The sequence below is a fragment of the Cervus canadensis genome, chromosome 12 (assembly GCF_019320065.1).
Source record: "Cervus canadensis isolate Bull #8, Minnesota chromosome 12, ASM1932006v1, whole genome shotgun sequence".
Taxonomy (NCBI): domain Eukaryota; kingdom Metazoa; phylum Chordata; class Mammalia; order Artiodactyla; family Cervidae; genus Cervus; species Cervus canadensis.
The window spans coordinates 29,514,899-29,659,077 of NC_057397.1; the positions used below are offsets into that span (position 1 = coordinate 29,514,899).

A 144,179-nucleotide genomic window follows, 5' to 3' on the forward strand; every position below is an offset into this window, starting at 1 on the left:
ACGCGTGGGAAAGCGTGGCAGTGCCCCCACACATGGTAAAGATCAAAGCCCAGAGCTCCCTGAGGCACCCACCCACCCAGACCTGGTTACTCAGCCCCTCCCTGGGCCCCCGGCAGACCACCCTCTGGACCAGCTGCTGGAGGCAACGCCCAGCAGCAGGGTGCATGGGCTCCAGGGCCAACTCAGTGCCAGGGCTGGCGTTAATTCTCTCATGGGTCCTTCGCCCAGGCAATGCCAGGTGTTAAAAATGTGTGTTTGTGTCTTCCTCCTAGAAATGATCTTTGGATGTGCCTGTCTTGTAAGCTGAGGCATAGACCAGATAATCATCAGGTGGGCTAAGGTCTGGAGGAAGAACCCTTTAAACTGTATCAGCCATTTACACCTAGAGTATGTGAATGAAGAAACACAAAAGAGGGTTTCTTGGGGGTCAGGAGGTAAGGAGAAGGTGAGATACTGAGGAAAGAAGGGAAGAAAGGGGCCTAGAAAGAGGAAGCAAATTCAGGCTACTTTCTCCACTTTATCTAGAGTTCTGCTTATCACCACCAGCATTTTAAATCCCTAGGATTCAAAGTGCAATATGCCAGAAAAGCAAACGTCCTCCATGAAGAGGAAAGGAAGCAGCCACCACAGATGGTCCCGCAGGGCCGCACGTGCCCATGTCTGGTACGCCACGGTCACCCGGGAGTGGGGATGAGTGCCAAGCTCCCGGCAGGAAGTCTGATTCTAGACCCAGCCCCGTGCTGATTTGCAGTGTCTGCGTGTGTGTGTGTGTGTTGTGTGTTGTATGTGTTACGTGTGTCCAGTTGGTCAACTACTTATGTTTCTCTGAGCCTCCATTACCCCTCATCTGGGACACGTGGATTCAATCACCTGCCCAGTGGCCCTCACAGACCGCTGAAAGTTCAGAAGAAAGCGGGTGCATAAAAGGACTTTATGAATTGGGAACTGCTTTCCTACCATATGGTATGGTGATAATCCACTCCACTGAGAAAGCAGCAGAGCTGGGAGTGGGAAGAAGTGACTTAGGAAGCTCAGGACAGGAGGGAGGCTGAGGAGCTTGTCAGAGGCCCAGAATAGAAGCGTTTCCAGAGCCTGGAGCCAGACTTCAGGGCCAGGCCCGGCAGAAGCAGCTGGCAGGCTCCAGGCTGGCGGGGGCCCCAGGCTACCTGCTCCCTCCCCTCCACCCCGACCCCCACCCTGCCTCGGGTGGGGCGGGTGTCTACAGCCCGAGGTGGCCACTTGTCTGGCCAGGCTAGTGCCGGCCAACGGCCGTGGCTCCCAGGCAGGAAGTGGAGGCGCTGACCACTCCTTTGACTTCACTGAGAATTCAAACGTCTCTTCCCGCTCACTGCCAAATGCTGCCCTGGCCTCCTGCCAACATTCCCTACCAGCAAAATGACCCCTCAGATGGAACCTACAAAGCATATAGGCCCAGGAGCCCACAGGCCCCGAGGAAGCATGCTGACCCTTGCCCCACCTGACTCCACTGGGCTCCAGCCCTTTTGCTCCAAGGCAGAAAACAGACACAGGTCCCTAGAACTCAAGACTGAAGAGATATGAAGAATCCGGGTCCAGAGGCAAGCTGGCCTCTGGCCGGCTCGGGCGTAACTAGGCAGGGATTCGATGTTTCACAAACAAACACAGCTCCAAGGCATTCCTGCCGCTCACTCAGGCCAAGTTCAGCAAGGTAATAACTCAAGGAACAGTGACCTCATCAGACAAGCAGGCTCTCCAGCCTCTCACACAAATCCCACATCCCCAAAAGACCCAGGGACTCGACTTGTCATGAAAAAGCCCACAGAGACACTGCTGTGTAGACCGAGCAGGTGGCCAGTTTAGAAGCTGGCTGGAAAGCAGGATGGAGTTTTCCCCTGGCGTCTGGAGAACCCACCCTTCCAGGGGACGGGTCTGCTTCAGGGTCTTGCCCCCATTGTCACACATAAAGAAACCAAGACAAAGCCAAAGTTTGTGTCATCTCGGCTCCCCGGGGACCTCGGCAGCTGTTGGGAGCTGGGTGCTGCTGTGAAGGTGCTCAGCCTAGTCCTGTTTCATTTCCCCCATCTGCTGCTTTCTCCCTCCTCAGGATGTGGGGAGAGGGGGAGATGGAGGAGGAAGCAGGAGGAGAAGGGATGCCCAGCTGCTATGACTGCTTATTCCCGGTTCCTTCAGCCAGAAGAGGGGAGGGGTAGAAGGCCATGCCTGGACTTTGAAAAGGGATAAACACACCCCCAGGTGCCTAGGACTGTGTGCAAGGGGCTGCCCGAAGCCACGGGCTAAACCCACGCATCTTCCTGGGCCCTCCAGCTGGGGTGTGGTGGACTTCTTTACATTAAGATAAAAGCTGTATTAACCAGAGCAAACCTTAGACGGTGTTTGCCATGTGCCAAGTACTGTGCTAAGTGATTAAGATGCCTTGGCTCTTCCACTACTCCAAACAATGCTATGAGTAGCTCTTTCTGTTGTTGTTTTTTGATCGTTTATCCTGACTCTTTGCGATCAAATATTTCAGTTAAATCCTGAAGCTCTCCTTGGAGGTGGTGTACAAAAACAGCAATAAATTGTACAGATAGATAGATTTTAAATATATATATATGTATATATATATATAGTTGTTGTTCAGTCAGTAGGCTGTGTCTGACTCTTTGAGACCTCATAGACAGCAGCACACCAGACTTCCCTGTCCTTCACCATCTCTCGGCGTTTGCTCAGACTCACGTCTACTGAGCTGGTAATGCCATCCAACCATCTCATCCTCTGCCGTCCCCTTCTCCTCCTGCTTTCACTCTTTCCCAGCATCAGGGTCTTTTCCAATGAGTTGGCCCTTCACGTCAGGTGGCCGAAGTATTGGAGCTTCAGCTTCAGCATCAGTCCTTACAATAGAATTGAACAGTTTGCTCTCCTTGCTGCCCTAGGAGATATAGAAACATAATATATACACACACATATATTCCTTCTTTCCTTCCCTTCCTTTTCCTTCTTAACCAACTTAGTCTCAAAGTAGTCTGAGCTGGCAAAGCAACACAGGCATCCATGCGGGGTAAGAGGGCAGACACAGTGACCCAGGGGGAGGAGGGCTAGATCCCTTGAGATAAAGATACTCCTGGGAAAACTGGAGAGACTTGAGTGGAATGAACAGATAGATGGCAGTCATGTGTCCATGTTAGTTTCCTGATCAGATGATTCTGTTGAGGGGGTTATAGGGGAACTCTTTATGTGGAGGGCATCATGCCAGCAACTTACTCTTTAAATTTTTATTATTATTATTACCTTTCCATTTACTTTGAAAATAAATCAGCAATGCATGCATTTATTCTCATGGTAAAAAGAATCAAACAATATAGAAATTGTAATAGGGAAGAACCTTCGGAGTCTATTACAAGTTAATCACTAAATGGATGTTGCCTATAAGCTTAAATTACACTTAAGTTACATAATAGCGCATCTCTGGGAACCCTGCCTCCTAGGCAAAGAATGTTAAGCTAAAATACCTTTGTTTAGCACACAGGAAACATCCTGATCAGGCCCACCTGTGAAGGACTGCAGGAAGGAAGAAATTAACACATTCTCTCTGGATTCTGACCAGAACCAGGAAATATTTGACTTTACTCCCTCCCCTTTTAGTATAAAAGAAGCCTGAATTCTGACTTAGGCAAGACGCTCTTTGGTACACAAGCTCACCTTCTTCTTGGTCTGCTGGCATTCTGTATAAACTCACTAGCTATTCCTTACCCCAACAACTCACTTTTCAGTTTATTGACCTGTCTTGTGGTGAACCATATAAGCTCGGACTCAGTAGTAAATCTATTCCTTTAAAAATATAATTGTCCCCCCACTTCCCTTCAATCTCAGTCCCTTTTTCAGAAGTCAACACTATTATTGAGGTGGTATTTTCATAGAATAAAGTATGTAGATAACAGAACAGATCTGCAAAGCTCTCGTCACAGAAAAAAAAAATTGTAACCAGGTGAGATGATAGAGGTTAAACTTTGATCATTTCATAACGTGTTGTACAACTTAAATAATACAATGTTCTATGTCCATTATATCTCAATAAAATTGAAAAAATGAAATTAAAATTTCCAAGAAAAAATAATATAAAAAATTTCTTTCAGTACTCACCATCAAAAACAGAAATACTGTTGCTAAATGTTCATTACATTGGTTGTCAAGGTCAAAAAAGATTAGTCAGATATAGGTTACTTTGGGGAAAAAATACATAAGCAACTGACTTTTAAATAATTCAGGAGGAAAAAAAATGTTCTTTGCACTGTGTTTTTTAAATTCTGAATTTGAGATTGCTAAAAATAAATTTTAATGAAATAGAAAACAGACACACACAAAACAGGAACCTTGACAGAACATTGGTTCTTTGGTTGGAGACTCCCATGGCACATCTTCATGGGTCTTCTGCTAATAGAGCACTGAAGTGAAAATGTCTGGGGAGTCTGACCCCACCCAACATGAGCCTTTTAGAAATTCCATGTGCTCTGAGCACTCTGGTATTCTTGCCTGGAGAATCCCATGGACAGAGGAACCTGGTGGCCTCCAGTCCATGGGGTGGCAAAGAGTCAGATATGACTGAAGCAGCTTAGCACGTTGTGTTGGTTTCTGCCATACATCAACATGAATCAGCCCTAGGCATACACGTATTCCCTCTCTCTTGAACCTCCCTCCCAGCCCACCCCCATCCCTCTCCTCTAGGCCGTCACAGAGCACCAGGCTGAGCTCCCTGTGTTACCCGGCAACTTCCCATGAGCTACCTACACTGTGACGCATGTATTTCAAGGCTACTCTCCCAATCTCTCCTGCCCGCTCCTTCCCCTGCTATGTCCACAAATCTGCCCTCTACGTTCCTTCAGTGATCCTGACCAGCACCACGGCTGACTGGCAGAGGGAAGAAACGCTGCCTGGGGCTCCCAGAACAAGGAGGAGCAGGTCAGGCCCTCAGCCAGCCCACTGCTCAGCAGGTGAGTTGGTTGTGAAAGAAGTGGTTGTTTCCCAGTGTCCAGGGTCACGGCACAAACAGTGTGGATGCATGTGGGTCAGTGTGCGGAGCTCCCTCACATAAAACCCCTACACCATACAGAAAAAGAAAAATAAACAACCGGATTAGCTTCTTGATGTGAGAATATTTTCTCCAGCCTCAGGACATTTCTAGGCTCCTTGCATGCGAGCCTGCTCAGTCGCTTCAGTTGTGTTTCTTTGAGACCCCATGGACTGTAGCCCGCCAGGCTCCTCTATCCATGGGATTCTCCAGGCAAGAATACTGGAGTGGGTTACCATTTCCTTCCAGGGGCTCTTTCTGACCCAGGGATCGAACCTGCGTCTCTTATGTCTCCTGCATTGATAAAGGGGTTCTTTACCACTGAGCTACCTGGGAAGCCCAAGAACAATGGGCCTAACTCCTAAGTAATTCATGCAGTGCTGGGGGAATGGAAGTGCTCCAGAATGGAAGTCCCTCCCCTCCCCATGAAACCTGGATTCGTGGCAGAGACTTCAGAAGCACACCCTCCTCTGCAAAAATGAATACTGCGTCTTGAATTATAACTCCTGCCTTCCCTGTAAAACAACAGGAAGCAAAAATTAGCCTAAGGAAACATCTAATTTAACGGTGCCAAAGTTGGGATTATGGGGCAAGCAAGAGGGAAAAAGGTCTTCCTAGGTGGCTCAGCGGTGAAGAATCCACCTGCCAATTCAGGAGCCACAGGAGATACGGGTTCAGTCCCTGGGTCAGGAAGATCCCCTGGAGAAGGAAATGGGAGCCCACTCCAGCATTTTTGCCTGGAATCCTATGGGCACAGGAGCCTAGTGGGCTACAGTCCACAGGGTTGCAGAAGAGTCACACACAACTTAGTGACTAAACACCACCACCAACAGGTAGAAGAGGTTAAGAAATGCAAGCCAGCAGAGATAAGCTGAGAATTAGATGTGAGAGTTTGCAACGGGAGTCAGAAAGAAAAGGAGAAAAGAGAGGGAGCCTAAAGAAGCTTAGCATCAGAAAGTAGGATGATTTCAGACAGGATAAACGAATCATTCAGCAAACTGTGCCAGACACTGAGAATGAGTAGTATTAGCTAGTTGGAGGAAGTTAAACCCCAAGTGCAATCACGAAGCTGGAAGGTCATCAATGATTCTCAAATAAATCAACAGAGATAAAAATCCATGTGACTAAAAAAGAGGTCAACAGCAGCCAATGCCCCAGGACTTACAGAAAATTAGAAACACTGTAACCAAACTACTAACCATTTATCTCCCAAATCTACACACTTTTGAAAGTGAAAACAGACACCAAAATAAATTTAAATTATATAAACTTTCCAATATGTATTTTTAGTGGACAAATTGAATTTATTGTATTGGTAAACTTATAAAATAGTTCTATTCCAAAGATATCTTCAAAAGTAAAATTCTTTAAAAGTAGCCAGTATGCATGTATATGAAAGCAAAAGAGGGAAAAAAATGTATTCACACGGATTATCCAAAGAGTAAAAATAAAAACATTCTTGGTACATGTTTCATGTTTATGTACATTAACTTGTTACTTGTCATATTTTTCTTACTGAAATATGTTGAAGAATGTATTTTTATTATACTCTTAAAGGTTTTAATTATTTCATGAAGTTGCCTGCAATTTTCTGCAAAGTTGTATATATGATTAATAAATTTTAAATTGTTTACATCTTAAAATGATTTCTGTATAGACCACATTATTTTTAGTTGGGAAAATGCTCTTTCGACAGATGTTAAAATAGTTGGTAAACTGAGAACAAATTCTGCTAAATAGAAGGCATTCACGATTCTAATTTTTTTACTACATTGAAATGTGTCAGTAATTCAGATCAGGTATATTTATAGGTGCTATCTCTTTTCTTAGGTCAAAGTACATTTCTTTTTTTCTTTTTTTAAATTGAGATAAAATTGACATATAACATTATGTTAGTTTCAAGTGTACAACATAATGATTCAACATTTGTATATATTGTGGAAAGATCACAATAAATCTCAACAGTCATCAACACAGTTACACACTTTTTTTGTGATGATCTACACTCAGCAACTTTTAAATATACAATTCATCATTACTAACTAAAGTCACCATGCTATATATTATATCCCCATGACTTATTTTATAATCAGAAATTTGTAACTTTTGACCCATTTTGCCCACCTCTGACCCCAAAGTACATTTCTTTAACAAATGTTGATATAAAATAAATCTGATCAAATTAAGTTGTATCTATTTATGATTCTTTTTAATATTTTGCCAAATCTAGATGCTATGGATTGTAAGCCTTCTAGATACCATTCCACTCCACTTCAGAAGCTAAATTTATACAATTAAAAGTTGGAATTTTGTCAACAGAACCCCACAAATCAAGATTCTGCAAAGCACAAGCATGAGTATAGATTTTTTTTAAATTAAATCTTGTACAACATTGGAGCCCTTGAGTTTTAACGTTCAATTTTTCCTTTCCCTTTTTAGGGATAAATTTCTCTGTCTTCTTTTATAATTTGGTTTTGAAGGCTATGGTTTGTTAAAAGCTTCCAACACTAAAGTTTTTGGCCCTTCCTTTATTGACTACATCAATTAAACATTTAAAATTGATTTTAATCTAAAAGCAACCAGAGGACTTATTTACGGGGGAAAAAAAAAAACCAGTTTCTTCTGCTACCAGTGAAGCCACCACATTAATATCAATTGCTTCTCTAGTTGTATATATACAAGAAAAGTTGGAATTGAAAATGAGTGAAATTAATCTAGAAGAAAAGGTATTTGGCCTAAACAAAAAAATCACGCTTCACTGAATAATATGTAGATGTATCTTCTGCAGCTGAGTAAAACTTTTAAGTAGCTGCTGATGCATCCTCAGCAGATGTGTGTCTTCTGCTTTTTCTGTGGTCAGTGATATCACCGTAGTTCTCCCCACTGTGGACAATAAATGTTGACAAATGCTTTGCTCATGTTGTTGCTGTTCAGTTGCTAAGTCATGTCCGACTCTTTGCCAACCCAGCACGCCAGGCTTCCCTATCCTTCACTGTTTCCCAGAGTTTCCATCCAGTTGGTGATGCCATCCAACCATATCATCCTCTGTCGCCCCCTTCTCCTCCCGCCCTCAATCTTTCCCAGCATCAGGGTCATGTTACAGGTTCATTATTGACTACTACTGTGAGACACAGATATCTGAGTATCTAATTTTTCATTAAATAAGAACTTTTCACTTTTTTAGCTGAAAAACTTTTTTTGTTTTAATTATATATTAACTTTTTTTTTAAGCTGTTGGTAGAAACAGCTTGGTAGAAAGATTTATTGCAAAATAAAAAGGAATTCTACATGGGCTAGTTTCCCATTGTTGCTATAAACAAATCACCACAAACTTGGAGACTATAAACTATATGAATGTGTTGTCTGTCTTACAGTTCTGGAGGGCTGAAGCCCAAAATCAGTCTCACCCACTTAAAGCCAAAATGTTGGTTAAGCTGGTTTCTGCCTGAGGCTCAGAGAGGAGAATCCATTTCCTTGCCTTTTTCAATTTCTTTTGTCCTCTTCTATTCTTTCGCTCATGACCCCTTCCTCATCACTCCAAATTCTTGGTTTGGTGGTAACATCTACTACTGACTCAGCACCTGCATCCCCCATATAAGGACCCCTGAGTATATCAGGCTCATTTCAAAATCCACATTGACTCACATCTGCAAAATACCTTTTTACATTTGAGATGTGATAAATTCACAGGCTCCAGGGTTGGGTCACGAACATCTTCAAGAGGAGAGGGGTCTTATTCAGCCTACCACACTAAGCAATATATACACTAGATGAGGACTTCCTTGGTGGTCCAGTGGTTAAGAATTTGCCTGCCAATGCAGGGGACACAGGTTGGATCCCTGGTCTGGGAAGATTCCACAAGCGTGGGGCAACTAAGCCCATGTGCCACAACCACTAAGTCCAAGCTCTAGAAACCACGAGTCGCAATGATTGAAACCCATACACTTAGAGCCTGTGCTCTGCCACAAGAGAAGCCACAGCAATGCAAAGCCTGTGCACCACAACTAGAAAATAACCCCCTCTCACCGCAACTAGAGAAGAACCTGTGCAGCAATCAAGACCCAGCACAGCCTAAAATAAAAAAATTAACAAATATATAATTTTTAAAAAAAACTAGATGATATTTACACAATACAATAAATGACACAACGTAGCAGCAACTTTCAGATACTCCCTATAAACCCAAGGGCATAATTGCTTAGCCTCTATATCCTGAATACATCTCAAGTATGCTTATATTGGGCTTCCCAGGTGGCTCAGTGGGTAAAGAACCCACCTGCCAATGCAGGAGACCTAAGAGATGCAGGTTCAACCCCTGGGTCAGAAAGATCCCTTGGAGAAGGGCATGGCAACCCACTCCAGTATTCTTGCCTGGGGAATCCCATGGACAGAGAAGCCTGGCAGGCTACAGTCCATGGGATCGCAAAGACTGAAGAGATTTAGCTCATCCACACACATATGACTATATTAACCTGTAATTTCTCATATTTCAAGTTGGCCTCATTGACTGCAGACTAACACCTTGAGGACACAGCATCACACAGACCAAAGTGTGGGTCACAGCACAACTGGCTGGTACACCAAGTCGGCAACAGCGATCAGCACCGGGTCCAGCATCATCAACCCCCAGCGCCTGGGATGAGAGGGCGTGTGTTAACCCTGGCTGTCCCTGTCCAGAGCACTTCATTTCATCCGCAAACACTCTGCATGCTGTCTTTGAAAAGGAGTGTGGCTGCATCTAGAAAGCTACAAGAAAAGAGACAGGATGCTTAGCTGTGCTTCAGACTTAACCACATGTTGAAGGGAGAACTCTGGCTGCTCTCCTGCATTTCACATACTACTTGCCAAGAAGTAAAAGCTAGCAAACCCACCACAGCTTATCTCTGTACTAGTAGAAACAATGTGCTGTGTGCTAAGTTGCTTTAGTTGTGTCTGACTCTTTGTAACACCGTGGACTGTAGCCTGCCAGGCTCCTCTGTCCGTGGGATTCTCCAGGCAAGAATACTGGAGTGGGTTGCCATTTCCTCCTCCAAGGGATCTTCCCGACCCAGGGATCGAACCCTAGTCTTTTGCATCTCCTGCACTGGCAGGTGGGTTCTTTACCACCAGCACCACCTAGGAAGTCCAGTGGAAACAATACCTCCTTTAGAAAGGAACATCTAGGACAAATGCTAAGTCAGACAGGATGCCAGAATGAGAGGCATAATCAGGAACTGTCTCAAGCAAACTTAAACCTGTGGTTTAAGTGTGATATCATTAAATTAGAAAAATTCTTTTAAATCGGGGGTGGAGGGGAGTCAAGATTTAGCTAAGGAACGATTAATCAAAATAATTGAGCTTCAAAAAAAAATAATTGAGCTTCATGTCAATGAAATTTAACCTATATTGAGTTATTCTAAATTATGTAGCACATTTTTTATAAGCATAAATTGATGATAATTTATTTTACAAAGGAGATATCTGTTTTAGAGGACACTTCTGTTGTAGAGGAAAATGTTGAGACTGGTCTCTCAGTTAGTTTAACCAATCAAATGCCTGCCAGTGCAGGAGATGTAATCACGGGTTCAATCCCTGAGTTAGGAAGATACCCTGGAGGAGGGCATGGCAACCTACTCCAGTATCCTTCCCTGGAAAATCCCATGGACAGAGGAGCTTGGCAGGCTATGGTCCATGGGGTTGCAGAACTGGACACAACTGGAGCAATTTAACACACACACACAATCAGACCTAAGCAGGGCAGCTTGTATTGGCAACTGCGTAAACTGCATACCTACACCTGTCAACTCAGAATCTACCAAGTGATGACAAATAGTAACTCTGCTCAGGTCAAAACTAACCCTCACTCTCTGTTGAGATTCCACACTGGCTTCTGCACGGAACCCTCAGGATCACATTCCCTTTCTTCAAATTCTGCTTCCTAGGCTTCTGACCACGGAGAAGGCAATGGCACCCCACTCCAGTACTCTTGCCTGGAAAATCCCATGGATGAAAGAACCTAGTGGGCTGCAGTCCGTGGGGTCACTAAGAGTTGGACACAACTGAGCGACTTCCCTTTCACTTTTCACTTTCATGCACTGGAGAAGGAAATGGCAACCCACTCCACTGTTCTTGCCTGGAGAATCCCAGGGACGGGGGAGCCTGGTGGGCTTCCGTCTATGGGGTCGCACAGAGTCGGACACGACTGAAGTGACTTAGCAGCAGCAGCAGCAGGCTTCTTTTTTTTTTTTTTTTCATTTATTTTTATTAGTTGGAGGCTAATTACAATATCGTAGTGGTTTTTGCCATACATTGACATGAATCAGCCATTGATTTACATTGTGTTCCCCATCCTGATCCCCCCTCCCCATCCCATCCCTCTGGGTCTTCCCAGTGCACCAGGCCTGAGCACTTGTTTCATGCATCCAACCTGGGCTGGCGATCTGTTTCACCCTTGATAATATACATGTTTCAGAGCTATTCTCTCAGATCATCCCACCCTCATCTTCTCCCACAGAGTCCAAAAATCTGTTCTATACATCTGTGTCTCTTTCTGTCCTGCATATAGAGTTATCGTTACCATCTTTTTAAATTCCATATATATGCGTTAGTATACTGTATTGGTGTTTATCTTTCTGGCTTACTTCACTCTGTTTAATGGGCTCCAGTTTCATCCATCTCATTAGAACTGATTCAAATGTATTCTTTTTAATGGCTGAGTAATATTCCATTGTGTATATGTACCATAGCTTTCTTATCCATTTGTCTGCTGATGGACATCTAGGTTGCTTCCATGTCCTGGCTATTATAAACAGTAGCAACAGGCTTCTGACCACAGAGCACTCCAGGGTTCCCTATCTCCTTGACTTTCTCTCTCCTCACCCCTTGGCTGGTTTCTCTTCCTGCTCCCACACCGCAGCTGTAGGTGTCCCCCGTAAACTGAGGTCTCAGTCCTTTGCTCCCCCTGCTTCACAAGCATCATCTTGGAGCACTAGCTTCCAACCATCTCATGAGTAACATCTCCTTTCTTGATTCCCACCGGATGCCAGGATCAGTGCTTATGCTTAAAGTTTCAGCTGAAGTCTGTCTCACTAACTCCTATCTGTGGATAGCAAATGCTATTTTCAATACATAAGTGGATAAATCAAATATCCTTGACTTAATGGAGGTTATATTTTAGTAGAGTGAGGTAGGGAGATGGCAGGGGGTGGGGGTGGAACCAAGGAGAGACAGTAAACAATAAACTAATAAAGTAAATTGTATATAGTACATTAGTGAGTTGTAAGGACTCAACTCAAGACTTGTAGCTATCGTATTGGACAGCGTAGCGCTAATGTCTTCATTCCCTGGGTTTCATTTCATTTAATCTGGAAAAATGTCAGAAACAAATCAAGCTGCCATATTGGCATTCATTTTCTCAGATGGGAAGTAGCCCTCTGCATCTAGGTCTTCCCCACCACAATGCAGGTGGGGTCAGGTTGGGGGGAGGGACGTTGATGTGTTTGCTTTTCTGTTACACAAAAAGCAAACAAAAACACAAGCACACTGGTAAATTCAGGTGCAGAGGCAGCTCCGCTATTTGCCCCCAGGCTCACGCCCTCCAGGGCTCAGGGTCACTCAGATGATTCCCTTTCTTGATACAAAAAATGCAGCAAAACAAACTGTCCTGCAGACTCTGAAGGGCAATTACAAAGGAGAGGTTCCAAAAACATTCAGAGATGATGTCACCGGAATGAATGGACTGCTTGCCAAGGTCTTCAAGAGAACAAGCCTTATTAGATTATACAGCCTTCACATTACTGTCTAATCAGAGACAGAGCAGACTGTTTTGATACAGTTTTAGCGGGGGCAGCTATTTTGGCAGAGCTGTCCCAGGACCACCTCATCAAACATCCCCTCCACTCCGGTATCCCCAAACCCACTGTGCACCCATGACCTTGTGCCAACCCCACCACAACCATTTATGGGGTTTTTTGCCAATTCCATTGTTTTCAGTTCTGTATTAGTCTTATATTTTATTTCTTTTTAATGAAAATTATATATAATATGCAATATTTGTATTAAAAAGATGGGAGATCATAAATACATGTGCTTGTGCTTGGAAAGAATGGACTTCCCTGGTGGCTTGGACAGTAAAGAATCTGCCTGCAATGCGGGAGATCTGGGTTCAATCCCTGGGTCAGGAAGATCCCCTAGAGAAGGAAATGGCAATCCACTCCAGTATTCTTGCCTGAAGAATCCGATGGACAGAGGAGCCTGACAGGCTACAATCCACGGGGTTGAAAAGAGTCAGACATGACTAAGCGAATAACACTTGAAGAGAATATATCTGAAGGTTTTTTTATTTTTATTTATTTAAAAAAATATATTTATTTATTTGGCTGTGCCAGGTTTTAGTTGTGGGATGCAGGATCTTTTGTTGTGGCATGTGCTATCCAGTTCCCTGACCAGGGATCGCATCCAAGCCTCTTGCATTGAGAGTGCAGAGTCTTAGCCACTGGACCACCCCGGAAGTCCCTGGAAGGATATTTTTTAAATTGACAAACATCACTGTCTCCAGGGTGAAGAGTAGAGGACTAGGGATCAGGAATGGGGAGAACTCCCTCCCCATAAGATACATTTTCAATGTTGTATATATATGTTTTTATCATATGCATCTTTTATTTTCTAAAACATTTTTTAAATTTAATTTTATGTACTTATTTGGCTGAGCCAGGTCTTTGCTGTAGCATGCATGACCTTTTGTTGTGACATAAAGGATATTTTTTTAATTATTAATAGTTGCAGCATATGGGATCTAGTTCTACAGTGAGTGAAAGTCGCTTAGTCACGTCCAGGTCTTTTCAACCCCATGGACTGTAGCCCACCAGGCTCCAGATCAAACCCAGGCCGCCTGTATTGGTAGCGTGGAGTCTTAGCCACTGGACCACCAGGGAAGTCCCTCTGGAACATTTTTTAAAATTTATCTTTTAACAGTTTCAGGTTTACAGAAAAAAATGGGCAGAAAGTACAGAATTCCCATAAATTCCCTCAGCTCCCACACCCCATCACTAATGTCATGCACTTGTGTGGTGCACCCTTCTTAAAATTGATGAGCCAATATTGATACGTGGTGATGAAAGTTCACAGTTCACATTAGTGTTCACTTGATGTTGACAATTCTGTGGGTTTTGACAAGTATAATAATGTGTATTTGCCCTTATCATATCACACAGAACAATCTCACTGCCTTCCACGCCCCCTCTCCTGAGTCCTTCGATCCCTTCTTCCCTCTAGGCTGGAGCAACCACTGATCATTCTACCATTTTCATAGTTTTGCCTTTGATTTTTTTTTTTTTTTTTGGCCATGTGTATCTTTGGGGGGGGGGGGGCGTGTGTCACACAGCGTAAGAGATCTTGGTTCCCTAGTTCAGCTCAGCCCCTCAGTCACATCTGTTTCTTTGCAACCCCATGGACTGCAGCATGCCAAGCTTCCCTGTCCATCACCAACTCCCGGAGCCTACTCAAACTCATGTCCATTGAGTCAGTGATGCCATCCAACCATCTAATCCTCTGTCACCCTCTTCTTCTCCTGCCTTCAATTTTTCCCAGGATCAGAGTCTTTTCCAAAGAGTCAGTTATTTGCATCAAGTGGCCAAAGTATTAGAGTTTCAGCTTCAACATCAGTCCTTCCAATGAATATTCAGGACTGATTTCCTTTAGGATGGACTGGTTGGATCTCCTTGCAGTCCGAGGGACTCTCAAGAGTCTTCTCCAACACCACACAGTTCAAAAGCATCAATTCTTCGGTGCTCAGCTTTCCTTATGGTCCAACTCTCACATCCATATGTGACTAATGGAGAAACCATAGCTTTGACTAGCTGACCTTTGTTGGTAAAGTAATGTCTTTGCTTTTTAATATGCTGTCTAGGTTGGTCATAGTTTTTCTTCCAAGGAGCAAGCATCTTTTAATTTTATGGCTGCAGTCACCATCTGCAGTGATTTTGGAGACCAAGAAAATAAAATCTGTCACTGTTTCCATTATTTCCCCATCTATTTGCCATGGAGTGATGGGACCAGATGCCATGATCTTAGTTTTCTGAATGTTGAGTTTTAAGCCAGATTCTTCACTCCCCTCTTTCACTTCCATCAAGAGGCTCTTTATTTCTTCTTCACTTTCTGCCATAAGGGTGGGGTCATCTGAGTATCTGAGGTTATTGATATTTCTCCCAGCAATATTGATTCCAGCTGTGCTTCATCCAGCCCAGCATTTCTCATGATGTGCTCTGCATATAAGTTAAATAAGCAGGGTGACAATATACAGCCTTGACATACTCCTTTCCTGATTTGGAACCAGTCTGTTGTTCTATGTCTGGTTCTAATTGTTGCTTCTTGACCTGCATACAGATTTCTCAGGAGGCAGGTCAGGTGGTCTGGTATTCTGGTATATCTCTTGAAGAATTTTCCACAGTTTGTTGTGATCCACACAGTCAAAGTCTGTGTTCCCTAAACAGGGATCAAACCCATGCCCCCTGCTTTAGAAGCTCACAGTCTTAACAACTCAACTACCAGGGAAGTCCCACCATGTGTATCTTTAATCATTTTTCAAAAATCACTTTTAAGACAGTAAAAATATTTTTTAAAAGTCTATTCAAACTGAGTCTCACAGGAGGGCCCCCTCCAAACTGTCATCATAAGGAAATTTAACAATATTGAACAAACCTATATAAATGTGTGTTGAGAAAGTTATTAAAAATATAAATGAACATTTTCTGGAGAGCCTGTTCCTAAGGGGAAAGGGCTATATTGTGTCCCCAAAATCTTCCTTTCCCTCCTCCACCTCTAATGTTTAAAGAATAATTAGGTTGACATAATCAAGACACTTCACAAAGCAGAGGTATTTGCCAATATATTATCAATTGAAAGTCATAAATATGGGTGTTGCACCTCAAAGAGCCAGTTAGAGGCCTGGAGACAAAGAACTCCTAGATTCTCAGAATAGAGACAACACTCTGGATGACAATACCCTTCCTGAGGGCACATAACCACTGTGTCATCACTATTGACTTTCTGTCACCTACTGCCTGCTCTGATAACCTGATACACCCGTGGTCCCCAGCTTAACCCCAACCCCTATGTCAGAGAAATTCTGAAGATTAGCATGGAGATGAGGTTCTGGGACTGAATAGACTGGCGAGGATGAAGCTCTTGGTCTTTATTTATTCCTTATTATTGTTTAAAAAATGTATTTATTTGGCTGCACTGAGTCTCACCTGTGGCACGCTGGATCTTTTGTTGCTGCATGTGGGAATCTAGTTCCCCGACTAGGAATCGAACCCAGGGTCTCCCTATTGAGAGCAAGGAAATCCACTGGACCACCAGGGAAGTCCCTCTTTCTCTTGCTTTATTTGGTAATAAAACAACTAAAAAATAAGAGATATTTAAGGTGTTTTCTAGGCTTCATTTTAAAGCCTGTATCAAATATACTTGTATCAAAACAACAGTATCAAAATGCCATGTGCCCTTCCCTACTTAATGGGATCCCGGCACACCTGTGGCTCCAAGGGGAGGAAATGGAAGTAGGCACAAGTAGGCGTCAGTGCCACCTGTCTACCGCGGCTCCCACAGTGCCTGTCCTATCCTATACAAACCGATCTCCTTGGATTAAATATATTCCGCCCAAACACAGCCAATTCATTCATTTTGTATTCCCTGTAGAGACTATCAGAATATCTGGATTTTCTAAATCAATGCCAGATCGCAATATCAGAATTATCAGAATGAATCTTCTTGCTTGCTTCTAGTCATAGCCTGTGATTTAAAACTGTGGTGCTGTAATTCTACCATCTCCATTGTCTTCCTTCCAAAACACACGGCAGTTCACCACCTTCAGGCTTAAAAGGTTTGTGTGTAGGGACTTGCCTGGTGGCCCAGTGGTTAAGACTCTGGGCTTCCAATGCAGGGCGCGGGATCAAAGCAGGGAGACTGCTTCTCCATAGCACCTTCGTTAGTAAGTTTTCTGAATTAAGAAAAGCAGCTGAGTCACCCTGAAGTCAATGCTTGTAAGAATCACCTGATGAGTTTGTCCCTCTCAAAAGTTACATCTCCTTTCTTGATACTCACCCAAAATTTCATGCCCCTCAGCCAGAGATTATCCTAGGTTAGAAAGGGGCGTTAAAACAAAAACAAACAGGGGACTCTGATGAGAATGGTCTAAAAAGCCTCACTGAGTGAGTTTCAGTCACTTTTATTTTTACCTTTATTTCTCTGTGGTCCACATTTTTTTTGGAGAAGAAACAGAATTCCAAAGGGCAATCTTATTTAAATATTCAGATGTATCACTGACTGCTTGTAATGTATACATAATCTGTTTCTAGAACTTCTGAAGCACTTCAGTACCTGAGCAGATTTCAATGAGAAAGAAGTGTTGGGGAAAACTAAGTGACCTGAGACCCTAGGTCCAGCAAACATTTGTGAGCGGCTACTATAGACTAAGCAACTAAACATGCCCTATAGGCTCGGGGCTTCCCAGGTAGCTCAGTGGTAAAGAGTATGCCTACCAACCCAGGAAACTCAAGTTCAAGGAGGGCATGGTAACCCACTCCAGTTTTCTTGCCTGGAGAATCCCAAAGACAGAGGAGCCTGTCCAGCTACAGCCCATGGGGTCACAAAGAGTCAGACCTGACTGAACAACAATTTTAGGCTCAGCACCTGTTTTCACAAATGCATGCTCTCAGCTATCCCCCCAGGAACCTCATTTTCTAAATGAGGAAGTGGCAGCTCAGAGAGCTTGTCCAAGGTCACATAGATATTAAGTTTGTGTTGCATCAATCCTAGATTGATCAATTACCCACAGATGCAATAGGTTTAAAGAGTGAAACAAGCAAGCATGAAATCACCTGTCTTTACATTCAATGGCAAAAAAAAAGTCTCGAAAATGTTTTGAAATGGTGGCTCTGTGATCATGACCCACAATAACCTCTCCTGAGAAGGGAAATAATGTGGCTACATGTGGTTAGAAAATGCTGCCCCACCCTCAAATTCATACCTACCAAGTCAATGAGCTCCCTGCTTACCGTGCCCACCTCCTGAGTCATATTAATGTACCAGGGGCAGGAAGGAGGGGGAATTCCTTTCCACACTGAAGTCTTATTTCAGGAATGAGTGACTCAGATGCCATTGACAGACTTCCTACCCAACAAACAGCCTTATTAAGGAGCCATAGTCTTTCAGCACACACTTATGGGACTTGGGCTTCCAGAACCCTAATTTTTAGCCTATGGCTAAATTCTGGGTCCCAAGTCTGCAAACAAAATCACCAGAAAGCTCTGGGGCCAGAGATTTAGCTTCCCTGATCCTAGGCATTTCTGTGAATAAAATAAGGATATTAACACCTACCATGTAGAGAAGTTGTGAAGAGAAAATCAGACAGGAGGTCATGAAGTTGATATCAGTAGTTCCAGGACTGATGGGAATTCCTGCTGGATGGCCAGGAGAAAGGAAAGGGGATTATCATGAACTGTTGTTGTCTGGTCATGTTTGGCTCTTTTGCGACCCCATGGACTGTAACCTGCCAGGCTCCTCTGTCCTTGAGATTTTTCAGCAAGAACACTGGAGTGCATAGCCATTTCCTCCTACAGGGGATCTTTCTGACCCAGGGATCAAACCCGAGTCTTCTGCATTGGTAGGCAGATTCTTTACCGCTGAGCCACCTTGGAAGTACTTTATCATCAATAGCAACAGCTAAAGTGCTGTCCCGGTGACTGCATTTCTTCAAGGAGCTTGAACTCAGGACCCACAGGGGGCTGGAGATGCCAAGGAGAAGGCAGGTGGCCAGAGCAGGGCTCCAAGGACAACGCAATGGGATAAACGAAGAAACGGAGGAGCAGCAAAGAGGCTGGGCCCCCGGAAGACTGACTCGCTCTTTCCGGAGTTTGAGGAGGACCCCAGGGGAAGGTGGGATTGGGCGATTGGATAGGAACGAGGAGAGGGAGAGGTTGCCAGGTGGAGAGATGGCATTTTAGGCAAAATGAACAGCACAAGCAAACACACGGAGCCTAAGAATGTGCTTGGGGATTGGAAAAGAGTCCAACTGGAGGGAGTGGAGAGTATGGTGGGAAAGGAGCAAAGATAAAGCTGGAGAAAGGGCACAGGGTGGGCAGATAAGGGCTCAGCAGGTATCTTGATTCTGGTTGGCAGTGGGGAAGCAAGAGATGAGGAAGGTGAGGGCTCTGGAGAGATCTCTGTTACAGAACGCTCTCACTAACGGCTCTGCATATGACATGATGAATAGTGCCGAGATGTTGAAAAAGGACCGAAAAGAAACAAGGAGGGAGGACTTCCCTGGCAGCTCAGTGGTAGAGAATCTGCCTGTCAGTGCAGGAGACACAAGTTCGATCCTGGATCCAGGAAGATCCCACATGCCAAGGACCACCTAAACCCCTGTCCCATGACTACTGAAGCCCCTGCCCCAGAGCCTGTGCTCTGCAACGAGAGAAAGCCACCACAGTGAGAAGCCCATGCACCACTAGAGAAAATACCCATGCAGCAAGGAAGACCCCGCACAGCCAAAAATAAAATATATTTTTTTTAAAAAGGAGGAAAAAATAAGCAAAAAAGGCTATGAGCCTGGATACTATAATCAGCATTTGAGTAACGACACAGATTATAGTGAGAAGTTCCCAGAGGTTCTTAGTACTAAAACCCAGTGTATGGTGACTGCCATGTGCTAGATGGTGTCTCCTTCCTAGCAGCACATTCCAAAGTGTGACTGGCAGCCTATGGCATCCGAAAGTGCATCTAGTTCAGTCTGTTCACAAAGGTCCCTCTCCCTAAGCAATGCGGTCAGCTCCTGAGAGACATCAGTTTCCATAGAATACCTTGATTTCTTTTCTTGGACTCAGTTTCTCTGAAGGGCACAACTGTGGACTTACTATGTGCTGCTAGCAGTAGTGGGAGTTTAGTCGCTAAGTTGTGTCCAGCCCTTGTGCCCTCATAGACTGAAGCCTGCCAGACTCCTCTGTTCATGGGACTCACCAGGCAAGAACACTGGAGTGGGTTTCCATTTCCTTTAGGAAAGTTATAAAATATGGAGATAACAGGAAGAGATGGCTTCTACCTTCATGGCGATGGCTCCTAATGTATACATAGCTATTATAAAATGATATCTGCTAAATGGGCTTTAAGAACAGCAACAAAAAATGTACAATAGCCAATACATAGAAGCAACTTAGATGTCCATCATGAGATGAATGGATGTCCAACTTAGATGTCCATTGACAGATGAATGGATGAAGATACACATATACATATATCTATATATTCCACTATATATCTATATCTATATATAGATATAATATATATATATCTATATCTATATATAATATCTATATAATGGAGTATTAGTTAGCCATGAAAAAGAGTTAGGACTTCCCTGGTGGCCCAATGGTTAAGACTTCACACTTCCAACACACAGAGTGTGGGTTTGATCCCTGGTCGGGGAGCCAAGATCCCACATGCCACGTGGCATGGTCAAAAAATAAAAATAAATAAAATAACAATAATAAAATCATTTTTAAAAAGAAATCATTTAAAAAAGAATGAAATAATGCCATTTGCAGCAACATGGATGGACCTAGAGATTATCTTACTAAGTGAAGAAAGTCAGATACAGAAAGACAAATATATGATGTCATTTATATGTGGAATCTTTTAAAAAATGATACAAATGAACTTATTTACAAAACAGAAACAGACTCACAGACTTCAAAAACAAATTTGTGGTTACCAAAGGGGAAATGTGGGTTCAGTTCAGTTCAGTCACTCAGTCGTGTCTGACTCTTTGCGACCCCATGAAACACAGCACGCCAGACCTCCCTGTCCATCACCAACTCCCGGAGTCTACCCAAACCCATGTCCATCGGGTCGGTAATGCCATCCAGCCATCTCATCCTCTGTCATCCCCTTCTCCTCCTGCCTACCTGAAACGTGGGTAGGGAGGGATAAATTAGGAGTTTGGGATTAACAAATATATATTCCTATATATAAAATAGATAATCAGCAAGGACCTACTGTATAGCACAGGGAACTCTACTCAATATTCTGTAACAACATATCTGGGAAAAGAATCTGAAAAAGAATGGAGACATATATATATACACACACACACATAAATATATATAAATCACTTTGTTGTACACCTGAAAATAACAACCATACTGCAATACAAAATATAATTTTTTTAAAAGAACAGCATCAAGAAGATATTATAAGGGCTCAAAGTGGAAAAGGTGATTTGAAAAACTTAGTTACTGCATATAATTTGAAAATCATGTATAAATCCTTGCTTCTCAAGGTGTAGTCCACAGAACCAGAGCACAGGCGTCACCCGGGAGCTTGTTAGAATTGTAAAGATGATAAACTCTGCCCAGACCTTCTGCAACTTTCTTTTTCGACCCCGCCACATGATTGCGGGATCTAAGTCCCTGACCGGGGTTAGAACCCGTGCCCGGTGAAATGGCAGCAGGAAGCTCTAACCACTGGAGCCAGGCAATTTCAGGTTCTGCGTTTTAGTGAATCCTCTGAGGGGGTGTTTGCTCGTCTAAGTGTAGAAGGCAATGGCTTAGTGCCCACAAGGTCCTAAAGCTTGTTTTCAATATGATGGTTGTCTTTTTTTTTTTTTTTTTTAAGCAAATGATAGCAGACAGTCATGAAAACTAAACTCCTGGGATTGTAAGATTAACCTAACCACAACATAATCTTTCAAAATTAGTACTTCTTTTCTTTAAGCGTGTCTTTTATTTCCAATTCTTCCTTTATTCTATATGAGACGGATGCAGGTGCCTGGGACTCAAAGAAGAAAGGAAAAGGTTTGGGGGGAAGGGGCCAGAAATCGGTCCCCTCTGGAAGGCAGACAGGGCTGGCAAGCTGCCAGCAGATTCTGTTCTGGAAAATAGAGCCTGTGTGCTTTGAGGTGGTCTGAGGCCATTTGCTCTTAGATCTTTGCTTCACCTGGCCTGGCAGCTGTCCTGCTGCACTGCTACATCCACACCAATACATGGACTTTCTTTTGCCAGTTTCATCTTATATGTGGTCCAAGAAACATCTTTTCAGCACCTAGTAAGGGCATAGCATGAGCTAAATAGCAAGAGCTAAGGTCTACCCCGGTGTGGTCAAAGATGTAGAAATAATTAGAAGAATAGATAGAAAACAAGTTGTACCAAAAGAGAGACACAAACTGAAGATATGTTTGTATGACTGCTCAGATAAATACGAGTGGTGGGGGGCGGGGTGGAGAATGTCTGGCTTAGGAAACCCGGGAAGGCTTCAAGAAGGAGGAAGCCAAACCAGTTGGGCCTTGAATGATGATAATTTCAAGAGGCAGATCTGGGGTTAGAGCTTTTTTTTTCTTTTTTTTTTTTTAAGATTCTGATGATTTTTTTTATGTGGACAAATTCATTTTTTAATGAATTCATTTTTAATGAATTGTTACAATATTGCTTTTACTTTTATGTTTAGAGGTGAGGCATATGGGGTCCTAGCTCCCTGACCAGGACTCTAATCTGCACCCCCTGCATTGGAAGGTGAAGGCTTCACCACTGGACCACCAGGGAAACCCCTGGGATTGGAGCTTTTGAGAAAGAGTATCTAGTCCCGAAAAAGTAAGGCAGTGGGAAGATAGAGAGTCTCTGAGGATGAGTGTCAGAGAGAACGCTGGGAAGAAGGCTTGGAGTTAGTCGTGCTGCTTGCTAAGCAGTGCTCACTGTTTTGTCCCACTCTTTGCAACCCTATAGACCGCACCCTGCCAGGCTCCACTGTCCATGGAATTTTCCAGGCAAGAATACTGGAGTGGGTTGCCATTTCCTGCTCCAGGACATCTTCTCAATCCAGGGACTGAACACATGTCTCCTATGTCTCCTGCACTGGAGGGTGGATTCTTTACCACTGAGCCACCTGGGAAGCCCCTGGAGTTAGTCATAAATAGCCCCAAATGCCCAAATGTGGGCAGTAAGGAGCCAAACAAGAATTTTTGAGAAGAGCAATGACATGACCCTAACTGTGCTTTGGATGTTTTATATACTAGGGATTCTTTTCTGGGGAGGGAGGGAGGAAGAATTTATGAGACACTCCTATTGCTTCCCAAATTCCCAGCTGAAGACAGAGTTATCATCCTCTTCTTTTCTGTCTTTCCATCTCCCCACAGCAGAACCACCCTCACCTTCCTGCCAACCACACAGTTAACAGATGCTCAGCATCTCAAAGTTACCTGGGGCTGGATGAGACTCCAGCCCCCGGGAGGCCCTATCTGTGGCTTGGGAAGTGGCACCAGCCCCAGTGCCCAGGAAGACCGGCATGGAGCATGGGTGTGCTCTGATGACAAGTGTTAAAACCACCTATTTATCAAAGTCTGAGGTTAGGATGATTATCATTGGACATGTTTACCATCAGAAAGGAGAAGCTGATCAGATAAGAAGCCCCATTTGACAGCAATCTGCTTTCACCTGTACTTGTTTCTGGGTGCTTGTTGTTCTAAGAAGAAATGCTCAGGTTTTTTTTTTTCTTCTGTAAACCTGGTTCCTCTAAGCCAGCTGTTTCTTCTTTCTCCTAACAGCATCACAAAACTTGGGGACTGGATGGAACTGGAGACTCCATCTTGCCAATCCCCTTACTTAGTGGGAAGGCTGAATGACTTGTCCTACTGCTCTTGGCCAAGCCAGAGGAGAGACTTTTAAAATATATATCAAGTGTAAGAGCTAGAGCGCTTAGTCACTCAGTCGTGTCAGACTCTCTGCGACTCCACGGACTGCAGCATGCCAGGCTCCTCTGTCCATGGGATTTTCCAGGCAAGAATACGGCAGTGGGTTGTCACTTCCTACTCCAGGGATCCCTCACATCCTTGTTGGAAGCAAGGGCTTGTCTGTGAACCATGTCCACAAGGCTGTTTTGTGTGCAGGAACGGCCAGCCCCAGCCTCGTTCTGGACCACAGGAGGGGCCTCCCACGAGGCGCAGGGGTGGCGGCGCCTCTGACGGCAGAAGCAGGAGGCCCCCCCAGGGCACCCGGCTTGGACATCTCGACCCCGCAGCCGAACCCCCAGTCCAGGGAGTGTTCTGAGAGCCTGTTTTCACTCAGAAAAACAGAAATGTAATGGAATTTTTAAACTGTCTAGAAGACAATTTTAAACTAAGAAAACGGAACTGACTCTGCTTGGCCGAGGCCAAAGTACACAGAAGTTGGTGTGAAGTCACTTCCACGGTGGGAACTCAGTGAGACACGCTTGGTGGCTTCCCGGAGGAGGTGAGGAGGGATTCTCCATCATCTGCGTCCTTGTGGAGAATCACTGTATGTGGGGGCGGGGTGCAGTCCCTCGCCATGAAGTGCTCAGAGTGGATAAGGATTATTTCTGAGAAATGCAGGGTTAGGTGGGAAGGTGGGCTCGCCCTGGGCAAAGCGTGGGAAGGGGTTCTGGGAGCCCCCATGCTCGTCCTCTCTTGGCCCCCTCCTCCTGCCCCGCCGCCCCCCACCCCATCCCCTCCCCAGTAGGGACCTGTCCGGCCCCGACCTGGTCTGCCTGTCCTCTCATCCTCCCCCCAGGCCTTTCCCAGCACTTCTGGACTGCTGACACAGCTCTCTGCTTAAGTGGTAGGTGTGTGGGAGTGCTGGACACCACTGCGGGCATAACAGGGGCCTCTGCAGGGACACTTAGACCTGAAGAGGGTGAGGCCGTGGAGCAGATGTTCAGAAGACAGAGAGGGGTCTTCAGCAGCGTCCCTCCCCACTTGCCTACTGACTCAGAAGAGTGGTGTGCTAGATCTCAGTGCTCGGTTCAGACCCAAACAACGGGACCTTTGCCACTTCACCTAAGCAGTACTCAAGACTCAGGCCTGAGTAAGTCACATTTATTCTAGTTAGAAAGGGGCACCCAGGTGGTGGAGGCCCTGGGGCTGTGGCTATAGATGGAGGAAGATGGCTCCATTCCATCTCCCACCACCCGCCGGTCTCATACACACACACACCCTGCCCCATCGTCTCATGAACACTGGGCTAAGATGTAAATCGGGGGATCCGCCTTGGGGGTCCCGTGTCCCTCCCTCACCACCATCATTTTTCTCCGCCGATGCACACCCCTTGGATCCCGCACAAACTCACCCCTTGTTTGACATCCTGTGCATTGAGTCCTGCTAACAACGGCCAGCCGTGCTCACCCAAGTGCAACCATCGCTCCGCTCCCTGAAAGGCCAGATGGAAACTCCCCACCCCCCACCCCAATTTGTGGGTCCACATCTGACAGCGCACAAGGCTTTTATCTCAGAAGCAAAGAGCCGGGTTCTGAGCGGCAACCCCGCCCCCCAAGCAGACACGGAGTCAAAAAGACATTTGTCCATAGGGCTCATCACAGGGAAAACTTTTGTTCTTTTTTTTAAAAGAATTTTCTCTTCCCGCCAAAATGTCTGTCCCCGATGCAGAAGCAGCAGCGGCGGCAGCAGGTCTGTGGAAAGCCTGCCATCTGACCTGCTCGCACGTCCCTCCTCGCGTCCCATCTGGTGTCTGGTGCGCACAAAGGCCTCCGGCCGCCCCGCCCAGGCCTTTCTGCAGCCGCCACCGGCCGTCCGGTCCCCTGGGCCCGCCCCGCGCGAGGGTCTGGTCCCCCGGCGCCCCGCGGCCCGCAGTCCAGCAGGTGATGTCAGCGGGTGTCCGAACTCTGCGACCCACCAGGCGCCGGCACTCAGGATTCGCACGTGCGCGCGCCCCTGACTCAGCAGTTTCCAGCGGCCTGGACTGCAATTCACAAGGAAGGACCCGGGCCCGGCTGCTAAGGAGCCGCAGCACCACCTTTCTGCACAACAGCAGAGAACTGAAAACTACTCCAGATTACCTCGATCATGGAAATAGCCACACTATTAAAAAAAAAAACAACACACAACTGTGTAGCTACTGAAGACAATGCTGGAGACCTGTGTCTTTTGGCATCAAAGGCTATCCACAAAAACATTCTTAAATATAAATAGCAGGTTTCCAAGTAATATATAATGTGATTCTACTTTGCTATATAAAATATATATACATTTATACATACATTTATATACATGTACATAGAAAAAGTGTGTATACCAAGATGTTAACTCATTATCTCTGGATACTGAGTTTATGGCTGATTTTATCTTCCTATTTTTTATCATATTTTCTGATTTTCACACATTTTCTATAATTGTATAGTAAAAAAATTTTTTTTAATGAATGCTGGAGACAACTTTCTCATTTACTTATAATATTATTTAAAGCCATGAACTAGATGAGGGGAAATATACAGAAGAGAAGGGGGTCCCAGGCTGAGGCCTGGGAACTCCAGTATTTAGAAATTGGACAAAGGAGGAGACAGGAAAGGAATCTGAGAAGGAGCAGCCAGTAAGAAGGGAGAAAAACCAGAAGGATCCCAGAGGCCAAGAAAAAGAACTGGTTCAGGCTCTGTCACGTGTCCCTAAGAGGTCAGGAGAGTAAGATTAGGACAGCATATGGGGCAAGGTGAAAATTTGTCAGATAAGAGGGAGAGCGAGGGATTGGAGTTCTGCAAAGAAATGGGAGATGTGGAGGGCCGTGTTTTCTCAGACATGGAAATATTTCAACATTGTTGTAGGATGATGAGAACGATCAGGTTAACAAGGGAGTCAGTGATCCAGCAGCCAGAGATGATGGGCAGAGAAGGGGGATCTGCAAGCACAGACAACTAGTGTGGCTATTCAGCTCCTAGGACAGCCCGCCCCCCACATGGAGAAAGAAAGCCAAGCTTAGGTGAGCACCAATGCAGGCAGCATGGTAGGTGTGGCAAGGGGAGATGAGTTATTTCTAGGATGTATAGCAGCTGCTTGAGGTGTGTGACATCGATGGACATTTTACAGAAGATCAGTTGTACCATTGTGTGTTTGCCTGTACGTCCCCATCTCCTTCATTTGTATGATGGCCTAGGGAAATAATTCCCTTTGCCACTCTTTCTCCATCAGCAAACCTTTATCACTACATCGTGAAGAGTTACAGCAAAAGAAACTGATTAGAAGACTCAAAACCACACAAATAAGTTCCCACGAGATCTACAGGACTCAGCCACTGCAGGAAGTATAGATGTTATCATTCATTTATGTGTGTCTCCCTGGTGACATCATTCACTTTCTCCTTTAGAAAGTGAACAGTAAACCAATATGAAAGTATAAATTACTACTTTACACGAGCTAAGTGACGTTTATCAACCACCTGCTGGCGTGTTGCCTTTCCTGGGTCCTGGGAGGGAGCTGACACCAATGTGATGTGGAGGAAGATGAGCTGTGATCCCAGAGCACAGGCTTTCCAAGCCCAAAGATGGGGGCTTGGATAAGAGCAAAAGCTTTACATTATTACAATTACAGTTCTCATGTCCAGCTTTTTTTTTTTTTTTAACTTGATGTTCTGTTTATACTTTTCTGTTTCTACATGCTCTGAAAATAGAACAGGCTTTGGAATCAGCAGTTCAAAACATAGTTCTACCTCTCATTGCCTATCTTCAAAGGCAGATGTAGGTCTTAGGGGGCCCAAAGCTTGGGGGCTTCTCTTAAGAACACAAAACTGAGAGCAATATTGAATATTTCTTTAGAGTGAAGAAGGAAATCACAACACATTTCCGGAGATTTCAGTCTTGCCTTCTGAGATCTCTTTAGACAATTTAGCAGAAACATTTATGCAGAGATGCTCTCTGATTACAATGTTTCCACCCCACCCCACTGGGGTCCTGACCCCCCAACAATGTGACTACCACCCTCCCAGGGCCCTTGCAAGTGGGGGCCCTGAAGTTCAAGCTTCATTTACTTTATAGTAAGTCTGCCTCTGTCTGTGTGATCTGGGGCAGATCAGACTTCTCTGATCCTCAGTTTGCTCATCTGCAAAATGGAATCAGAATAGCTACCCATGAAGGTTGCTGTGAGGACCAAATGAAATAGTTCAGAAATCAGGGCTGGAACCTGTGGGGATTGCACACCCTGATTCTTATTCCTCTAATGCCAGTGATTGGGAGATGGAGGCGAGGTATGCAACACCATGCACTGTGCCGGCTCCTCAGAGAGACCAGTTTTCTTCCAGTTAGATTACTGTCATTTTTAAACAATCACTGCCTGCCTTTCTCATGCCACTTGTAATGGATTTTCAGACTAATAGATTTTGTGAGCTTTTATATAAAAACTCCTCCAGCAATTTAGAGTTAAAGGAGGAACTAGGTAAAGCCACCATTTATCTGGCTCATCCTCCTTAATTATTTCTTCTAAAATCAGTGGCCAAATAAAAAAATCTTTTTTTTTTTTTTTGATGCATTGATGCAATTAGAAAAATGTTAAAGGACTCAAGAGATTCAACGGCTCTGGCCTGTGAGCAGACGGACCATTCATAAGTTTGTAGTTTCTAATTCAGAGCAGTCTCAGATGAATTTCCTGCCCAAGCTGGTCTGCTTAGGGAACAAAAGCCTGGAGATGTGTCTGCTTCACGCCCCATTGGCAGTGCACATTGCCAAGGCTGGCCTCTCTGGTGGCCGGTACTCATCAGAGGAACCCGCCACCCTTAGCGATTCAGCTTTTATAAATCACTTCAGGGAAATACAGTTTGGACAACACAGAAGTGCTTTCCTTCATACCACTGGGACTTCGCCACAGTCCTTTATATCTTGTAATTAAGCCACAAAGGTTTCAGTGAACTATTTCCAATTCCTGTAGCCTCATCAAGAAAAGTAACCCCTTCTGGGGCCAACTCTTGCAAGATGCTAAAGTCTGAAGGTGACCACAAAAGTAGTCCCTTAGCGACTGATTCCACACTTTACAACATAGATCCCTCCAAGGATCGGTTTCATGCGGCTGCATTTTACCTGATATCCTCTGGCTTTGATAAACGGGTTAATTAGGCATCTGTGAAATAAAGCACAACCTGGGCACCCCACCAGGCAAGAGATGCTAAGTGTCTCATTTTGAAAGACTCACCTCGGTTTTAGTTCTGCCTTTAGTGAAAGAAAAAAAAAAAGCTTCTGCAGTTACAGCTTCTCCAGCCTGAAGAACTTCTCCAGTTACCCTGCCTTATATAACAAAGGAAGAAAGAATGGAGCCAGAGGACCACACGCTGGGCTGGAAAGATGAACAGATGATCTTAACTAGGAGGCTTAGCCCCATCTTCAAAGCAGATCAGGCTAATGGGGAGGGAGGATGGGAGAGATACCACCTCAGTGCTGGAGAGAGGAGACAAGAAACCAATTCACTGATTTTAAAGAGTGGGTGGTGAGGCATAACTATCACTTCCCAGGATTTTTCTAAGACTACAGTTTTCTCTTTCATAATGAAAAAAAAGAGTATATTTTAAAAATATTTGGAGATAATTGAATACTTATAAGCAAATGTCCTTAAATACAGAAAGAAAATGTCTGTTAACGGCGCCTTCTGTTAGAGAGAAAATTGACCTCAGATTTTAAATTAAATTTTCCAAAAGCTTCAACCCAGGTTTCTTCCCCACATCTTGAATTTTGGCTTTCATATTCTTCAAACGTTAGGCTGACCTGATTTTTCTTTCCGGTTACATCAGTGTAACTTGATGAATAGTGATTCCTAATAAGGAGAGTATGCCCAACCTTGTAAAAAAAAAAAAGTTAAGAAAAAAACTAAAATATCATAATAGAAAAAAGAGCATTTAAGATAAAGTCCAAACAAAAATTTTAAAGATAAAATTCATCTTATAAGGGACTATCTGAATAGCTTCTTTTCATTGACTATAATTCTGAGCATTGTGTGATTTATATATATTTACTCCATTATTAAAAAATTGTCCATGGCTATATATTTGCTACAAATGCAACAGTTCACACTGTTATAGCAGCCTAATATGAGAGGCTGAATAATGACCGCCCCCCCCCAATACATTGACGTGCAAATCCCCAGAACCTATAAACATGTTACCTTACATGGTGAAACAGACTTGGCAAATGTCATCAAATGAAGGGTCTTGACTTGGGGAGATCAACCTGGATTATCCAGATGGACCCAATGTAATCACAAAGGAGACAGAGGGAGATCTTGTCCAGATAGAGGAATGTCTGAGGGATGTAGCAAGAGGACGATTCTACCAATCAGTGCTGGTTTTGAAGATGGAAGAAGGGGCTGTGCAACAAGGAATGCAGGCAGCCTCTTGGAGCTAGAAAATGCAAGGGACTAGATTTCCTCCTAGAGCCTCCAGAAGCAATGTAGGCTTTCTGGCACCTTGACTTTAGCCCATTGACACTGACTTCAAATTTCTGACTTCAAGACTGTAAGATAATAAATCTGCATTGTTTTAAGTGACTAAATGTGTGGTATTTGTTACAGCAGCAATAAGAAATTAATATGCAGAGTATAGTGTATTAATTCCCATTTTACAGAGAGAGATCTAAGATCTTTCAAACTTCTATGATCCAAAATAGTTAGCACAGTGACTTGAATGAGCTGATATTGTTACCAAAGTAGGTCCATTGGCCAATGCACAGCAAACCAAAGACTGAGATGCCAAGCTTCCCTGCCAAGAAAGAATTGATTACAAAGCAGCTAAATGAAGAGCTGGGAGAACAAGTCTCAGCCTCACCTCTCTGAAGTCAGGGAGCTGGGATATTTATGAGATAAGCAGGGAGGTCTCAGGTGTGGGGAGAAGTGATTGGAGGCAGGGAAAAGGCACAGGTATATTTGGGTTACATACTTCTTCACATCCAAAAATGAAGGCAGGATCTTAGGATGGAGTTTCCCAATGCTTTGATGTCAAAAGGCCATTCATCAGGTACCTACACAGGCCCAGTTTTAGGGTCAGTGGTCCCAACCAGCCTTAGCCAGTTGGCACTGTACAAGAGCTAACTCCATATGCCTGTAAAACAACTGGGCTGTGTGAAGCTAGGAAGGCATAAAATTAAAGAGAGGAAAAAAAGAAAGAAAATAGAACGAAAATGAGATTATGCAGGGAAGGCAGTTTACAAGCAGAGGAGTTTTAATAAGCCATTTTCCTATCTGTAGTTCTGCAGGACATAAGAAATCCTGGTAGCCACCAGCTTCCATTCACTCTCTGGGGTGTGGTTTCAATATTCCTTGAGCAGGAATGACAAGATTATGGGCAAGAGCCAGGTGGGTGATAAAAACCAACCAACCTAGAAGTTAAAATTGTCTAAAAAAAAAAAAATCCATAAACATAATCCAATGAGACCCTTCACTTATTATTACATTGGGTATTTGTTGTTGTTGTTGTTAATTTTTTACATTGTTTTTAACAAAAGAATTTACCCAGTAACTTTTTTGGTCTTTCATTTGAAAAAAAAAAAAAAACACTATTTCAATAAACTCTAGAGTTCTATGAGACTTGATGATAATAGTAAACACAGTATGTTGACAATTAAAATAACTGATAAGGCCCTTATAGTATATGTTGGGCTTGATTTTTCTAGATTCAATATATAGTGACCAACTGTACTTGTTGGGAAGGAAAGTTCTGCCAGAAGCAGCTAGAGTTGATAACTGAGAACGAGGAAAGTCAAAGGGCTTTCCTGGGAGGTGGCATTCCTTCTTCCAACACTCCCCAACCAGCTGCCCTCCTGAAATCTTGAAAGATGCCGAGGTCAGGTTCAGGCTTGCACCCTAAACATCCTGTAGTTGTGGACTCTGATCTTAGAATGCAGCGTTTCAGTGGATGTAATAGAAGCTGCCAGAGCCTGCCTGCTGAGGGGGAGTGCAGACTGGAGGTGTGTTCAACATAGAGCCTGGATAGCAAATGCCAGCCAATAAATAATTTGAGCCTCATTCTGTTCATATTCTTATATTTTATCTCCCTATTTCTCTCAGGAGAGATTCTGCTCAAACCTCATTTCCCTGGGGAAATCTTCTCTGCCTGACCACCCATCTAGTCAGATCCCTTCATTAGAGACATTCATAAAACACTGCATTCCTTTCCCTCAGAATGTTCATCATAGTTTGTGGTCATATACTCTTTAGGTGGTTATTTGCTTAGCATGTCTCTCTCCCCACTAAACATTAAATCCCGAAAGATTGGAACCAGGTCCAACCCGTCCCTACTAGTTCATGGTTATGGTTTAGCATCTGTCGAGTGAATGAATGAATGAGGAACCTGCTGTGTGGATCCAGGCTCCCCACCTCACCCCCTAACAAACACTTGGCTAACCTATAATGAAGTCAGCATAGGTAAAGCAAAATAAAACCAGAAGACAACACTAGAGCAGGGAGTCCCCAACCTCGGGGATCCAATGCCTGATGATCAGAGGTGGAGCTGATGTAATAATAATAGAAATAAAGTGCACCAGAAATGTAATGCACTTGAATCATCCCGAAACCATCCTCCCCCTCCCCAGTCTGTGGAAAAATTGTCTTCCATAAAACCGGTCCCCAAAAGGTTGGGGACCGCTGCTCTAGAACACTTAGAAGATATTTGCTGAGGGCTGGGTGGGAGCTGGAACTCTTCAGAGAGCTGCAAATATAGGACAGGAATTAAAGCGTACATAAAAAGCTACGACAAAAAACAGAAATAATGACAACCGCCAGGGAGGGGCAGTGGGGACTCAGAAGAGGCAAAGTGACTTCCAGCGGATGTCGTCCTACCGAGTTCATGAGCCACCTTTCTTGATAGCATTCCACATTCCCTTGCCCCTCGGTCCTTCCGCCGCACCCATTTGTCAGATGGACCTGCTGTGGTCTTCCTCTGCTGCTGCACCCGCTCACCCTGCCCCCGTGCTGGGCAGGGCAGACTCACATGTCTTGGTGCAGAGCCCTGCCTGTGGCCCTGCACCCAGCCCAGGGGGTGGGCGGGGCTGGGTGAACACAAAAGATCATGACCCACCTAGCCCAAGGGCCTGAACTCACACCTGCCAACCTAAAACAAGTCCTCGAAGCTGCCCGGCAGTTCGGCTGGGTGCCCCTGATCAAATCTCTTCCCCAGTCTTCTCAAGGATCGTTTCAGAAATCCTTTATTCTCCTAAGATATCTCATGGTACCTCCCACTCCAACCATTCCTCCTTTTCTCTTTCAGCAGAAGACCTCGACTCTTGTTCTGTAAAGAAACTGAAGTCAAAGAATGTCCTCTGCTGAGGTGAATGCTGGCCCAAGGCAGGCCCCCTTCCTGGGGAGCCCATTTCTGGTGACAGGCCCGAGAAGACCTGGGTTTCTCTCCAGAGGGGCCTCAGAGGTCCCCATGGAGATGGCAAGGCCTGCATCTCCCTCTGCCCAACCCTGCCTTCTTCCCCGCCTCCTTCAGGCATTGGGGACAAGACCGCCCCTTAGTTCATGGCCTGCCTGCCAACCTCCACCATGGTCCGCTTCCCAGGGAATTCTTGTTCTCCCTGCTCTTCCCTCTTTCTCAGGAGCCTTCTCTGCACAGTCCTTTTCCTCCCCCCATCTCACCTTCAGCCCCTCTGGCCTTGGAGTCTGCATGTGGACACTAGCTCCCTTGGTGGGTCTTTAACCCGTAGGTCCTCGCTCTTCTTTACCTGCCTCGTGCCTATCCATATGCCAAGCTTCCCAGGTGGTGCTAGTGGTAAAGAACCCACCTGCCAATGCAGGAGACATAAGAGACGCGGGTTCAATCCCTGGGTCCGGAAGATTCCCTGGAGGCAGGCATGGCAGCTCACTCCAGCCAAGAGTTGGACACGGCTGAAGTGACATAGCACGCACGCACACACACTTTCCATCTGTCAGGTCTCACTTCAAACATAACTTTCTCCTGAGGAAAACAGATCAGTTTCCTTTGTCACAGCCTCCCATGGAAGGTGTTTCTCTCCTTCTGAAGTTGTCCTGCTGTGGCCTAATATAGGTAGTGTTTCTTCTGAATTACAAAACATTTTTTTCTGTAAATTCCTAGTGATTGAGAACTGCACTGCTCAGTGTGGTAGCCACTGACCACATATGACTACTGAGCCCTTGAAGCGTGGCTGGGGCTTAGTTGTGTGTAAAATGCACATTGGATTTCAGAGACTTAGAATTGGAAAAAAATGCAAAATACCTCACAAATAATGTATATTAATCATGTGTTAAAGTGATAATATTTTGGACATATTGGGTTAGATAAAATATCTTCTTGAACTTTTTAACACGTAGTGGAAGCCCTCTTAGCTGACATCATTTGCACGCATTGTTAATCAAGTAAAAGTGTTAAATAACCTGGAGAAGGCCTGTGTGGGGAATTTGGAAGGAAGGATGTGGGTCAATTAGATGGGTGAATTAAGTGAATGCTTGCTTATAGAACATCAGTGCTAAATAAACAAGGTAACAACACATTCTGCTATCAAGAGATGCAATTGACAGAGTTAACTAGTGGACCACATTAGAGCTGTAATTCGGTGAATATGGAAATTTCAGTGGGGTGGGAGTAAAAGCTTGAACTTTAAGGTGGAGGCTAGGTTCAACTGTGGACTTTTATGGGGGATTATAACAAGAGTATTCATTCAGGGGAGTAGAGAAAGCTCTTACATGTAAACTTTTGGTATATTTGGTATATACAGACCAAAGAAGTAGTCCATACAGTTCACTTATTCCACGCAGAAATTTAACAAAAATTTACCAGAAGAAATGGGCCCAACATATGCTGGAGAATAACAGTGAGACACCCATAACATGACTAGCGTTGTAGATGCTTACAAGTAATCATAGGAACAGGCAAGGAGTAATTCATTACATTTGTATTTTCCTCCACTATCCAAACTAGGTTTAGGTTTTTTTTAATGTGTTATTGAAGTACAATGTATATAAACACAGAAAAGTGCACATATAATAGTAGAGCTTGAATCCATCCATCAAATCAGCACCCAGAGAATTCCCTGGCGGTCCAGTGGTTAGGACTCCACACTTTCCATGCCAAGACCTAGGTTCAATCCCTGGTTGGGGAACTAAGAGTCTACAAGCCATGAGGTGTGGTCCTTCCTCTTCCTCCCCACACCCCCAATCCCCCGCCACACACAAAAAACCCCCAGCACCCAGAGCAAGAAATGGAGCATTGCAGTACTCCAGGTGCTCCCCTCCCAGGCTCCCCCCTCCCAGGCTCCCTTCAACAACCTCCTAATCCTACTATACACTAGTTTTGTCTAGACATAGAAATACATATATATGTATTTTGTACCCTGTGCTTAATTTTAAAGAATCAACCCAAATCTCAGATGTCTGAATGAATCTCAGCTTAGCGTTGTACTGAGTTTGGTACAAACTTAATCTTAATCCAAGCCTGCTTCCAAATTCACAGAAGTGGATGATAAAATGTTTACCTAATAGTTGTTGGTAGGATTAAATGAGGTCATGTATGTTACTGGCACATGGTTGCAACTGTTATTTGTACTCAAACTTTTAGCCTGTGAACTTCCTGAGGTGGAAGGCACCTGGGCACAATTCTCCACAGTTTAAAGGGGAAATCCACACTATCTGGGCAATGACCCACCATTCCCTTATTCTCAAACAAAACTTGGCTACTTGATTTATCTCTTTTGGCCAAAGGGAGTAGAGATGCCATTTCTGTTACATACTTACTCATCTCCCCTTCTAAAACATCAGCTTCCTCAAGGGAAGGGTCATGTCCTATTTACCATAGTTCACCTAGTGCCAGGTACTGTAAGAAAGCAGGTAAGTACTGGTTGCCAGTTGAACAAATAAGTGCTAACTGTATTGAGTCCTGGGAAATTATGTCAGAATGTTATCCAAACTTTTGAGCTATGGTTGGCAAAATTACAGTAGTAAAACCAGAGTAGTCGATCTCCCTCCTTCCTTCCCTGTGCTGGCCAGAAAAACCTACTCAAAGTTAGCACATTCTGTACTTGGAACTTGAATAACCACACCAGATCTGAGGCCTTCAAAACTAAGGACAGGAGAGTACACTGCTTTTAACATGGAGCTTGCTCAAACTCAATGTACTGATGCCAAGATATTAAAGGTTTCAAAAACACTCTCTTCCCAACATGTCAGCCATGAATAATTTTTTTTTCCTGCTATACTTTATCTTGGTTTTCTACCAATATTTTTAACATCTTCTTGACCTTGTTTAAAATAAAAAACAGCCAGGGAAGGGGAAGTAATGCTCCCCTTCCATGCTCTTATGGAACTGCACTTGGTCTGTTTTATCCTCCACTACTTAATTAAAAATAACTTTTCACTTCTCACAGAGTCACAGAGTGGGAAGTACCTCTTCAAAACCTTCCATCTGTTTCATATTACAATTATAAGTCTGATTGGCTGGCAAGCCTACTGCTCTATAACTAGATAACTCAGGCAGGAAATCACATGGAGCTCAAAAGATTTTTAAGAAAATAATAGCTGACTATAAAGCAAAACTAAGAAACCCAAGCTATTCACAACCCACTGTGTAAAACAAATGCAGTTAATATTTCCTAAGAGTCATGACTATTTTTTAACATCCTTTCAATTTAACACTTCCTGAGACTTTCTAAGCACCACACTAAATGCAGGAGTTATAAAGAGCAATTCCTACTTTTCAAAATATAAAGTCTAGTGGGAAAGTTTTATGGAGGCACCAGGATAATCAGGAAATGACACATACCTGTGCCCTGAAGGCTGCATAGGATTCTAACAGGTAGGGAGACAAAGAGAAGCAGCAATGAGGGGAGGCACGAAGGCAGAAGCATGCATTCATTGTTCCTGAAAGATCCAGGTCGCCAGGTCCAGATTAGGAAGTGAATTCTTGTTAACAGACAACTGTGGAAGGTCTGTGAACAGGAGAGGTGATCAAATCTCCGTGTGTTTTCATGTTTCTTTACCCTCACCGGAGAAGGAAATGGCAACCCACTCCAGTATTCTCGCCTAGAGAATCCCGTGGACAGAGGAGCCTGGTGGGCTGCTGTCCATAGGGTGGCACAGAGTTGGACATGACTGAAGCAACTTAGCAGTAGCAGCAGCTTTACACTCACATGTAAGCAGTTGTCTTTCCTCTTAGGACTTACATTTCACACTGTAAATTAAGTGTTCTGAGTTCATGTGACAGTCTCACTCACTTGATACATTCTAGGAGGGGTAAACTCATTTTAGTCTCTTAACCTGATGGGTTAATCCATCAGATTTCTAAGTCTAGAAGGCTAACGGTAATATCTGGATGGTGACATTGACCAAGGCGATATAATACTGCACAAACCTGTTTGGGTGACCGGTTGGCCATGCCTAGGTGACACCCTGATGTCACAGAACAATTTCTTGATACTTCTGGAGAATGGAGAGCAGAGTGATAAGTGCAATAATCTAAGTCAGAGATGAAGGAATGGAATTAGAGCTGAGCCTTTCGGTGGGCTAAGATTTTAAAACAGATTTCAACGTGGAAGGTTAGGGAGAGGCACGAGGTTTCTCAGTGAGTGATCAAAAGGAAAGTAACACCACTAAGAGAACAAAGGAGGGGCAGGTTCAAGCTGAAGAAAAAGAGAACATCCTACATTTAAGGTGTTGACAGAAGAGTCATATGGAAATCTCTAAAGGCAGTTGAAAATATGGCTCTAAATGAGGCTCAAGAAATGGAAATGTATTTTCATTTCTTGAATAAAGAGGTCAAGTTGTGTTAAAGGATGAAATCACCTGGAAGGAGAGTTCCAAAGGAGAAAAATGGTCTAGGAACTGAATACTGGGTTAAGTCCTTCAAGGGTCAGTCAACACAAAATACAAAACCTGAGTCAAACAAGCAATGCCATGTCAGCTTGTACACAGATGCTTTATTTTGGATGTTAACAGTCAACATTGTATGCAAGATTCTCTTACAGTGGAAAGTTTTTTCCCATACATCAAAAAACTCAATTTAGTCAGGGTAATGGCTGTATTAATGTGAAAATCTTACAACAAAATGCAGTATTATATGTGTAGTCAGTTTCCATGCAAGTATGGCTGCTACATGTTATGTCTGGCATTTTTAACATACTGAAAGAAATTCAAATTGAACACAACAGTATAAAAGGTGATTTAAGATGCCTGACATGTTTAAGATTAAAAAATCTTCTTGCAAAAAGCAACAAAGCAGTTAACTGGAGGATTCAACCAATACCAACTGAAATATGTACTATGTCCAAAATCCCAAGCTTATCTGCAATATATTACTTGTGGGATAATTTAATGCTGAAGAAAACTATGCTTTAAAAAAATATAGCTCTTCCAAGATATTATACTTTGGTAATTGGAGACTATGTACATCCAAACCAGCCAAGGGCTACATTAAAAAAAAGAAAAGATAAAAGGGAACCATTATGTGCTATTAGTTCAAGGTAACTGAAATTGAAATGATCCAGTATGATTTTGCTACAATCATTGGTTTTACAAAGTGAAATTTCTGTGAGAAGTTCACTAATTAGGAAGCAATCAACATACTTAACAAACATGCTAGGAAGATTCAAATTGGTTCATCTATTTGTTATCAACAAGGCATAATCTTAGTACCACACATTTCCTTCACTTCTCACTACATATAATATGCAAAAATGAGCAAGTAGAGTTAAATAGCTTAAAATCCTTTTAGGTCTACTGTTTAAAAGCTAGGCATTAAAATACTTCGTATTTCCATCAACAGAGAATCTTAAGCTGTTTTTGTTTAAAGGCAGAGCATTTTGGTATTTGCAAGAATTTGCCTGGTAATGGTTGATTCCATTAAGTTAACTTGAGAACTTGCCATCATCATACTTTTTATGTTTTCACACAGTGCAAGTGGTGGTCGCTCTTTCCTTCTCTCATAGCAGCAAGCCGATTCTGCTATTTTCTATAGCAGCATACTTCAGGAGTGGAGAGGGAGAGAGTGTGTCAATTACAAATAATTAGAACTACAGTGTACAATTCTATTTACCTGTCAGTGTTTAAGTTGACAGCATACCATTATATGTTTCAAAAAATTACATACAATCTCTACACAAAAGCAAATAAAGACATTCTTTCAAGAAGAAATAAAATAAGTGCAAACACCTAAAACAGGCAACTGAAGCAACTGTTGTAACCTGTAGAGAAACACAAAACATTTATAAAAGGACAAATATTTTTATAAATAAAAGATAATGTTCTCTACTTCTTAAACATTGAGTAAATATAATAAACTTCTAAGTGCAGACTGTTTTTAGGGACCAAAGTACCATATTATTTTTTAAAACAAAATGCAAAAATTTCAAACAAATATACAAATCACCAGATTAATTTATATGACCCCCCATATAATTTAAAAAGAAAATATTAAATTATTATTTAGTACATTTTTAGAACTACTTTATAACCAACATGATTTAAAGGACATAGTGCAATATTTAGGTAGATGTGACATACAGTATATATACTGAATTCTTTGCAGCTATAACTTACTACTGTTTCATACTTAAAAGTCAAAATTGTTCTTTACTATGTTATCTGTAATGACAGGAAACAACATTGGCTTCTAGACACCCTGTATAGGTATAAATATCTACATTTAAGCTTTAAAAATGAAAATAAATTATAAAAACAGACTTCTTTCCAATTTACAAAGTTTTCCTGCTCCTACATACTGTACAATACATTCAACAAAACTCTCAGCTCTTCTGAGATTTATGGAGAAAATACTGACTCTTTACCAATAAGGAAAAAACATTTTTGCAATGCCTTTTGTTTTGAGGACTATGCTCAAATAAATACGTTTAACACTGTAGTTAATTTTACTATTTTTTGAAAAATACCAAAAATTAGTAGTGCAACTTTCATTCTTTTAAATGCCTTCCCATTGTGTTTCTCTGTAAATGGTAGCCTAAGTAAATCAGCAGATAGGCAAAAGTACTTCATAAGGCCATGTGTGCTTTCTGTATAGAGACTAATTTCAGAAATCACACATACTCATAAGACCTATCTATAACAAAACTCCAGCATCAGGAGAGTAGCAACATATATCTTCTGAAGAAAAGATGTGAGAATTTACTTTCAGAATATCCTTGAACATTCTAATATGATTTCCCCATCTTGTTCTTTAAAAACAATTTTTAAAAATCTCATGTCTTAAAAAAATAAACTATGAAATTGCCTACCCCTTACGTAAGTGCCTAGCTTTCTGCTTGCCCAATATGAAAAAGGATGCAAACCGTTTTAGGGCTGTTTTAAAACTTTAAAAACAATCAACAAAAAAATGTATTTCATTGCAGCCTAACTTAGTATAGAATCCAGTAAGGGAGTGGGGGCATTCCATCAGTCTTAGTAACAATCACAGTATGAGAGCTCTTGAAGTGCTGCCTGTAGTCGTGTAAGTACTCAAATATCTTCTTGCTTGTTCAGTCATGATAAGTTGGTCTTCGGTCTTCCCATAAACCACTGTTTCCCATTCACAAGTTGACTAGGAAGGAAATATTAATAGTGATGTGAAAGCTTCTAAGAAAACTATCCATTCTACTTCACAAAATTAAGACTTTAAAAAAATCAATTAATTGCTTGGATATTTGATAAGTAATTACTATAAAATGTTTTTGGCAATGGCATTGTGATTCTTTTTAAATAACGATGTTTCAAAATCATATACTAAAATGTTTATGATCAATTGTTAAGTCAATGTTTTAGCCATATGTAGGCCTGTGAAGGCAGTTTAAAAGTTCTATTTCCACAACTGCCCCTCAAATCAACTCTGGTTTATTTTTAAATTAGAGTATATAGTTGCTTTACAAAATCAGTCTGAGCACAGAAATATCAGTCTTTACTGCTTCAAAGTTTTGCAAAAGATTTAAAGAGGATACAATGTCAAAAAATGAACCTAGAATGCTTTATGTATTGCAAATTAGGAAAAATAACACAAAGTCAAGTTTACATTTGTTTCATTTGTTTTTCTCTATTATCAAGGTTACTACTCTATAGGTATGACCTCCTATGTAATAAATTTTCCTGAAAAGTTCTGTGTTAAACACTGGTAAATCACATTACTTTAAATGGATTCAGAGAATGTGCTACACGGCTCTGTGAAGAGCAGCAGCTCAATAAAGACAGGAGATCCCACACATCTGACTGCCACAGATGTTTTCAAGGAATGCTTGAATGTCAGGAATGCTAGTTCTGCAGTCATTGAGGCGTAAAGAAGAGAACTTTTTCCTCAGTGACCTCTCAAATTCTCTAGGTTGAATTCTTAAGATATAGTAAAAAATTTTCCAGCTTTCATTTGCAGCGACATAATGGCTGCACAGTATCTGAAAAAAACCGTTTTGTTTTACAACTATGAGCCAGAAAGTTCACTGGAAACCATTATACCAACAAAATCAAGTTGAAACTGCTTCCAACCACTTACCCTTTAAAAGCTGCAATTCAGGCTACAATTATTTATTATAGAAGAGGTGCCAGAAGTAGATTTAGGTATTTTTAGTTTAAGAATGAAATCATGCTTAAGAAATCACCAGGAGAGTCCCCAGCTATAATTCCAGGTGTTTACTTTATATGTGCCCTGATGAGTGAGTCTCTCAGAAACCCAAATCTAGTTTGAGTGACAAAACAATGGTCAATGTCTAGTTACTGTTATAGTCAATTTTGAATTTAAAAGAAAAAGTATATGATTTGTGATCAGTAGGTCCAAAGTGATAACTGAATACACAACAACAAAAGTCACTGAAAGAAATTTATAAATTCATACCTGAAGATTCTTTTCCAATGTGACAACTTTGGAAGTGTTAGGGTTTGGTTTCTTTTTATTAAGTGTATATGTTTTGTTGGTTGAATTTATATCTTGTTTTTCAGGAGTCAAGTTGCACCTATTGTCATGTATTTCCAATAATGGTATCATTAATAAAGATGTTGTAAATATATTTTCTGACTAAGAGAAAAAAGAAAGAGGAAAAGAAAATAACTAATTCAAAAATGGAGACGAACAGAAGGACTATGGAGGAAGTGGTAGTGGAAGTCCTGTGCATGTCCCTCCAAGAAAGCTTTCGCTCCGAAGAAATTTCTAGCAATGTAGCGAAATTAAATATTTAAGAGGTGAACCAAAGATAAATACTGAAATTTCAAGCTTTGAGGACTACTGCTCTTTTGACATCGTACGTAAGAGAGCTAACTTCTCTCAAAACAAAACAAATATAAAAAGCAAGGATGTGAATGAAATATTCTCTACAGTTAACTGTTTCTCTCTGAATTAGGCTGAACACCACCAATGGAAACCCTCTATGATCTCTAATGAATTAACCACACAATGAGTAAAACACAAGAACCACTAGAGCTTAAAGCAACCATCTTAATATAAAGAAAATCCTTTACAAACCTGCAAGTCTGAAAGGTCTTCATTTAACAGTTGAGTACCTGGTTCTTCTTTTTCCCAATTATCTAAGATTAGTGATTTTCTGACCTTCTTGACAGAAGCAGTATGCTAGAATGAATAATTTACAATAGGGACATTATGGCCAAGTCACTGGAACATGATAAAGACTTTTATCAACAATAATACTAAAAGATCACCTCTTGCTTGCAGCTTTTGTAAGCAGGTTCATCTTCCTCTTTGAGGAATATGTCTGTTCCAGTTTCTTCTTTTAAAACTTCCCGAATATCTTCTTCCAAGAAGGCAAGTGGCTGTGACTAAATTATTTTTAAAAGGGGTTTTAAAAAGCCTTTTACAGCACTTCCTTTTTTCTCCCCCTTATATAGAAACCCAACTTTTATGCATTTTCATTATTGGCATAATTTTCTTCCAACCCCTATAGATATATAAGTTGAATAAATTAACTAATCCATTGAATGGCAAAAATAATATTGCACTTTGCAAGCACTGAATGAAGTGTGCCACTTCCTTCATGGCAAGGCACTAAATAAGTCTTTCTTTGGGGGAACCCATTATAGCTTCTGCTTCAATCAGGAGCTTCAGAATTAAAAAGAAAAGAGATTACTTTCCTATTTTTACATAAAAATAGGAAACACATAATAAATTTGGACAACAGTAGCTCTCCTTATCCTATTTTTATTGTAGTTATTATACAGTGTATAATTACTAGTTTGCATGTTTGTCTTACCACTACATGTGTGAGCTGTTCCCTTAAGCTTAGAGCTGAGTCAGTGTTCAGGAAGCGTGTGTGTGTGCATGTGTGTCTGTGACTGTCTATACGTGTACTGGAGTGTGGGAAGGGAGAATACAAAAAAAAAAAATTGAATGTGGGCTGAATGATGAAATAATCTCAAAATATTATTCATTTATCTTTCTATCAAAAAACTACAGAAAGTCACTCAGTCGTGTCCAACTCTCTGAGACCCCATGGCCTCAGACTATACAGTCCATAGAATTCTCCAGGCAAGAATACTGGAGTGGGGAGCTGTTCCCTTCTCCAGGGGATGTTCCAAACCCAGGGATCAAACCCAGGTCTCTGGCATTGCAGGAAGATTCTTTACCATCTGAGCCACCAGGGAAGCCCTCGAATAACTAAGCACACTATATAACTCAGAAAAAAAATGTAAATTATATTAAGACCTACCATAGGTCTTAAGATCTACCATAACCAAGACCTGTTTTAAAAAAAAAAGTAATCAAAGCTCCACTAAATCAAAGAACAAACTGGCAGCATGTAATGACCAGCAGCTTATGTTCCCAGTCAACAAAGTTAGGGAGAATAGCATCCATACATAAATGAGATTTCACAGTACTTACAAAAAGTTTAAAATGGAAACAGAATGTTTAAAGTGTTCTCATCTATAGCCTGAGACATGCAGGAATTATGTGAATATTTCTGTGTGTTACTCTAAGAGCTCTTGTTTTAAGGATTATGTTTCACAAAGAACACAGGCTATGTGTTCTTAAAAAGGAATCTGGAATCTGTTCTTTCACCTATAAGAATGCAAGTGCCCTAAGATGTGGTGTGTATATATTATAATGGAATACTACTCAGCCATTAAAAAAGAAAGAAAACAACATTGTATACAGGAACACTGATGGACTTAAGAGATTACTAAGTCAAGTCAGACAGAGAAAGGAAAATACCATATGATATCACTTACATATGGAATCTAAAATATGACACAAATGAACTTATGTATGAATCAGAAACAGACTCACAGACAAAGATAAGACTTGTGGTTGCCATGGAGAAAGAGGGGTTGGAGATGGAAAGACTGGGAATCTGGGGTTAGCAGATGCAAACTATTATATATAGAAAGAATAAAAAACAAGGTATAGCATATGGAACTATAATATTATTCAATATCCTGTAATAAACCACAATGGAAAAGAATATGAAAAAGAATGTATATATATGTAACTAAATCACTTTGCTGTACATCAGAAACTAACTTGACATTGTAAATCGACTACACTTCAGTTAAAGAGAAAAAAGTATACAACTGTCCTAGAAAGCCAAAGTCTAAGAAATACATCTGATCCACAGGAAGATACATAAGAAAGCTGAGTGGGTAGCACACAGTAGTGCTCAGTAAACAACTGGAGGAATGAAAAGTCAGCTTGCTGCAAATAAGCCTGCAGATATTTTAGAAATTTTACTTACAAAATCCATACTTTCCTTTTATCTTAAATTTTTGATGAAAATGACCTATTTTGGCAATGGATAAATTCTTCCCAAACATGAACAAACTGATAGGGACTTTAGATACCTGAAACCTAATTTCTTGTGCACTATTATTAAAATAACAATTTTTATTCAAAATATATGTTGGCGAAATGACCCTGAGGAACTGTTAGAATTTTTCAAATGTTTTCAAATTATTGCTTATTTTTAGAATTCTCAATTAGGCCACACACCCTTATAAAGGCAGGAACCACACCTGACATGTTTAATGTTACATCCCCAAAAGACTAGCCCAGCACGTGGACCCATGAGGCACTCAGTATTTGTCGAATTAATCATTTTTTTAAAAAAATGAGTAACAAAATGCTGAAACAAACTAGTTAAATCAACTAGGTGAGTCCATACAATGGAACAGTACAAAAACATTAAAAGTTATGAGATAAATGCAAGGTAATTTCTTTAAATGATGCAATTTATTAAATTTAAAAAGGTTACCAGAAAGTACATAATGTGATCCCATTATTAGTATGTATATGCATAAAAACTAAGAAGTTTAAAGAACGCTAAAGTTTTTTTTTCTTATAGCAGTATGTGGAGCTAAGTGGCAAAAAGACTTGATCAATCCTACTATGTACCCTCTAAAACAGTATTCAAAATAAGGAAAAGACTAGAACATTTGAATATGATACATGCTTTTTCGTAGAAAACTGATTAGATCAAGTAAACCAGAATTTATTAACTGATTTACGTAACTAAAGTACCCTAGAAATAACCACTTTAAAAATCATATTTTATTTCTAATGTGCCTAATTTGTCAGAAATCTATATCTGCCTAGAATCAGAATGCTCATGGCTCACCTAAGATACTACAACATTGACAATACATATATATGAAAGCACAGATAACACTTCCCACCTCCATTCACGTACTACTACTGTTACCCATCATTATTAAAATAATAATAATAGCAACAACTAAGCACATACTACTTGAATCTTAGTAGCAGCCCCTTTATTTCTATTATCTACCTTCATAAATAACCTGCTGGGGTGATATTTGTAATATCTACTGAATAGAAGAGGAAACTGAGCCTTAAAGAGGTGTCGTGATCAGTTTCATAAATATTACTAGGAATGTGCTTATGTAATTTTGTTGTTGTTTACATCGTTAAGTTGTGTCTGACCCCTGGCGACCCCGTGGACTGTAGCCCACCAGGCTCCTCTGTCCATGGGATTTCCCAAGCAAGAATACTGGTGTAGGTTGCCATTTCCTTTTCCAGTGCTTATGTATATCAAAATATTAAAATTATTTTATTATACTGTAGGTAACTGCTACTGAAACTACTAAAAGGTAGGTTTTAGTATTAAGAAATGAGTTCTACTGACACTTGATTTGCTTTCTCTGGATGACATAAAGAAAGTGTGAATTCAAAACAAGCCAAGCAAGGGTTTATTTACAAGGAAAAAGATTAACACAAATTCAAATTTATAGGAGGTTAAGTCTTTTTAATCCAGTTCATTGAACATCTTTTTTAAATGTTAAAAATCAAGGATAAAAAAATCAAAATTTGTGTCTTATTAAAATTAGGAACATTTTTAAAAATAAAAGGAGTATACATACCACAATTTTAAGAGGTCCATATTTTTTCTCCTGAGCAGCAAGCGCATTCTTAAAAGGAGTAGGAGTCCTTGGTGTGGTACCCAATATAGATCTTCTAATAGTAGGTGTTCTAAACCTGTCCAATCATTCAGATATTTGTATTATAGTCAAAATTTGATTTCACGTAAGTTAAGGAAGACAAAACCATCATAAAAGCACACAGTGAATTTTTCTTGTATATATACATGCTTTAAACATTCCAAGACTTTTAAAATATGCCTGCCTATTCTTACTCCAATCATCTTAAAACAGAAAAGACATTAATGTAGAAATAAGTACTAAAAATGCTATTTGCTTAAGATCAAACTTCTATACTACCTTTAGCTGATTTCTAGTCTCCTAGGGATAAAATTCAAGGTTATGATTTTTTTTAATTCTAAATCTCATATGAACAGGATTATGATATACATATAAATGGACAAAAAGTTAATCTACTTTTGAAACTGCTTCTCATTTTCTTTAACACAATTATTTAGTATCTACTTACCCTACATTTTCCTTTTGATCTTTAGGGGTTGTTTCCTTATGAAGAGGAGTTGTAATGAGAACCTTCTGCCCACAAATAGGGGTTGATGTGAATGAAGGATTTTCTATATTAATTTGTTCATTTCCAGGACATGTGTTGAAAAACTAAAAAAGAGAGTGTAGAGATAATTTCTAAAATGTCAAAATGCTATACAAATATCAAACTGATTAAGTTTTCAAGTTTTTCTCCATTCCTTTTAGGAGAAGATACCAATAATAATACATTTACATTCCACTCTATAAAAATAAAGCTCCACGAGGGCAGGAAATTTTGTTTTGTTCATTGCTGCCTCCCCAGCTCTTAGAACAGTGCTTAACACCTAACAGGTATTCCAAAAATAGCCATTTAACAAAAATCCAAAAGTAACAAAACGCAATAAAAAATTTTCAAACAGTATATCTTATCAAATGAGAATCTATAGAAGCCAAAAATAGCTGCTTTGCTAAAGGTAAGCTTTGTACAATGGTATAACTGAAAAAAGTTTTATGATTTTATTAGTAAATGATCTTAAATGCTCCTTTCTATAAGAACACACAGAATTCAGAGTAAGTTTGTGCTGTGCTGTGCTTAGTCGCTCAGTTGTGTCCGACTCTTTGCGACGCCATGGAATGTAGCCTGCCAGGCTCCTCTGTCCATGGGGATTCTCCAGGTAAGAATACTGGGGTGGGTTGCCATGCCCTCCTCCAGGGGATCTTCCCAACTCAGGGATCAAACCCAGGTCTCCCCGGGCAGATGAGCAAGCAGATGCTTTACTGTCTGAGCCACCAGGAAAGCCCAAGAATACTGGAGTGGGTAGCTTATCCCTTCTCCAGAGGATCTTCCCGACCCAGGAATTGGACTCCTGATCTCCTGCACTGCAGGAAGACTCTTTACCAGCTGAGCTACCAGGGAAGCCCCAGAATAAGTTTAACTAATAAGAAATACAGCTGTCTGGCAAATGTGCCTATTTAGAACACAAGTTCAGAACCTTTGAGCAGCCAAAACTGGTATCGTAGAGTCCATTTTCCAAATGACACAATTTACACACTGGATTTTAACTTACATACAGTTGTGAAATACTAATTTATTTTTGTAGCCAACAGATTAGAAGCAATGATAAGAAAAGTATAAACTGCTTTAAGGCTACTTATAACTGGAATGAGTTCTATCTCTATCATTTCTGGTGCCTGCAAGTCACAGGATAAAATCCAAGCTCTTTGCTACGGAATATACGTTCTTTATGGGCTTCCCAGGTGACTCTAGTTGTAAAGAACCCGCCTGCCAATGCAGGGCATGCAGAAGATGCAGGTTCAATCCCTGAGTCAGGAAGATCCCCTGGAGGAGGAAATGGCAACCCACTCCAGTATTCTTGCCTGGAGAATCCTGTGGACAGAGGAGCCTGGCGTACTACAGTCCACGGGGCACAGAGTCAGACACAACTGAAACGACTTAGCACACCAGAGCACAGCATACGGTCTTTATAATCATGCCTGAGCTTCTCAGCCATTTTCCTTCTTAGAATTTACTCAACAAAAATTGCAGGTATGCAAAACTCCAAAAACAGAAAACTGCTAGTGTGCTCAACCCAGGGTCACTTTCCTCAGGACACTCTGTAACTCCTGAGGGTGTACTGGGTGGGGGTGGGGGGGGTGGGGGGGTAAATTTTCAGAGAAAACAGTGGCTGTGTAGTTACTGCCAGATATTCATCTTCCCAGCATCAAAATATACCTCCAATAATAATATCCCAACAGCCTCCAAGTTTACTTGGCCATTAAACTTCCTTCTTTTTCCATAAAACTTTCTCACCTCTGTCAATACACTTAAAGCAAATACCAGCTTCATCTCTTTCTTACTGATCTTGGACAAATTGCTTAACTTCTGAATTTCATTCTAACTGCCTCCAGAGGTTTTTTGCAAGAGCATTAACTAAGATACTATAAAAAAAAAAGCATTTAACACACAGCCTGGAATATGGTGTTCATTAAGATAGACAGTATCATAAAATCAAAGAAAACAGTTTGCCCCGATATAAGTATCTGCTGCCCAAAGATATAAATAACTACAGGAGAAAGCAGGTAATTCCTGACATCCCTAGATGACCTTCTGACACATAAAATTCTTGTAAGAAGCAGTTGTCTAGGAATATATACCTGGTACCTCTTGAATAGTCAGTCAGGAAACTGGCTCTCTGTCTCAGTTCTGCCATTACATAACTGTGGGCAAGACATTTTCCCTTTCTGGGCCTATTTCCTGATGAGTTCTACAAACATGTGGAACTACATATCTAAGACATCCCTTTCAGCTCTAAACACTGTAAGATAAAATGCAACTATTTCACTTCCCGGGATACTTTTCTGATTTATCCCAGCTCAGCACTCTCCTATACACATCTGACTACAGTGTACACTTTTACGTGTTACTAAAGCAATGAACTGCTAGTATGGATATCCAAGATCTAATTCAATCGAGCTAATCAACAGTTGGAAACATGAACAAAAACAACACGACTACCTGTGAAGGAGAGAATGGTAGTGTTTTCACCGGTGTGTGTTTTAGTGCTGTGTTACCACCATCGTTGAATGAGCCGTCGCCAAGCTCGCTGCCTGGGGACTGGCCCACTCGCATTCTTCTCTTCTTTCTGAGGATGGTTGGTGGAGTGCTAAACTTAGCCACACTTGGGGAGGTTAAAGGAACAGCCTCACCGTCTGCCCCGTTACAACCGTTTTTTTTCCCTTCGAGTACAAGGCTGACGTTAAACTGACATTCCATGGCTCCTTCGTTGTGCTGAATTCGCATTAGTTTAACTGGGGTGGACTTGACAGGTGAAGCAGCGGCATCAGAAAGATCGAAGCTAGTAACATCACTCCATGCTACAGGATCCTGCAACAGATTAAATTCTTAACTAAAGTTATTAATATTATAACCTGGTTACATCTAGTCTTGAACATAGGATGACGATTTCCAGAGTTAATTAACTACCCATTTTTATCCATAGAAATAGGCTTTCCTTGGTTCCTCTTTTTTTTTAAGCAAGACCATCTGAGAGGAACAGATTATGGTTTTACTACAACTCCAATTTGAAACATTTCAAAATAACACTTCATCTAATTCAGTAGCTGAAGCTTATTACCAAAGTACTTCAAATGAAAGGAACAAATCACATCATTTTCATAAAACAGTACAGTTTGTCATAAAATTTCACATTCTATTCTATCAGAAAACTTTATTCTACATCTACATAATCATTTGGTAACATGTACGGCGTCCCCAGCGGCTCAGATGGTAAAGAATTTGCCTGAAATGCAAGAGACCTGGGTTAGATCCCTGGGTCGCGAAGATATCCTGGAGAAGGAAATGGTAAGCCACTCCAGTCTTCTTGCCTGGAGAATCCCATGGATAGAGGAGCCTGGCGGGCTACAGTCCACGGGGTCGCACAGAGTCAGACACGACTGAGCAACTCACACACACACACACACACACACACACACACACACACACACACACACACACACACACACACACACACACACACACACACACACACACACACACACACGAAGTATCTTCAAAGTGGTCACACATTGTGATTCAAAACGTATCTGAGCAACTCACACACACACACACACACACACACACACACACACACACACACACACACACACACACACACACACACACACACACACACACACACACACACACACACGAAGTATCTTCAAAGTGGTCACACATTGTGATTCAAAAATTCAATTTAACCTGAGGACATAATCATGATTTTGCACAAAGCTTTACACATATTCTTTAAGTTGTAATACTGAAAAAACAATACCAGATAAATGTCCAATAATAACAGTACGTTGGGTAAATAAAATTTGCTACATTCATATGATAGAATACCATCAAACCATTTATATTCAAGTTTAAAAACAAGAAAACAGGGACATGATCATGGTATAATGTGGGGAAAAAAATTCACAAGCATTAGTGTACATTTGAGTTTAAAAATATATGCATATGTTTTATATGTATAGAACAGAGCCTGAAAGGAAATATCTCAAATTATTAACTCTAGATTTATGGAGGATTTTCATTTTCTTCTTTAATTTTCTCTACTTTCCAACTATTTCTAATATACAACTTGTATAATAAATACATATATTTTTTGCCAAAAACCACTGCAAAATATCAGAACAAAATTAACCATGATGTACAAGGTAATGTGCAACATAAAACTGGTGAGTGTCCATTAAACTGTTTCTGAATATGAAACCACATACTAAAATTGAGCTTTTTGATAATTTCACAATTTCAAACTTACAGATTCAATAAGTTCGAGAGTTTCTGCAAATTCTGGGATTGTCTGTAGAGAGGACAGCACAGCGTTTGCCTCCACGGCCAGGAACTTTGTAGGTGAGTTCTGCTGAGCAGACACAGTCTGATTTTCATCCACACTGTAAAACTCACTAGCGTGCTCCTCAAGGCTATTTAGAGTATTAGACATGCTGTCATCCATGAGGAAACTACCAGGCCAGGTAGAAAAGCTTCCAGGTTGCTAAAAGTACAAAAGAAATTTGAACATTACTTGTCATTCCCAACCTAAGCAAAAATGTGGATTTTAAGTATGAGTTTTTCTAGGACAACATACTTTGCAACATTTCAGCTAAAAATATAGTAGCAAATATACCATTTTTCCTTAAAATTGACGCAAAATTTTTTTTCATTAAACCTCATGTTGACTATATTTCTTTTGTCTAACTCACATTTTTTTTTAAACCTATAAAGTCATGGTGAGATAAAACTAGTATGTACATACTACAAAATAAGGTCCAAACTCCTAGAATCTGACTTTTCTCTACCTTTCAAACTTCATCTCCCAACACAAGCCCTCTTCCCAGGGAATACTGAATACCCAACTGTAGTACCTGCAATTCCCAGTGAGTTTTGGTCTTTTACCCTAGAAAAAGGGAGCAATCTCTTTATCTAGAAGGCTCAACCTACTGACCAGGAAAAATTCCTATTCCTCATTCAACATACAGTTCAAATATTGGGAAGTACTCCATCCTATTATACACTATTAACTGTTCTTTTTATAATAATGTCCAGGTTCATCTCTTTTGCTCATATATACTCACCACCTGTCTTTCAAGACTAAGCTCAAATAGGAATTCTTCCAGAGAACCCTTCTGACTACCAAAATCTCAATCTTCTATGAACTCCCATAAAAAACTCTGTGACATTTTATCACACTGTTTCCCCACTAGTTTTCTAGTGTCTCATAACGAAAAACAAGAAGCGAGATCTTGAAGACTCATGGTTAAGAAACAATACAGCATCTGAGAACTGTTAAGAATGGCAGATTCTAAGAGCTTCCATCATTAGGAAAAAAAAGGTTTTTTTCCTTTGTCTTTTTCTTTTCTTTTGGTATCTATATTAGACAATGGATGTTCACTAAACTTAACAATATGTAAGTAAAATCATGATGCTGTATACATTAAACTTATACAGGGCTTCCCTAGTGGCTGAGATGGTAAAGCGTCTGTCTGCAGTGCAGGAGACCCAGGTTCAATCCCTGGGTTGGGAAGAACCCCTGGAGGAGGAAATGGCAGCCCACTCCAGTATTCTTGCCTGGAAAATCCCATGGATCCGGAGCCTGGTAGGCTACCATCCATGGGGTTGCAAAGAGTCGGACATAACTGAATGACTTCACTTTGTACTTTGTACATACATTAATTATATCTCAAAAAAAAAAAAAATAGGGAAAAAACAAGAAGCAACAGGGTGTAAAGTATACAGCATGGTCCAAAGAACCCTCTGAGGTGATGAAAATGTTCTGTACCAGAGGCTGCTCAACATGGGCGCCACCAGCCACAAGAGCAACAACAATGTGGCTAGTGCAACTGAGGAGCTGAATTTTTAAATTCTGAATTAAATGTGGCTGATAGCTGCCACAGTTTACACAACGTTTTGCTCAGCCCATTGGAAGCACTCAATAAACAGTACCTATTACTATTAAAATTAAAAATCACCAGAATGTAGTAGATATTTACAATAGCAAAATGCTAAGTCTCCAGTTAAGGTGAAAAAATAACTTTCCAACACTGTTTCAAAACAAGTTCCATCTATTTTAAAGATTCCTATAAATAAAAGAAATTAAAGCAATCTTACTTCACTAGCATAGACACCTTCTGAGTTTACAATCACTTTTTGGAGATAACTTTCAAACCATATACATTTCAAGTTAGTTTTCAGGCAGGAAAAAGATTCAAAGAGGGAGCTTACTAGGCCCACTGGCAAAACCATAGATTTTTTGTAATCGCATACATCTGATTTTGAATGCCTAGCAATTAATTTGCAGAGTTAATACAAGGATTACCAGAAATACATCTAGCACATCTACAAGAGTGGAACAAAATGAATACTCGGAAAAATGGCAATCATTATTACCACATAATTGTCTAGAATAAATAACTCTATATGAGTATAGAATCTGTTATCCTGGGTGCAGCAATTTCCCTCTAAAATCGCCAATCTCCTTATTCAACCAGATCTTTATGACAGTGGATTTTAGATAGCAAGTTTGAAAAAAAATAATTAGTAACTTTCTCCCTTTTTAATGCAAAATAACAATTCTTTTAATTATATTTTCCTATTAAATTACAAAATTACACTATTATCAAAAATTTTAAATGTGCTTAAACCTAAATATATTATCTATAAATGTGAACTCTCTAATCATGGTTATTTATTTGCAGTTTTTTAATAAAACTGAAATTAACTTTAAGTATACTTCAGGTATCCCTATTTGCCCATGGTATTTGTAGTTTCGAAACAAAAATTACTTTTCCCATGGTATTTATCTCATCCACTACAATTAACAAATGTTATTTTTACTAATACTCTCTGAAATGATTTAAAGATATTACCAGTTGCCTCATAATACAATTTCAAGCCCTGAGTCTATTTAGTAATTCTGTATTCAGTCACTCTAAATATATTGTCCCCTGACTCAGCCCCAGATCAAGAAAAACACTTTCCTAAATGTAAAAAATCCCAGGGTATTAAACTTTCAAAATTGTCATTTAAATACAATTTTTTTTCTTCCTAGCACAGCCTGTTTAATTTAGCTAGAATCATTATCATTTATCCTGATTTAATACTCATAGTTGTTCTCACCAACCAAATCTCAGACAATACTTTTCATACCTGATAACCAAAACCCACTTCCATTGAAAGATTTCTTTAGACAGCACAAAACTTAAATGTTCCCTTTTCCTATGTTTAAAACATTATTACTTTTCCCAATTTACTGAATTTGTGTTCTAATACAGTAAACAAGAAAACATTTTCAAAGGGAGAATAAAAATAATTTTGAAGCACAGAAATCTCTCCACATATCTAATTAAATTCCTTAAGTTTTTTTTTCTATTAAGGCCATCATCACATGGAATGTCTAATAGAAAACAAAGCCTAATCTAATCCACACGTTTTCACAAATATACATATAGAAGATTAAACCTTAAGTTTGTTTGATATTATTCAAGAAGCATCTTAATACAAAACACTGTAAAGTATGTTCCAAGAGATGCATATCAAAAACAGGCAACTTCAAAGTTGCAAATTAGAAAAACTATTTTCAGTCCATATTAAAATCTGAAATCACAATGAATATGCTTTCCACTTGCTGGCATACAAAAGTCAGTGCTGATTAAAACTATAAAAGCATATAAAGCACATAAAAGACTCTAACAATAAAATCTAAACACGTTAGATTGTTTCTTACTGATGGAACTCGTTTTCTTCTAACTTCATTCTCAGCTGACATAAGAAGCAACTCAAGTTCCTTTATTTTTTTTTCCTTATCAGGATCTTCATCTACAAAGGGTTGCTAAAATAAGTTAAACAAAAGAGAAAAAACAGGTTATTTACAAAATTGCTTTTTTATTATTATTAATGTTCTAAGTTTTATTTTCTTCTATGCAACATAAAGTCTATTCTCTCTAATAAAGCTTAATACTACAAAATCCCAAATACTCAGTATCACAATTCTTCTGGGGCCTAAAGAGGTGCTGGTAAATACTTTCAATTTAACAGAAAAGACTTGGAAAATTTAAATGCATGAAAAAACTTATACTGTATCATCTAATCAATTTAAAAACTTATGTGTGGAGTTTGTTTTAAATTATTGAATCTGAATACATACATTCTATCCAGTTTAGCAAAAATATGTTCATTCATAACTTGAATCTTCTAAGTTAGAAGAATGAAAGAACCACCTCACTGGTGTTGTGAACTACTTTACATTGGTACAGTTTATATTTCTCAAACACACTTACAAACTTTCTCCTTTAATGTTATAATACTCAAAATAAGTAGATCAGATAGTATTGCTTTTGCTGAAATTTTATAGATAAGCAAACAGGCACTATTAGAATTTGAAAATGTTTGAGTGTTTCCTTTGGGGTTTTGCTTTTTAATAAATAAAAAGTTACCTGAATAAAGGCAGAAGAAGCCTGAACATGTTCTACACAATTGCCTTCAGGTGATACATACTGATAGCCTGGGATCTAAAAAAGTAATTTAAAATTAATATCATTAATATCATACATATAACACTATAAATTTTTAAAAATCTGAGGCAAAGCACAAAAACTGAATAAAATATCAACATGGAAAAGTCAGTATCTGTTAACTTTGGGTATTTTACACATATAATAATTTCTTAATAGCTACATCTTATTCTTAAAATCTACTGACTATAAGGCACAACTCTTAGCAAAGACCTATTTTCCCCTAAATGAAATATGAGAATTACTTGGGCTAGATTCACCCAATCAGTCTACTTATTATCTACAATATCTACCAAGTGTTTTTTAAAATCTGCTATTAAAAGATTGCTCTATCTCCTGGAGAAGACAAACTAATTGTGTTTCTATCGTTCAAAGGAATGGACTGATTGGTCCATATGAAGCACTTACGCAGCTGGAGACTAAAGCAAGTCTTCAATATTCACATCTCCTACTCCTACCATCACCCCCCACCCCATGCCAATCTCTGTATAGACAGATATGAAAACAGAGGCTGCTTCTATTATTTGTCTCAGAAAAACAATCAGAATCATTCATGTATTTTTAATACTTTGACAATAGACAAAGAATTATTCTCTTTTCTAAAGAATCTGTAATAAAATTTTTGAAGTTGCATGCAAATTTAGCGTGCAGTGGTAGGGATAAATTTGAGAAGAACCTCATTAAGATTTTTTAAAACCTTAAAATCTAGTAAATATAAATAGGAAATTGTCTATCTTCCATAATGGCCTATGTAAATCACTAATGCAGAAGCATTATGTATAACTTCTAACATAGAACTTAATTTTTACATTTGATTAATATCAGTTATTGCTCAATTTCCAATGAATTACAAACATTTTTCTCAAACTTTTCATTTCAACCTGTGACAGTACTTCATACCAATCCATTTTTTTCTTTCAAGTCAAAATTAGAATTAGCTTTTCAAATGACTTGAACTATGAATACACAAATCTTTCAAGAATCATTAAAAGGTAAATAATTCTTAAAGTATAAGAAATACTCTCACTTTCCAACATATTCTGATTGAGAGTATTAAACACTCAATTGGCCCCAAATAATTTAAGAAATTATCCTATGAGTTAAAATAAATAAATTTAAAGATAACCTTTAAGGCAGAAGCAGAATGTTTCAGTTTATGCTGCTGAAATCTAGGACTCTAAAGAAAAATGTAAAGAAACAGACAACAGAAATCTTAAGGTACTAAGTATCAGCAGATAATTGTACTGTCTTTGCAAGTTTTCTTATTTGTAAATTAAGATGTCACAACCTTTTTAAAGAGGTTCTTTGGAAATTATGTCTAAAAAAAATAATGTCCATTTAGTGGTATAAAATTAAATCTGAGGTATACTAAGCACAGATTGTTAATCACAAGCCAAACTTTATCTTGCAGTAGATACTTTTAAGCCCTGACTTAATCTTTACATTCTATGTGACAAAAATTAAGAACTGCTCAACATGAAAAATGGCACAACAGACAAGTTGACAGGGAAAAGGTAAAACAAAACTCATGAAAACGCCTAATTTCTTGCAGGTAGGAAAATGCTTTGAAAGGAAAACGGAGCCTGCCCTATGATGAATGTGGGTAATCTGCAATGAACCTGTCTCAACAAAGGCTGAATTCACTCACTCAGCTAAGTGATAAGGGAACAGCAAAGCTGAATGCCAAAGAACCAGTTATTTACCACACACCCCTAAATGATGGCTTGAAATATTTTTGACTGTTTTCTCCTTCAAACCATTATTTATATACACTCACTTCTTAGAGGCAAGCTATACTACAATAACGCAAAAAAAATTTTTTAAAGAAAACTATAATCGATATTAAAGCACAACTGATCATTAGCTTTGAATCATGAAGATTCAGAGAATGACAGTTAGGAAATGTACATACTAAGTTTTGTAACTGGATACTGTAAAAATAATATATAAAAGGAAATATTTTAATGAATTTGTTCCCAAAATATTTATCAATCAAAACAAGCAGAGATAAACTTCCACTAATGGAGAAGGAAATGGCAACCCACTCCAGTATTCCTGTCTGGAGAATCCCATGGACAGAGGAGTCTGGCGGGCTACAGTCCATGGGGTTTCAAAGAGTCAGACATAACAGCGACTAAACAACAACGGTTAGACAGCTAGTAATGGCATTTTTTTTCATTTTGGAAATTTAAATGTCTATTTCTCTTAATATATCTTGTTTTTATTCTACTAAGAAACTAAACACCTCCCCATACAGCAACTAAAGAAGATTTTTAAACAAAAAAAGAATTAAAAATATGTGCCTGAACAGGTATGTAAAACTGATTCTGGGTTTGCAAATGGTCCATAGTTGCACAAGGTTTGTGTTGAAGTTTAGATGAAGATCGTTCTGATTTTATTCCATCTTGTAAGTAGCCTTCCTGCTCCACTTTTCTTCGCATAGTAGAATTCCAATGATTTTTGATAGAATTATCAGTCCTAAGAAATTAAAGTGTATATTTAAAAAAGAAAAAGAGGACTCCATAAATTTGTAACACCATATAAAGTATACAAAGTACTTAAATTTTTACAACTGGTAAAATTAGATACTTTTTTTTAATTAAAAAAATATACTGTATGTCTGTATGTCAAATATACTTCTAAACACTGGAGATAAGGCAATAAGATAAAGTCCCAGTTCTCGTGGCGCTTACATCTTCGGAGGAAGCATGGCAGCAGGGAAGGAGGGAAGAAGAGAAAAACAAAAAAATAAATAAGAAAAACAGTGCAATGTAGATCATTTAAACTAATAAGAGAAAGTGAATAACTACAGTAATTTTGATTTTGAGCAATTTTGAGGGGACAGTGAAGCTAAAATCTGAAGGACAAGAATGAACTAGTAATACAAGAACAGAAAAAAAAAAAAAGAACATTCCAGATAAAGAGCATAACAAGGGCAAAAGCCTTGAAGCCAAAATCAAATATGGTCATAAAAAGCACAGAATCCCAGTATTCATCTTCACTTCTTATCACCAAAACACCTATGGAAGAAAAAGTTCATTGGCTCCCCTTTTACCTAAGTCCCCCTTGTAAAAATGGAAGACTTCAACCTACAGCTACTTATAGTATACATTTTTAAAAATACACATTTACTGAGAACCTACTTTATGCTAAGCACTAAGCTACATTCTATGGACAGTAAAAAGATGTATCAAAGACTGAATACATCAGAAGTTCCTAAACCAGGTTCAATAACTTGGATAAAATAACTTAACACTAAGCTTTAATTTCTCTATAAGACAAATACAGCAATGTTGCTCTGCATCATTTCACAAGTATATGAAGATTACTTAAGAATATATAGAATATAGTGCTCTATCTTCAAGTTTCATCAGGAAAAGAGCTCAACTTTAGCTGACCTGGTTCCAAGTTGTAAAACTACCTTCTAACAAAAAGATATGAGAAGTTTGTTTTTCCTTTACATAAAGTCAATAACTGACAACAGATGGGCACTCCAATTGCTAGGTAAATATAGGATGAACTACATGAAATAAAATGGTGCTGTCAAGTTTTCTGACTTAGGACTAAATATTATCTTGAGAACCTACATGTAATGGATCATATCTGCTTGGTCATGTGGGTGAAAGGTGAGATTTCTTTTTTTTTTTTTTTTCCAGTCTCTTATCAGATTGCCTATGATGGGCATCACATTCTGAGTTAAAGTTTATTCAACAATAAAAGTGTTTTATTTCTCTAAAAAAAAAGGATGCATGTAAATGCATTTAATTAACTACTATGTACTATACAGAGACTACAACAATAAAAAAACAAGTGCACACCTTCTGAGTGAGGAATAGATTTTCCCAAATTTGCTGGTCTACTGTACTACCAATGGCTAGGAAACATCTGAACCAATGTAATGTATAGTGTATATGTAGCCCATCACTGCTCCTGATGGAAACTCCATATTTTAGCCACATGGATATATATATATACTACTCAGGATCTAAAGCATTAATTAAGAACTAAATTTTCTCTAATGTACTTTCAGAGCAATTTATTTCAGCCAGTGTATTTGTTATTCTCTGGTCTTATGCAAAGAATCCAATATGAAAGAAATCTCTTCAACTTAGATTCCATTACAGCTTAGTCTGTACCAAGACTGCTTGACTGGCACTGATATGTAACCATAATTTGGGGGCGTGCATTAAATGTTTACATAATCTAAAGGTCTATCATTTTGTTGCACAAATTACCGCTATAAAATATTTTGTTTCCACAAAATGTATTACAAATATTGCAAAGGGCTGCTTGTACTCTGCAGTCTAAATTTTAATTATAAATAAAAGTCATGGGGTACCTATAAATATATTTAATAGTAACCATAATAAAGATCAAGTTTAAAGTACAGGAAAATATATATTCATTAGTATAAGTACCTTCCAGGAAGTAGTTTGGCAATTTCTGCCCAACGATTTCCCAACCGCTTATGTGCTTCATAGATAATCCTGTCCTCCTCTTCTGTCCAGGACGACTTCTTTACCTCAGGATTCAGATGATTATGCCATCTTTCTCTACACTGTTTGCCTATTCTTCCTTTTAAATGTTTTGCAATTAAAGACCATCTTTTTGGCCCATATTTCTGAACTAATTCAATAACCTAAGAAATAGAAAAATAAAGTTTAAAAAGTATGATTTTTTTAAAAATAAATAAATCATGTGGATATACTGTATAGTACAGTGTCTATAGTTAGTAATACTGTATTGCATATTTGAAAGCTGCTAAGAGAGTAGATCTGAAAAGTTCTCACCACAAGAAAAAATATGAGTAACTATGTACGGGGATAGATATTTACGAGATTTGCAGTGGTCTAGAAAACTCAGCAGTGGCCATAGGACTGGAAAAGGTCAGTTAACATTCAATCCCAAAGAAAGAAAATACCAAAGAATGTTCAATTCTACCGCACAATTGCACTCATCTCACAACGCTAACAAAGTAATGCTCAAAATTCTCCAAGCCAGGCTTCAACAGTAGGTGAACCATGAACTTCCAGATGTTCAAGCTGGATTTAGAAAAGGCAGAGGAACTAGAGATCAAACTGCCAATATTGTTGGATCATTGAAAAAGCAAGAGAGTTTCAGAAGAACATCTACTTTTGCTTTATTGACTACACCAAAGCCTTTGACTGTGTGGATCACAACAAACTGTGGGAAATTCTTAAAGAGGTGGGAATACCAGACCACCTGACCTGCCTCCTGAGAAATCTGCATGCAGGTCAAGAAGCAACAGTTAGAACTGGACATGGAACAACAGACTGGTTCCAAATGGGGAAAGGAGTATGTCAAGGCTGTATACTGTCACCCTGCTTATTTAACTTATATGCAGATTACATCATGAGAAATGCTGGGCTGGTTGAAGCACAAGATGGAATCAAGATTGCTGGGAGAAACATCAACCTCAGACAAGCAGATGACACCACCCTTATGGCAGAAAGTGAAGAGGAACTAAAGAGCCTCTTGATGAAAGTGAAAGAGGAGAGCAAAGAATCTGGCTTAAAACTCAACATTCAGAAAACTAAGATCATAGTATCTAGCCCCATCACTTTATGGCAAATAGATGGGGAAACAATGGAAGCAGTGACAGACTTTATCTTTGGGGCTCCAAAATCACTGCAGACTGTGACTGCAGCCATGAAATTAAAAGACGCTTGCTCCTTGGAAGAAAAGCTATGACCAACCTAGACAGCATATTAAAAAGCAAAGACATTACTTTACCAAAAAAGGTCTGTCTAATCAAAGCTATGGTTTTTCCAGTAGTCATGTATGGATGTGAGAGTTGGACCACAAAGCTGAGCACCAAAGAATTGATGCTTTGAACTGTGGTGTTGGAGAAAACTCTTGAGAGTCCCTTGGACTGTAAGGAGATCCAACCAGTCCATCCTAAAGGAGATCAACCCTGAATATTCATTAGAAGGACTGATGCTGAAGCTGAAACTCCAATACTTTGGCCACCTGTTGCAAAGAACCAACTCACTGGAAAAGACCTTGATGCTGGGAAAGACTGAAGGCGGGAAGAGAATGGAATGAAAGAGGATGAGATGGTTGGATGGCATCATCGAGGCGATGGACATGAGTTTGAGTATGCTCCGGGAGTTGGTGATGGACAGGGAAGCCTGGTGTGCTGCAGTCCATGGGGTCTCACAAAGTCGGACACAACTGAGGAACTGAACTAACTGTCATAATATATATATATTACGTTGCACATCTGAAACTAATATATAAGTGAAAGTGAAGTCACTCAGTCATGTCCCACTTTTTGCGACCCCATGGACTGTAGCCTGCCAGGCTCCTCCATCTGTGGGATTTTCCAGGCAAGAATACTGGAGTGGGTTGCCATTTCCTTCTCCAGAAACTAATACAAAATTATATCCCAATTTTTATTTATCTATTTTTTTAGGCCACCACCTATGGCATGTAGGATCTTAGCTACCCAACCAGGGATCAAACCAGTGCCCTGCACATTGGGAGTGTGGAGTCTCAACCACTGGATCACCAGGGAAGTCCCACATATCTCAATTTTTAAAAAGCACTTCCTTGATAGAATCTTAAAACATAATTCAAGAATGCTATTTGTAATGCATTAAATCCAAACCACAAGTATAATTTAAAAAAACAATTTTACTAAAAATATTCCTTCAGCATTTGCCAAGTTCAAAAATTGATCCCAAACTTATCTAAATATAAGATATCAAAGTGACCCATAAGTTAAATTGTTTCATACAAAATTAATGTGAAATAACAGTAAAATGTTGAGACTTAAAGATTTTCTACTCTTACATTTTTTTTAATGCTTTAGCTGAAAGCCAAATAAATCATTTTGGAAACAGGAAGGATTTATAGTTACTGTCTATTCATTACTTTCTTTCTCAAACTGAAAGGATACAAATCACACATTTTAAAACTTACCATTGGCCACCAAGTAAATCCTATCAGTTCTGAGCCTAGTGAATTTTTTTTTTTTTGAGTGGCAGTAAAAATGCTCTAATTTCCCAACTACATTAATAACATGATGCCATAAAGAGCACGAACTAAAGGGTAATTCTCAGAAGAGGACAGTAACTCTCCCATTCTTCTCACACTTTCATAACACAAATAATTACCTTGGTTTTGAATCCTCCAGCTCTCTGGGAAAACTATGATAAGATATCTGTCTTACATGGGAGCCCATTTTAGGTTAAGAGGGAAAGTTAAAGAATAACTTCCTTATACCTCAAGTTTTCATATAAAATAAGAATAAAATTAAATTCTGTTTTTAAAATGCTAACCGAATTTTCAGTAAGAAACTATGCCCTAAATGTCACTAACCTAAGTTCTAAAAAGGTGACTAAGCTGACAATATTTTTTATTCTACAAACCAAACTTTCAGACAGCAAAAGCTGTATTATATTACACTTGGTTTGACTCAATTATGAAAAAACTACATCTCAAAATACTCAATTTTCAATTCTAGTGCAAGCAGTACTCAGAGAACAAATCCAGGTGATTTAAACATATATTTATGTGACAAAAAAAACAATGTATTAGTAAGAAAAAAAGCAAGTCCACCTACACAGTGAAAATAAAGAATATGAACATGTTACCCTCTGATCTTCTTCTTTAGTCCAGGGACCCTTTATCAATTCTGGATTTAAAACTTTCTGCCACCGATGCTGACATTGAAAATCAGAACGATTCTGAAAGAATTTAGATGATTTTGTTAATGAACAATTGTCTTCCAAACTTTCACAACCTTAAGAAGAACGTTTCCAGTAATAATACATTCAATAGCATTCTCTAAAAATGCAGTATTTATTTTATATGTCTGTATCCCAATTCATTTTTAATTAAGGCTATCAGCACTGCTTAGCGTATAAATAAAAATTATATATTTGAAATTAAAATTTTTTATCTCTATACCCTGCCTGATAACACAGCAAAAAAAGCAAAACACACAGATACTAACATAAAGAAATGTACTGATGAATAAAAGGGAGTAAACAGACAATTAAACAATGCAGACGTACAAACGCAAACAGCATAGCAGCCTGGATTCATAGAGTATAGCAGTACCTAACTCTACACAATTAAAAAAAAACCCAAAAGGCATTACTAGACTACTGCATGGTATTTAAAGGATGTTTATAAATGATAACTCCAAGTTATCAAGAAAAAACTAAATATATCCAGATTGATATACATTATATATCAGTTAAATATTTAAGCAATGAAGTTCAAAAGGAAAATGAAATTTACCAGGGTAAAGCCTTATGTAGAAGCATGTCAAACTCGAAAAATGATTAATAAGTATAGACTTACTTTTAGTCAATTCATGACCTAGTAAGTCCTGTGTATTACAAGGATAATACTAACAACACAACTTTTCCTTTAGTGATTTGGTTTCTAAAGATATTAGTTCATATACAGGATTACAGATAATTTAGAAGGACACAAATACAAATACTGCATTTAACCACAGCTCTCTCCTGGTGCCTAGTGGACCTGTTTTTATTCATACTGAGCGTCTTCATGTATAGCTTCGGTACATCAATGCTGATCCACTTTAAGGTTATCATTTTCTCAAAATAATCAGGTTGTTCTTGGATGTCCTTGTAGCACTTCTCTGTTGACTACATTTGCTGTTATACCACTGAAGTTAAACTGATAAAGCTAATGTAAGCAGCTTTTCTAATTTAGATTCTATTTATTGAACATGTGCTAAATATAAGGCACTGTGCCAAACATCCTCTACGTTACTTCTAATGCTCACAGCAACATAGCTTCTTCTGGTTTTATTAGTTATCAAACTATTTCAATAGATTTAACTTCTCTCAAAATGTTTTAACATTGATTAGCAAATATTTATAAAGCCCTATCCAAACTTGGTATTGTTTTTGCTTTAGGTCAGTCATCTTTTTAGGTCTGTCCTCTCTTTACGTCAGTCATCTTTTTAGATCCCCGAATAAACTAATTACTAAAAAAAAAAACAGACTTTTTCTAAGTTTCCAACTGTAGGAAGAGCGGAACAAAACAGTTGTTTTTAGGACGGGAACCTAAATCTAAAATAACGTATACACGCTTCTGAAAAACAGCAAATGTAACCCCACGGCCTAAATCATTTGTGTTGGCAGTATAAGATAGTGTTTCACTTACTTGAAGATGACTAGCAATTAGAGTCCAATCATCAGTTCCATGTTGTTCAACCAACTTCTTTAACTTGTCATCCTATTAAAACAGGTTTATGAAAATGAAAAAGCTTTCCCTCACCCTATTCCCCTATTTCTGAATATACTGTCCAATTCTTTCATGTCATATCTGGTGGCCATTTTTAGAAGCACTGAAGCCATTATCACACATGTTCTCCCATTTACTGAACTGATTCTGTCAGTCTCAACATCAACCCTCTCTTCATGTATGGTTGAAAAAGAAAAATGTGCATGTTAGTTGAAGGATAACTTTTCTCATGTTGTGTTTTTAAGTATCTTTAATGAATATCTTATTACTCAACAAATACAAGTATGGAATTAGTACACCTTATTACACATAATCACCTCGTCTCTTGTCCATTTTACTCTGTTCCAGAGTTTCTTCAACCCTTTTTGTTGTGGTACTTCATAATCATGATCAGCATACTGAAGGTCATCATCCTCATCCTCACTGAAAACAACACAATTTGAAATCAAGAATTTTATTTAAATATGTGAATTCAATCACCCGATCTGAACACATAGTTACAACTAAATAAGTCACTCAGACTAGCAGACATATGTCCAATGAGATTATTCAAAGTATAAAAATATTAACAGCCACATAATGGACAGGAGCTATAGTGCTTACTGATACTACAGGAATGAAGCTAGATATGTCAGCAAGGGCCAAGTGATAACCTTTACGTCATGCTAAGGAGTTTGGCCTTTATTCTTAATCTGATCTTTACCCTACAGAGTTAAAGGAATTTAAGTAAAGGAGTAAAAGGCAAATATCTTGTGTTTCAGAAAAAAAACACTGGCAGGAATGTGGAGAGATGGAGGAAGATCTTTCACAAGATGGAAGTAATCTTTCACAAGAATCCAAGTAAGAAATTATTAGGACCTGGCAATGATAATGGTAAAATACAATACACAGTCAGTTAAAAGACATAATGTAAGAAATGAGCCATTTACAACACCAACAACAAAAAAGTTAAAATATGTAGAAATAATTTGAATATACAAGATCAAAATATAGTAAACTACAAAACACTATCAGGAGACACAGAAGAACAAATGAAAAAACAATCAGACCACATTCTTGGGCATGAAAACAATATTACAGATGTCCATTCTCTGTAAATTAATTCATAAATTTAAATTAAACGAATAAAAATACCAATAGATTTTCAGAGGAACTTAGACAAGCTGATTCTATAGTTCATATAGAAAAACAAATAAGCAGTAATACCCAGAAAAACTCTAAAAAGAGAGAGAGAGAGAATTAGCACTACCAAATACCAGAAAATACTGCAGAGAAACAATAATACTCAAATCAATGGAACAGAATAGAATATTCAGAAAAAAAACTCACATGGGAATTTCATCAATTATAATATCAATCAGTGTGGTAAAGATGGGACTTTTCAACAAACGGTAAGACAGTGGGTAGTTATTTTAAAAAATAAAGCTAAAGTCCTACTTTAAAATAAAAGAATTCAAAAAAAAAAGAAATAAAAAGATTCAGATGAAGCAAATATTCTACACTTTTAAAAATGAAAGCATAACAGTACCTATTACGGTGAAAGTGAAAGTGTTAACTGCTCAGTCCTGTCCAACTCTTTGCAACCCAATGGATTGTAGCCTGGCAGGCCCCTTTGTCCATGAATTCTCCAGGCAAGAATACTGGAGTGGGTTGCCATTTCCTTCCCCAGGGGATCTTTCTGATCCAGGGATCAAACCCGGGTCTCCTGCATTGCAGGCAGAATCTTTACCGTTGGAACTACCAGGGAAGCCCTATTAATATCCTTGAGTAGAAGAGATCTAAATGGACAAAAATTGAGAAACCATAAAAGAATAAATCAACTAAAGTCATGACAGTAGCAACAGAAAGACACACACAAAACTGAAAAAAAAGTAGAAACAAAAGGATTTTGTTCAACTCATGAATGAGAGACATGGAAAGAAGATTCAAGGACAACTCCAAAATTTCTGGCTTTGGAAACAGAGCTATCCGCTGAGATAAGGAATAGAAGGAGAGAAAGAACTTTGGGAATGAGGATAGTAAGTAGCCTGGACTGATTTCAAGGTACCTGAGAAATACACAGGTGGATACTAGATATAACTACAAAGCATTGTCCAGTAGAAACATAATGCAAGCCACCTAAGTAATTTATTAGCAACCACAGTTTAAAAAACAGGTGAAATTAATTTTAATAATAAATAATATTTAACCAAATCTATTTTTAAGTGATCGATTCAACATGTAATCAACATAATCACAAATGTTTTACATTCTTTTCTTCTTACTTAAGTCTTTGAAATCTGGCATGGCATCGTCCAGGAGAAAAGAGAGCCAAAGGCAAAAGAGAAAAATAACAAGAAGATGACGCTGATAGAAACAGCCCGGGAGCAACAAAGTAAATTCCTAGCTGCAGACACAGCTAACCAGAAAAATAAAAATAAAATTTTTTAGAGGTAATAAAATAAAAAGTACACAGCAATTCAGACTAGTCATACATGAAGAGCTCAACAGCCACATGTGACCAGTGGCTCTCCTATTGGGCAGAGCAGATCTTGAAGACAACTGGGCATGTGGATCTTCTGCTCATCTCTAGGTCTAGGGGAGACTTAGTTTTGGCAATCACTAGCACACAGACAAAAGTTAAAGCCACGAGAGCACAAAACCCTAGAAAAGAGAGCAGGTCTTAACGATAAACTGAATTAGAGAATTCTGAGTAGTCAGTGGACTGAATCAAGATATGAACATCTGAAAATAACGAGCTAATATTTATTTAACCTTTCTGAGTAACAGACATTGTGGAAAATGAAGGCCTAGATTTAATATATATTATTTACAGAGCCTTTGCAGGAACTTGTAATTTCCTTGATTTGTCAATTCCATCTGACCAGAAATTATTATCTGACGACACCAAAATCCCCCACCCAACTATCTATGACACCTAACTGCTTCTCTAGCTCAATGCACTTCAGTATTCCACCGCTTTCTCCCCTAAAGCCAATGTCTATTTAATCATCTGCCAGTCCTTCATTTCCAATATATGATTGTTTTGATAAACTATGCTGAAAATAAAAGCACAGGTTTAATTAAAGAAATACCTGTTATTTGCAGCCATCTTCAGCTATCAGAAATATCACCTGATTAACTATGATTAAATTGCTAAGTTGGAGACGGTTCAAGATGCAATGACATCAAAATTTCTAAGGCAGCTATTAAACCTGATAAAACGCCACACCAAAGCTTACTGTCCACTACATGCACTCATGGCATCTATGCTTCCCAACCAAACAACTCAGGAGTGCAAAGACCATGTCTAATACGTTCACCTCTCTGCACCAAGCCCAGGACTTGACCATTCAAATGTGTGTATAATTACTGAACGATCTTACTTACTCTTTCACCTCCTCCAATTATTCTGTATTCCAAAATTACCTCACTCTTTCCCAACCTAATCAAAACTTCCACCTCCCTCAATATAGATGATCTCAAATTGATATGAGAAAAAAAACAACTTTTTTGTTAAACAAATTAAAATACCTCCAAGAGGAGGTGAAAAATACTCCCATAAAAAGAACTTTCAAAATCCAAATGCACCGCCAAGTGGTAGAATTTTAAGAAGCATAAACCTGCTGAAACAAATGTAAAGAAAATATTCAGTACAGAAGGTGTTCTTTGAGGTATCTACCAATACAGCCTAACCTTTCCTACAACTGTTCCCTGCAACATTAACACTTCCAGCCTTCTCAAACAGCCGTCAGTTATGGTTTTTACAGGTTACCTCTTTTATTCCCTTTTCTCACACCCCAACAGCTTCCCCAACAGCATATTTTAAAATTATGCTTTAAAAATTAGGTTATTTGAAAATAACTTTAAATTTGGGGACTCGTTCATATAAACTTTGATTATTCACAGAAATACCTACATTAATCTGTACAAAATTCACCATAAGTTTCTTATCAAAACATTTTAAAGATAATGTGTCCAGAAATGTTGTTTTGGTCAAAAGACTAGTTTCCAAGGAATGATCTTCCTGAAAACGTGTTCATTTTAACTTTAAAAATCTGCCTTATTTTTTAACCACATACTTGATTTGTGAGAAATTTCTATTTCTACAAGAGGTTTCATTATCTGTTTTGCAAGAGCATGGCCATCATGTTCAGGAAGCTGGGTTTTTTGAGTGGTTGAGTGTGAGGGAGGATTAAAGCAGAATTCTTAGAATCCATCTCTCTACCACTGGGACTTTCCTAGAATCTATCTACCTAACTACTTCTTGGTGCGAGCATTAAGTTATTTCTGTATTATTTATGTAATTGTTAAAAGGATGATAAAACTTTCAAGTAAGCGTGACAGAAAAGATCCTAGAAAATTATCACTAGCTACTCCTTGGAAGGAAAGTTATAGCTAACCTAGACAGCATATTAAAAAGCAGAGACATCACTGTGTCAACAAAGGTTAGTCTAGTCAAGGCTATGGTTTTTCCAGTGGTCACATATGGATGTGAGAGTTGGACTATAAAGAAAGCTGAGCGTCAAAGAATTGATGCTTTTGAACTGTGGTGCTGGAGAAGACTCTTGAGAGTCCCTCGGACTGCAAGGAGATCCAACCAGTCCATCCTAAAGGAGATCAGTCCTGGGTGTTCATTGGAAGGACTGATGTTGAAGCTGAAACTCCAATACTTTGGCCACCTAATGCAAAGAGCTGACTCATCTGAAAAGACCCTGATGCTGGGAAAGATTGAGGGCAGGAGGAGAAGGGGATGACAGAGGGTGAGATGGTTGGATGGCATCACCAACACAATGGACATGGGTTTTGGTGGACTCTGGGAGTTGGTGATGGACACGGAGGCCTGGCATGCTGCGGTTCATGGGGTCACAAAGAGCCAGCCACAACTGAGCGACTGAACTGAACTGAACAACATAAAGATGCCTAAGGATGCCTATGCTTTGCAAAGAAAAATGGGAAGGGATAAAACCAACGAATAACCTCACCAATGTTCTACTTTTACCACTTAACAGTGAAAAGGTTTCATTGCTTAATAATTGTTGAAGTGAAGTGAAGTCAAAGTCACTCAGTTGTGTCCGACTCTTTGCAACACCATGGACTATACAGTCCCTGGAATTCTCCAGGCCAGAATACTGGAGTGGGTAGCCCTTACCTTCTCCAGGGGATCTTCCCAACCCAGGTTCCTTGCTGGTGGACTCTTTACTAACTGAGCCTATCAGGGAAGCCTTGGTTAGACACCATCAAAACATTAGACACCACCAAAACAAATCATATTTCATTTGCTTTATTTGCCTTATTTTTCTGCTTTTTATTTCATTTTTTAGTATTTCTGTATTGTAGCAATCAATGCTGGCAATATCTAATAGCTAAATAAAGTCAACTTTCTACTATCTATCTATAAATAGATAAACCATTTCTAGCCTAGAGTGACTAATCTAGAAGACAGTAAAAATAGGTGAAATTATTTCTCCAGTCACAAGGCAAAAATAGAAGAGGAATTTGGTCTCTGAATCTCTCTCCAAGAATTGGTTTCCAGAATCATTCTGTCAGTTTTATTTTTTAAGTCAAAGAAAATATTTATTCTGTAACTGTCTAATATATAACCTAAGTATTATGTTCAAAAACTTTTGTAGATTATGAACAAAGCAATTAGGGTAACTAAGAAACAACAAAAGGAAGCACAGACACACACACACACACACACACACACACACACAAATATTATGACTCAATAGACCAGGAAAATTGTTTAAAAGTAATTCTACACTGGGGTTAAGCTAATAGGATGTGATACTCAGAACTTTCCCTGTGAAATAATACAAAAACTATTCACACTTGGCAATATCAAGATAAAACATTCAAGAGAAGTTCAATTTTAAAGGACATCAATAATTCCACCTGAAAAGATTAAAATGAGGTGTGCCAAAGAATTTGAAATTGTTTAAAATTTATTTTATTTGAATAGAAACTACAGATTTGAAATTAGAGAATTATCAGTAGTTCTATAAAATTTGTTCTAGCAAAACCACTTCAACTTGACACTATTTTAAATTAAACTGCATCAAGCCTAAATATTTTTATTATAATCAAAAAATACATCTTTATTATACTGTCTTGACAGAATAACTGTGCATTTGCATTTTTTTAAGTTCAATCAAATTCAAGGCATGAAAATTTACCAGCTTGATTTAATAAAGTGAAATCAGGCCACCCAGTGGTTAACATGATGTACTGCATACATGAATATCTTACTTTCAAATCTGGACTGCAACCTAGTAAGACAAATTGGACTTCATCTGACCTGAATAGCAATAATGAAATACATACTGAAGAGAGATCTACCTAGAGATCCGTAAACAAAAACAATGTGAGAACATTTCTATTTTATTCCATTAGTATGTGTATATTTTTAAATGAGGAAAGGTGATTACAAAGAGTTCAAAATAGGAAATATATTAAAAGACTTATAGACCACAAAATCCAAACTTTTTATATTAAGAGACAAAAAACTGGGATATAGAGTTTACTTGCTTTCTCCAAATAATACTGCTAATTACAAAGTTGATTAAACATATCAGTTCTCATATTCCAGTATTCTTTCACCCACGACACACTAGAAGCAACACAGTAAAATTGCTTCCTATGCACACACATACCCCATGGAAAAACATATTCTAATTCAAGAGTTGGCTTTTGTCTTTCCAGTTTAATGTAGTTGCCAGTCATCTCAAGGGTAAATACCTGAATCTGTTACTACATAAATACATCTTCTAGCTTCTAAATGACATTTTTTAAAGCTAATTTTTAAGAGTGGAACTGGCTTTTAAAATCTAAAATTACTTACGTAATACATAAGTATGGTTAAATATCAAGTACACATTAATAACATATATACCAATTTTAGTACTGCCTGTAAATTATGTCATTAAAATGGGACATAAATTAGGTCCCCCAATGGGACCTAAAACTATTTAAAGTCACAACACTAAATAAACTTTTTCCTCTATGTAAATCCAGGTCAGAGATACTACAGCTATCTTAAACAATGATCAAAAGAGCTAATATCCTCAGCTGTTTCTCCCTGAGGTAACAGTTTTTTTACTTTTTTTTTTTTCAGATCATACAGGAAGGGTTATTACAGGATTTATGCCTGTAGTCTTATGCAAAACTTTTATACAGCAAAGTATAGAGTTTTCAGTCAAACAGTTCAATGGTTGTATAGTGGAGACTTCAAAGTGACTGACTCATGTCCTTTCTCATTCAACTATAAATTAGATTCATATTTATTAGTAAGATGCTTAGTTAAAGGCATGAGACTAGGCTTTGCTGAATAAAGATTATTTATCCTTCAAAACATTTCATATTCTATTATTTTCTAGGGCAAATAAGTCATATTTACATATACAAGAAATAGAATTTATAGAACAAAACACATTCAAGGATGAAGACCCTAAGAAATACACCATTCAGAGATGACAGTTTCTCACATCTACCCATATATTCACATAGGGAGTATAGTTTCACTACATTTAATTACTCCAGACTTATGACTCTTTCAATCATTCTATAATAATTTCAATTAATTTATACAGCTGACAGGAATAAAAGTCAATAGTACCATTAATATTTAGATCTCAAAGCTCACAATATTGTCAATAAAAATAACTTACATTAGCAAATTAATCATGAAATCACTTTCTTCTTAGCCTATTATTATGAAGCATACACAAATTATGGACGAAAAACTAACTGAAGAAGGCAGGTTTCTGACATTCAAGCATCCATGTCTAACCATAACTAACTGTTGATGACAGCATTAGCCAAGAAACTGTTTCAAATAAGATTAACATCAATACGGACAAGTAGATAATGCCGCACACTGAATACAAACTCCTGTTACCGAGTTGACAATATTCATCTGTCATCTTGCTTAAAGAAGGATGTTTAAAAATTCAAAAGAAAAGGCCTAAATCAATACCTCAGTAATTATAGTTACAGGAGCTTTTAATATCTATCTTTTCTGAAGACGGACAAGTCAGGTCCTTGATGTTCTAGAGCAGTAATTCTCACCTGGGTGATTTTGCCCCCCAACAGACATTTGGTGGTAATGTCTGAAGACATGTTTTTGATTGTCACACCTGGGGAAGTGAGGTGTTACTGGCATCCATGGGACAGAGGCCAGGGATGCTGCGATACATTCTACAAAGCACAGGACAGCACTCCCCACTGACCCCACCACTGCCTTCCCAATACAAAGAATTAACTGATCCCAAATATTAACAGTGCCTAGGTTGAAAATCCTCTTCAAGTGTGTGTGTGTATTTGTTCCACTTCAAAAGTTTGATCTATCCTGTAGTTGGTACAAAATAATAATCTAACAGGGACTTAATTACATTCCATGCTGATTTCTGCAAAAATACCTTACATATAGCAGATGCTTAATAAATGAATAGCGCAACAAATACTATGGTGTGACTGATTGTTGACAATTTTTAACAGACATCTGCAATGAATGAAGTTACTACTAAATTTCAACTTGGGAAATACACCTCTAATTGAGACTTTGAAGTTGTGGATCCAGATAAATAAAACCATTTGGAAACTCTGTCAAACAACTTTTCATATTTATTGAATAATACTGACAACTAAAAGACACTCTAGTGTTTTTTGTCATATGAGTGATTCCTACACACTCAGTTTAGGAGTAGCTACTAGAGTGACCTTTAAATAAACCGAAATGCATAAATTCACCCTAGCAAGTTTTCCAAAAACCACCACCACCAAAGAAATGCCCTACCTCTATGCAACCCTCAGGTACAGTCAGAGTCCAACGGACACACAAAATATTAAGCGAATCAAACACATTGTTTTATTTTAAGATCAAGCTACTGGTGTTAACAGTGTGACATCTTCCCAGTAGAAGGAAACTGAGACCATGGGTATGGTAATCACAGTAAACATCAAAAAAAGTACTCTCTCCTCAGCTATTCCTCAGAGGACTTCCACATCTTTCAGGGTAGCAGAGGGGTCCCCAACCCACGTGTATCACAGAGCCCCTTGTTTGTAACTGGCTCAGGAATTCAGAGAGAGAGGTCCTAAGAACAGCATTTTCAGGCCCGGGCAGGACACCACCACCTTCCGGTGCGGAGCGTATTCCCTGAAAGCGCACCGACTTACCTGCCAACAAATCCCAAGAAGTGGCTGTGGGACAGTGGGAGGCTGGACGTGCGCTGTGGGGAGAATCGACTCCAAGGAGTCGCCAGGGCATCTGTTACTCACTTTCTGAGTCCGAAATGCCCTGGTCCCCAACTCTCCACACGTCACGGCTGCGCTCTGGCCAGTGGGCCGAGGCGGCTGTAGAGCAGCGGGAAGGAAAACTTCTGCCCCGGCCTTGGAGGGCCCGGGTAGGCGCGGGGGGAAAACTCAGCGGGAATGGAAAGGGAATCTGGGCCGAGGCTGTGCCCAAAGGCCTGGGCGAAAGGGATGTCACCCACCTGCGCGACCTCTTCGCCATCCTTCAAGTACCGCATAGGCGCGGGCTGGGAGGGGACGCGGGTCAGCCTCCTCCAGCCTCGGGCGAATGCTCCTTCTCCCCGACCCTCCCCCGCCGCTTCCCTCGCTCCCGCTCCGAGGCCGACCGAGTGCGGAACGCAGGTCCCCGGCAGGGCAGGACGGAGGGAGGCAGGGGCGGACCGCGACCCGCCCCCGGCCCGCGGCACCGCTCCTTAGCCCCGGCCCGGCCCGGTCAGGGGTGCCCCCAACATGTCAGCAGGCGCGCTCCCTCTCTCTCCTGGCCCTTCCGCCGCCTCTTAGCCTCCTCGCCTCGGTCCCTGCGCGGCTCTGCCGCGGGCGCCGACCCCCGCCCTCTCCCCGCAGCGGGCAGCTCTGCAGGGCTCGTAGCCTCCTGCAGGGTTTTGTCCGCACCGCCGAATCTCGCGCCCAGCCTCCCTCAAGAGCCGCCGTTTGAATCTGCGCACGCGGCCCCAAACCTCATTGGCTGTGGCGGCCGCACGCGGGGGTACGAGGGCGGGGTGGGGAGAGCGCGCGCGACTGAGGGCGGGGCTGGGGAGCTGGAAGCCGGGACTGGAACTCGCGGGAGTCCGGGAAGGAGCTGGGAGCCAGGGGGTGTGGCCACAGGCCCGGCTCACAGGTCTTGCTGTGACAGGACCCGGAGCGCCCCGAGCGCCACACCCGAGGGGGCGGGGCGCCAAGGGCCGCGCGGGGCCTGCTGGGAAAGTGAGTTCCAGACTCTCCGAGGGGCGTGTCCGGAAGCGGCGGCTAGAGTCCAAGCTTCTCCCGGAGCGCGGAGGGTGTCTCTGGGGGTTGAGCTGTCCCGTCCACCGCAGCCTTCTCTCGGCCACAGCGCCTCAGTTCTCGGGGGCATCCCTCCTCACTAGTTGGGAGGCTCAGTCTTTGGATTTGAGACAAACCTAACCATAAAATTTGCGTGGCCGTTATTGTTTAAGCAAAAATGCGAGTGTTTTTTCTCTTTTTTCCAGACATCATAACTACTGATCTAGCGACGACTCTGTAGCGGGAAGGAGCAGGAGTGTGACAGATGAAAAAGTTTTTAGTTGGACACATGGAACGGGAAAGGGAAATAATCCGGGTCTACAGCTGGCCTTCAAAGTGTTTAATCTCCTATCCGACTCTTCGGGAAATAACTGCTGCGCTCGGTGAAGGAGCCCTGGTCCAGAAGGAGAATGCAGAAAGACAGGAGCGGACTGGGAATTTCGCCCAGATAAATGAGTAGTCAACGGTAGAAGGTGACCTTTTCTCGCAAGAGAGACGGGAGGAAGGGGGGAACCGCACTCCAGGACCTTCTAGCAGTTACAACTACTCTAGAGGTTTCAAGTCTAATACCTACGAAATGCTCAGTTCAAGCAGCATGAAAGTAGATTAACTACAGTAACGATTAGAAATGGTAAAGGATGCAAATTTGCAAGGTAACATGCTCTACTGCATAGAGCACGAAACCACGTTAATATTGTAACAGACTTATATTTTGCTATTTTGAAATTTTACGCATCAGTTTTTGCAAATCAGAGATGCAGGTGCAAATGTGTACTAAGAAGAGCTTGCATGCACTACTTTCAAAACTTAAAACACCTGCCTTTTTATAGTTCCTTTTTCTCAAGGTATGGATTCTGCTAAGGTTAAACAGCCTTTCTTTCAAATCATTCCTTACTATGTCGCTAGTTCACTTAAAAAAGAAAACCTAATTTAGAAAGTAATGTCTTTTGAAAACAATGTTTTCTTTACTCTTGGGCCATGCATTACTCCGCTTATTTACATCCTAACAAGAAGCAAAGTTTCTGCTATATTTTAGGCTGTAGTCGGTTTTATACAGAATACTATTTTAGAGCTTGAAGAGAGTGATTTTAGATTTTGACAGCAAAGCAAATTCTTTTCATTTTAGAGATAGAGAAAAATATAATTCCTCAGAAAGATAACATTGCAGATTCATTTAAATTACTTACAAAAAAACAAAATGTGGGCAAGTGGTTCATTGTTATTTGAGTACACATACTCAAAGATACCATAACCTGTGACTTGGTGTTTTTTTTTTTAAATCAAAACATATCTTTAATAAATAAATTTTATTTCTCAAAACTAAATAATGAGAAAAGCAATAAAAAATGGGCAAAAGATTAGGGCAGACACTTCACCAAAAAAGATATACAAATGACAAATAAGTAGCATGTAGGTGCTCCACATCATTAATCATTAGAGAAATGCAAAGTAAAAGCTCTGGAGGTACCACTGAATAGCTTTTAGAATGGGAGGGGGAATACTGTACTAGTGTTGGTGGAAATGAAGAGGCCAAGCAAATATAACTTTCATACATTGCTGATAGGCAGGCAAATGAAACAGCCACTTTGGAAAACAGATGTTTACAGTGGCTTTATTTGTAATCACCAAAAGCTGAAAACACAAGGAACATTGTCATACATGTACTCCTCAGCACCCCAGGGGTTCATTTTGAATAGTCTGTAAATGCTTCCCAAGTCTTTCCACAGAAATATAGGGGAAAATACCAAACAGGGGCAAAGGCTGGGGACGAGTGCTGGAAATTTCCTTGAAAACTGTCTTAGTTTTAAAAACTCATTTGTAACTATAAAAATGAGTTTTAATTATGTACTGATTTACTTTCTCACTCCAAATCTTTAAATAAATCACCTCATTATTACTAATAGTAAATAAATGAGCAGAAGGTACACCATGCTTATCTTTCAGATGACTGTACCAGCTTCTTATCCTAGAAAGGCCAAGTACTCCAAAGATTTGCCAGTGTTAGTGTGAAAAGCTTACGCTGGTTTAATATAGTACCTAATACACTGTAGTTTCAGTAGAGCTGTATAAACCATTTCCATGATTAGATTTTTGTCTATCTATTGTTAGATTGTCCAGCCCCTAGAATAGTGATGCACTCAGATGCACAATATAACTGCAAAATGAATGGAAAAATAAAAGTAAGTACATAAGTAAATATGCTTAGTTCAGTTCAGTCGCTCAGTCGTGTCCGACTCTCTGCGACCCCATGAACCGCAGCACGCCAGGCCTCCCTGTCCATCACCAACTCCCAGAGTCCACCAAAACCCATATCCATCGAGTCGGTGATGTCATCCAACCATCTCATCCTCTGTTGTCCCCTTCTCCTCCTGCCCTCAATCTTTCCCAGCACCAGGGTCTTTTCATATGAGTCAGCTCTTCACATCAGGTGGCCAAAGTATTGGAGTTTCAGCTTCAACAACAGTCCTTCCAGTGAACACCCAGGACTGATCTCCTTTAGGATGGACTGGTTGGATCTGCTTACAGGGATGCAAAAAGTACAAATTAAACCAGATTTGAAATACCATTTTATGACTACTAAGGTAGCAAAATTTTTCTAAATCCTGCCAACAAAGTCTGAATAAATCTTTGATGTTAGTATTGAAACTGGTGTAATCCTTTTGGAAAGCAATACAGAGCAAAAGCCATAAAAGTGTGCACAGCCTGTGACAAAAATTTAGCTTTAGAAATACAATTCAATACAAGCAAAAAAGATGAGCTTCAATGCTAATAGTAGTATATTCCATTAGAACCCCAGTTTGGAAGCATTCACATTTTTAGACTAGTTTAAATGGTTCATCAGCAGGGAAAAAAAAATTGTATAGCCAGTAAAAAATAGTATAATATTAAGGCAATGCCATTAAACGGCTCTTACACTACTAGGCCCTCCTTGGTGCTTCACATGCCTTAGTCTTAGGTCACATCCACAATTGCTATAATCGTAACAACCCTATGAGATAGTTACTGTTATTTTCATCCACTTTATAAATGAGGAAAATCAGGTACCAAAAGGTTAATTTGTCAGGGACATACCTTGACAGAACCAAGATTTAAATTAGAACCCAAACTCTAAATCACTCTACTACCTTAATATCTATGGGCATTCAACTATAAGTATAGAGTAGGTGTAGAGACAGTGTGATATAGTGCAAAGAAATAGCAGAACTGTATAATTTGTGTGATGTCATTTACGTAACAAAAACTCAGGGGAGTGTATATGTGAAGATGTGCTAATAGTCTAGAAGGCAATCTCTGGAGCTCTATGGAAATCACTCCAAACTGTTGAACAGTGTTTTATTTTGCAGAGAGGAATGAGGCGGGAACAGAACAGGCTTTAACTTTTTACCACATATACTCTTGTATGATTTGACTTTGCTTTTAATCATAAATTCCATGTTTCTTTTTTAATTAAAAAATTACTTTATGATAAACTCTAAAAATTGCTGAAAATCCTAGAAAGAAATAAAACATATATGGAATATAAAACTTGTTCCAGTATTGATAATGCCAAATAAGCAAGCTTTGGCAGAATAATGAAACCATATATTATGTATTCAATATGAAAACCAAATCAGGTTTAGAATTCTATTTTGAGGGACTTCCCTGGTGGTCCAGTGGCTAATACTATGTATTCCTAATGCAGGGGCCTAGGTTTGATCCCTGCTCAGGAAACTAGATCCCACATGCCACAACTAAGAATCCATTTACAGCAACTTAAGACCTGGTACAACCAAATATTTTTAAAAATAAATTTGTTTTTAATATGTAAATATATTCTGTACAATGTCTATCTCCCCACTTTACATTTACATAACAAATCTCTACTGTACATTTAGGGTGCTATTTTAAATTTAATGGAAGTTATAAATAGAAACCATCCAAACATAAGCAGCTAGAGAATTCTTAGTTTGGCTTTTAAAGGCAAAAAATAAGGGTGGTTGAACTGCAAGAAAGAAATACTATAAGAAAAAAAATATTTTAAAGTATCCCAGCTTCAACTCCATATTCATTGCTTCTATCCTTTTCTGGTAGATAGAATAATGCCCCCCCCCACCCCCCGAAGAATTGATGCTTTTGAACTGTTGTGTTGGAGAAGACTCTTGAGAGTCCCTTGAACTGCAAGGAGATCCAACCAGTCCATCCTAAAGGAGATCAGTCCTGGGTGTTCATTGGAAGGACTGATGTTGAAGCTGAAACTCCAATACTTTGGCCACCTGATGCGAAGAGCTGACTCATTTGAAAAGATCCTGATGCTGGGAAAGATTGAGGGCGGAAGGAGAAGGGGACGACAGAGGATGAGATGGTTGGAAGGCATCACCAACTCAATGGACATGGGTTTGGGTGGACTCTGGGAGTTGGTGATGGATAGGGAGGCCTGGCATGCTGCGGTTCATGGGGTCGCAGAGAGTCGGACATGACTGAGCGACTGAACTGAACTGCACCCCCCAAATATGTCCACTTCCTAACTCCCAGAACCTGTGATCATATTACCTTAATGGCAAAAGAGACTTTGCAGATGTAATTAAAGATCTTGACAGAGTTTGGAATATCTACATGGACCCAGTGTAATCACAAATGTCCTTTAAGAGTGGAGGAGGTAAGCAGAAGAGTCTGAGAAATTGAAGATGGTATGCTGTTAGCTTTAAAAATGAAGAAAAGGGTCATGAGCCCAGGAATGCAGGCAGCTTCTAGGAACTAGAAAGTCAGGGAAACAGATTCTCCTCAAATCTCCAGAAAGGAACACAGCCCGCTGACACCTTGATCTTAGTCCAGGGACATGCTGTCTGTACCTCTGATCTCCAGAACCTTAGAATAATAAATTTGTATTGTTTTAAGCCACTAAATTTGTGGTGATGTGTTACAGCAGCAGTAATACAATAAGAGAAATAGGAAACTACCTGCTCTGAAATTGTCAACATTTTTGACCCAGTATAATAAAAATAGTGCTTTCTCTTCAAAAAGTAATCTTTCACAGTGTGTAAATTTTAGCCCTTACTTACAGCAAATGAGCCTACTAGCTGAGGTTTTTAAATAAAAGTTAGGAATCCAAGATAAGGGAGCGGGTACTTCTCAAAAGGAAGTGAATTTAGAAAATTTTGGAAATTTGTGGTGATTGAAGGTCATTACTGCCATTCAGACTGCCAGGCCTAGAAACAGAAAAATGAGACAGTGCACAAGGAAAAATTATGTTGAGTTCCAGTCAAAGTTCAAACAGGCAGTTAAGTGAAAAACCTGATAATTATTTAAGCCTGGAACCAACTCCTTTTTACTTATAAACACAAGTATTCAAAGTATCAGGGGATTTTGCACTCTTTAAAAATATACCGACTATATCCAGAAGCACAACTACTATGTAAACCAGGGCAAGACTATTTTACTTTATTCAGACTTAAGAGTTGTTGGCCTATTTTAGAAAATCACACCAATGAAGGTATTAAGACACTCAAGATTTTAAGACACTAATACAGCCCACCGATATCTATTTGCAGCTATTGTCTACATATATATCAGTTGGGTTAGTTGTGCTTCAGAGAGATTTTATTATAAATCTCTTCTGTTTCTCATATTATAGGTAGAGCATTCAATTGGCTTTTTAAATTATCTGAATTTCAATAGGATATAAGGACTAGAATATATTATTATAAAAAGGGGGTACTGGCTCCAGGAGGGCTGAAAATATTGATCTAAATATTATCTGAAATCCATTCATATTCCTCTCTGTATCTGCAGTATTTTGTTCTTTCAGTCAAACATTTTGTGGTGGGATGGGAAGCTCATATTTCTTAAAAGGTGTTTTGACTTCACTACCCAATTAAGTCTTAAGTCTTTTCACAATCTAACCTTTACCACCATCACACCATTGAAATTGTGGCTGTAAAAGTCACCAACCCCTATTAGAACCAATGGACACTTGAAGGAAGAAATCTGTTTTGCCTGCACTTTCTATAGGATTTGACATCATTACTCCCTTTTGCTTGAAACTTTGGAAGGGATGGGCTCACACCCAAGTCATTTGTGTCATCAGCACACGCTGTCAGCGAGTGAGACCACGATGACCCAGTCACCAGAACAAGACAGTAACAACTGTTAACAGCTTGTAGTAGAAATGGAGGTCTTCAGAGGCTCCATGACTCGCCTTAGGTCAGAATGTGTTAGTCACAGAGCACAGACTGTCAGTTCAGATTTCCAATGTTGGTGTGGTCATAAAGCTCTTGCCTAAAAACTGGAACACACAACCATTCAGTTTTTAGCTCATTAATTATATACCACAAATAAAGGAAGGTTTAACATAATGTTATGCTCTGAAAGTGAAAGTGAATTCACTGTCTTGTCCGCCTCTTTTGTGACCCCATCGACTGTAGCCTACCAGGCTCTGCTGTCCATGGCATTTTCCAGGCAAGAGTACTGGAGTGGGTTGCTATTTCCTTCTCCAGGAGATCTTCCCAACCCAGGGATCAAACTCGGGTCTTCCGAATTGCAGGCAGACTCTTTACTATCTGAGCCACCAGGGAAGCCCTAGGTATGATTTACCCCATTTAAATGGCAACTGAGTTCTTGAGTTACATTGATGAATAAATAACAGTAATAGCAAACATTTTACAGTTTACTATATGTCTGTGAGTCACTCAGTCGTGCCCCTCTTCAACCGCATGGACTATACAGCCCTTGGAATTCTCCAGGCCAGAATACTGGAGTGGGTAGCAGTTTCCTTCTCCAGGGGATCTTCCCAACCCAGGGATCAAACCCAGGTCTCCCACATTGCAGGCAGATTCTTTACCAGCTGAGCCACCAGGGAAGCCCTTACTATAAGTCAAGCACTGTTCTAATCATCTGATATGTGTCCACTGGTTTTATCCTCACAAAAACGCCAGGAGCAGATGTTGTTATCCTCCTCCCAGAGATGAAACTGAAGCACAAGGGTCACAGAGGAGAGCTGCCAGGGCTCAAATCCATAAGGCTATTCACTGACTACTGAACAGTCTAGCAGAATGCGCGCTAAGCATACACCTTAAAATTTAAAGTATCAGCTGTGTTGGTTGTTAAGCTATACAAGTGTTATTTAATACTACTTTCTATATTTTCCTTCATTATCTCTAGCATTAAAAAACACAAAAACAAGTTCTCTCTTTATTAGAACATCTTTAACAAATGTGATTTGTTAAATCATGTGATTTATTAATCATGTAAGGAATTAATCAGTAAGCATCACATGACCCAATTATGTATATGTCTAAGGAAACTTTGCTTGCTCTTTTCTAGTTGGATCCATTTCATTTGCACTGAAATCTGCATTAAGGGGAGAAATCACTGTCCCTATATGATATTCCACTGAAAGAACTTTAAAAAAAAACAAAACTTTTTTACACTGAGAATTCCTTTATAAAACTGAACTATATTTTCATGCATTTTAATAATTAGATATGATTCCAGGAAACTAAAGAATAAAAAATTAGTTTAAAAAGTTAATGTGGAGAAGTTGAGGGGGAAATCAGTATGTATTATAGTTTTATTACTGATATAAAACTTTCAAATACTGTACAGTGAGGTGTGTTGTAGAACTCTATATAGATATGATACACTATTACCAATTATTACTCAAGTGTAATATATACAGCAATCACAAAATCAGAAAATAATGGATAACAGCCAGTGCCTTAGGGATGGTAGAACATCTATACTATTTTATTCAGCAGTTAAAGCACTTGCTACTTAATTTTTTCTAAATATTTACACTATTACACTTATTTTTACATATTCTAAATAACATTTCCCTCCGAAAAGCAGATCCTCCAGCTCTTGGCACTAATTCTCAAAGTCAAATGAACCTAAAAATACTGACAACCTTTTCAGGCTTTTATTGCTCTACCACAGGCATAAAAGCTCAGGAAGGGACTTGTGCATTCTAAAGGAAAGTATGCAATACCTTAAAATTTCAAATACTAAGTAATTGATACTCACAAGCACATAACATCAACTAAAACTTTTTACTAGTTTTCCTTTTCTTTTACAAGAGAATAATCATATTAATATTATACTACAAAAGCATGTAGATTCCATAATTTAAAAAAATTAAATGTCAGATATACAAGTAATGGCATTTTCTCCAATAATTCACAATTTTTACAATTTCTGCTATTTTGGAACAAACGTTAAAATTCCCACGATTTAAGTATCATTAGATATGAATTTAAACACTTAGCATCCCAAAGAATTATTAAGAATGGCAGAACTTACAATTAACTATAAATCTTACATTGGTAATATAGCTCCCCTTTTGTTAAGTAAACATTCTACTGTGGTGTTTTCAAGTGAATACGTCTGGTTTGAAAAATTATATTGTGAAGAGCCTGAGGTTATGCAATTTTGTTAAATTACATGATAACCTTGAAATGTAGGGTGTAGCCATATCCTAGCTTACTTTAGAGTATGTATCTCACTATTACTCTTATAAAAGGTGATTTTAAAGTCATATTAAGATGAGTGGAGTTTAATTCAGTTCTGCAAAAGCTTTTATGAGAATCTTAATATGGAAACTTTGTTCTGAGAACCACGAATCTTAAAATTCTGCTGTGCGGTATTTTATGTATGGGCCAATTAAAATTCTTGTTGAAAAATAAAAACAAAATGGTACTGATATTCTGAAATAAATGTTTTATATTGTCACTGTATTGACCAAAGTTTAATTAAAGACAGAAATTACAAGTTTATTTCATACCTAAAGGTTAGTTATTAGTGAGGTCTAAATTTTTTAAAGAAATGTTCACTAGCAGCCAGTTAGTAACTACATAAAATAATACTGTTATAAATTCTGCATTTAGTAGCTAACATGTGATGTCAGTACAGTTCTCAAAAACCTGTCATTAGTAGTGAGTTGCTAGCAAGTGATCTTCCCTGAGGTAAGAGATCATATGCAAAAGTCTGCTAATTTCCAATAAAGTTAGATTCTTAAAAATAATGGCAATAAGGACCTGTGTGGCTGGGAACCATAGATGCATTTCAGACTGATATCTTAATTGCAAGCAGTAGACTCTTGATTGCAAAAAACCAAACTAAAACTCATTAGATTTAAAGCAAATTTCACAGTCAACAGCACTTGTTAAACGTCTCAGGTCTTTAGCTTAACTTTTCCAATAAAATACCTGAAATACAGTGAAAGGAGGGGAAATGGGCCTTAGACTTGCTCTTTAGTTCCTGAGTAACCCTTCCCTGGGTGTTCATCACATTCTAGCTCATAATATTTGACAGTGTCTTGTTTTCTTCAATTTCAACCAGTTTCTCACATCAGTATTCTAGAGACACATCATCTTCAACTCTACCTGGGATGTGGGTCATCAATTCAATCTTCGTATGACTAACTATAAAATGGATTACTGAAGAACAAACTTTACAGTTACACTTCAACTTTCAGTTAAACACTGCAAATATAATTTAACTATAGGACTGAATTAGAGTTATTATGTTACATGGAGAGCTAAGAAAATATTTTAACTAATTTATGATCCCCAGTTTAGACTCAAAATTGTGGCAATCACAAATGGTAGTTCTAAAAATCATTCCTGTAATTTATGTATTTGATGATGGTAACCATATGGAAGGACAAATAATGATAGTCTAGAACTTAAAGAAATTCTAAGACTTTTTTGTGAAGATGATTCCTGGCCCACTTCTCAAATCCATTAATTCCTGCAACCATATCTTGGTTGATTTAAAATAATGTCAAGAAACCTGACCATTCTCAGCATCAAGCCTTTTATTCTTTATCAAGGGAGAACCCAAACTATTATTAAAATATTCACACCTAAACCAGCTTCTAAACAGCACCGTCGTAGCAAGAGAAATTAATACTGTTGTCAGAGATTGAGCCTGCCTTCTACTGTCCACAAGTGCACTCTAACTTGACTAAAGGGAGATTTAATAGGGAGATAAAATGTGTAGCTGATGTTTTTACTTTATGCTACGAAATGTATTTGTCAGCTATCAAACATACTGAGCCACAGGTGAAGAAAATATTTGTTAAAGAAAAGGTGATTATGTCGTTTACCTGGAAGCAATGCATTGTTTGTGAAACAGTTTTCCTGTATTTAAACTAAAAAAAAATGGAGGCGGGGTGTTCAGTGGCTGAAAAAGCCAAAAATAATTATAGTGGTTAGTGATATCTGTAATTTTTAAATTTAATACAGAGAAGTCACCTGCATTAACTAAACGGGAAATACTATTTGGCAGCCACAGTTCTTTACGTAAAACTAATACACAATATAAAAGTTCTAAAAGTTCCTTCTATTTATAGACATAGAGAAAGGTATTTGAAAGTAAATTTAGATTGGAGTAAAATGTGATTTTAAACAGGTGATAATGTGATAAAACTAACCCAAATGTTTATCTTGCTCAGATTATCACCTGCAAAATGTCTACAGAGTTTCCATTCTTTCCCTATTCAAAATGGAGTAGTTCCTTTAATAAGTGGATTCAGGCAGAGATACTTTCATAGAAAGAAACCAAAACCTCCCTTATTTGGAAACACAAGTACTGTCTATACTCCTTATGAGTCAATAGGCTGAGATTTTTAAACACCCAATAATTTACTTTCTGATGTACATTTTCTTAAAATGCAAACGGTCCTGCATCTATCACACGAGCAAACAGAGACAGCCAGGCTTTGAATGCTCTAGATAAGAGATTGTATTAACATACATTTTGTCTTTCATCCATTCAAATTCAACTTAATTTCAGTGAACAGAGGAAAAAGATGGATTAACGTGTACATTTCAGAATACAGATTTGCAGAATAGGATAAAATAGTGCAATGCCAATCTCAGGATAAACATTCTTTAAGGAGTAAACATGAAAGCTGCTTCTTGAGGAAACAGGCACTAAAGGTTTGATGAATACACTATTTAAGCAAATGCCCAGTTGATCAGGGTATGATGCAGTCAAATTTGCATCCAAATCTAAGTGAAGCTAACAAATGAAGAAAATCTAATGGATTCTAAGAAAAAAAAAGGAAACATTTTTGGTTCAGAGGGGCTCAAAGACATTTAGCATATACAAGCTTAAATACCATTGATCAAAATTGTAGAACAATGTAACCCATTCATAAAGATAAATTCTTATTTATAAATTCTCTGTGAATCTGACAAACTCTGAAAATTAGAGATTAACTACTGCTACCATTATTTTTTAAATTATTTTTCTACCACACTTTGCAATCAACTTTTCTGCAAGATTAAAGAACAAAAATTTGGTGGTACTTGACCAGGCCAGGATTCAAAATAATGGTAACATATTATCAACACCAGAGCACACAATTGGCTGTGTTGGCTCAGACAGCAACATTACTGAATCACATTGACTTTATCATTCTAGAATAGATACTTTCCCCCAAGCTTGCTCAAATCAGCAAAATGTTATATATCATTACACTACATTTTCAAGATATTTTCACCAAGAATGCATATCTCTATGAATGTGTTTACGTTCACAGAAATGTCAGGATCCCAGTGTCTAACATATCCTTTATGAATTTCAAGATACAATTTAGTTCAGATAACCTTCAAATTTACATAAATCCTTTGACACACTAGTAAGTATGTGGAATGGTTATCCTGATGACATCAACATTAGCAAAATCTTATTTTCCCCCAGTTCTAGCCTTTTCAGAAATCAAACAGATATAGCAAGAGAATCTTCATGTTTGCAACATTAAGACTTTCATGGAATTAAAATTACAAACAACTTCCAATGAACCACATATATGGAAGTAACTCATATAAGCAGATCTAGTAACTATTTTACAGGAATTCAGAGCCAGCCTGGGCAGCAGTATATTAAAAGCTATTGCCAATCACACACTTGCTATCATGCACTGAATAACAAGATATAATCTTTGAATTATATACGTACAAGATTTTTTAATGACTAATCAAGTTATGTGGCCCAGCCAACAAATATTACATATTCACAATAAACATTCTGCCTTTATTAGCCTCTAATTAAATCAAGAGTGATCCATTGGCTCAGTTGTGTTTGTCATCTCAGCATCTTGACTATCCATCTCTTCGGGCTCCTCCACGGAACTTCCCTTTTGTGCTTCTGACCTTGCAGCGAATGCTGCTTCCAGTGCCTCTGCCACACAGCCATCGGCTGTTTCTATATTCAAATTTTCAGTGTCACCAGTTAGAGGAAAAGATTCAGGTAAGCCAGTCTGAAGACTCCCAGACTTCACAGAAGAACTCACAGCTTCCCCTTTCCTTTGAGGAGGATCAGATGGTGACTGCTCTGTACTTTGATCCCGCAAGTGCTTGTCCATCGACGCTTGAATAGAAGACACCATTTCCTGCAATTTTTTCCGCTGGGCCTCAACCATATCAGGATCAAGCTGCCTGCTGTCTCTCATTGTAACTACTCCAGGAGCTATTCGAATAAGCTCACTGTTACTAGGAGCAGCTGTGAATACAGAAGGCTCTGTTTTAATGGAACTACTACTAAAGTCTGTCCCTGTCGTATGCTTCCTTACAACTGGAGTCTCCCTGGCTCTTGGGTCAAGGTGTAGGGTACTGGATGCAGTTCCTAGAGAATGCCCTTTCCCCTGAAAGGCCGTTACATTGTGAAGTTGCTCGGATTTCTTTTTCACTACTCCACCACTACCTAGTTTTAATAACCCATGTGAGGGGCTTGATTCCCTACTTCTTGTAGTAGCCTCTGCTCGAACCTGACTTACAGCCTCTTTAACTAAATCTTCAACATCAGGACCGATGGGAAAATGTCCTGCAGCATCCACACACAACTCCAGTCTATCTTCAGAAGCATTATAGACAAAGGTTTTGCCAGGCAGATGTGGGAAAGTACAATGCTTGCCATCAGCCATACCTTAAGAAAGGAAAAAGAATTTAACACATTAAAATCTTACTTTAAAGGTGGAGTAAAGACAATTAAAATTGAAAGAGTAAACCTCCAATAATAATTTACAGGTAACAGCTTTCAAAACAAAATTAATTAGCAAATAATTTATTATACTTATTAACAGAATTTAACACATTACAAAAAAAAAAAAGAAATACCACCATAAACCTTAAAGTAGTTTCCCAGCGGGTTTGAAAAATATATATCATTAACCTATTACAAAGTTAGGAAAGTTAGTCTTGAAACAAACAGCTGAGTTTAATAAAAAAAAACACTAGCAATAATGTTAGTAAGGCATTTGTTTATAGTAAAGCAATAAGAAAATGGACTTTCATTTAATAAAATTCAAATTATAAACTTTAAAAATTCCTATAAGGGCAAAGTGTTATATACACATGTTGCATAATACTGAATTAAAAATCATAGTAATTCTATTAAATTACAGAATACCAGAATAAAAAGTTTCCTCTGTGTGTATATATGTATTTTTCACAAATATAAAAAGTATGAACTTTCAAAATAAAATATTCCATTATTAAAGTAGTCGATGTGGGGGCACATTTAGGAAAGTTAACATTAAGGCTTAAGTATAATTGCAAAGACTTAAGTATAACTGCAAGAATTGACATGTGGTCACAATAAATTAATAATATCTTCTTCAACTCCTTTGAAATAGCTGTATTCCATGTTACAACTCTTATTCTTTTCTGGCAGATGAGAACCACCAAAATAAGAGTGAGTTGTTGATGCACCTCAAATGGCCCAGTGTGATATCCTTTCTCACAGTCAACTGATGCAGCAGTAGAGGGTAAGAACTTTAAAGCAGGCTTCCCTTCATTTTCCAGCTGAAGAGTTTGGTCTCACTACGTGGTATTTCAAATGTTTACACTTTATCCAGCCTGGGCATAAAAAAACTGCATGTGTGTTTTAAGCTATCCAATATCTTTTTACATGTTAAGTTTGTACACTGTAAGTATACTCCAAATATGCAAAAATCAGGGTTTTCAAATTTTATGAAACCATAGATTTTTCTATGTTTAAAAAAATGAAATAGAGAATTTATAATAATATATGGGTATGTTTATAGCAAAATATAAAGCCAAAAGCAAACTAGTTTAAAATGAAGGAGACTGTTAGCAAGTACTATGGAAATTCAGAGAGGGGAAGGATGAGTGATATCTGGAATGCTTTGTGGGTATTAGGTGGTCTTAGAAGTATTAAGAATAGTTTCTTCCTTTCTGAAAAAAGCTACAGAATGAGAGTAAGTTCAAATAAACATTCATTTTGGCGGTAAGTTAAAGATCCAACGAGAATTTCCTCTTAGCAGAACATTTTTGGCAGAGAGAACTGACAAAAATAGATGGACAAACTTTAAAATCAGAGATGTCTAAAGCATACCTTTCATTATAAAACCCTGAAATCAGTTTTACCTTCTACCAATCCCCTACCTCAGAGATCTGTAAACCATGGCCCAGGAAACAAAGTTAGCAAAGAAGAAAGACTTTTGAATGGTAAGGCCAGGGATTCCCCAAGGCAAAGGTTTTACACAATTATTTCAACCGATAACAGCTACTGAGTCTCACTATGTGCCAGGAACTAAAGTAGACCCTGAAGATTAAAAAATAAGATAATTCTTACGAGATGGATATAAATAGATAATTATAACACAATCAGGTAAGTATAACAATGACAGTACTTAATTCACTAATTACTTGAGGATTATATAACTCATGCAAAGCACATACCACAGTGCCTAATATACATCAGGCAGTCAATAGTTTTAAGTTCTCTTAGATCAAAAGGTTTTGTAATTGCTTCCAGGTTTCTACTGTGAAGCTTTCCCTTGGCTATTCCTGGAGAGAATCATAGCCCCAACACATTTATCACAGTATTACTTAACAATGAAACAACGGAAACAATCTAAGCTTTCAACAAGAAGAGAGGGGTTAAGAGAACTGCGATCTATCTACCTAACAAAAGTAATATGCAGCTACTAATACTGATATAAATAAGTAACCTATGATGCCTCAGATGGACAGTAAAATATGCATGATGGTAAAATAGCAGGAAAGTACTGTAATTATAATCATGCCAAAAAATGTATGTATAAGAGGAATACTTAGCAATTTTAGGTCATGTTCCCCATTTCTATACTTTCTAGACCTCTTACACTGTTAAAAAACTTTAAAATACATAAAAAAATCAATGCAAATACTGTGTTGTGATTAAACATAATCATTTAAGCTTTACATAACTTACACAGTCCTCCGAATTTTAAGAATCAAGGTACATTAAAATTTCTATATCTTATATCAACAATTCCATTGGACATATATACCAACAGACATGCATAATAATATTTATAGCTACATTCTTTCTTGCATCAAAAAACTGGAGACTACCTAAAGTGAATCAGAACAATGGATGAATTATATTAAAATGATAATAGAATACTGTGCAGCAGTGAAAATGAACAAACTAGTTGAGCCCATGAATTTGAATGAATCTGAAAAAAAGAGCTGCATAAGAGAAAGTCACAGAGAATGTACACAGCATAACTCCATGTTTATAAAGTCCAAACAAAACACTAAATACTGCAAGGTTAGATATCTATAAAAGTATTAAAACTAAATTTGCCATTCATCTCTGCATTTATCTCTGTATAAACATCTGCAAGGAAACTTACTACAGTTTAAGCAAATCAATTTAAAAACACCTTTCCAAACATAAAGACTAGGACTATTAAAAGCTGATTTGTTATATTAGGCAATATGTCTGTTCAAACATAGATACAACCATCTATCTGTTAAGAGTGGATTTGAAAGTAAGAGAATTATGTTCTTTTCCAGTTTTTGGAGGGTAGGGGTGTATGTTTCGGGGGTGAGGAGGGCATGTTACATTTTGAATCTTTGCTCACGGGATGAGGATAATGATCTGCCAAATGAATCTGCCCTAAAAATACAGATAACATTTTACCACAAATATCAGATGAAATTATATTTGAAAGGTAAAATAATTTTCTGATGGTGGCCCATTTCAAATGGCTACGTGATGGTCAAAAAATTTTTAAATAATTCTGCAAATTACAGCTGGGATTAGCTAAGTAATTATTAGGTACCAGGTCGTTGGCTAACTGCTTTATGTGCACAACCTCATTTCATCCTAGTAACAATCCCAAGATTATGACACCCACTGTGCAAACAAAGATACTGAGGCTTAGAAATCACACTGGACTAAGCAGTAGAGCCAAAATTTGACATTAGATGTTCTTACTCCAGAGCTCTAAACTATCTCCTAATAAAAATAAACACCACAGGTAACATTTGAAAAACATAATGACTCTACTGACATCTAACCCACACACAATTCACCCATTTTTAAGTGTACAGTTGAATGTTTTTTAGTATATTCAGAGTCGTGTAACCATCACCACAATCACTTTTAGAATATTTTCATCACCCCAGAAAGAAACCCTGAACACATTAGCAGTCCCTCCCATTTCCTTCCCCCATCCCATTCCTGGCTCCAGGCAACCACTGATATATTGTCTAGGTGGGCCTATTCTGTCATTTATATGACTTTTTGTGTACGTGAAATAATACAGTATACGGCCTTTTGTTTCTGGCTTGTTTCATGTAGCATATTTTTAAGGTTCATCCGTGTAGACTGTACCAATACTTCATTCTTTCTTTTGCCAAGTAATATTTCACTGTATGTATATGCCACATTTTACTCATCTCGTCATCAGCTGATAGACATCTGCATGCTTTCCACTTCTAACTATCGTGAATAATGCTATCACAAACATCTGTGTACCAGTTTTGTGTGGACAGTGTTCGTTTCTCTTGGGTACACAGGTCAAAGTGAACTGCTGGGTTGTACAGTAACTCCATCTTAAATCTTTTGAAGAAACTGCTAGACTTTTTCCCCAAGCGACTATACCATTTTACATTTCCACCACAATCTCCTTGCCAATAGTTCTTATTATCTGTCTTTTTGACCACAGCCTTTCTAGTGAGTGTAAAGTACTAGCTCCTTGTGGCTGTGATTTGCAATTCCCTGTGGTTAATGATGTTGAGCATGAGTTCATGTGTTTATTGGCCATTTATATATTTTCTCTGAATAATGTCTATTCAGAGTCTTTGCCCATTTTTAATCAGGTTGTGTGTCTTTTTACTGCTCCGTTCTTTATATTTTGGATACAAATCTATTACCCGATAGACAATATTCAAAATCTTCTCTTACTCTGGATTATTTCACTTTCCTGTTCGTGTTCTTTGTAGCACAAAACTTTGCTTTTTATTTATGTACTTTTTTCTTTTGTTGCTTGTACTTTTGGTGTCATATCTAAGATTTTGCCTAATCCAAAAGCAAGATGTTTTATGTCTCTGTCTTCTTCTAAGAGCTTTCTAGTTTTAGCACTTATACTCAAGTTTTTTATACATTTTGAGTTAATTTTGTATTTGGTGTGAGGCAGAGGTCAAACTTCATTCCTTTACATGTGGATAGTCAGCTGTCTCAGCACCATTTATTGATAAAACTATTCTTTCCCCCATTAAATTGTCTTAGCATCACAGCTAACATTTTTAAAATAATTTCAAACTGAAAACAGAAAACTATTTAGAAAACAATCAAGAGAATCATCCTCATACCACCCACCACAACCCTCCTACACACAAAAAACAACTGAGGGAAGTTATTTTCAGTTCTGTGAAAGACACTGCATACAGACACCAATTACTGGGAGCCTTATGATGAATTACAATTAAATAATAACTTTAAAAAAACATGAACTGGTATCAATATATTTCAAAAGGTAGAAAGAAGAAAAAGGTAGAAAAGAAGAAAAAAAAAGAAAAAGAAAAAAAAGGTAGAAAGGTGGTGCATATATACAGTATGGAATATTACTCAGCCATTAAAAAGAATTCATTTGAATCAGTTCTAATGAGATGGATGAAACTGGAGCCCATTATACAGAGTGAAGTAAGCCAGAAAGATAAAGACCAATACAACACATATATATGGAATTTAAAATGATGGTAACGATAACCCTATATGCAAAACAAAAAAAGAGAAACAGATGTACAGAACAGACTTTTAGACTCTGTGGGAGAAGGCGAGGGTGGGATGTTCTGAGAGAACAGCATTGAAACAAGTATACTATCAAGGGTGAAACAGATCACCAGCCCAGGTTGGATGCATGAGACAAGTACTCAGGGCTGGTGCACTGGGAAGACCCAGAGGGATGGGGTGGAGAGGGAGGAGGGAGGGGGGATCGGGATGGGGAACACATGTAAATCTATGGCTGATTCATGTCAATGTATGGCAAAAACCACTACAATATTGTAAAGTAATTAGCCTCCAACTAATAAATATAAATGGAAAAAAAAAGAGAAAGAAGTGACAGATGAAAAGTTAAAAAGAAAAGGATGCCAGAAAAAAGGGAGGAAGCAGTGGGATGCTCAGAGAGAAATCTATAGCTTTAAATACTTATAGTAGAAAAAAAAATTTATAATCAATAATCTAAGCTTCTACCTAAATAAGCTTGGAAGTACAAATTAAATCCAAAGCAAGCATAAGGAAGGAAAAGGTATATATAACAGCAGAAATCAATGAAAATGAAATCAGGAAAATACAGAGAAAACCTATGAAACCAAAGCTGTTTCTTTGAAAAGATCAATAAACTGATAAATCATTAGCTGGACTGGTCAGCAAAACAGGAAAGGCAGAAACTGCCAGTATCAGAAATGACAGAGCTATAGGCCTTACGGACATTAAAGAGACAGGGAGTATTGTAAACAACTTCATGCCAATAAGACTGCTAATTTAGATGAAATGGACAGATTTCTTAAAGGCAAAACCAACAAAGCTTACTCAAGAAAGGGACTGACCTTAAGAGCACTTTATTAAAGAAATTAAATTCACAGTTAAAAACTATCCTATAAAGAAAACTCCAAGAACAGATGGCTTCACTGGTGAATTCTACCATTTAAGAAAAAAAATAATATCAAAGCTATAACACTTTCCAACTCTATTTTCTGTAGCTAACATTACCCTGATTAAACGGTCATTACAAGAAAACAAGAAAACGAGATGGTTAGATGGCATCACTGACTCAATGGACATGAGTTTGAGCAAGCTCCAGGAGTTGGTGATGGACAGGGAAGCCTGGCGTGCTGCAGTCCATGGGGCTGCAAAGAGCTGGACAGGACTGAGCACCTGAACTGACAAGAAAACCACATACCAGTATGCCTCATGAATATGCTCACAAAAACACTCAATAAAATACCAGCAGTTGGAATCCAGAATGTGATGGTTCAACATTCAAAAATAAATCAATGTAATTCACACTATCACCAAACTAAAGAGAAAAGCCTTAAAATATTATTTCAATAGATGCAGGGAAAGAGCATCTGATAATATTCAACATCCATTCACAATACTAAGAAATCATCAATAAACTGATAAAGGGCATTTCTGAAAAACCTACAGGTTTGAATGCTTTCCCCATTAGACCAGGAACAAGGCAAGAATATCCACTCTCAACTCAAAATACAGTAATCAAGACTGTGGTATTGGTGGAAGGAGAGACACACAGATCAACAAAATAGAAAAGAGATCCTAGAAATGGACTCACATGAATAAGGTCAACTGATGGCTTTAAAGGTAACTTTACTGATTTTATGCTGTATATAATTCACCTTTTTCAAAAGTGTCTAATTCATGGTCAATTGATTTTTCAAGTGTCTAATTCATGGTCGATTGATTTTTGATACAAGTATCCAATAATTCAATGTATAAAGCATACCTTTTCCAACAAATGGTGCTGGAACAACTACTGGATATGTACACACACACACACAAAGTGAACCTTACCTCATACCTTACAACATATTAAAAAAATCAATTCAAAATGGATCATATACCTACATATAAAATTAAAACTATAAAACTCCTATAAGAAAATACAGAAGAAAATTTCTGTGACTTTGGGTTAGGCAAAGATTCTTGGATAGGACACAAAAAGTATGAATCACAAAAGACTGTTAAATCGGTTATCAAAGTTATAAACCTTTGATACTTAAAAGATAATGTTGAGAGAATGAAAAGACAGGTTATGAACTGGGAGAAAACAGACCCAAAATACTTATCTGATAAATGATGTGTACCCAGAATATCTAAAGAACTCTCAAAACTCAATTAAAAAAAAATTCAAACCAATTTTAAAATGGGCCAAAAAATAACAAGATACACATAAGCACAGGCTTCCCTGGTAGCTCAGACGGTAAAGAATCCACCTGCAATGTGGAAGACTTGGGTTCAGAAGATTCCCTGAAAGACGGCATGGCAACCTACTCCAGTATTCTTGCCTGGAGAATAATCCCCATGGGGCTGCAGAGTCGGACATGACGGAGGACTAAGCACAGCACTGTACAAGCAAGTACACAGAAAGATGCTCCGTATCATCACTTATTAGAGAAATGCGAATTAAAACCATTATGAGAGAATAATATAAATCTATTAGAACAGTTTTAAATATAAACACCAATACTACCAAGTGCTGAAGGAATACAAAATGATCCAGTCACTTTGGAAAATGATCTGGAAGTTTCTTATAAAGATGAGCATATACTTACCACATGACTCAGCAATCCCACTCCTAGGTATTCAGTATTTACCAAAGAAAACTGAAAACATCTGTTCACACAAAGACCTGTACACAAATGTTTTCAGTGGATTTCTTCCTAGAAGCCCAAAACTAAAAACAAACTAAATGTCCTTCAACTGGTCATAGGATTTTTAAAATGTGATATATATACACACAATGGAATACTACTCAGCAATAAAAAAATAAACAAAAATGAATAACCTATTAATACATGCAACCAGACAGATGTATCTCAAGCATTACATTAAAAACTAAAATTGACAAACATTTTTTGTAAAGAGGCAAGATGATAAATATTTTAGGTTTTGTAGACCATATAGTCTTTGTCATAACTATTCAACTCTGCCAATGCACTGTGAAAGCAGTCCTATGTAAGCATAAGGGTGTCTGTGTTTTGATAAAACTTTATATACAACAGGCAGTGAGCCTGAAATAGCCCACAGGCAGTAGTCTGCCAACCCCCATGTTCAATCAAAAAGCCAGACACAAAAGATTAAACTATATGACCCTATTTATATGGTGATATGAAAAAGGAAAACATACAGGGTCAGAAATCAAATTGGTGGCTGTCAGGGCCAAGGGATAGAGGTAAGGGATTAATTAGAAGGGCATAAGGCAAAAAAAAAAAAAAAAAGAAGGGCATACGGCAACTTTTTGGAATGGTGGAAATACTCTATATCTTGAGTGCAGTAGTGGTTACATGACTATATGTGTTTGTCAAAATTCACATGCCCGTATACTTAAAAAGGATGAATTCTATTATATGCAAATTATGTTTCAATTATCTTGTCAAAGAAAGGAAGGGAGGGAGGGAAGAAAGAAGCAAGCCAACTGGCCATTTTCTGGTCCCTAATTCAATAAATCAAAAGAAAAAACACATTTTTTTGAAATAATCAAAGATCAAGGAAACCTAAATACTGCCTGGTGATATTTTTAAAAATTATTGTTCATATCTTTTAGACGTGATAATTGTATTAGGGTTAAAAAAAACAGTTCTTACTTTTAGAAATACATACTGAAGTCTTACAGATGAAATTATGTCTGAGATTTATTCTAAAACAGTACACTTGAAAGGGGATGGATAAAAATGTACTGATAATTACTGAACCTGGGTGGTAGGTAAGTAGTGGTTCATTACATTATTCTTGCTACTTTTATTATGTGTGAACATTTCTACAACAGCCAAATTGCGTTTTGTTTAACAAGGAAAAAAAAGTACACAAGAAAGAAAAAACATAAAATAGAGATTATGCACTTGGTCTAAAGAGGTCAGGTAGGTAAAAAAGTGAGAAAGCCAGACTGATAAAAGTCAGAAGCCAAAAGCATTTACATTAAATCTTTGAAAAAACATATGGTGTCTAAACATACATACTAGCAATCTCTCTCTTAACACCTTAAAACTCTTAAGATAACAGTTACACATTTGCACATATCTTTATAAACAATACATACACAATGTGAAAAGAAGTTAAATGTAAAGTGAATTATTTCCTAGACTCCAGAAAATACTGAGTTATACAGGAATCACAGTTGAACACAACAACAATAAAACGCTGCATGATCTGATTCTGGGATGGACACTAGCACTATAAACAAACTGGCCTCTAATTCCACAATGTAAATGAGAAAATATGAAAAAGAAAGTGATAGATTTTTAGTAATATTATAGCAGAAAACATACTTGACCATATCAGGGCAATAATCCATTCTAACTAGGCAGACTGATGATGAAGAATATATACCCTAACATTGGAAATCGTTTTAGAAGAATATGATCTGAACTTTCTTAAAACCTTATAATAGCTTGAGTGGAGATATTATTATCCAAGAATAAAGTCATAAAGCAACTATACCCATGGTTTTCTTCATAATATTGTAGAATACGCCACCCTGCTGGAACATGTGAGGAAGACCTTTTGCATAAGACCATACATCTTCTCCTGTAAAATAAAAAGATACAGTTATTAGCAGAAAACCAGAGAGTTAACCCAGGCTTGCTTTAATATGGATGAACCTCAAACAGAGACTGTAAGATAGATATTCTAAATGAGCAATGCAGTCTAGTGTAATATACCATCTAGGGAGCAATGTGGAATGAGGGACTATGGCCCCTCTAAATGCAACAGCCATTGCCAAGTGCTGTCACAGAAGAATATAGGTCCAATGGTTCAAGAACAAATGGCATTTTAAGAGAAGCCAGAAATTCAAATTTGTAATGTCAATTCTCCCAGTTTTTAAACACAGGAACTAATTCAAAAATGTCTTTAAAACTGCATGAGTCAATACTGGGCATATTAAACAAAATATACATGAAGACTCAATCCAGTTCAAAGTAAACTAGTGCACAACTATGGACTAGAACAACAGAAAAGGTTATAGAAAGATATTTGTGTTTTCAAAGTAGAATATAAAAAATATATTCTATATTTATGTTAAAACTAATAAAAACAGATGGAAAGGGCTAGGGAGTAAAGTAAATAGGTAGACTAAAAATAAGTAATTAATGTATTTTGTTGTTCCAAAGTTGACTTTTTAAAATAGAAATTTGGGGGGGGGGGGAATGATGAGATTTGGAATAAATATCAGAAGCCCACAAAATAGCCACAAGCAAACCACCATTTCACAGAAACATATTCTTTAGGAACACCCTTTGAAGCACCTATTATCAATAACAAATTTCAAATAAAAAGTTAAGAATGATAACCACTATCCAGGAAGTTAACAAAGAATGGAAGGAACATAAAAGTTATTTTGGTTTGTGGAATACGGGCTTTTTGTGTATGTGTGTGGTTTCATTATTTTCTAATCTGATAAAGTATATGTACTGCTTTTATACTCAAGACTTTTAAAAGTTGATTTCTACTAGAAGACGATACTATTGGTTCTGAGCTTTGAATGGAGGTTGTGATGATGTGAGTTAAGTATTATATACCTACAATTTCTCAGAGCTCTAACCCCTTCCCACATTCATAAACAGGAATATGAATCTGCATGGCAGTTGGTGAAAAGTATAAAGTGTACAACAAAGCCTAAAGTATATAAGAAGCCTCAGCACTTAGCATTTCAGTTAATTAGAACATTTACTTACACATAAACACTTCATTCACTAATGATACAGTGCAACCGGAGTATGGCAATATTTAAGGGTGAACACAGAATTTTAATTTAAAATTTTGAATATTAATAAGAACCCCTAAATATAGAACGTTAACAACTCTGGCAGAAGTTCTGACTGCTGGATTTTTCATTGAACTTTACTTGGATTATTTCTCTGGTGGTAACCTTTCATTTAGTTATTATCAATGTTATCTTAAATGTACTTAGTATACTAAGTAGGATATCAATTGTCAAATATTCTAAAATATCAAAGCATATCAAAAAACTATATGATAGCACTTAATTATTTGGTCAGAATCTAAACAGGTGCCAAAACAATAAACTGCTCAGGACTGACCACCCAAATAGTGGTAAGAAAAATGATGTTTCTTAGTACTACTTTATAAACCCGATGATTCCTTACTTAAGCAGGCAGAACTCTAAAAAGAAAGAATTCTTCTGAAGTGCTTATCAACCCTGTGTTTTCGTCATCTCCCTAAGGATTCTTTTTAGACATTATTTTCCTAATCTGCCTTCCTAATGACATTTGAATACTACAGACACACTGTTTATCTGGTTATGTATTATGTGTATATCTTACAATTGTTTCATTAAATAGAGTAAGATTTACTTTACCCTCCCCCAAGAACCAAGTTTCACCCCCTTCAGACTATATGGCCCAGTAAGTATGCATACTCTATTGCTTTAAGGAAAGGATAGATACCATCTAAATTCCTCCCAGATGGCTCAAGTGGTAAAGAATCTCCCTGAAATGCAGGAGCCTCAGGAGCTGCTGGTTCAATCCCTGCGTCAGGAAGATGCCCTGGAGGAGGAAATGGCAACCTGCTCCAGTATTCCTGCCTGGAAAATTCCACTGACAGAGAAGTCTGGTGGGCTATAGTCCATGGGGGCACAAGAGTTGGACACAACTTAGCAACTAAACAACAACAACCACTCAGCTCTGAGCAGGCACCTCACATGGCTTCGTTTTCTCCTCACAACTGAGCCCTATTTCACAGAAGAGACAAGCTCAGAGAGTGTAAATCATTCTCCCAAGATCAAATAGCCATTAAGTGGCAAAGCCTGCATTTGAATCCTGGGTACATTCTACAGCTTAAACCCCTTCCACGGTTACTAAATCTCTACTAAAGGTCAAATCATGTTAGAACAAATTTGGCATAACCATCAACACACTCTCTTCTTACAGAAACCCACGGCATCAATGACTGATTGGAACAAAAAAGAAAGGCAAATTATTTCCTTTGGTGTTTATATACACTTCCACTGAAGGCATGTTTGTTGTAAAAGAATCAAGGAAAGGGATTAGACATCAGAAAGCAGGAACTGTGACACAGCCTAAGTCTCCCATCAGTCACAGACAGTTCCCCATCCCTTCTAGAACTGCCCTTGTTTAGGCCTGTCTCCTGCCTGAAGGGCTGCCACTGCCTCATCCTTGGTTTTCACTCTAATCTTCTCCCCAAGTCCCTCCTCCACACAGCCTTCAGAGTTAAACCTTTAATGGTTCCCCCATACGATAAGGCAAAAGGTCTAGTCCCTTTTCATGGCATATAAGTCAGCCTAAGATTCCTTGTCCTCGCTCTCACCTCACATCTCTCATTAAATCTTGATTTCTACAAAGCAAACTACCAAACTGCTCCATTTCCCCAAAGGCCAATAATAGCTATGCATTCTTTAAAACTCAACTTAGGTGTCACTTCCTCTAGGATTCTTCAGAGGTGGGTAGGGAAGTTCCTTCCTTGCTGCTCCTGTGTTATGAACACCACAGCCCTGATCACAAGGCAGGTTGACTCAGTAACTTTTCTGTTTCCCTTTCTATACCAGAAGCTTTGCAGAGTCAGGAAAAGGTCAGTGGCCCATTTGACTTTCTACTTCCAGGGCCTGGCACAATGCTGCAGAGACAGGAGCACTTAGAATTCATGTAATGAATAAATAGTACAAATGAGGCTTTTTCTTTTAATAATGCCTGAGAGGAGTCCATGAAAAAACTTAGCTGAAGCACTATAATGACAACTGTTCTATAATGCTATATGGATAAAATGTTAACTAATGGTACTATCTGTATACCTCTTCATGAATTTAATAAAATCATAGCAAAAACAAAGGTAAAGACTTTTAGGTACAAACTTGGGAGTTAAAAAATAAACAAATCACAGTAATATAACGTATATCATGGTGACCATAGTTAATAATATTTGAAAACTGCTAAAAGAGTACTCTTTAAAAAAAAAAGGAGAGGGGGTAGAATTACTTTCTACCATTTCACTGGAAAGCAAATTCTTAGAGAAGAGGACTAGTCTGGTAAAGTGAAGTGAAGTCACTCAGTCGTGTCCAACTCTTTGTGACCATGGACTGTAGCCCACCAGGCTTCTCCATCCATGGAATTTTCTAGGCAAGAGTACTGGAGTGGGTTGCCATTTCCTTCTCCAGGGGATCTTCCCGACCCAGGGATCAGACCCAGGGATCAGACCCGGGTCTCCCGCATTGCGGGCATACACTTTACCTTGTGAGCCACCAGGGAATCCCTAGTCTGGTAAAGCATCTACCAGCTGTTAATTCACATTCTTCTGATAGCCCCCACTTAATTTTATTTTAATTCAACTGCTTCTTCATATTACAACAGTAAAATACTTACATTGAACATACTGTGCACAACTGTACAAAAAAGTCTATAATACAACCATAGAAAACCTCTGTTCATACCCTGTCTTCCTCGAATCCTTCTTAATAGTCTTTAATTCTCCTACCCGACAGTAGTTATTACTATACGGCAGTGATAGTATGGATGATTTTCCCTTTTGTTCTCTAATTTTCTTCCTCTTTAAAAAGAAATGAAATTTTAAAAGTATGTTAAAATAAATTATTTTTTAAATATGATTTTTTCCTAAAATCTAGAAAAAAAATTAATCACTAATAAAATAATGAGACTAAAAGTGAGTTTAAAAGGTCATCATTCCAATTTTCTAACTTTAGATATTTATTTATTTATTTATTTTTTAACTTTAGATATTTAAAAAGGCAATCTGAAGTTTCTACTTGGCAATTTATAAAGCAAGTAAGATTTTAAAATCTAACATATATGTGAAATATAGTTATTAAAAAAAAGAAAAACAAAATTAATTTTGAAATATTATTTAGAGTTCCCCCCCCAAATATCTAAGTTAATTCTGAACTCAAGTACCTATCACCATAAAATAAACTGACCAAAATGTACATTTAAACTAGGAACATGGGGCTGTTTCTACTAGAAAAAACTCTAAAGGTGTTCATTAGCTGAAAAAATTGTTGCCATCTCTCTACCCTTCCTGCAGATTCTGCCATCTAAAATTGTATCTACCTTGAAAGAAAAGTGAAAGTGAAGTCGCTCAGTCCTGTCCGACTCTTTGCAACCCCAAGGACTATAGCCCACCAGGCTCCTCTGTCCATGGGATTGTCCAGGCAAGAATACTGGAGGGGGTTACCATTTCCTTCTCCAGGGGATATTCTCGACCCAGGGATTGAACCTGAGTCTCTCGAATTGAAAGCAGACACTTTACCACCTGAGCCACCATCCACCTTACTAACTGTCAAAACCATTTCTAAGAAAGGTATGCTTGTTACTCTCCTTGTGCTCAGTCCCTTATGCGTCTCTCAGAGTAATCATTAGCAATAAAAGATATACTTATCATACACATACATGCACACAAACCTAACTGTGTGGAAATGTGTACACAAACATACAGAGTCTGATTCTCTCTGGGGAGGACAAGTGTTTAAGAGAACTATTGTATTCTACTCCCTATATACTTTGAGTTCTTTGAATTTTTAAAAGTAATATTATAATTGAAAAAATATGAAGAAAAAAAGAAATAGAATCATGCTTAACTTAATCTTCAAAGTATATTATAAAATCACCATTTATATTATACATATTTACCTTAAAATACATCTATATGCATTCCTTTTATTCAATTTTGTAACTGTTCCCCCATGAAATATGCTGTTTATAAATCAATTAGAAAAGTTATGATAGTATGTTAAGAATAATAGATGCATTAAGCACTATCTAGATTTGAAAGTCTCCTTCACCCAATATTTGAAGAAAAAAATTCAAGAAGCAATAATGATATTCTGACTCCAAGTCATCTTAAAAGTAAGTGTCTGAATACCATGTGTGATTCTGAAAATACCCAAGGCAGCTACAACATCAAAAAGTACTATGAAATTATGAAAAACTGTGTAAAAAAAAAAACCTGTGTAATTTAAACTTGTATATTAAAAACTCATGCCATTCTTTCAGGAAGATAGAAAGTAAAGTTTCTCAACTCCTGAAAGGATGCTAACCTTTGCAGTAAAGTGGAGTCAATATCACAAGTAGCTTGATTCCATCAAAGCAACTCTGATAACATATGTATAAAACTCTCATAAAACTGACCAACTGTTTTTCACAAATCTGTCTTTATCTCTTGAAAAAAGAAAATTAATGAAAGTTTCGTGGAATATAATACTAAGAAAAAAGAAATTAGCCTAGTATTTACAGTGGATGATGTACTATCTATCATATCTACCACAGAAAGCTGGCCTATAAGAAAATTTAATTACATATTTTGCAAAGCCAGAGTTAGAGTCACTCACATATTGTATAAATAATGAAGAGAACAGTGTAAAAATTGTTTAATAACGTCCAAGTGGTCTGGATAAAGCAGATTAAAATCTGTGAAATATTACAGGTAAGAACACTGTTATTTCATTTTTAACTAACATCATTAGATTCAAAGTGACATGTTCCATGAACTGAGCAAAAGATTAAATGCACTCACTGTCTTGATACAAATAATAGATATAAATTCTATTTAATAAATATCCTACTTAAAAAAACAATAGAAAGAGAAACCACATGTTTCTGGCTATCAAGAAGTCAGCCTATTTAATGAGAATACACAATTATTATGCATACACACACATATATATATATATATCTTTATAGCTTTCATCAACAGGTCTCCAGCTTCCTTTTTCTCTATACATAAAAATTATAAATAAAAGCAATAAAAGTATGGGACGTCCTCAGTTGAGACCCAGCAAGTAAATTTTTTTTGTTGTTTTTTTTTCCGGCAAGTAAATTTACGGAAGGCAAGGATCATGCGTGATTTATCTTTGTATCTACAGCACAGTCTTTAGCTCATAGCAGACGTTTTACTGAAAGAATCTGCATTCATTCATTCAACAAGCATGTACTTAACACCTAGTAAGTGCCAGGGCCAGTACTAGCTGATAGGGTAGTAAGTAAACCAACATATAAAATCAGGAAAATTTGTAACAGGTGCTATGAGGGAAATGAACAGGGTGCCATAACAGGAAACATACTTGGAGTAGTTTAGCAAAGGTCTCTGAAACCCTTACCCCTGGGTAAGGTGGTCAGGAGAAAATCTCAAGAAAGTGGTATCAAAACCTTAACCTAAATGAGAAGGAGCCAGCTATTCAAACAGCAGAAATCTTGATGAGCTATTTGCTAAACTAACACACCAGCAGCTCAGCTCACGTTTGGTAATTCAAAATTTCTGCACTTTGAAATTTACAATTTTCTTAGTAAACCCTGTCATTTCCCATTTTCCAGCCCTCTCCAATCTAAACATCAAGAGTTCCCAGTACTCATTCACATAAAGTTGTGTGTACTTACTTAGCTATCCTCATATTGAGATTTTTTACAAACATAACACTTTTAAGAAAATCTTCCCAGGAATTCCCAAGCAGTAATGTGGTTAGGACTCCGTGCTTCCACTGCCGAGGGCGTAAGTTCATTCCCTGGTTGGGGAACTAAGATTCCACAAGCCCCACAGCATGGCCCCCAAAAAGAGAGTATCTTCTACATAATTCAAATACAGTTATGAGAGAATTAGAGGTAGAAAACTAATGCTTACAAAGGGACTAATATACGGGTCAGGCACTGTCTTTGTACTTTAAAGCAGAAAGTCAAGTAACAGCACCATAAAATTAGCAAAGCACTCTGCTTAAGTTCTGTGTCAGGAGTAGAAGTAGGAGATTTAAAGAAATGTGTGGGTTTTTAAGGGCAGCAACATAAATGCCAGAGGTGGAAAGAGAAGAGATCATTAACAAGAAGACATCATCTTAGTCAATTCCTTACAGTCCACAGTCCAGTACTCAGACATTAAGGTCCAGAAACCTCAATTCAAACTCAAAAAGCGACTAATGGTAAACAAGAATTATATTTTACTAATTTTCATTATGAAATGGTAATATATTATTATGCTGGCCAGAATTTTAGACTACTGATCATAATCTCACCGGTGCCACTGCATTTTTAATCTCCATGGAGAACACAACCTCCAAATGAATATAATCCTCACCTCATTGTCACCTCTACATCAATACTTACATCAGGAAGCTAAATGAGTGATTAGACTAGAAGCTTGATGACTATGGAGTCAGGAAAGGGATACAGATTTTTCAGCCAGGCCATGGTGAGGATTGATCAAATAGTCCTGCCCCTCAACAGAGATTACCTTTCAGTTACCAGAATTTTCATGAGCCCCAGTTGACACATCTTTCTCCTTTGTACAGCACTGTATAAACAGTGCCAAATTCTGCTTTTCAACTGTTTTTCAATGTTCAATGCTGACCATCCATTCCATTTCTGCTGACACAGCCTTTCTTTAGCTATGTTAATGTCATCTATTTAATTCAATCAAAAAACCTTCCAAAGTGCCTACTACCTGCCAGGCACTATACAAGGTGCTGACCATCCAAGGCCACATCCTCTTCTATTGAGAAAGACTGCTTTTCCTGACCAATCTCTGACCTGGACATTACCGGTTTTTAAAATGTGCCTTCAGCATACACCTAAGTTTACCCAATCTGTGCTGGTATTATTTCATTTACAGAGTTCTGGGAGTACATTACTGTTACCTAAGTATCAACTACAAGGGGTAATCCTGTGGATAGGAGGCAACTGAAGACCTGAGCAGTTAAGCAGCTTGCCTAAAACCACTGAGTTAACAAGTACTGAAGCCAGAATTCAAATTGTAGGATTTTCTGACTTCAGAAATCACAATCTTTTCCTTTACTGCACACAGTCTCCAAGAAACTAAAAACTCTTAAAAGACAGAAAAATGTAAAAGTAAGTACATTTCTTGACATATCCTCCAATAATTATGTCTGACAAAATAAAGTCAGCAATATTAAGTTGTAAATTTGCATAGATAGATCCCCTATTAATAGATCCCCTATTAAACTAGGCCCCCAAATTTAAGCCAGAAATAAATTATCTTCATTTTGGAAGGTCAAGGCCCAATTCACTGATATTTAGTACTCAGAAAACACAATAAAAACCCAGATCACTTTACTTGAAAGATCTCATCTCAGCAAAAATAAGGCCCCTCTAATATGTAATATATTTCAGTTTTACTTCTATTTTAAGCCTCAATAAAGCATACTAACAGTAATTTAAAAACAAAGATTAGCCAATAAAAATACTATAAAAAGCATACCATTGGATCATTTCCCAAATCATTTAAAGCTTTAAATCACCTATTTGGTTGACAATATATTTTCCTTTGTGTTGAATTATTAAAATGAAATGCTTCTTAAGCAATCCCATTAACATCTACCTCTGTTTATTATATTTTTCATGAGTTATAATAGTTCATTATAACTGATGGCAAAGAGTCACCAAGCAAATTACTTAAAACACAAATCCCGATTTACAAATAAGAAAAAGTTGATGAACTGGGAAAGGGAGAACAGGAAATGGTTGAGAGATTATTAGGTGGGAGTGCAGTGAGCATGTAACCCAGAAACTGCAATTCATCAAACAGGAAGTCCTGAAATCACATGACACGCAGGAAAATGAAATTTAAAAATAAATGACAAGGGACAAGGTGTGCACGCTCAGTAGAGCCGAAGGGGTAAAAAATGAAAAAGGTTGTAAATGGATCCATTACAATATGATTTTTAAAAAATGACAAGCAATACATTATACTTAAATAATCTGGTGACAGTAAGGGACTACTTTCACTTTCTTAGTTATGTTTTCCCAGTATTTACGCAATAATCACACTAACGTCTATCCACTAACTGTCAAAAAGCGAAAGAAAAGAATTTTCTTTTAAAATATATAATCAGTTTTTACATTGACCAGATTTTTTCCCACAAAGACATGAGAAAAACTCAGTATATTACACTCACAGTTATAAAACACCATCTGAGTTAAGCTGATCTTACCCATTAACGTTGCTAAAAGACACAGGGAGTACATTTCTTTGTCAGCTTGCTCCTGAAGCTCCTTAGATGACAGTCTGCCGGTGACAGCACTGTCTTCTGGTTTCACAGTGTGGGCCGAGTGGGCAGCGGCAGACTGACCCCCTTCGGCTTTACTTTTCAGAATCTCGATTGTGATTCTGTCACCATGCTGTAAAGGAACTGGCTCCTTTTCCATTCCTGCCTGGGGTGGCATTAACTCTTTAGGAGGAAAGCCGTATCGAATACACTGTAAATATGGCGGAATGTTGAATTCTCTGGCTATGCTTTCTTGAAGTTCAAAAAAGGTTGTTGAAGACTTAAGTGTAACCATGGACTGCCGTCCGTCATTAGTTGTGATTCGGATCTTTTTCTCCTTAGAAGTGGTTGGCGAATAGGGAGCCTTGGTAGGGGTGGCAGGTGCAGAGGATGGGCCTTCACGAACAGTACCAGGAGAAACAGTCCTGGGCTGCCCCTTCTGTTCTTGTTTTAACTTCTCTGTTTTCCGTTTCTGCATTACAGAAGCCTGTTCCGTAATATTCTGTTGAATAGTTCTTTCAGTTTTACTCATGTTTAACTCCTCCTTGTGCAAAGTTTTCGCTTTCTGTCCAGTAAGAATAATTTTAGTTGGGAGCGGGGACTCCGACTCTTGTCCTTGTACATCTCCAAATCTTTGGGCATGAGCACCATCTATATTTACAGGAGTATAATCATCAGGATTCTTTTTGGCAGTCTGATGTAATATAGTGTGGACAACTTTCTGAACTAAGATTTCACTCCCAAATTCACCTGGAAAGTGCTTGGTAACAAGTTTCATCGCAACATCATACACATTGCTATTCAAAGATGCATCGCTTTCATACTGGAACCAATACACTGTTTCTCTGACCACTCTTCCACCCCATTCCAAAGTAATAGGAAAAGCTTCTGGTAGATTGTCATACTCTTTCCCATCCCAAAAATGTTTGAAGCCACAACCACATTTGCCACCAGTGGACCTGGAATTAGTTCTGTCCCCATCCAAATACACAATAGAGCCATCTCCTCTGACTCTTCGCACAGATGTGCCATGGCACCAATTACAAGCTGTCAGGTTACTCAAGCCATAGTCTGGTATCAGGACATCTTTCACTGAATCATATGAGCAAACCAAATTGTTCAAGGGAAAGCTATAATTTTTGTCAGGCCTCAGCTGTCCATGAGTACTTTTTGCCAAGTTATACAGTTTCCCTCCCGGAGCCAACCACTCTGGAGGAACATGAAGTTCAGAAAGGGCACCACAGAGCAAACATTTGTGAAGGCGATTATCCATTACTGCTTTTTTAGCAGCTGCTGTGACTTCTTCAGGCTGAACTCCTATCACACCGGTCCTCCTGTAGAAATACTGATGGACATCAGCCACCAAACTAGGATGGATACCGTGCTTGTCCATAAAGACTTCTTCCATAGCAGCAACAAGCCGAAGTAAGTATTTATCCTGCAAACTTCTGTCTCCTCCAATAACACAACCACCATCCTCCTCAAGTTTGATGTACTTCTTAATGAGGTCCTGAGGCACACCCCATGCTTTAGGAAGCAAATTCATAGGCAGCTTGGGCAAGGCAGCCCCTTTTATGCCTACCAAGGGGATATAATGGTTTCTACCAGAGCTACTCCAAGCGATACAGATTGGTTTGTTCAAATGACCATCTCTGCCGGTGCACTTCTCTGCAGGGATGAGCCCTGGCAGAAAGGTGGCTGAATAATCACCAGAGCTTCTCATGCCACTGAGCGAATCTAACAAAATAATAGGGCGATGAAGCACATTGGCGAGGCCAAATATGTGGATGTTCCGCAGGCCCAAGGGAACCCCCTCAGGCGGTACAAACAGAGGGTCACACTCGTTGATAATGTCCTCCCACTCAGCGGCATCAATGAAGTCATGGAACAGCGCTTGATACCGGGCCAGGTGCTGCTGGAAGTGCTGTTTAAGATTCTCTCTCAAGGCATGCCAGAAGAGCTCCCGGCCCACTAGGGCCCGGGACACAGCATGCACCAGGCAGTGCCCGTCCCCGTCCACATGCACGGGAATGAGGCATTCCTGACTTTTATTGGCCCGCTTTATGTCCTCGAGGGTGTCATGCAAATACAGGAGGCTTCCGGAGCGGTCCTTGCCGTAGCCCACCGTGTTGACATGCTCCGGTTCGATGAGGAATGCGCGGTCACCCAGCAAAGCGCAATCGAACAGCTCGCCCTGGTTCATGTCCCGGAGCAGCTTAGCCCGGCCAGTCTGTTTGTCCATTCCGTAGCGCGCTAATATGGGCGACAGTAGTTTGCAGTGGTAGTTTGAAAGGCCCATCACCTTTACCAGTTCCGTGTTCTTCTTGGGTGCCCCTGTCACCCCGAGCAGCGCGTTCCGCAGCAGGTTGTGAAGCACTACGTCCGGGTCGGTCACCTCCTCCACCCCCAGCAGCTGTTGCTGCTCGTGCCGCTGTCCGCACTCGGTACACTCGATGCTGACGGAACCGGAGGCCGGGAAGAACAGACGCGCCTGGCACTTCGGATCCGGGCAGCTCCCGGAGAGGATTCTCCGGTCTCTCCGCTTCGAGAGCCCCCCCGGAGTCGCCGCCGCCGCCGCCGCCAGGGACGGCGGAGTCTGCGGAGCCTCTGGGGGAGGCGGCGGCGGCGGCAGCGGAGGCGGCGGCGGCGGCTGAGACATAGCTCTCGGCTCTCGAGTCTCGCTCCGCGTCCCAAGCGACCCTCAAAGGCTCATAGCCCAGACCCCCGCCGGCCCGACTCGGTCTCGTCCAGGCCCAGGGCGAATCCCTTTCCTTTCCCTACCAGCTCCTCCTCCTCCTAAGCGAAGGCGGAAGCGCCGGACGTTGTTTCTCTTCTTACTTCTCCACTGCCGTAGCCGTTGCCCCGAACGTAACGGCCACCACCCTACCCCGCACTCACACTCACTCACTCTCGCTCTCTCTCCCTCAGACACACAGACATACACGCCCTCCCTGAGACTGCGCAGGCGCAGCTTTCGCTCTGCCCTCTGGGAATTAGAGTCTTTCAGCCTCTCTCCTCGCCATCAAATACTAGGAGCTTGGGTCTACAAAGAACTACAAGTACCGTGAGGCAAAGCGGTTCGGTGCCCTCAGAGAGGAGGAAGAGGAAAGCGATAGGCATGGGGGCAGACAGGAAGAGACTCACTCACGTTGCCTTCCGGGAGTTGTAGTTCTAGCTCAATCTCTTTTGTCGTCGTCCCCATCCTAAGGCCCAAGCAAAATGAGTATGAGAGACCACATTTCCTAGGATGCCCTGCGGTGCGACCAAGCTCACTTCCCCCTTAGGCGGAGGGAAGGATGCAGGGAAGCTTGGTTAAAAACAGAGTTAAAGGGAATGGGTGTCGGAAGCAGAGGGTCTGAAGTTCACGACTCCTAGAAGGGGAGGGGAATGAAAGGCTCTCAGTGAAGAAGGTACAGTAAATAAATGTCCAGCGACATGGCGGGCTGGGAAGTTGAGTGAAATGGTCTAAAGAAGGCTGGAGGCCATAAGAGAAAGGGGGGAGAATAGTGAATTGATTCTCGGAGTGTTAATTTTTTTTCTGTCACACTCCTTTCTTCTCATTCCCGCTTCTATTACAAGCCCCTGAGGCTCTTGAGTCCCCCTTTCTGCCTTCCCTCCCCCCCATTGGGAATCACAGGCGCCATTTGTTTCCTCGTTCCATGTACGTCTTTGCAGTTTACAGTGCAAATAAAAATACCTTTGATGTGTACAGAATTTAAGTACATATCCAAAGTCTTTTAAGTAGTTTTGTTTGCTGCTTACCCTCAGAGAGTAATAACAGCTATCATTTAACGTTCTTGGTATATGTTTGTCGTAGCATTTACATACACGATAACATTTGATTTTCATAATGTTATAATAACCTTGCTAGGAAACACTTCCGGAAGGGAAATGACTTGCTCAAGTTCAGGAGCTCTCAGACCTTGGTCTGTACCCATTTTACAGACAAGGGACATAGGCAGGAAAGGTTAGACTAGTCTTGTACAAAACAGTAACTAACTTTTAGTCACTATGGCTTTATGGTTTACATAACATGATCACACAGATCATCCCACCCACACTCCTGTAACACCTCTACCAGGTATTGTTGACTCCATTTACAGATACAGACTAGAAGGAATTAAGTTACTTGTCCAAAGTCCATTCACCAGGATCTCTTAGACCCAGAGAGTGCTTTTTATACCACTTCTTATAAGAGAAAAAAGAAAGTTTTAAGCCCAGACCTTTTGTTAGGCCTCAGGATCTCCTCTTAGTGACTCAAGGGGCTGTAAGGATGTTTACTGTGTGCTAGGAAACTGTCTCCGCATGCAAAACACTTTCATATATTAATTGAAAGCTAGTATTTTTTTGAATACTGTACAGTCAGCCCCTTTCCCTTATCATTCTGGAAACTCTTGCTTTCTGAAACCTTAGATAAGTGCACCACCTCAAAACTTCTGAAACATTTGGCACAAGATAGATACATCAGTATAGTCCATGACCCCATTGGAGTTTGCATAGCTGCCAAGGCTATTTTTACCTCATTAGGTTTTTCTGAATAAATAAAAGTTGATGCTTTGAAATGAATTGTCTATAAACTAGACATTCCTAAAAAGTATTAGTACTGACTTTCCCTAATTATTATCTACAATTTTCTTCTAAAGAAATGCGTTTTAGAAATCCTTTAAATGTTAATTATTTTCTTGCTCAATTCTACCTGGCCTGTGCAAAAATAATGGTATCTTTGTATAAGAGAGAGAGTTACTTAACTTGAAGGGAATAATCTTCAATAAAGTTTTTCTTAAAGAATTGATTCGTGCAGGAAACTGTGTTTGTTTCTATTTTAACAGTTTGGTGGTACACTACACAAAAGGTCTTGGAACTGATTTTTAGTTCTAAGTTGAGAAATTAGATATGCCTTTTAAATGGAAATTATTTTCTACCACGACAGAGAAGTTATACCTGTGGTGAAATTATATTTTTCTTATGACTAATGCTGAAGCTGCAATACTTTGGCCACCTAATGCAAAGAGCCAGCTCATTAGAAAAGACCCAGATGCCGGGAAGGATTGAGGGCAAGAGGAAAAGGGGACAACAGAGGATGAGATGGTTGGATATCATCACTGACTCAATGGACGTAAGTTTGAGCAAACTTCAGGAGATGGTGGAGGACAGGGAAGCCTGGCCTGCTGCAGTTCATGGGGTCACAAGGAGTCAGACATGGTTTAGCAACTAAAGAGCAACAACGTGATGAAGGCCTAGGTGAACAAGAAAGATAATGCCAGTGTGCAGTTCTAACATTGTCATGTACTTTCATGTTAGCATCACCAAGTCACGTTTTCCTTGTTGATGATAGATATGAACAGTGAAATGAAATTTTTAAAAATTGCATCTGAATATTTCATTCTAAATTGTACCTTCACAAAATAACTACTTCTTCCTTACTGAAGACCATCTTGTCAATCATAATCCATTTGACTGGTCCAGTGTTTCTTTATCCATATGGAACCTAGATTAGTTAGAAACAAACTTCCAAAGCTAAATTTGATATCTAAACCCACTTGTTACCATAGTTGTCCTACTTTTAAGGGTTATAATTTTGAAAGAAAAAAATAGAAATACCCTGGATTAAAAAAAAAAAAAAAAAGAAATACCCTGGATTAAAGCATAGTTAATGGGAGGGAAAGGAGGTAAATTTTCAAGCAATTCTAAAATGAGATCTTTTAACCGATCTTTTAACCTGAAAGTCATTTATTTAATGAATCTATAGATGCAAAGTTCAGAAGGTAAGAAAACTAACATAAATAATATATTAAAATTATTATATGTTGTGTATTAAATGATATTAACCAGGCCAAATCCAATATGTGAATTCTTTACAGGCACTTAGGCATGGATACCTATAAAGTAAGAAGAAGATTTTTAGGACAAAACATAAAATCATAGGAGTGCAGAAAGCCCCTAACCTTCTTATAGGCAGGCAATACACGTGTGTCCTCCCATTTCCCCTAATGCCATGATAGTTGCGTAATAACCTGCTTTGTGGGATGCATAATAGTTCTTATTCTTGCCTCAGTATTCCAGATGGGGAAAATGAACTGGGCGCCTAATGTTAGCTGTTCTAATACCCACCTCTTCTACCAGCATCATCCCAGCATCACTTATATCTGAATTGTCAAAATTAAAACTGAAACCCTCTTCTTTTTTTCTTTTCATAATTTCTAATATGGCACTTCTAAACTTCCTTTATTACTTTCAACAAACCTGGTAAATGTAAGGAGCAAGAGGCCTCCACTTGACAACGGAACAATCATCATTGTTCTTTTTTATGTGGAAAAAAGAAGGGAAGCATAACTTTGGGGATTATTAGAAGTGGGCCTCATGTTTTTGCCTCTGAAAGGTACATCTCTACTGAAAATTGACTAAGTCACTTCAGATACCTACTCTGGACATTCACAAGCTTTCACTGAAGTTTGGGGTGGATGTGAGAGGGACTTAATTACTGAAGTAGGTATTATAGGAACTTAAAAGGAGAAGATTGCAGAAGTTAATCCCTGTCCCAAAGAAACATCCCAAAGGAACTCAAAGTCTAATAGAACGAATGTTATTGTTTAATTGCTAAGTCATGTCTAACTCTGTTACCCCATGGACTGTAGCCCACCAGGCTCCTCGGTCCATGGGACCTCCCAGGCAAGAATATTGGAGTGGGTTGCCATTTCCTTCTGCAGAGGATCTTCCAGGTGCCAGGATCAAACCATCTCCTGCACTGGCAGGTGAAATCTTTACTGCTGAGCCATGGGCTTCCCCAATAGAATGAATTGTTGTTCAGCCACTAAATCATGTCCGACTCTTTGTGACCGCTTGAACTGCAATATGCCAGGCTTCCCTGCCCTTCACCATCTACCAGAGTTTGCTCACACTCGTCCATTGAGAATAAGCAGGCTAAACTAAGTTGTTCACAAATACAAGCAGAATAAAGAATATAATCAAAACTAATAGGATAACTGATTTACTTTGCTGTACAGCAAATTGGCACAATATTGCAAATCAATTATATTTCAAAAAATAAAAAAATCACAAGTGCAATGAAAAATTTACTGAGGACTTATTATAGGGCAGGTGTTTTAAGTATATTATCTTAATCTTTAAAACAGTCCTGTGAAGTAAGTAGGGTTGTCCTTATTATACAGATGAGAAGATTTAAAGCTGAAAAGTTACCATTATTTTCGTTATTACCACCCGGCTAGCAAGTAGCAGAGCTGGGCTTCAAATCAAGGTTTTCTTCCTTGTTCAGCACTCAGTCTTTCCACTGCATCATAGCTGCTTAGTGATTTGAGAGAGAATTCGCCAAGACGTGAGAGTGCAGATGGTGGCCAGGAGCCAAACTTGGCTTAAATGTGTTTTTGTTCGGCCAGAGGCAGTTTAACTTTGCAAAAAATGTGGACATGTTTGGGCAGTGGCCAGCAATTCACTCTTTAAGGTCATGCACCAGGCCCTCTTGAGACAAATTACCTGCCTGGCTCCAGGAAGTATTTGCATTTTCTATTACTGGGCAGTCACTGAGGATCCAGAGAAGCAGTAGCTCTCAAGAGGCTCACAAAGAAGATATGTCCAAGGGTATACATTGTACACAAGAGCTGCAGAGTATCTGAGGAAGAGTGATTGGCAGTACTTATCACTGTGTGAACATGTGAGAGGTCAAGTATAGGGCCACACGTTGTGCCTTAGCACAGTCATTCTCAAACTTTTAGCGAGCTTCAGAATTGAATATAAAGCTAACATATGAATTGCTGGGCTCTACTCCAGAATGAATACATCTGGGCTGGAGCTTGAGAATTTACATTTCTAGCAAGTTCTCTGGTACAGCTGATGCTACTCATCCAAAGATCACACTGGGAAAATCACTGCTTACCTGACTGCAGGGCACTTTGAGGGAAGGTTTCAAAGCCAAGATTTTATGTCTTGGTTTCTATTGTTTTAAGTCCAAAAAGAATCACTTGACATATAATGTCTAGAAAAATAAGTAAAAGAAGAAAATTACAGGGAACTCTATGTAATGCACTGTGGGGGACCTGAATGGGAAGGAAGTCCAAAAGGGAGAGGATGAGTATGTATATCTGATTCATTTCGCTGTACGGTAGAAACTAACAACATTTAAAGCAATTCTACTCCAATAAAAATTAATGTTTAAAGGAGGAAAATTAAGTCTGTTATCAATTAGATTTTTCAGTTGTTAACATTTTTGATGGACTATTAAAGTCCTTTATTTCTTAAAAAAAATAGGGAGGGAGGATATCCTTTTTTTAATTAATCAAAATTTATCATTCTCAGCCTTATCATAATAGCTATTAACACTGAGCATCTACTGTGCACCAGACTCTTTACATTTATTTAGTTAATCCTTACAACATCCTTATGAGCCAGGTACTATTATTATCTTTTTCATATTACAGATGAAGAAACTGAGGCACAGAGAAGTTAAGTAACTTGCTTAATGTCCCATTGCTAATGAGTGCCATGAAAGTGAAAGTGTTAGTCTGTCAGTCACGTCCGACTGTTTGTCACCCCGTAGACTAGCCCACCAGGCTCCTCTGTCTATGGGATTATCCAGGCAAGAATCCTGGAGTGGATAGCCATTCACTTTCAGTAGATTTTCACATTTCACATTCAGTAGATCTTCCCAAACCCGGGATCGAACCCGGGTCTCCTGCATTGGCAGGCGGATTCTTTACTGTCTGAGCCACCAGGGAAGCCCAGTAAGTGGCATAATTAAGATTAAAACCCAAGTAGTCTGGCTCCAGCGGAGAAGGCAATGGCAACCCGCTCCAGTACTCTCGCCTGGAGAATCCCATGGACGGAGAATCCCATGGACGGAGAATCCCATGGGGTCGCTGAGAGTCGGACACGACTGAGCGACTTCACTTTCACTTTTCACTTTCATGCATTGGAGAAGGAAATGGCAACCCACTCCAGTGTTCTTGCCTGGAGAATCCCAGGGACGGGGGAGCCTGGTGGGCTGCCGTCTGTGGGGTCGCACAGGGTCAGGCACGACTGAAGCGACTCAGCAGCAGCAGCAGCAGTCTAGCTCTGGAGTACACCCAGCTGTTGTGCTGTACTGACCCTTAGGCTGTTCTGACCATTGTGCTATACTACCCCTGCACACAGTTCTTAACCTGTATGCATTTATGTCATGAACAATCTAGATAACATTAAATATTCTTGTCCAACATTTAAAATGAACACCTCCTTTTAAAAAAATATTTCAAGCTTTCAAAGATGTACAGAAAAATAATATAAAAACCACTACTAGGTTTAACAAATGTTTCTATTGCAGCATATTTGCATCAGAATACTCCCTTCCAAAACACACACACATAGACTTAGTAAGACTATGATTTTGAGGTTTGATTTTACTTAAGATTGTGCCTTAGGAGTTATAAGGGAAATCATTTCCCTTAATAAAAATAGGACATCCCTTAAACTTAGTAATGGAGGAAGAATTTCTTTGTAGTGAGCAACTCCATTGTTACGGTTACCATTATCATACCACAACCATACCATTACTCTTAAACACCCTAGCCCAAGCATGGCTTTATTGACTACTTATAATAAAGGTAATAAACACAGTAACATCAGCTGGGTGATATGAAATGTACAGCTTACTCAGCTTACAGGCTGCCTGGCCTACCTCTATGTGGTGAAGGTCACATTCCACCAGGGTGACATCTCAGTATTGCCCAATGTAACTGTCTGCAGTGATGGAAAAGTCCCTACCCGTCCTGTCCAATATGGCAGCCACTAGCCACACGTGGCTATTAGGTACTTGAAACACAGCTAGTGCAACTGAGGTGCTGAATTTTTCATTTAATTCGATTTACATTAAAGTTGCCACATTCGGCTAGTGGCTACCAAACTGGGCAGCCCAGATCTAGGTCCTTAAAGCCCACACTAAAAATGAGTCCCCCAAGGCCAGTGAGTTCCTGTTTCTGGTGGGGGTCAGGGGATGAACCCTGACTGCAAAAGAGAACAAGGGAACTTTGGGGGATACTGTAAATAGTCTTCATCTTAATTATGGTAACAGTGGCATGGATATATACATTTGCCAAAACTCATCTGATTGTACTCTTAACATGGGGACATATTTTTGCATGTAAAGGAGTTCTACCTCTTGTCTATTTCAAGCATGCCTTCTGCAATCCCAGTTTTTTCCCCAACAGCCCCCAAAGTCATTACTGCGACATATTAAGACCTTGTGTGATCTGACCCCTGGCTACTTCTCTGACATTATTTCCCTGGCTTGTGCTTCAGCCACACCGGCCATTTTTGTTGTTGTTTAGTCACTAAGTTGTGTCTGACTCATTTGTGACCTCATGGACTGTAACCCGCCAGGCTCCTCTGTCCATGGGATTTCCCAGGCAAAAATACCTGAGTGGATTGCCATTTCCTTCCCCAGGGGATCTTCCCAACCCAGGAATCGAACCTGAGTCTCCTGCGTTGGCCAGCAGATTCTTTACCACTGAGCCACCCAGGAAGCCCAACTGGCCATCTTATTGGTCCTCAAACAAACACTCCAAGTGCATTCCTGTCTCAAGGCTTTTGCATTTGCTCTTCTTCTAAACCTTTCCAGACAGTATCCACTTAGGTGTCTGCTCAAATGTCAGCTCCAAAAAGATGCCGTTCGTGCCAACCTCTCTTCAACAGCACTTCTGTCCTTGTCACTGTCCATTCCATTATCCCTTGCACTTTCTTTACAGCACGAATCACTATCTGAAATTATATAATTACTTGTCTATTGTCCTCCTTCCCCATCAGACTGTAAGGCTGTTCATAAAGGCCGGCAGTTTGTTGATTGTTGGATTCCCAGTACCAGGCACACAGTAGCCTCAATAAATACTGTTGAATGAATGAATGGTTATCATCCATGGCACTTTCTCAGCCTGAGATACAAGTATATGTTCATAGAAAACCCACAAATTCTCTACAAAATTAAAAAAAAAATTGTGTTATTTCGATACTAGTCTAAGTAATATTATTATGATTTTTCTAGATGAGCACCTTAGAACATGAAATTTCGAGTGCTGAGTTCACACTGAGTTAGGGTTTTGTTTGGATCTGATGAACACCAAAGGACATCCTGACAAAATGTGTGAATATAGATTTCATATAATTTTGAGAGTTGAGTCATCACTTGTCACAGAGAAACCTCAACAATGGGACCAGCACGTTAACTGCCAGTGCCACATTCCAGTTAGAAGCAGAAATTGCACAAAACACACAGACGTGCTTATATTCACAACAACTTTAGCTGTGAGTGAACTAGTTAAACACACAAAGAGAAATTGCTCTTTGATTCCCAGCAATAATTAAATTGTGTTGTGTAGTCTCTAAATTGTGTCCAACTCTGTGTGATCCCATGGACTGTAGCCCTCCAGGCTCCTCTATCCATGGGATTTCCCAGGCAAGAATATTGGAGTGGGTTGCCATTTCCTTTTCCAGGGGCTCTTCCCAACCCAGGGATCTAACCTTTGTGGTCCTACATTGACAGACAGATTCTTTACCAACTGGGAAACTCTAATAATTCGATTAAATACCATTTAATCCAGATTACAAACACTCAAAAATACTAACCCTGTCTTGTAGTGAATAAGACTGCTTTACAGAGTTATTAAGTGATACTCGTCAAAATTGACATTTCAGGATTTTGTAGCATCAGAATTCTTATGAAAATGTGAGATCTGATTATCTTACACTAGTAGCAAAAATCTTGGAAGTTATTAATATTTTGTGCAAACAGGTATCATTTGCACTGCCATTATTAAACATGCAGAGACACATATAATGTGGATCATAAATTGAGTCTTATACTCACAAAACTAACATTTTACAATTTACATTGACATTAATTTTAAATGGATGGACCAAGTAACCATTGTCCTTGGGGCCGGAGAATGTTCATCACTGTGGTTATATTACTGTTTCCTCTTCTTTCTTTTTCTTCTCCCTCAATTTAGAACTTGAAGGGTAAAAGAAAGTTCAAGACCCTACTAAAAGAAATACTTGTATCTTCATTCCAGGAACAATTTTGAGTTTTTGTAGAATGGTCAGACCTCTCTCTGAGTCTTCTAGCTCCATGCCTTAAACACAGTCGTGCCATTCATGAACAAAAAGTTAGAGCAAGAAGTACTTGACACAGTTTTTGTATGTATAGTTTCATAAGACATATTTTAAAAGGCAAGGGAAGAGTCAAAATATAAGCCAATACACATTTTTTAGCCCTGTGAATCATGTATGTAAATTCATAATATTCCAAGATATAAATGCATCATAATGGTGATGGGCAAGAAGTTAAATCCAAGGCAGTCTGCAGGAGGGGGCTTTTATGCCAGTGAGCAGCCGTATATTGAAGAAATTATGCCCATGTCCTAAATTAAAGCATCGGCACTAGATGTCAGCAAATCTCAACATGGAGAGCGTGATTAAGTGGATAGCATATCCTTGACAAGGACACCTCAGCCAGCATTTTCCCATTTGAATATTTATTTTCAAATAGCCTGGCATTTGCTAAGGTGTGCTCCCCAAATTCTATGGCTATTAATAGGTATTATCCAGGGAGGAGTTCTACAGTCAGATACATTGAGGAAAGGTCGAGTAAACTGTCTTCTTTTTTCTGCCGAAGAACTTCTCAGAGCCTTTCTAAGCCGATGACAGCATGACTCTTTGCAGAGAGCAGTGGTCACAGCTCTGAATGTCTAGGGAGAGGAAGGACTTAGTGACCAGAGTCTGCTGGCAGCACAAGATCCTGAGTTACACTTACTTTCTTTGCACAGTTTTATTTATTTACTTTTTTTGGTTTGTTTTCTTTAGAGTGTATATTTCAAGGGTGATTTGGGGATGGTGAAAGAAGTAATGGCCTAAGCCACCCAGACCCTGTTATTGACATGGAGTGTTTCCACACTACTTTGGCTGTAAAACATTTTGAATCTGTGTCAGAGGCACACTCTTTAGGAAAAACCAACACAGACAAAGTTTGCCTCTCATTATAGTCTACCTTTATCTGGGTGCTTGAAAAAGAGTTAACTGCTTGCCCATATTTTCTTCTAGCATATGGAGGCTTTTTCCATTTAACTATACTCTAGTTAATACGTGGTTTTGTATAAGATGTGGGCAAAAGATTCACCTTATTTTACTTATCTCTTTATTTTATATTGCAGAATACCAGTTGTCCCCAAACCTTGCATTAAGTGTGTTTTTGGTTTTGTTTTCAGGTCCAGAATCCTTCAGATCAACTTACCAATAAGTTCAATATGTAAAATAGTTAAATGTGGATGAAATGAGGAAGGATGAGAGTTATTCCAACCTGGCAACACTCCCTACACCTGTTCCCACCCTCCTTATATGGGAGGCTCCAAGGAGTATTTTGAACATCATTGGAGTAATTCATCCCTTCATAAATGACTTTAAAACACCATGTCTGTAATATGCTACATTAAAATTTCTCCCCATTCCATTATTTTTCTATTTTACTGCCAATTTCATATTTTAATTAATTTAGAACCTAAGAGCTTTATAGTATAACAAAGGAAGCGATCAAAACATCTAATAGATGAGTAAAATAACAGTATGACTTGGGGAGGCTACAATATTAGCATATTTCTTTTTAAAATAATGTTTGCTATTGGCAAGAGTTGACCAGATACCTTCAACATAGAGAAAACTAACTTGGTAAAACTATATATTGATCAATAATGTGATAATGTGTGTCACAAGCTTACAGGGTTGACATTCTTTGCTTTACCACATCACTTACAGGATTTAATCCTAAAGAAATTACCATAATGTATAGGAAATTTTTGCTGTCGTTTATATTATGTATAATATTGAAAATGGTCCAAATGTTTAACAATATGGAACTGGTTGAATGAATCCTGGCACAGCCATGAGACAGGATACTCTTCAGCCATTACAGTGATGTTGTAAAAATAAAAGTATTTTATTGCTTACTGGTGATACATATGGTGCTGTATAAAGCACCTTAATCATACTGTCTCACTTAAGCCTAACAATATCCCTAGATGTTAGGTATTATCATTCCCGTTTACAGATGAGAAAACACAGAAGTTCGAACAGCTAGTAAAGTAGTCTTGCTGGAATTCAGTCCCTGTCTGCTGTTAACTCTCATTCTTAATCAGTGTCCTAATGATGGGGGAAAATACTCACTTTTTACTTATAAGTTACTGTTTCAATGCAGTATAACTGACCTTAAACAACAAACAAACAAAAAAACCACACCCTCCTATATGCAACTCCTTCTTCCTAACTTTGGAAGTTACTTATCCTTAGTATTCTCCCCCTCATCCCACCCCCATCCCCCTTCCCCTAGTGAATCTACCTTTGTAGATGCATGCTAAGTCACTTCAGTCAGCTCCGACTCTTTGTGACCCCATGGACTGTAGCCTACCAGGTTCCTCTGTCCATGGGATTCTCCAGGCAAGAATACTGGAGTGAGTTGCCGTTTCCTCCTCCAGGGGGATCTTCCCCACCCAGGGATCTAACCCCAGCCTCCTGCCTCTCCTGCATTGCAGGCAGACTCTTTACTGCTAAGCTACCATGTGTTAGGGGGCTTCCCGGTGGCACTGGTAGTAAAGAAACCGCCTGCAAATGCAGGAGATGTAGAGACTCATGTTCCATCCCTGGGTCAGGAAGATCCCCTGGAGACGGGAATGGCAACCCACTCCAGTATTCTTGCCTGGAGAATCCCATGGAGAGAGGAGCCTGGTGGGCTGCAGTCCATGGGGTCACAAAGAGTCGGACATGACTGAAGCGACTTAGCATGCATGCACACACCATGCGCTGGGCTTCAAAGGCCCACCGAGGTCCAAGAAGACAAAGAGGACAGGGAGAAAAAGCCTCTTCCCCAGAGACTCCTGGAGCATTCTCTGCTCTAACCAGGAAGGTCTGGAGCAATGCCCTTTGTCCTAGAGGACGTACTTTCACTTACTCATCTGTCCAGTATGACTCATGCCCAAGAGTGTGGAGTAAATGAAATTTTACAGTATTTATGTTTTTGTGACTTCCATAAACACGGCAGTGTGGAAAGTCAGACATGCATGGACTTTGGAGTCAGACAGACCTGAGGGGAACTCCTGGCTTTGACACTTAGTAGTTGTGCAACTTGGGGCTAGTTAATAACTCCTCTGGGCAACCTCATCTGTAAAACAGGAATAATGAAGTCTGCTTCACAGAATTGGGTATGAACATGCAATGAGCCAGCAAAAATGAAAGTGGACCCTGTAGCCCCTGGCACACATAGACACTCAGACCTTTCCTTCCGCTCTCAGATTGTGGTTTTAGGGGTGAGCATCTGCCAAGTCTTGTGTTTATTTTTACACTTTTTTACTATATAAAGTACAGTGCTTTGTTTATAGCAGCGTCCTATAAATACCAGCTGAACAATGTTGGCATACATGAGCAGAAACTAAATCATGGGTAGATAGATTTTAGGTGTGGTTTTTTTTTAAATACTTATTTATTAATATTTATTTGGCTGCATGGCAACTTAGTTGGGGCATGCAGGATCTTAGTGGTGGCCCATGGGCTTGGTGGCCCTGCAGCATGTAGGATCTTACTCCTCCAGGGATCAAACCCGCATCCCCTGCAATGGGGCTTCCCTGGTGGCTCAGATGGTAAAGAATCTGCCTGTAGTATGGGAGACCCGGGTTCAATCCCTGGGTCAGGAAGATCCCCTGGAGACGGGAATGGCAACCCACTCCAGTATTCTTGCCTGGAGAATCCCATGGATGGAGGAGTCTGGTGTGCCATGGCTTTTACAGTCCATGGGGTGGCAAAGAGTCAGACACAACTGAGTGACTGAAACTTGCACTTTCTTAACCACTGGACCACCAGAGGACTCCCCCAGGTGTGTTTAAATGTTTATTGAGTGTTTATCCTATCATAGAGAAAATCTGCCAACTGTAGATAAATGGCATGTGGAGTCAGGGCCTAAGCGCCAGCTAGATGGTTTCCTGCATGGAGCCACAAACTCCAAAGGAGAATGGGAACCAGGCTCTGGGCTCTAGACTCACAGAGCCCCCGAGAGCACCATGTTTCATTGGCTCAAAGGCAGCCTTCTGTGGGTAGATGACAGCCTGCCCTGGCCTGTCAGTGTCTCCTTTGACATGAGGGGTTCCTCTTATAAACAATTCACTATGCCCAGTTTAAATGTTTTCTTTTTATCTTTTAATTATAAACTCATGTAAGAAAGATATCATGTGAAACTCCTTTACCCATAAACTGACATTGCCATACTTCCTATAACTTAAAAAAAAATTTTAACTTAATTTCAGACTTTTAGAAGAGCCAGAAGAATATTACAAAGAATTCGAATGCACCCTTCAACAGTTTCCCAAGTGTTAATGTCTACCACATTTGCTTATCCTTGTTTTTCTGTTAGGTAGGCAGTTTTTATTTTTTTTCCTGAGCCATTTAAGATAAATTTCCCTCCCTCCCTCCTTTTCCTTCCTTGTGTGTGTGTTAGTCGCTCAGTGACATCCAACTCTTGGCAACCCCATCAACTGGGGCCCTCCAGGCTTCTCTGCCCATGGAATTCTCCAGGCAAGAATACTGGAGTGGGTTGCCATTTTCTTCTCCAGGGGATCTTCCCAATTCAAGGATTGAACTTGGGTCTCCTGCACTACAAGCAGATTCTTTAACATCCAAGCCACCACAAAAGCTCTCCTTCCTTCCTTGCTTTCTCTCAAATAAAACATTTAGGTAGAGCTGAGCTCCCCATTCCTCACCCATCCCCTTTCCTCCCTCCTTGCCTTCCCTCACCTTTGTCAGGGAACCTGCTGGCTTGCGTGTTTCTGTCCTTTTACTATGTATGATTAGAACTAGAGATGAATTTTTGTTATTTTGAGACTTGTTTTATAATCCAGAACTTGATCACTTTTATGAATGTTCTATATAACCCAAGAAAGAATGTGTATCCTCTAATTCTTCAAATGATTCAATAGCTGTAAACCCCTTACAACAGTGTCTAGCACAGCATAAGCACCATAAAGTGTTAAATTTTTAATAAGTAGCCATTTGGTTGTACAGTTATAAATAAAACCCACTAGCTCACATTTTTATTATTGAAGTATAATTGATTTATAATATTATATTAGTTTCAGGTGTATAACATAGTGATTCAATATTTGTATGGATTATACTCCATTTAAAGTTATTACAAAATATTGGCTATATTCCCTGTGGTGTACACTATTTCCTTGGAGCTGATGTATTTTATACTTAATAGCTTGTACCTCTTAATCCTACTCTTATCTTGCCCCTCTGGCTCATAGTTTTTAACTGTCTTGTTCAAATTGTATGTGTACAAGCTGTCAATTTTTAGAGAAGTGGGTTGAAATCTCCTTGTGATTTTAGAGCTGTGTATCTTTGCCTGTATTCTGCCGACTCTTGCTCCTTGGCACAGAAGTGAGAGATTCTAGTCATTGCCCGAATCCCAGCCTCTGATCCCTCCCGTTAGTGAGGGCTGTGCTTCAGTGCACAGCAGAGACCTAGGATGGAAGTTAGGCCACTGGCTGAACGGCAGAGATATCCCAGGGAAATTTAAGTTCATGAAATCAAACACCCCAGGAGCCACAGTGGCATCATCTCCCCCGCGCAAGGCTTACTCTGCAACCTACTCATCACTTGCTCTACTCTGATATTTTTCCTCCCAAATCCCCCCTGCTCCCTCAACCCTAATTCCTCTGAAGCTTCAGTTAACTCTTCAGATGATACTCACCATACTCCCTTTTTCCAAAATTCCAACTCTAAATTTCAAGTTTCATATGATACTTAGAGGACTAGAAGCTTAGTAAAAATTATTCTTAGCTAATTCGACAAAAATGGAATGTCATTGGCTATACAGTGGTAAACAAAATACACATGGAGAAGAGTAGGGTAAAGAGACATAAAACTATAAACCCTGAGCAATTGTGAAAATTAATAAAAGAGGAAAGAACTGTTTCCATAAAGGAGAAAACAATGGGTTGGGGATGTTCCAAGACAAACGACAAGCTCAGGGAAGGTCATGGGCCAGGACTGACCTTGGCCTTTGGAGGGCTGATGGAAGCCAATGGGGCGGAAATATAGTGAGTGCAGGTAAGCGGCCCAGAGGAGGCAGGAGAGACACACAGGGACTAGCTCACATGGGCTTAGTGAGCCATGAGACAGCACTTGATTTCACTCCAGGAACTGGAATCCACTGAAGGCTTTCAGCAGAGAGTGAGATGCCTTAAATATAACCAGCTAGTAGGTGGGAAGTGAGTAGAGAAAGTCAGACATGGAAGCAGGGGTATCATTCAGGGCATCTCTGACAAAGGAAAGTTCTTGTGACCTCGGATTGTTTTTCCCTGTTGTCAGAGAGTTTAAAAACCACAATGGCAAATAAAACAGACTTATAGTAACTCCGTCTATAAAGAACTGTTTATGAAGTTTGCAAATAACTATCATAGACTCTTCACAGATCTGGAAGGTCGAGATTGATAACCAAAACTCCCTTTCCCACTTTAAAGTTTAGAGGTATTTTTTAAAACATTTTATTTTGAAAAATTTAAACTTCATAAAAAGGAAGAGTATAATAAATTCCCATTACCTTGGGAATTACTCAGTGAATATTAAGTTTGCTGACATTTACTTCATCTATTACTTTTTTCATCCTTTTTTTTTCTCCTTGGTTGAAGTAATTAAAAGCAAATCCCAAATACGTAATTTTATCCCTTCACATATTTTCTCTAGGTCTAAAATATAAACATTTCCTACATACCACAAAGTATAAAATATAAACATAAAAATTTACTGCTAACATCTAGTATCAGCTCTATTAATATAACCAAATTTCTCTGATGTCTCAAAAATGTCTTTTCATAGTTGGTCCACACCGTGTATTTGGATCTCAGATCTTTTAAGTCTCTTTTAATCCAGGGCATTGCTTTTTTCCTCCCTCATTTTTTCTTTTCTCCTTTTTAAAAATTTATGTCATTGACTTGTAGAAACTGGATTAGTTGTCCTATAAAATGTCTAAATATTTCATAATAAAAACTTTAAAGTTAAAAGGAAAAATAAGAACAAACTGTGGAGTGTGAGCCTTTCAACTTCCAATAAGTTAGCCCATCTCTCTGGAACGTTCTTTGAAGTGTCTGGCATACAGTGCAGTCCAGTGAACCATAAACACTCACCACGCTTGGCAGGCATACACAGGCTGTTAAACAAGAGAGCTTGTGCTGAATGTTTTAATTTTATCATTCAGCCTTCTCAGGTTCTTGACCTGTTTACTCACTGTGATTTGTCTACTGTTACTAAATTAACAGCATCTGAAACATAGCACCATTTCTGAAGCACTTAAAAAGAAAAACAATTAAGATAACGCTTGTTTACTAACTTCAGTCTTCTCTACTTCAGACATTAGAAAATTAAAAATAGTTGAACTGAAGGTAGCATCCTGCCAGCATGCTAAATCGCTTCAGCCGTGTCCAAGTCTTTGCGGCCCCATGGACTGGAGCCCACCAGGCACCTCTGTCCATGGGATTCTTCAGGCAAGAATACTGGAGTGGAATGCCGTGCCCTCCTCCAGGGGATTTTCCCAACCCAGGGATTGAACCCTCAGCTCGTCTGTCTCCTGCAACGGCAGGTGGGTTCTTTACCACTAGCGCCACCTACGGGGGAGGTAGCCTCACTGAAAACCACATTCGGTTTAAAAGATGCACAGAAAAAGAGCGACAAAACAATGCATGTTTTCTTCACCTCAGTGTCAGCTTCACCTTTGATTTCTTTGCTATAATTAGCTTCTGTTGCCAGTGATGCCAAGAACTTACATGCAGTAACTAGAATTAGATCACTGGTTCTTTTGGCTTTGTTGTTTCAACAGGTACATGAATGTTGTAAGTTTTAAAGGGTTTTTTACAAAAATATCCATCTTATGCTAATCATTTTGAGTCACTTAGTAGTTTGAAATTCAAAGAAAAGCTACAATTCCAAACTGAGCATAAATCTTGTATTTTAGAAAACTATTTGATATCATTTCACTTCTGTAAAACAAAGGTAATCTCTTCATTGAACCTGTCTCACACATTCTGGACTTAATCCTGGCCCTACCACAGTACATGCTAGAGAAAACTTGTAACATAGTTTTCTCATATAAAAGGAACATACCCTACTTAATTTATAGGGACTTAGAGATAATAAGTGAAACAGAGTTTAAAGTGTAACTTGGGCAATTCTGGGTGTGTCTTTTAGATCTTAAAAGATTGGGCCTTAAATCAGAAGCCATTTGACAGGGGTACATATTAGTTTTTTGGAAGGGGCACTTTTTTTGCATAGGGCATGAGGATCCTAGTTCCCACACCAGGGGTTGAACCCACAACCTCCTGTGGTGGAGGTATGGAATTTTAACCCCTGGACCACCAAGAAACTCCCTATATTAGTTATTTTAACATGAAAGAGAGTTGGAAATCAGGATCGTTGAAGCCTCAACCAGACAGCTACTGTGGCTTCTGCTGCTCTCTCTTAATCCATATACGAGATACGTGTGCAGAGAACCAGGCTGGAGCCTTGACATACACTCTGGGATGAATTGGGTGGGCAGTGGATGGTCTTTCCCACACTCCACTGATAATTAGTCCCTCTTTTCTTTGTGCTCCTATAGCTCTTTGGATTGATCATACCCTACCTTGTATTATACTTACTGTGTACAAATATATACCCTCCACCGAAATATAAGTATCTTAAGAGCAGGGATCATAGCTGTCTTTCTAGTAAGACCTCAGTAAATGTTTATTTAATTGAATTGGCCTTCTAATGGTAGAAAATGTTGATGCTTCCTCATCCTGCAGTTCAACTAGTTGTAAAGTAGCAAAAGCAACTTAAACCAAACCCAGCTACACTAACAATGAGATTAACATTGACAGATAATATTCTAGGAGTTATTATAGACCAATTGTTGCACCAGTTGTTGGTTCAACATGATGTTGGTTCAACATCATCCATTTATTTAGCAAATGTATATTGAGACCTTGATGTATACATCAAGTATCTGGGAATGATTTTTTATAATAATAAAAGAGCAATAGGAGTTATAAGTCACAAGAGTCCTAAAGGGAAGTAGTTTACAGTGCTACCTGTAATTACAGTAATTTATTGAATAGCAACTATATGCCAGGAGCTATAATAATTGTTTTTCTTACTGTAGATAATTGAATCTTCACAAGAGTCCACTTTACAGATGAGGAAACAAACTTGAAGACATTATGCAATTTGCCTAAAGTCATAATAGCTAAAATGTAGATTTAGAATTTAATTCTTGCCTTTGTTAATCACTACTGAATACTGGATCACCAGTGAGGCTTGCTAGCACATATGAGAAAACCAGTCTGAAAGACTGTAAGAATCACAGTGACTTCTAAGTATATAAAAGTTTTAAAATCTTTCCAATGAAGAGGGTCAGATTTCCCTACCCTAACAAGCCAGAGCGTCCACTCACTCCAGAATAACATGAGTTGACCTGTCTATGTATACAGGTTCTCAAATCATTCCATCCCATGCTGGTACTTGTCTTTATTGCCATGATCAAATGCATTATACAACTCTAATTAGGCATCTCTAACGTTTTATCCAAAGTGAGACTTATTTGAAGTGTTTTAATCCACTGCCATCCTTGTTCTTTTTAAAAAATTGTGAAAGAATCCACACAACAGAATTTATCATGTTAACCTTTTTAAAGCATCCAGTTCGTTAGTGTTAAGCATGTTCACATCGCTGTGCAACCATCAACACCATCCATCTCCAGAGTTCTTTTAATCTTGCAAAACCGAAATTCTGTACCCATTAAGCAGCAAGTCCTATTCTCCTTTTCCACCCCAGCCCTTGCCAACCACTGTTCTACTTCCTGCCTCTGTGAAAGCGACTTCTCTAGGTACCTCACATAAGTGGAATCATACAGTGTGACTGTCCCCTTGTGACCGGCCTGTTTCACTTAGCGTAGCATCCTCAAGCGTATTTCCCCAGTGGCTCGGTGGTAAAGAGTATGCCTGCAATGCTGGAGACATGGGATTGATCCCTGGGTCGGGAAGATCCTGCGGAAAAGGAAATGGCAACCCACACCGTATCTCTTGCCTGGGAAATCCCATGGACAGAGGAGCCTGGAGGGGTACAGTCCATGGGGTCACAAACAGTTGGACACAACAGAGTGACTAAACTACCACCACCAACATCCTCAAGCTTCATCCATATTGTATTCTGTCACATCCCATTCTTATAGTCTAATCATGAGAACACATCACACAAACCCAAATGGAAGAACATTTCACAAAATATTAATACCTGATGAGTACTCTTCAAAAGTATCAATGTTCTGAGAAACAAGGCGAGGCGGAGACTCTGGCCGTGTATTAGAAGATGCTAAGGAAACATGGCAACTCAACGTGGTGTGGTATCTGAAATTGGAGCCTAGAACAGGAAAAGGACACTTACCAGTGACATATTTTAGAATTGCTGGAGCATAAGATGAGAAGAGCCAACTCATTAGAAAAGACCCTGAAGCCGGGAAAGGTTGAAGGCAGGAGGAGAAGGGGACGACAGAGGATGAGATGATTGGATGGCATCACCGACTCAATGGACATGAGTCTGAGCAAGCTCCAGAGGGAGAAGGACAGGGAAGCCTGGCGTGCTGCAGTCCTTGGTGTCACAAAGAGTCAGACTCCCCCTGCACTGGAAGTGCAGAATCTTAGCCACCAGGCAAGTCCTTATTTTTTTTTTAACAGTTTTATTGTTTCATTTTTTCCATTTAGATCTTTAAATCTCTGGTAAATTATGGGTAGGCAGTTATCCTTGTGCTGTTTGTATTGAATAATCCAGTTTTCCCTCATTGACTTGAAATACAGCCTTGAGCATATGTGAAACCTCTACACAGAAACCCTCATTATTTCCTGGACTCTGTTCCACTTCAATGATCTACTTATGTTTTCTTGATCAGTACTACACTATCCTATTTACCATGTTTTATAGTTCTTTTCAGTGTCTCGTGAGCCAGGTCCTGTTTTGCTACAGTTTTCAAAACTTTCTTTGCTATTTTCAAGCACTTACTCTTTTAGATAAGCTAGAGAATCAACTTTTAAATTTAAAAATTCCATTGGGAATTTGATAAAAATTGCATTTAATTTACAGATCAGCATGGGAAGAATGGGCTTTTAAAAAGTATATATTGAGGTTTCTTGTCCAGATATATCTTTAAATTCTTCTTATCTGAAAATTCTATTACCAGCATGTAGAATACTATATTAAGTTGTGGTTACGTAGAGCACATCATCTCATTAATGTAGTAATAGTAGTGCTAGTACCACCAGTAGCAGTGTTAGTGGATAATAATAGCAGCTTTTAAATACTGAGTGTTTACTAAGTGCTAAGGACAGTATATATATATAATCTCATTTAATCCTCACTATCATCCAATAAGATATTATCCATGTTTTACAGATGAAGAAATAGGCTCAGATTTGTCAACTTGCCAAAGTTAACAAAAGGAAGCCTTGTCATATTTAAAAACCATGTTTTTAGTAACTACTATCTGGCCCTTCATTATATATAAAGTTGACACTCTCTTTGGAAAAAAAAAAAGAGGAAACCAAAAAGCTCTTTATGGTATTAAAGATAAACATACCAATCTCTTTCTTTTTAAAAAAAAGTTCTTTTATTTATTTAGGATGAATTTTTGATTGAGATTTAATTGACATATAACATTATTTTCAGATATATAAAATAATTCTATATTCATATATATTATGAAATGATCACTACAGTGTCTGGTTAACATCCATCACCACACATAATTACAAAACTCTCATGCCAATTCCTAAAGGCTTTTAAATCAGAGGGATTTTAAATTGTATCACATATTTTCCTAGCATTTCTTGAGAACCTTGCTATCTCCCTTGCCTGTCCTAGTTTCTCCCTGTTGGGTTCTCTGAGCATTGCCACTCTGGCCTCCAGGGGGCGCCATTCCCCCTTTAATATTGTGGCTCAAGCATTAGACACTCGGGAATTCCCTGGCATACAGATTAAGACCAGGAAAAATATTTAAACAGAAGTTTACAAAGGTCTCTGGAAGAAAAAAAGACAAATGAGTACAGGGAGTAATACGCAACTAGATCATTTGTTCACTGAATGAATGCAGGCATTTCCATATTAGACACCATGAAAGGATTCCTCCCTACCTGGCTTCCCACTACCTGCAAAAGCAGAAGCCACTTTTTTCTACCCTGTTTTATGTCCTCAAGGGCTTCCCAGGTGGCTCAGTGGTAAAGAATTCACCTGCCAATGCAGAAGATCCCCTGGAGAAGGAAATGGCAATTCATTCCAGTATTCTTTCTTGCCTGAAAAAACCCCACAGACAGAAAAGTCTATGTGCTACAATACAGTCCATGGGGTTGCAGAGTCAGACACGACTTATCAACTAACCAACAACAACAACAAATTATGTCCTCCAGCAAGTAAAAAATTTCAAAAACAGCTCTAAGATTAGGAAAATGAGTTTCAGCTCTGGGCTTCCTTCCAAACTCTAGTTTCCAGTTTCAATATCTGCTTCTTTGCTACATGCTGGACACTAAACTTGCCAGCCTTATTATTATTATTTGGCTGTGCTGGGTCTTAGTTGTGGCATGCAGGATCTTCAGTTTTGGAATGTGGGATCTGTCTCCCTAACCAGGGGTAGAACCCGGGCCCTTTGCATTGGGAGCACAGAGTCCCTGCCACTGGACCACCAGAGAAGTCCTGTAAGCCCTCTTCTGGGAAGATGGCATTGCTGACCCCTGAGTTGTCCATTTACCCTGTTGTTGGGAGTCTCTCATGACCCTGCATGTCTTGTTCAGTATGTCCAGAATGCAAGACCCTGACTGTGTTACTTATCTATTACTACACAAGAGATTACTCTAAATCATAGAGGCTTAAAACAACAATCACTTACTTTCTGACAATATCTGTAGATTTGGAATCTGGGAACAGCTTGGGTGAGTGTCCCTGGTGCAGAGTCTCTGACAAGGCTATAGTCAGGGTGCTGGCCAAGGCTGCAGTCATGTCCTCACTTGAATGGGAGAAATTCTGCTTCCACGCTCACTCACCTGGCTGTTGGCCGAAGGCATCCTTTCCTGACCATCCAGGTCTCTCTATAAGGCAGCCCACAACATGACAGCAATCTTTCTTAGAGTGAGTAAGTAAGAAAACAAAAGATGGTGCCCAAGACAGAAGCCACAGTCCTTTTAAAACCTCCTCTCAAAGGCAACATCCTGTCACTTCCACTATATTCAGTTAGTTAGAAGTGAGTCAGTAAGTCCAGTCCATAGTCAACTGTAGGGGGTCACATAAAAGAGTGAATACTGGGAGGCAAGAACCACTGTGGGCTGTCTGGGAGGTGCTCTGGGGTTTCCTGGAGACTCAGTGGTAAAGAATCCACCTGCCAATGCAGGAGGTGCAGGTTCAATCCCTGGGTCTGGAGGAGCCCATGGAGAAGGAAATAGCAACCCACTCCAGTATTCTTGCCTGCAAAACCCCGCAGACGAGGAGCCTAGCAGGCACAGAAGAGTCGGACAGGACTTAACAACTAAATAGCAACAAACAACAACGGAGGCATTCTGCCACTCACTCTACCCACACCATTTCCCATGATTGAGTTTGCAGTGGGCAGTCTGGAGAGATGAAGTTCTTATCTCCCTCTGGGACAAAGAGCAGACTTAGCTTAGCGCTTGCTGGAAAAGCCGTGGGTTCCCCAGGCTTACTGTTCTCCAGCTGCAACACCGACCCGCTGCATGTATGGCCTCTCTCTGGGGCCCCCATGTCACCTGTGTGTAACTTGCAGAGAAGAGGAATTAATACATACATTCTGATGCTTATGCTTTTTTTGCTGTAGTTCTTTTTCTCTCACTCAGGGGTCTTGTGTCTTCTTCCAGCATCTGTGAGACATCAGTTAGCTAACTTGTTGCCTTGTAAGTAGGATAAAATCAAATCACGGACCTGACAGTCCGACGGAACAGGACAACCTCATCAGAATTGTGTACAGGCTTGTGAGACTGGCATTCACAGAAGAAATCCACGTACATACCCTTCGTTTTAATTGACAAGTACTTATGTACCAGGCAGGCATCATTCTAACAGTGTATGAACATAGACTTGTTTAAGCTACGAGGTAGCCACTATTAAAAATCCCTGCTTTACAGGTGAGGAAGAGGAGGCACAAAGATGTTAAGTAACTTGCTTCAATTCCTGTGGCCTGGAAGTGTCAGAGCCCCGTTATACAAATGGATACAAAAACAACACGGCTACAGCATCCACTGAGCCGCTGTATCACGCTAGCTGTGCTTGGTGTTAAGAAGGTACAGAGAAGAGAGATGAGGGAAATGATCAAATTAAAGACTTCTTCAAAGCATTTATTGACATCATTGGTACAGAGTTCTTCATTGCTAATGTAAATGTTACAGTTTTTGTGATTTCTTTGTGTACTTGGAGGGTAATCCCTACCAGTTGTATTGGTCAATGATGTGATTTGATGTGCTGTATTTGGCTCATTAGAATTTGACTTAGAAAAGGTGCTCTATATTCTGACTATGAATGTAAAAATGCATTGTCCACACAAAAATCTGCACATGAAGTTCTTAACAGCTTTATTCACAGTCATCAAAACTTGGAAGTAGCCAAGATATCCTTCAGTAACTGAATGAATAAACTTGTATATTCAGGCAATGGAAGATTATTCAGGGCTGAAAAGAAATGACTCATTAAGCCAGGGGAAGATGAGGGGTGGGGGAATGCATATTATTAAGAAACAGAAGCCAGTCTAGAAGGGTTATATACCGTATGATTCCTCCCGTGTGACCATCTGGAAAAGGCAAAACTATTGAGACAGTGAAAAGATGAGTGGTGGGGGTGGGAGGAAGGAAGAGATGAACAGGCAGCGCACAGAGGGTTTTCAGGGCAGTGAATCTATTCTCTTTGATACTATAACGTTGGACACACATCATCATGGGTTCCCCTGGTGGCTCAGACAGTAAAGAATCTACCTGCAATGCAGGAGACCTGGGTTTTATCCCCGGGTTGGGAAGATTCCCTTCAGAAGGGAATGGCAACTGCCTCCAGTACTTTTGCTTGGAGAATTCCATGGACAGAGAAGCCAGGCAGGCTACAGTCCATGGGATCACAAAGAGTCGGACACGACTGAGGGATTCACACACACACACACGCACATACACAACACGTCATTATGCATTTGTCCAAACCCACAGAATGTACACCACCAAGAGTGAACCTTAGTGTAAACTATAGGCTTTGTTTAGTAACGATGCATCAGTGTAAGTTCATTGATTTTTTTTTTAAGTTCATTGATTTTTTAATGAATGTACTGCTCTGGTGGGAGATGTCAACAGTGGGAAACGCTGTGCATACATGGGGTCAGCAGGTCTATGGGAGCTCTCTATTTCTTCCTGCTCAGGTTTGTTGGGAACCTAAAACTGTTCTGAAAAATACAGTTTATCTTTTAAAATGCTTTGAAACTTACAGGGTGCTTTTAAAATGGAAAATACTGTTAATAGTGTCAGTGTGTATAGCAATTTTTTTTTTAACCTTACTCTGTACCTGTTCAAGTTTCCCACATCCTTGGCCGCATCTTTTTGCTTGCAGCCTTCTCCTTTCCTTAGCAAGTGTAAAAGGCCTGACTCCCCATATGGGCTCTCTTCCTCTACCCTGTCGACCCTCTTTTGAACCTTTCCAACCCAGGTTCAATCCAGGTGTCTACATTCTCATGGCTACATTGGAACTGTACAGCTCTGCTGGAGAAAAATCACAACAGTGTTTTCTTTTTGATTTTTTTTTCCACACTGAATGGCATGTGGGATCTTAGTTCCCCAAGCAAGGATTGAACCCACACCCCCTGCATTGGAAGTTCAGAGTTTTAATCACTGGATCACCAAGGAAGTCCCCCCAGATCATAATGGTGAACATGCTGTCTGCAGTGCAACTTACAGTCTCTTCTATCAACTTATCCCTCAGTGTTTTCTGCAACTGTGTTTCTCAAATCAGAGCTTTCTAGTTCAAAAGGCGTATCAAGTTTTAACTGTAGTTTTCTTTTTTTGCTATTGTTCTATTTTGATTAAATATTTTCAAAGCCTTATGACATTTATTCCTATGCTATAGATATATGTCAACTTTTTGCATGTGTATAAAATGAGTTCACCTCATTAATTAAGCCATTTTCTATTAAAATAATTGATCGAATCTGGCTACTAATTATCACATGCAGTAATAGGGCAGGTAAACATGTCTATCAATGAAGATTCACCCAGAAGTGCTTCTACATTAGCAAAGAGGAGAGGCGAAAATAAGAGGTAGGTTAATATGTTTAGAGTTGTTTTGATTCATGGTTAGACAGGTCTCTTTAAGAAGGTTCTGTGGAGAAGTTTAGTCATACTCCCTCATCCAATGTGCCTCAATGCCCTAGAATACACCTCCCTTGTTCTTAGATTAGGGCACCTTCCTTTCTCAAGTTACTCAGTTAAAATCTGGTTCAGTCCTTTCCACATCTCTCTTGTAACTTGATCATGGACCACTCTTGGGGGAGTACTGACCCCTAGGGTCTAGGCAGTGGTCTCAAACTGACAGTCCCTAAGGCAGATTTGCTAGATAGATATGGCTTACTGGCTGGCACAGTGTTTTAAGAAAACCTGAATTCGTTCTTCTTCTTGTTATTATTACTGGCCATGATGCCCGGCTTGCAGGATCCTAGTTCCCTGACGAGGGATGGAACCCTTGCCCCCTGCAATAGAAGCATGGAGCCCTCACTGCTGGCCCACCAAGGGAATTTGCTTCTCCTAGCATTTTGAAGTCATGCCATTTCACATGAAAATATATATTGCTAGTTTTTATTGACAAATGAACTGACCTGGCAACACTGGGCCCGTTCTCTTATATAAAGCAGCTGTCAGGCGCCCCCTGAAGAGAGGGCGCCCCCATCTGCCACTCATCAAGACTGAGTGTCAGTTGCCCTTCGCATCACTTTCACCAGCTCCAGGTGCTTCAGGTGTTTGTAAACTCTCCTACACCTGGTCCTTGATGCCTTTCGCCCAGCACTACTTGTTGACACTGGAGGCTCTGTGATGCTCTACAAAGATCATGGGCTTGGAATCAGATGGACTTAGCTCTGCTACTTGCCTACTGGGTGACCTCTGAGAACTTCCATTTCTTTATCTGTCAAAGGGTGTGATTGGCATGGTTATGAGGATTAAAGGCGATATGTGGATAATGTGCTTCTGACAGAAGTAGGAAGCAGGCAGTGAGTGTGGCCTGCCTCCATTGACAGCCTCTGTCCTCACCTCTCTGGAAGATGACAGGGCCACTCCTGTGGTCATCAACTTGTAACTGATTTGTACAATACTCTAGGTGTATAGTCACAAGTGAGAAAATCACAGGAAACGAGGGCGTTCTTAAGTAAAATTTATTTCCTATAATCGCCAGCTGTCATCATCAAGGACAATTACAGGAAATAAATTTTAACTAAGCACTCCCTAGTTTCTAGCTGCTGTCATCAAGAAGGGCTTCCCAGGTAGCACAGTGGGAAAGAATCCACCTGCCAATGAAGGAGACGTGGGTTCGATTCCTGGGTTGGGAAGATCCCTGGAGGAGGAAATGGCAACCCACTCCAATATCCTTGCCTGGAAAATCCCATGGTCAGAGGAGCCTAGCGGGCTATAGTTCATGGGGTCACAAAGAGTCAGATGCAACTGTACATGTGTCACAAGGCGTTAGCCAACAGCACTTCCATTACTTGCAGGATAATCTTACAGTATGCTAAATCAGACTCATGCAATTAGTTCTATAAAGAAAACAAAAATGAAAATGTTTTTGAATTAGCATGGTTTCCAAAACTGGGGAAAACAAAGATAATTCTTCATATCCCAAGCTTAGCTGCATCTTTGCAGAGCTGCTTATAAATCTAACATTCCAGTTTGTTTTCCTTCTGCTGCTGTAACAAATTACCACAAACTTAGAAACTTAAAACAATAGAAATTCATTATCTTACAGTTCCACAGGTTAGAGATCTGACATTGGTGTTACAGGGCTAAAATCAATGTGTCAGCGGACTGCATTCTTTTATGGAGGCTCTAGGAGTGGATCCATTTCCTTTGCTTTTCCAGCTTCTTCTAGAGGCCACCCACATTCTCTGACTCTTGGCTCATTTCTCCACCTTAAAAATATATATATATTCATTTGACTGTGCCAGGTCTTAGCCGTGGCATGCAAGATCTAGTTGCCTAACCAGAAATGGAACCCAGGCCCCCTGCTTTGGGAGCACAGTCTCAGCCACTAGACCCCTGGCGGAGTCACCTTCCTTTCTCCACCTTTAAAGTGAGCAGTGTTGCATGTCTCTGAACATTCTCCCAGAGTCACATCTCTTTCTCTGACTCTTTTCTGTTGCTTCCCTCTTCCACTTCTAAGGACCCTTTGATTCCATTGGACCTACCCAGAAAATCCAGGACGTTCTTCGTATCTGAACATTGTTGTTGTTCAGCTGCTTGGTTGGGTCCGACTCTTTGCAACCCCATGGACTGCACCACACCAGGCTTCTCTGTCCTTCACCATCTCCCAGAGTTTGCTCAAATTCATGTCCATTGAGTCAGTGATGCCATCCAGCCATCTCATCCTTTGTCGTCCCCTTCTCCTACCCTCAAGCTTTCTCAGCATCAGGGTCTTTACCAGTGAGTTGGCTATTCACATCAGGTGGCCAAAGTACTGGAGGTTCAGCTTCTGCATCAGTCCTTCCAGTGAATATTCAGGACTGATTTCCTTTAGGATGGACTGGTTTGATCTCCTTGCTATCCAAGGGACTCTCAAGACTGTTAAGATTAGTAATGTTAATTCCACCTGCAACCTTAATTCTTTGCCAGGTAATGTAGCATATTCACAGATTCTGGGTACTATGACATGGACATCTTTGGGGAAACCACCATCCTGCCTATCTAAACGGATATTTTATATAAGTAATATATATGTAATTTATATATATAAACAGTTTACCCTTGAACAATCCAGGTTTAAACTGTGTGTATCCACTCATATGCAGATTTTTCTCAATAAACACATACTACAGTAACACACGATCTGCGATTGGTTGAATCCATGGATGTGGAACTGTGGATATGAAGAGATGCCAAACAGTTAGTCAGATTTTCAGCTGGGGTTGGGACAGGGATCAGCACCCCTAACCCCTATGTTTTTCAAGGGTCAACTATTCATACATATATGTGCATACATGCTCAGATCTATCCGACTCTGTGATCCCCTGGACTGCGACCTGCCAGGCTCCTCTGTCCATGGGATTTCCCAGGCAAGAATACTAGAGTGGGTTGCCATTCCCCTCCAGGGAATTTTCCTGACCTAGGGATCAAACCTGCATCTCCTGCATTCGCAGGTGGATTCTTTAGCATTGTGTCACCGGGGAAGCCCCTATGTGCTGCTAACAGGTTTCTAAATGGAATTTTATATTATCACAGACTTTTGTAAGAAATTTGGCTATTCATACCAGGCCCAAAGTTTCTGAACTGTTAATAGGGCTTCCTTTTTAAAAAGACAAATGGGTACAAATTCCTCCAAAGGTTGTGAGCTTTAGGGTTTTGCTTATTTGCAGAGTTTAAAAGTAAACAAGACCTCAGGAAATCACGTAATCCAGTTTCTTGCCCTGAATACCTCAAATCACCACATTTTCTTGCTATGTAGGGCAATGGTACAAGATACCATTTTAAGTAGATAGGATCATTCTATGATCTCAGTTTCCAGAAGTATTTTCCTCTACTTGTTTTTCATGACTGTTCTCTAATGAAGATAAATAGCAATTAAAAATAATTTACCCCAATCATGGGTTAAAATTACAAGTAACAAGATGAAATTTGAAAGACGGGGTTGAAGCCAAACAATATGCCTGTAAAATTTCCAAACACATGGTACTAGGCTTGAAGAAACAACACAAGACAAAGGTGGTAAAATAATTTAAAATGCAATATACTGAGGAACATGTTCAATAGTGCAGGCAATCTACATTGCATAAGAAAAAATTAAGGTATTTTTCTCATTTTTTCTTTTGTTTTATCAAGGATATAAAATCCTCCCTGCAAGTATATCTTTGTCTTTGTACCTCAAAATTTCCCCCTATCTTAGCACAGTGCTTTGCAGAGGAAGTGTTTGTTGAATTAGTAATGTTTATATTTACATAAGATTGCATTAAAAGCACCTTGCAGATATTTAGAAGAGAAAATGAGTCATAAATGGTTTGTTTAAACCACATAAAAACTAAGTAGGTGTTCAAATGGCCAGTTTCAAATTCAAACCTCAACCCATGGGGAATTATTCCCTAGGTAAAAGGCCAGATTTGCAGATCAGGGAAGGAATTGAGAAGCAGGTGATAGTTTGGAGTTTAGTCATGGGAACAGTTCTTTTACATTTTTATATATTTCATAAAGGATTTAAACTACTGATGTGGGTGAGGATTACATTTTTAATTTCTACCTTCTGTTTCTAGCACAACACCTGGCATACACTAGGCACTCAACAAATAGTTTTGTTGTTTTTTTTTAAATATTTATTTCCTTGGCAACCCCAGGGTTATAGTTGCAGCACGAGGGATCCTCAGTCTTCTGAATCTTTAGTTGTGGCATGCAAACTCTTGGTTGTGGGATCTAGTTCCCTGACCAGGCATCAAACCTGGGCCCCTTGCATTAGGAGTGCGGAATCTTAGCCACTAGACCACCAGGGAAGTCCCAACAAATAGTTATTGAGTGAAGAAAGAAGAGAACAAAAGTCATTAAATTCTTAGATGACACCAAACCAAAGAACAGGGATGGTGAAAGGTAACTAATATCTTGCTTTTTGAATTATGCACCCATCCTTAAGAATGTTTTTGCATGCAAATGAATTATGTATTTGTGACCCATGGTAACAGATTGTACACAACATAAACCCAAAATTTAAAAATATAAAATAATCAATATATCTAAAATAATTTAACGGTATGTTATTCCTAGTATAAGAGCCTTTTGCTTTCACTTGATGCTTTGTTATCAGTACATTATTACTCTTTTAAAATCTTGACTTAATATTTTATGATATAGTGATTTACAGATGTGGTGTTAAGGTTAGATTATTCTAATACTACATTTGAATAGCCTTCCCAGCTGGAAAAGATATTTCAAGAGGGTATTTGGATTTAAATGGAAGAAACGTTTTATTGTTGCCTCTTTCTATTAAAATACTCATTTTCTTTTTTAATCTCAACAACCAGTTCTGCAAAGGTTTATGCTGAAGCTTGACAAGGAAATTTCCATCTTCCCTGCTATCAGTTAGCAATTCTGGCAAACTGCAGGCATACCTCATTTTATTATGCTTTACAGTCTCATGCTTTGAAGTTACTGCAATTTTTACAGCTTGAAGGTTTGTGGCAACCCTGTGTCAAGCAAGTCTCTGGCCACCATTTTTCCAACAGCATTTGCTCACTTCACATCTTGGCAATTCTCGAGATGTTCCAAACTTTTTCTTGTTATGGTGATTTGTGATCAGTGATCGTTGATGTTCCTATTGCAAAAAGACTGTTGAAAGTTCAGATGATGATTACCATTTTTTAGCAACAAAGTATTTTTAAGTTAAAATATGTACATTTTGGGCTTCCCTGTTAACTCAGCTGGTAAAGAATCCACCTGCAATGCAGGAGACCCCAGTTTGATTCCTGGGGGAATGATCCCCTGGAGAAGTGATAGGCTACCCACTACAGTATTCTTGGGTTTCCCTGGTGACTCAGATGGTAAAAGGAATCCGCCTGCAATGCGGGAGTCCTGGGTTCAGTCCCTGGGTTGGGTAGATCCCCTGGGAAAGTAAATGCAACCCACTCCAGTATTCTTGCCTGGAGAATCCCCATGGACAGAGGAACCTGGTGGGCTACAGTCCATGCGGTTGCAAAGAGTCAGGCATGACTGAGTGAGTAGGCATAGCATATGTATATTTTTTAAAGCTATAATGCTATTACACACTTAATATAATGACAGTAGAGTGTAAATATAACTAATATATGCACTGGGAAACCAAAAGTTTTGTGACTCAGCTGAGATACCCATTTTATTGCAGTGGTCTGGAACTGAACCTGCAGTATCCCTGAGGTCTGCCTGCAGTTTAAAAGCATTGCATTAATCCCATGGACGGAGGAGCCTGGTGGGCTACAGTCCACGGGGTCTCAAAGACTCGGATATGACTGAGCGACTTCACTTTCACTTTCACTTTCAACCCTCAGCTGAGACTTTCAGCTCTTGTGATTGCTATTGATTGTTTTCTTGAGTTCTCAAAGACCTGTGACCATATATTTTTTTAAGTTGCCTGTTTTCTAATTGCATCACTTTACACACTGTTGTCTAATAATATGTGGTATTTAGAATGCCTTCTTAATTATTTTGAGCAGCCATTGCCCGTATTTTCTTAGCACCTCCTTGGTTTTCTTACGTGAACTCATCTGACAGGGAAATGCAGCTTTTTTGTTTGCCCTCTCTGCATCCTGGACCGTCTGAGTCAGTGTTCTAACTGATCCCCAATGGTCTCTGAGCTACTGTTCTACAGACTCAATAGTTACGTGCTTCAGGAATTTTTCGGTAGAATTGGTCCTATTAGGACACTCTTGGTGTCACCTTTGTTATCTTAAAAGCTGGTCCCTTCGCTGAGGCTCTTAATTTTTTGAAAACTTGATTCTATTTCAGCTGAAAATTGGCAAGGCTATTTAAAAAATTGAGGGAAGCCATTTAAGAAATTGAAAAGTAATCGCAAACAACTTTGGGTAGTTGTGACTTTCAGTTCTGTATCAGTTGAATCCTTGTGCTCTTTTCCCTGTGTACATGGTGGTTCTATTTTTCTCCAATAGAACTTTTTATTAAAAAAATAAATAAATAAAAAAATAAAATAAAATAAAAGCATTGCATTTTATCTTTTCAAGAGATGAGTTTAAGACCCAGTGAAATCCATTATTTGGAAAATACTTAAACACATTACAAATTGTTTCCAAAAATTTTAAGTGTACATGTATTAGAGTTTTAATATAACACACATACAGGTTTTTTATTTTTTTTATTGTGGTAAAAGTCACATAATACAAAACATACTATTTTAGCTGTATTTAACAGTATATTTCAGTGTCTTTAAGTACATTCACCTTCTTGTGCAACTCTCATCATCACCCATCTCCCGAATTTATTACCTTCCTAAACTGAAACTCTGTCTACATTAAACTCAAAATCTCTATTCCTCCTCCAAACCTCCCCCCACCCATCCTCTGGCCTCTGGCATCTATGAGTGTGCTTTCTGATCCTATGAATTCAACTATTTTGGGTATCTTGTATAAGTGGAACCAAACAGTATTTGTCTGCACCTAATATATAATGGTAGAGAAGGAAACGGCAACTCACTCCAGTAATCTTGCCTGGGAAATTTCATGGACAGAGGAGCCTGGTGGGCACAAAAGAGTTGGACACGACTTAGTGACTAAATAACAACAACAACAACAACAATGTATACTGGAATGCATTTTAAAGGTTAACTTAATATATATCCAACAAACAGATTGTACCTTCTTTTTCTCACCTCCCATGCTATACAGTAGGTTCTCATTAGTTATTATTTTACACATAATAGTGTATATGTGTCAATCCCAGGGCTTCCCAGGTGGCACAAGTGGTAAAGAACCTACCTGCCAATGCAAGAGACTTGAGAGATGCAGGTTCAATCCCTGGGTCAGGAAGATTCCCTGGAGGAGGGCATGGCAACCCTCTCCAGTATTCTTGCCTGGAAAATCCCATGGACAGAGGAGCCTGGCGAGCTACAGTCCATAGGATCACAAAGAGTTAGACATGATTGAAGCAACTTAGCATTCAGGCACACACGCACGTCAATCCTAATCTCTTAGTTTATCCCACCCACCTCTTCCCTTTTGGTGTCCATATGTTTCTTCTCAATGATACAGTTTTTTTTTTTTTTGGCAATAGAATTACCTATTTCCAAACATCATTTTCAAAACCTTCTCTCTGAAGTATTTCTTTCAAAACACGTACTCTTAAAAAGGAGGGTGGAATATATATGGAATTTAGAAAGATGGTAACGATAACCCTATATGCAAAACAGAAAAAGAGACACAGAAATACAGAACAGACTTTTGAACTCTGTGGGAGAATGTGAGGGTGGGATATTTCAAAAGAACAGCATGTATACTATCTATGGTGAAACAGATCACCAGCCCAGGTGGGATGCATGAGACAAGTGCTCGGGCCTGCTGCACTGGGAAGACCCAGAGGAATCGGGTGGAGAGGGAGGTGGGAGCGGGGATCGGGATGGGGAATACGTGTAAATCCATGGCTGATTCATATCAATGTATGACAAAACCCACCAAAAAAAAAAAAAAAAGAGTATTGAAAGGCTACAGAGGAATATATCTTCTTGGTTGTGGTGTTTTGGAAGGCAATATGGGCAGAGGAAACATTCTGTGATTTTATTTGTCTATATACTGTTAGTAATAATTAGAGGCTAAGGCTTTCCAATTTTATGACATTCCAAATAAACTCTTTTAATGTCAAATAGCAAAAAAAAAGAAAAAGAAAAACAGTATCTATTTCTCAGTTATCTAGCTTTGACTTCTTACATAGACCTTTCTCTGTATTGGCCAAGGAATAAAAAGATCAAAGTACTATCAAAAAAAAAAAAAAAAGGAGGGTGGATAAATTTACTTTCTCACTCATTGCTTCAACTTTACCTTGAAAAGAAAGTACTAATCCCAGAAAAGACAGGGAAATTTGGATTCCTTGTATTTTCATCAGAGGAAAATGCATCATTCATCTTGATATTTAACTACTCCATGGTGGCTCAGACGGTGCCTGCAGTGCAGGAGACCTGGGTTCTGTCACTGGGTTGGGAAGATCCCTGAGAGGAAGGAGACCATGGCAACCCACTCCAGTATTCTTGCCTGGAGAATCCCCATGGACAGAGGAGCCCCGAGGGCTACAGTCCACGGGGTCACAAAGAATTGGACACGACTGAGTGACTAAGCATAGCACAGTAAGTAATAACAACTAGAGCTTATGAAAAGCTTATTTTGGTGGCAGATTTATATATTCTCTGTTCTGTTCAGTTGCTCAGTCATGTCCAACTCTTTGTGATCCCATGGACTGCAGCATGCCTGGCATCCCTGTCCTTCACCATCTCCTGGAGTTTGCTCAAACTCATGTCCATTGAGTCGGTGATGCCATCCAACCATCTGGTCGTCTGTCATCTCCTTCTCTTCCTGCCTTCAATCTTTACCAGCATCAGGGTCTTTACTGATGAGTTGCTCTTCACATCAGGTGGCCAAAGTATTGGAGCTTCAGCTTCAGCATCAGTCCTTCCAATGAATATTGAGGGTTGATTTC

At 39.3% G+C, this 144,179-nt stretch overlaps 3 protein-coding genes and 1 non-coding gene across 9 annotated transcripts; 2 read left to right on the forward strand and 2 right to left on the reverse strand.

Annotated features, from left to right (window-relative positions):
- Positions 1-23,562: 23,562 nt before the first annotated feature.
- LOC122451310 lies at positions 23,563-26,153 on the forward strand. 2 transcript variants are annotated; one of them, XM_043484047.1, is made up of 3 exons: positions 23,563-24,294; positions 24,592-24,885; positions 25,464-26,153. In XM_043484047.1, the coding sequence occupies exons 2-3, from the start codon at positions 24,732-24,734 to the stop codon at positions 25,934-25,936; spliced, it is 627 nt and encodes a 208-aa protein (XP_043339982.1). In that variant the 5' UTR covers positions 23,563-24,294; positions 24,592-24,731; the 3' UTR covers positions 25,937-26,153. The 2 variants fall into 2 exon arrangements, with proteins under 2 accessions (XP_043339982.1, XP_043339981.1); XM_043484046.1 differs by having other exon boundaries at positions 23,563-24,885.
- Positions 26,154-37,675: 11,522 nt separating this feature from the next.
- On the reverse strand, positions 37,676-74,502 carry MYBL1 (MYB proto-oncogene like 1). Of its 5 annotated transcripts, none has more exons than XM_043483965.1 (17): positions 73,910-74,502; positions 64,754-64,859; positions 64,356-64,427; positions 62,807-62,899; positions 59,606-59,826; positions 57,491-57,665; positions 56,314-56,364; positions 55,110-55,184; positions 54,401-54,505; positions 50,939-51,172; positions 49,132-49,500; positions 46,603-46,745; positions 46,077-46,191; positions 42,408-42,524; positions 42,214-42,318; positions 41,590-41,769; positions 37,676-40,314 (listed from the first exon to the last, which is right to left on the reverse strand). In XM_043483965.1, the coding sequence occupies exons 1-17, from the start codon at positions 73,927-73,929 to the stop codon at positions 40,186-40,188; spliced, it is 2,310 nt and encodes a 769-aa protein (XP_043339900.1). In that variant the 5' UTR covers positions 73,930-74,502; the 3' UTR covers positions 37,676-40,185. The 5 variants fall into 5 exon arrangements, 4 of the variants coding, with proteins under 4 accessions (XP_043339900.1, XP_043339902.1, XP_043339901.1 ...); XR_006272358.1 differs by having other exon boundaries at positions 40,187-40,314; positions 41,590-41,707; positions 73,910-74,501; XM_043483967.1 differs by lacking the exon at positions 41,590-41,769.
- On the forward strand, positions 52,130-52,201 carry TRNAC-GCA. Its single transcript has one exon. It is a non-coding gene; the product is annotated as a tRNA-Cys (tRNA).
- Positions 74,503-82,402: 7,900 nt separating the features above from the next.
- Positions 82,403-109,642, reverse strand: VCPIP1 (valosin containing protein interacting protein 1). The gene is made up of 3 exons (XM_043483507.1): positions 106,651-109,642; positions 97,170-97,256; positions 82,403-87,614 (listed from the first exon to the last, which is right to left on the reverse strand). The coding sequence occupies exons 1-3, from the start codon at positions 109,361-109,363 to the stop codon at positions 86,743-86,745; spliced, it is 3,672 nt and encodes a 1,223-aa protein (XP_043339442.1). The 5' UTR covers positions 109,364-109,642; the 3' UTR covers positions 82,403-86,742.
- Positions 109,643-144,179: the final 34,537 nt, after the last annotated feature.

What these genes read in the sequence shown, in the direction of transcription:
- LOC122451310 (XM_043484046.1), top strand. Translation starts at nt 24,732, where the DNA reads ATGTTCAGAAGACAGAGAGGGGTCTTCAGCAGCGTCCCTCCCCACTTG. An exon ending in TACTCAAGACTCAGGCCTGA is followed by an intron (nt 24,886 to 25,463) that starts GTAAGTCACATT and finishes TCCCCGATGCAG; the next exon opens with AAGCAGCAGCGGCGGCAGCA.
- MYBL1 (XM_043483965.1), bottom strand. Translation starts at nt 73,929, where the DNA reads ATGGCGAAGAGGTCGCGCAG. An exon ending in TAAAATGGACAAGAGACGAG is followed by an intron (nt 64,428 to 64,753) that starts GTGATTATGTGT and finishes CTGTTTTAATAG; the next exon opens with GATGACAAGTTAAAGAAGTT. An exon ending in GATCAAAAGGAAAATGTAGG is followed by an intron (nt 46,192 to 46,602) that starts GTAAGTAGATAC and finishes ATGATTGGACAG; the next exon opens with GTTTAGAACACCTACTATTA.
- VCPIP1 (XM_043483507.1), bottom strand. Translation starts at nt 109,363, where the DNA reads ATGTCTCAGCCGCCGCCGCCGCCTCCGCTGCCGCCGCCGCCGCCTCCC. An exon ending in TCTTTTAGCAACGTTAATGG is followed by an intron (nt 97,257 to 106,650) that starts GTAAGATCAGCT and finishes TTTATTTTACAG; the next exon opens with GAGAAGATGTATGGTCTTAT. An exon ending in TATTATGAAGAAAACCATGG is followed by an intron (nt 87,615 to 97,169) that starts GTATAGTTGCTT and finishes TCCTTTCTTAAG; the next exon opens with GTATGGCTGATGGCAAGCAT.